At 37.9% G+C, this 144,179-nt stretch overlaps 1 protein-coding gene across 2 annotated transcripts; it reads left to right on the top strand.

The window, feature by feature from the left end:
* Nucleotides 1–33,361: 33,361 nt before the first annotated feature.
* ADAMTS20 (ADAM metallopeptidase with thrombospondin type 1 motif 20) lies at nt 33,362–120,934 on the top strand. 2 transcript variants are annotated; one of them, XM_030238239.2, is made up of 39 exons: nt 33,362–33,472; nt 33,788–34,134; nt 45,474–45,636; nt 48,777–49,036; nt 57,477–57,560; nt 58,269–58,393; nt 59,207–59,247; nt 59,557–59,662; nt 60,759–60,905; nt 61,547–61,688; nt 62,980–63,084; nt 69,773–69,918; nt 71,335–71,516; nt 71,616–71,752; nt 72,863–72,980; nt 76,537–76,632; nt 77,818–77,984; nt 78,094–78,223; nt 79,261–79,387; nt 80,092–80,302; nt 80,779–80,943; nt 81,628–81,792; nt 83,505–83,627; nt 84,513–84,620; nt 85,668–85,832; nt 86,061–86,351; nt 86,680–86,841; nt 88,289–88,465; nt 105,558–105,725; nt 106,960–107,133; nt 109,588–109,758; nt 110,467–110,667; nt 110,801–110,930; nt 111,085–111,179; nt 111,278–111,372; nt 111,776–111,909; nt 112,639–112,730; nt 115,299–115,403; nt 116,047–120,934. In XM_030238239.2, exons 1-39 carry the CDS (start codon nt 33,382–33,384, stop codon nt 116,134–116,136), a joined length of 5,736 nt encoding a protein of 1,911 aa, XP_030094099.2. In that variant the 5' UTR covers nt 33,362–33,381; the 3' UTR covers nt 116,137–120,934. The 2 variants fall into 2 exon arrangements, with proteins under 2 accessions (XP_030094099.2, XP_050843996.1); XM_050988039.1 differs by having other exon boundaries at nt 115,299–120,934.
* Nucleotides 120,935–144,179: the final 23,245 nt, after the last annotated feature.

The following is a 144,179-nucleotide window of genomic DNA, read 5'->3' as shown; positions in this document are numbered from 1 at the left end:
TCATCTTATTTTACTCAAGAGGTCAGGACAATAATTCAGCCTACATTTAAGGCTAGGAGGAGTGACGAAGGCTCCACACTTGGCATCTGGAACATTAATAGGGTAGTAAAGGAGCTGTGGATTCTCTTCCTATTGCCAAGAACTATATAAAGCTTTCATTCACAAAAGCACTGAAACCATGACAAATTAGGCCCCAGGCTCATCTAGCTCTATAGCCTACCTCCATCAGTAGCAGGTGCCCATGGAGATTAGAAACAGGCCAGGAATGCAGCAGTAACTCCCCAGAATATTCTCCTGCCTGCCACCAATTTGTGAATCAGGCTATCACTTGCCAAAGGCACCTTTTTCTTCATTTGCCTAAACTGAGATGTGTTTCCTCTGTCCACTTTCCCTGGAGAAGTTGGAGACCTTTATCAGCAGAAACATCTTGTGGCACCAAGTCCTCCAGCTCCGCAGAGCTGTGAGCAGTGGGAAGAATGAACTCCTTGTTTGCTGTGAGCTTCTCTCCCTCATTTGAGGCTTCATAGTTCCGTATAGAAAAAGCAACAAACAGTCATTCCCTATTCACCTTATCCAGGCCTCTTAAAGTTTTGTAGTTCACATCCATAACACTCCTTGGTCATATCCAGTCTTTAAGTTTTTGTCTGCCTAGTTGTTTCCCATAGGAAAGTTGTTCAACAACTTTGAAGATCTTTGTTATTCTTCTATGACCTTTACTTATTTCAGTCTAGCTGAGCAGAGCTAATTGTCTTTGGTTGGCTTTGATTCATCACGAAAAAAATTAGCTGTTGTTATTCACTGCAGATCTAAATATGTAGGAATAAAGGAGTTCTACTCCCTTTTCCTGCCTTCCATATAGGCTTTCAGCTTTCATTGTTTTTATAAAAAATAATTAGTTTCTTTCTAACCAGTAAAAAAAATTATCCTGTTGGTATTTACAACTGCTCCTCAGTTATCCATTCCAGAAGAAGTCAGCTGTTACCAACCATAAAACATCGTCATTTACTTTTATTATGTTTCAAGTTATATATTTTACTTTATTGCAAAAACATTTATTAATCAGCATTAAAATAAAAAATTAATACAGTAGAAAAGTATGCAATAGCAGAAAAATTATTTAATCCCAAATATTTTTTTTTTGCATTTCAGCAGAAATGAAAGTAATTTTTCCGATGTCCTCCTTGAAAGGCTGTTATCCATAATTTTTAAGATTCTGCATTAGGATGCCATATAAAAGGTCCTGAACATCCTCCTTGTGGCTTTGTTTTTTTTTTTCAATTCTTAAGAAAATGCTCTCTCCCCTTCCCTACTTTAAGCATCAGGAGCACCAGAGTGGTCTCTGGAGTGTCCCTTGTGCAGGCAGGGCTGAGGGCCAGGAAGACAGGCAGGAGTGGGATGGGGGCAGGCACCACTTTGCAGCTTTTGATGTTGCTCTGCATTGTCTCTGAGAGGACCAAGGCCCGGCTCAACCCTCCGAATGACACTCTGGGAAACAGATGCTGAAACCTATGATGGCCAAGTTAGCAGCTGAGAAGTTTTCACAAAGTTCAGTGCCAGAGTTCCTTTTTGGAGCTGGGTCTCTCTTAGCATGTAGAGTGCAGGGTAACAGTTACCACATTCATCCACAGAAGCTTTGATGTATGTCTTGCATCCTGCTTAGCAAAGGATGGGGAGTGGGAGGCTGCCTGGCCTTAAAGCCTTTTGAACTATCTCCAGGTTTAACTCTTTTTTTGATAAATGTTCCAGATATGAAACAAACCAAACCAACCAACCAAAACCAAAACCAAAAAACCCCAGCAATGCCCCCCCCCCCACCAAAACCCCCAAAGAACCTAAAGAACCCCCCGAAAACCCTATCTTAAAATGAAGGATAAAACCCAGCAAATTATTATTTGAACAAGTGAAAAATACTGGAAATCAAAGAACCAACTCACTTTTGAGTAATATTAATGTTCTTTTCCTCTGATACTGCCTTTAACTCTTGATATATCATGCCTCTGAGGAAAAGTGGAATTGCAGCTGCTGGTAGTAGTTATTAGATAAAGGTTGCAATTGTGTGCTTACTTTCCTCCCCTCTCTCCAAAAGGGTCTGATTGTTAAAACAGTCTCTGAAGAAGCTGTTTCAAGCTTTTCTGCTATGCTAGACTTCATCTGTGGTGATTAGCAGCCTCTTTCCTTTGAAGATTTAGTGCAAGCAAACTATACTTCTGTGACCTTTCATTTATGTTCTGAACTCTGAAAATCCTTTCTTGGCACAAAAGAAGAAATGCACATGCCAGCCTGACAAAAGGGAAAGAGCTTTCTGAAACAGAGAGATATAAATCTGGAAGGAATTCCTTATTCTTGCCTATTGAGATATTCACTTTTTCTAGCCCAGGGAATAGAACTTATCTTTAGAAATGGCCATTCAGAGTTTGCCCTCACAGTTTAGCCTTGAGCATGACACATCAGAAATTTGTTTTCTGTTTGTGGCTCTGATTTAGCTGTGCTGTACAGCCTTGTCAGGTGACCAGTGACAAGAGTAAATGGTCCTAACAGAGATCAAAAGATTGACTTTTAAATCTGAGTGAGTCACTGTCAGGATGCTAATCTGAACTGGACACCCTTTATAGGTACAGATTCATTTTCTCATTACACAGACAGTTAGAATAGATCAGATGAGTTGCCTTGTGACAGTACTTATTTATCTACAGCCTATATTCCCTATGGAAGAGCTCCAAGGTGACAGGGTCCTACTTAGCATTGGCCTCTTTAAAATAAACCTTTTGGTGAAGACTCCTACTTGAAGTCTCTCTGGTGCTGTTGGCAAAAATTATGGTAGTACCTTTCTATTCTTTGTTTGCTTTTTCTTTTCCAATAGGACTGTATTGGCAAAAAATGAATGCTTTATCATGTGAATTTTTGGTGCCTATGATGGCTGGAGGGGAAACACTGATTCAGGCAGAGTTCTTACTTCTCAAAACATACAAATAATAAGCCATGGCCCCAGAATTCAATGGAAATAATGTTTTCGAATATGATGAACCACAAAGACACTTGGAGCATTGTTAAAGGGTACCAGAAAAGATCACAATGCTCCAAAAAACAATCCTTGTGACTGAGAACTTTATATACTGAACCTTTGGGAACTGTGAAAGTTCATCAGTAAAATCTGCGTCCCTTTGGTTTTCTGAAGTCAGGAATTTGACTTAACACCAAATCCATCACTGGAGAGGGGTTGCTGAAATTAGATTTTTGATTTCCAGGATGCAATTACTGGAAATGCAGAAGAATTACTTGGCTGAGATGAGCTTGCCTCTTACCATAGGTAACCCATGTCCTGCTCTCTGAAAATGCACTATGACCTCTGATGGGTAATAATTCAGTAAAGATTTTCCTTTTGGCAAAACATTTGCAAATATCTATTTTACTTTTCTAAGGTCTTGTTCATGTGCCATAAGATGACACATATATTGAATCCCTTTCTGGTGGGTTTGTACAGCTGTTAGTTGATAATTTTTTCCATTAATCTGAATAAGGCTTATTTACATTCTCCAGTGTTGAAATGAATTTATTTTTTCACAAGTACTTGTCAAAATAGTTGTATTTTCTATCCTCTCTGGAGGTTTATAAATATTTCACAGCTTCCTGGTGATAAGCCTGTTGCTGTTTACATTTCTCCTTATGGAGAACCTGCAGAATACTACAGTTAATCATTTTTCTTTGACACTATTCATAAATGGATAAACCATATAAATTAATTCCATCTGACCATTTCTCATCTAAGAGGGAGCATAAGGCATAACTCAAAATATTTCCAGACAATTAAGAAAGGGAAGTTCCTGAGGTTCAAACACTTCTGCTGTTTGCCTCTATTATAGAATTGAGTTTAAGTGGTCCAGGCTAGTCCTGGTAGACCTAGTGTGTGAGAGCATGCAGAGAGGCTGGTTGGTGTGGTTTGATAGATAGTATATCTTCCTCTCAACAACAGACATTGTCCTTTCTTTCCAAAACTTCACTCTCAAAAACTGAAATGCTGTGGAATGATAATTCTGGTCCAGCAGGAAATGCTTGCTTGTGATGTTGCAGCTGATGCAGAAACAGTCATTTTGGCAAAAGATCTCTGGGAAAAGAATTTCACCTGGTGAGGTGGAAGAAGATTTTTTTAAAAAGTGAAAAAAACAAAAGATAGAACTGAAGAAAGAGAGTACAGAGAAAAAAATTAAAACTAATGTCCAGGAGTAGAGTCACATGGAAAAGAAAGGAACAAAGAGAAGGAGCTAAAGGAGGAGCAGGACATAAAAATTACTGTGTAAATGTTTTGGAAGGCTTTTCAGAGGGAAGACATGGAAAATAAAAATAGAGATGAATAAAGGAGATTGAACCATGTGTTCTGAGGTATTGAGAGATCAGTTTCATGCAACATGATGAAAACCTTTTATTTATAACAGCACACTCTGCCAACACTTAAATAAGTCTGAGCTGATTCCATTAACATCAGCAGCTTTCTATGTAACAATTTTCAAATTTAAAAAAGTCAGAAAAATCCAGGGGAGTCAGATGACTCCCCTGGAATTCATTGGATATGCAGCCATATAAACTAAAAGCAGAATTGAGCAAGGTCAGTTGTTGAGTCAGTGCCAGTAATAACAATTTTCTGTGCTATTTTGGGATTAGTGTCATAAAGACATGAGGTTTGTTCAAACCTTACTTTGTGGTGTTACTTTCATTGTCCTAGGAGGTATATTTTCTTTTGAAAAAAATTGTAAAAATACAAAAAATAAACCCAAGTCTGACAATTTCTGTTATGTTAGTAAACAGATATACACTCATATTTGAATATATAAGCTACTTTTTTCTTCACATTTTTTAAAAATACTACTCATAGAAGATTTTCATGGGTACTTTTCTCATTATTTCTTTTTGGGATCAATAGTGCCCTGAGGGTTACTATGCTCAATTTGTCTTTCTTGCTGGAGGTTGCTGCAGGTCCTGGAGACCATTCCTCTGAAGTGGGAACAAAGGCAACCCTTTCTAAATGAAGCAAAACAGTGGGAAAGAAAATTCCAGGCTCTGGGACTGGGGTGGGAGGCTGGAGTGTAGAGAGAGTGTTAACTTCTCTTTATACTCTTTGATACACAGAACAGAGATAAATAAAGAGCAGCTATTGTCCAACAGATGTACTCTGAGCTAAGCCTCTATCAATCCAATCATCATTGCATTAATGAAGTGGGATAAAGAGATTGCCCTGAAAAAAGTGACAGAAGTCACTTTTCCCAGTTCCCTAATAATTTCCTTCCTTGGTTTTCTTTCATGGCAGTGTCCCTATTATTGGATGCCAAAAGTTCAGAGGATTTGGCAGACTGCTGCTGCTGTGTGGCTGCCCCCTTTGGTGTGCAGGAGATATGTTGTGGGTTACATTGGGTATGTCCTTTCCACATGCTTGAATCAGGGGACTCTTTATCCCATGCAATGCTGAAACACTGACACAAAACTGCAGCTGGAGCTGTAAAGAACACCATCAGCTTGAAGGCCAGCCCTCAGAGCAACTTTATTGGGCAACAAGGCAAGATTTTACAAAGAAAGGAACCATAAAAGGCAGCAAGCATAGCAGGCTTTTTGATTCCACTTATCAAAAGTGGAGTTTTCCAGTAGGGTTGCAGATTTCACTTACCAGTAAGCTTTATTATTCTGCCAAGGGTAAGCACCTGAAATACCTCTGATGTGACTATTAAAATTTCTATTCAGAGTATGTCAGATTCTATTGCAAGAGAAGATGAAATCAGCTGTTTTCCAGACCCTGCTTGGAGGGATGATTTGACTGTTTGCAGCAAAGTGACAAATCACATCCGTTAACCATAAGATCTTCAAGTGAGGGATTTTCCATTTTATAATATATCTATTAAAAAAAAAGAGGAAACTAATAAGGAAGACCATTAGGAAAATTATAAAATTCTATTCTTACAGTTAGTTATATAAGTACTTAAAAAGCTGAGGGCAACAGGGCGTATAAATCCTTCTCTGAAAGACAATGAATTTATACTTTAAATGAGGTTGGTAGACAAATCCTGCTGTGGGCATGGATAGATTCTTATTTATCCCATTATAATCTAGAGAACAAGATACCTTGTGTCAGAATTAATTTCTTGTATGACTGGAATCCTCTATTTTCATCTCTACAATCTATTTTCATCTCAGTTATGAATTCAATCTTTCTTAAGATTAAAAATCTGCAGCTTTGTTGTACTTAAAGAGGAGTTTTGAAAAAGTGATTTTTACCTAAATTAAAGATTTGCTTGTCCTTACATCTCTTCAGTCTTGTTTTCATCATACCTGAGTAAGGTGAAAACATAGGCATGAAATGTATTAATGATTTAGCTGCAGCACAGTCAGGCAATTACATTCTCTGAGATTCTCCCTGTCTGGAAGAAACAGCAGCTAAAGCAGACTGCAAACTTGAATGCAGGCTGAAGGTGTACAAAGTCAGATTTTAAGGGGAAAAGAATAAATTAAAATACAATGCTATAATTTCTATAGTAAAATCATAACATGATGTTAAAAATTATTTCTGAACACTCCCAGAGATTGAATCAACTTGACTCAGCAAAATTTTCAGCATCACAAGCAAGCATTTGGCACTGGCAAATATTTCTGCAACTGAAGTTATGTCAGATCTATTTTTGAGGTGCTCATGTCATAGAACTCAACTGTACCTCCATAATTGTTCTGTAAAGAAAATAATTGTAGGTAAATACTGAACAGACTTAATTTTGTCTGATTTTTTTCTGAATCCTGTTTATGCTCAGGATGCACAGAACTTACTGCTTTAACAACTTTTACAAAATATTAAGTTTTAAATTCTATCACAGCTAAAATATGGTCAAATTTTATGAGCAATTTTTTTTTTCCTTTAAATAAAAATGAATTGAAGAGGCCATGCCTGCAATGTAGCCTTCAATTCTTTCTGAAGCTGAGAGAAGTCTCATTTGGAAGGAGTGGGGACAGAATAGCTAAATATAAGGTCTGGAAGAGCAGTCTAAGAAGATGATGGACTTTAACCTTGATTAGAGCAGTGTTGTCCTATACAGAGTCATGACTGAGATCAGAGTCTGACCTGCAGACTGAGAACAACACTGTCTCTTATGGTGGGAGCTGCTTGGCTAGAGGCAAGTTGCCAGTACTGGCAATGACAGGCAAAAGGATTGCCAGGATTAAAAATATTTAAGAAGGGCCTAGAAAAGCCCATGGGGTAGAGAAAGGCCAAGATAAAGCCCAGGGTATCCTCCTATAATATGAGATAATGGGGTCTAGACTCTGACTAAAGGTGTGCCTGAAGAAGTTGGACTTGAAACAATCACACAGTGGGAAAGGATCCTACCCAAGAAGGAGAACTCTATGGGTTTTCCTTCCTTCTCCTCAGTTACCATAATAGAGATTCAAAGGATGATGTGACCCTTCTTCTCCTCACACCTAGAAGGACCTTGTCTATGCAGTGGACCTGTTAGTGAAAGTGGATTTTGTTCTTCCTGTAGAGGATTGTGGAGTAGCTTCCAAACTGATGAAAGGATTGCAGACTGCTGTTCACAGAAAAGCTGAAGAATATCAGGGTATCACCTGCAGAATTCTGATCCACAAGAATGCTGCAAAAATGCTGAAGGAGATCTGGAGGCACTTTCCAAAGTGACCATCTTTTAATTTTCTTCTGCTTTAGGAAAAGAAAGAGCTTAAAACTCCAGGCTTCTACAGTCTCTCCCTTCAAGTCACTCTAAGACTCCCAGTCTTGTGGCCAACCTGGACAACCTGAAGGAAGGGAGAGGCAGGACTGTAGGGTGGCCAAAACCAGTATGATGTATTTAACAATTATGGATCATGCTGGGGAAAAAAAGTAATTAATATACAATTGAGGCTTAAGGAGATCAGCAAGAATTATAAGTGCATGACCCAAAATGCTCCTTACCTTAGCCCAAGTCACCAACAAGAACATCACAATTTATATTTTCAGATGCCAGTTGAGATTTTGTCTTCTAAAAGTTTTAGTTCACCTTAAGAGTAAAGTTAAACATAGAGAACTGCATTATGAATGTCAAGAAAAAAAACCCCAAAATGATAGAATTGTTCGCTCTGTGAAGTGCACTGTAGCAGATAAATAGGAGAAAATCTATGTGTGAATCCATCAAAGCCCTTCAAACACCCCATAATAAAGAGCCAGCCTAAAAAATTTCTGGAAATTGAAATTCCCTTGTATCTGACTTGCCATCTGACTCTACAGAAGTTCAGCCAGAATAAAAGTAGATTCTGATGTTCATATTGTGTGGTGTCTCTTTGAGTTCACTATGAATTAGTTCTCATTTTTTACTTTCAATGCAAGCTTAGATGGTAATGTGAAACATATTGAGGGTAAAACCTTCATGGACTGAAAAAGCATAGGAGCTATCTGGAAGATTGGAGCCCAGAATTATTGTTAGTATTATTTATTTGAAAGTTTAACCGTGTGCTTGCTATTGCAGAAAATATAAATTGAATATTAGGCAGAGACGTGACACTGATAATGCACTTCCCAATTATTTCCCAATGTTATGTTGGTTTGGTATTTGAAATAGTCATTATTTTTGTGTCTTTGGAAAGGACATTCCTCAGCAATACTAGAGGTAAGGAACTAATGTTGTGTTTTGCTGGCAGAAATCACCAAATTTTCCATGGATGCTAGCTGGTAATCTCAACATTGTGTATTCTGGCATCTCATTCATGAGGGCTATTGTTTTTAAAATGCCAAATTACAGAATTGTGGAGGCAAAAATTTCACTAATCATCTATTTAGAGAAACATTAGCAGAGAATTAATTTGAAATAGGGATTTTCTGGACCAAAATGGTAGAAGGAATAATCTAGAGTCTTGAGTGCTGGAGTAAGGGAACAAACTGTGTGACAGAACCAGTAGCTGAGGATGAAATAAAGGAGATGGAGGAGAGAGAGGAGTGGAGAAGGAATTTCTCAGAGCAAAGCCGGAAGATAGTTGGAATAGTAGAAAATGACTGGGTGTCTTGCCACTGTTCTTCAGTCAGCCCTTTAACAAGATGGTCCCAATAAAGCCCCTCCTGAAGATCCTCAAGAGGTAGACACAGGAGATCTCCAACCAAATAAAATCTCCCTCAAACTGTCAATCTGGAAGGTGTCTATAAGTCACAGGTGTGTTCCAGAGCGATCCTCAGGATGAATCTTGTTCATTTTGTGTCAAAATCCAGTCTGATCCCTTTGAATTCACCAGGACATTCCTGCCTTCAGGTTTTGAAGGCACTGAGTGAGAACAGCACATGCTTTGGGTATGTTTCCTTGGGCACTGTTGGGCACAGAGATATCCAAAAGTAGACTATTTTGTTTTGTGGTCTCTTCAGAGCTGCTTCCTTGGGTCCACTCATCCTCCTCTTCACAGCTGCCCCTGACTGCCCCTCTAGGAGGGGGGAGCTTGTGGAGTGTGGCAACCAAATGCACACACAGCACAACATATGCAAAGCCAAGTCATTCCTCAGTGTAACCTCCCTGAAAAGATGTGATAATCTCTGCACCAGTAAATATTTTAGGGCAAATCCTGGCCTTGTTGAAAAGACTAAATCCCTGGTGAATTCATGAAAACAGAATTTTTCATCCTTGTTTTCCCTTATGGGTGCAAGGAGAATTAATTAACTGCCATAGAGTTCAGAGCTGGTCTCAGTGTGATTCGAGTTAAAATTTTTGAAAGAAAGGGAAAGGAATTCTTCCTTTTTTTTTTCTTACATTTTTAAGTGATCTGGTAATTTAATAAGCCAGATCCTTTTGATTTAAAAAATAATCTTCTTTTAATAACAACTCATCTCATTTTTTAATAGTAAATGGGGTAATTTACCATCTGAAGACACTAAAAATACACTACAAAGTCTGTCAAATGGAATGACCCAAACCTCCAGAAGTCTGGAAGCTCTTGTTAGCATGGAGAGCTGTGTTCATGAAAGTATTTTTTCATACTTGCCTGGAGTTTTAGTATATGTAATACTCATCTGAGGAACAATAAAGAATTAAGTTAACAATTTGCATTAAATTGAAACAATGTGTATTTTAAAAAACTTGCTCACTCAGTCACTCAGAAATACAGCCATCCACTTTCAAAAACTTGCATTTCAGTCACACTTGGAGTTTAAAGTTTGGAACCTGTTTCGGGGGTCTTATCTGCAATGCCGTTCTTCGCTGACAGTTTGGCTCTGTTTTGCTGTGGCAGATCTGCTCAGGGTGAAGAACTGCTTGGCACTGATTTGCTGTGGTAAACGTCAAGCAAGGGAGTGCTGAATGTGAAGAGCTTTCAGCAGAATCAGATCAGTATTTGAAAACTATCTAGGGTGAAATGTATGGGAATTTTTGTTACCGTGTGCAGCATATTTTGGCATATTTTGCCATTTCTTTGTAGTCAACTGTACATCCTTTTTCACTCTTCTTTGAAGACCTGGTATAAAATACAAATAAACAAGGCTGTCTCTGATTTAAAAAATAAGGCCTTGAAACAGAATGATTAAAAGACACCTGAGAACATAAAAGAGTAAAAAGGAAAGTTGTCAGGGTAGATCAAACGTTGCATTTTGCTTCTTGTAAAAGATCTGTATCCTGTTCAGTGAGAGTTGCTGTCTTTCAAGTTACAGCCTGCTGTTATCCTATCCCTCACACAGCTTTTGGTTCATAAGCAAACTCTTCAGACACTGGCAAAACATTAATAATACATAATTATTATTATCTCTTGCTATCAATAGCACTTGCTAGCTTGATATCTCATTGACTCTGGCCTATAATGATATTTACATATATTTCTCCATAGTGTGTAAGTGAATATCAAACCACTGAGACAAGTGAATACCTCAAGAAGAGCTGTACATTTGACTTGCAAGACCAACCTCTGCCATACCATCATCTCCCATACTTTAAAATCTGTTTCAGAAGGGTTTCTTTTCTTGCATAAAAATACAATAACACTGACAACAAGAAATAGGAATTCTGGTGATATACTCTTGGCTCACCTTTTCTGTATCTTTTGACAACAATAAAGTCTTGCAGTAGAAGCATAAATAGTGTTTGTCACCTTCTTTGGATTTGCTGGTTGAGCTGAATCATTTCAGACAAGGACAGAAGATAATCTAAATTATTCAGAGGAATGAAAGACTGAATGACGTGACAGCTGTGAAGTTCAGTAAGCACAGTGAAAATAAACTGTTCTCAGGGAGTACTAAGTACTGGTTCCAGAAATTAGAACTATTATACTATACCAACATACTGATTTTAATTCATTTAGGTCATGAATAAAAAGAGACTCTAGACTAAATCAAAATAATACTAGCGGAACTGAAGCTGATGTCACTGCAAGCAGAGCTGCCTGCATTTCTTAGAAACTGCAGAGATTAGTGAAAGCTGGGGACAAGAAGGACAGTTTCTTGGAAATGGCAACAGTAAAGACAGCTACAGCCAAGAGTCAGTAGATGTGGTAAACTATCAGAAAAGGGACTCTGCTCTGTCCCCTGATTTTCTTTGCAAACTGGATTGCAGGGTAATGGATCAAAGTGTCTGTTGCACTGTAGATTCACTCAACCAGAAACATGAAGGGCACTTCTATGCCAGTACCAGTTCCAGCTACTGCAGAGCCAAGAGCTGCTCTTTAGCCTGACAACTTGCAAAAGCTTTTCAGGAGCCAGGCTGGCTGCAGCAAAACATGCCTTCTTCTCTGTGGAACAGTGTGTGTCCAGCTGTGTGATCAAGCTCAGACTACTGCAATTTGGTAAATTAAATAAGGTTTGGAAAGGGCAGCAATTTTCTGAGCACCCAGACAGCTTTACTACACTAAAGTATTGCATTAATGAATGAGTGAATGCAGAGCAATGATGGAAAGAAATAACACTTCCTTCAGCACACACACGCCTCTCATGTCAAAAGAGGCAAGCTCATTTTTGTTCATGTCTGCACATCTTAGATTTCCACACTTTTTTCACTACAACTTTAAATATTATACACGTTTTAATCATTTTCACCTAGAGGGTTAAAAAATGTTTTCACTTTTCTGGTGTAACTCTATTAGCATACACAAGTTGCTTTGACAGCCCTGAAGACTGAATTCTGATCATCTCCAGAACAGGTACAGCACAGTCAGAAATGACACATTTTTTTTCCACATTGCTGCAACAAAAAGTTTCAGCTGATGTTGAAACAGAGCACTTCTAGGAACAAAAGGACAGTTTAATCTCCATGTTCATTCAGTTTTTGGCCTCTGTAAAGAGACTGCCAAAAAAGTTGCCAATTAGTGCTAATTGTGGAGAAGGTTTTTGTGATGTGTGATGTGCAATGTGCACCCTTCTCCACTGAAAATTGGATTACAACCATCAAACTCATTTCCTGCGCTGCTGATATATTTTATTTAGGTCACCAGCATTTCTGCCGTTAGCCTTTTTAAAAGTATTGCCTAATCAGACACAAAGAGAACAGAGGTTGAAAACTCATCATTATATCTAACTAACTATTCTTTCAGTGTGTTAAATGCATTTGGAGAGGTTATCTTAGTTGAGTTTTTTTAACCACAATACACAAAAAACAAAACAAGACTTCAAGAGTCTTTCGGTTCTCATGTGGTTATGTAATAACATTAATATAAAGGATTTCCATTTTTAGACATCAAGCCCCTGACAGATGTTTTTGGATCTAGTTGCATTTAGTTAGTCTTCATTATTATGGCATACTTTGATCTGGAGAATTCCTTGTCTGTGATCAAATGTAAAATGAATTTAGATTCATTCCCTTTCATCTCATGTGAGCAAGACGTGTGAACCATGTACTTAGCCCTGCGACTCTATATGATGAGCATTGTCTTTTTCACTGGTTCCTGGTGAGATTTTTTTCTTTTTCTGGTAGATGAACCAGCTCCTTTATATGATCTTACAAAAGACATAGGCAGAATGTCACTTCACATTTGTCAAGAGCAAGCCCCACAATCTCTTTAACAAGTTATGTTTTACAATGTCTTGCAGGAGATTTTTACAAACTGATGTTAATTAGCCCAGAAAAAAAAAAAAAAGATAGCAATTAAGGCATCAAAACTGTCTTTGGAAAATCTGAAAGGTTTTATTCAACCTTGGAGAGGTAGATATTATGAAGGCCAGCACGACAAAAGACCCCTTAACTCATCTCCTTATAACTAAGCATTGTAGCAATCAGACAAGAAAGTTTATCCTTGTTTAGGAACCTTTGCTGCCACTATTAAGGCTCTACAGAGTGTGCTGAAAGAGTTTTTCAGTAACATTAGTGTATTTGTTTTCACAGGTTTGCACCATGTCATTATCAGAGCTTGTGTGCATTTCCTATACCTAAATGCTGTTATTACAAGAAATATGGAAAAGGCAAACAGGTACTTTTCCCCTCACACTAGTAGTTTAAAATGAAGTTTTACTATATGTCAATCATTTAAATTCTGAACTCTCAATTTGCTCCTAATATTATATTTAACCTTTTAGAAAAACTAATGCTCAAAGAAGCTTTGCAGAAAAGGTTCTTACATATTTATTTTGCACATATGATTTTTTTACCCATTTATTTGCAAACTATTTTACAACGGACACTTGTGCCTTAGGCCAACATCTTTAAAAGTGAGATATTGTCATGGACTAAAATCCTCCAAGCATTTAATCATACACATAATCCATAGATTTGAACAGCCCCCTACACAACAGAAGAGAAATTCCTGGACAGTCTTTGTAGTGAAGAGGTTTAGAAAGCAGCTGTCACAGCTGACTGGACTGCACAAGCAGAGGCCAGGGGTGAATTGTGAGGGTGAAGAAGCAGTTTCTGAAAATACATTACTAAATAGCAAAAGGTGAGTTTCTTTTCACAAGCAGAAAGATAAAAATTTCAAAAGCTCTCTTTTGCTGTCTTTTTGGTTGGCCAGAAAATGCAAACAAACTTCCAGTCTAAGTGAGAAGTGACAATAAGTATGGAGAATTCTGTAAACTTTTGAAATGCTGTTATTTTTGAAAATAGATGGCTAAAAATACAACATGAAGGAGCTGATAAAGTCACCATATTGTCTGATACAGCCCAAGAAAGCACCCACAGTATATTGTTGCTGAGCTTACATGGAATTATATCAAGCCATGGTATCTGAGTCCCTTGTAAATGCATGGGATTCCAGTACCTGTCCAAGGCAAAGCTGTATTTTCTCCTTCTTACTACTTTGTAAAACTTTCTTCTGTTTTGGCAGGAATTCAACTCAGTGAGTCCTTCTCCTCAAGTTAAAGTTTCAGCAGCACACATTATACATAGGGTAATATACAGCTATTACTAAAGGCAATACTTAAATGTCAAGGAATAAAAAGATACGTGTGGTATGTATAACCTGAAGCTTATTGGCACATGAATGAAATACCTTTCATGGGCTCTTTTTACTTAAGTTATGTGAGCTGGTAAAATTTTAATGTCAAACCTTAATCCTATCATTGCCTTTTTAGCTATTTTCTGTTGGAACAAAAATTCCATATGTCAAACACATTCCATCATTTCTATTTGTTTTCTGATTGGCTGAAAAGCCTTAGCCAATTTTTTTTCTTAAGACATTTTTTGTCTCTAAGGTGTTGTTCACAAGTCATTGTTATTAATATTAATGTTGGGTAATTGATGAATTCCTCTGGATGGCAGTAAAGAGGCTGATGTTAGGGGAGTTTTCTCACATTGGATTTTGTAAGCCACATTGTGTTGAACATTACGTCAGGCACTTTGAATTCCCAAACGTTGCAGTTCTGGGATAATAGGAAGGCAGGGAATCTCAGTCTTAAACTGAAATGTTCCAGTCTTCAAGAAATGTTTTTGGCCCAAATTTTCTCCTAATAAATCACAACCTTTCTGGCTTGCACACAATTCGTAGGTTATGGCCAAAAAATTTAATGCCACTTGAAACCACTTAAATGTCATGCATGCTTTCCCAGCACATGTACAGAATAAATTGAAACAATCTGAAAATTAGCCCCTGAAATGGTGGATATGTCTGCTATATCTTATTGCTTAGGCAACTGATGGGCTATTTCAACAGTCAGATTAATGGCCCAAAAGATCAAACATTTAAATTAAAAATGAATTCTGCATTTTGAGTAGGATTGCATCCTGGAGAAATGAATACACAAAGGCCACTTTGCAGCTGCGGAAAAGATTGCAAATAGTTTTGTTCTGCCAGCAACTGCCAGCCAGAAAGGGCATGCAGTGTTATGGGTTCTTGTTCTGTATGGCCGTGGTGACGTTTTTTGTGCATAACAATAAAGCGTTATGCTTGTAGACAAATTTCATTCAAAACAGTAGGGCCCACAGAGGGCCCATAGTTTCATCTCATAAATGGGGATAGCAAGAACTGTGGGACAGACAGACAAGGAGCCTTTTGGTGCTCATGAGCATGTTGGATTAGTTCACTATTTTCCTTCAGTTGCAGGATGTTGGGATTTCCCCTTCCTTGCATTTTATGGAGAAGAAGGAAGTTCAATGACTGTCAAATGTTATCATATTAAGCAAGGAGACCCCCAGAGAGTATCAGGGCTGTTGTGTTGAGCCTAGAAACAGTGTTGTCTGCAGCTTCTTCAGAGATCCCTCTAAGAGGCAGTGTCAAAGGCCTCTCAGGGATCCTGCCAAACTTGAAGAGAGAGTTGTAGCAGGCGGCCATCTCATATTTCAGTGTTATAAATCTCTAACAGCAAACCTCTGTTCCCAAACGAAGGGGTGATGCATCAGTTACTGTCAGTGTGTAATCATCCAATGCCATCAGCCATCCAAGCATCCACTGCCCTACACAGTGTAGGGATACAAGGGGCAGTTTGGGATTTTGCTCACTGTTGGCATTGGACTAATTCCTACCCAGGAGAAACTACTGGAGAGTTGGAATTCTTCCAAAGAGCACATCTCAGAGAAATCTCATAATTCATACATATAATATGAACCAGACCTGTCTTCCACTTAGAATTGCAACTAGGCAACCCTTCACTTCTTCTGTCACTTGGCTTGGAGAGCTTGCCTTTAGAGGAAACCCCAATCAAATTGGGGAGAAACTCATGCAAATTGATGAAATTCTCTGATACTCATTTTTGCACATCTGTTTATGTTACTGTGTAATCCCATCAGCCATTCTTCAGACTCTTGCTAGGAAGGTGCTATGGAAGAAGGTTATTTTCTGTATCTTTAGATCCGGTCTGATTTCAGTTGTGATGAATGGATGGATGGATGGATGGATGGATGGATGGATGGATGGATGGATGGATGGATGGATGGATGGATGGATGGATGGATGGATGGACGTATGTATGGATGTAGTTCATGCATAAAACTTTTTCTAGTTGGGCTGTTTTTAATGGGATACAGTAAGCAGATTTCCTACCATCACCCATGAAGATTGGTTAATCAGTTTTCAGTGTCTTCACGTAGAAAAATTTAGGAAATGGTTTCGTCTGTTTACTCAACAATGTACAAATCTATCAATATCAGCTTCTGACACAATTTCCAGAATGACTTTTTTTCATAAAAATTGAGAGCGAATTAAATGCCTACAAACATCTTCAGTATCGCACCTTTCTGAGCTTATTTGCTGGTCCTGGCTCCTTCTGCAAACATTGACAGGACAAGGTATCTCTTAAGTGCTGTTGGAGTGGGATCACTGCCTATCATTCAATATAGCATTCTTTGGCTGTTCCATTTCATTTTTGTGCTGCCACAATATGGGCAGCATTATCTCTCTTATATGGATGCCTCATGACAAGGAGGGGAAAAAAGGAACTCGTGCAAGTGTATCCTTTTCAGTCACTTAAAATAATGGTATAGAAAAGGTGCAACAAGGTATCTCATGCTTATATAGGCAAGTTTGTTTATACTATTGCTGTTAGAAAACTGTGGAAATTCTACCAGTGTTCTAAGTACTTTCCCAATGTTTTAGTCTTTCGCATTTCAGTCCTCAGCTTTTCAGAGTCTCTTAAGGTTTTCCCTTTCCTAATGGAAGCAGCTACTCAAAAAAGTAACAGCTAATCGGAGAAGAGAAGGCTTTGGGGTGGCCAAATTGCAGCCTCCCAGTACCTGCAGGGAGCCTACAAGAAAGAGAGAGAGAGATGATTTACAAGAGCAACTTGGGACAGGACAAGGGGCCAGTGGCTTCAAACTGAAAAGAGTAACTTTAGATCACTTATTAGGGGAAAATTCTTTACCATGAGGGTGGTGAGGCACAGATTTACAGATTGGCACAGAATTAGGACCATAAAAGTCATGGGTTGGGATCTCTCTGAAGCACATTCCTCCCATCATATATGCTCCACACAACCTGTAGTGCATTCAAAGAGAAGTGTGAAAGTGGTCTTGCTCAGGCTGGAAGTACAAATGAATGTATCTCTCTAAAGAATGCAAAGCTGCATACCTCACTCCCTCTTCACTTTAACACCATTTCTGAGATCCACGCACACTGTGGTAAGTGATACAATAACAAGGTGTTGATGATTTAGCTAAAGACATTTGTGGGAAAGGTATGTTCCTCTTATGTTCAAACAAAGTCTTCAACTCTGTGAACAGTGTTTTCCTGCAGGCCACATAGCATACAAATGGTAGGGCTTCAAAATGGGAGTTTAAATTAAGTCTGAATTTCTGGACAAAGATCAAATGCAAAAGCATGTTACATTTAAAGTCTAAGACTTTAAACCGGCAGTTTAAAATGTGAAGTCCTCATATCTAGACACATTTCATGGCTCTGCCACAGTTTTCCTGAGTGAAGCTAAGCATTCAAAGTCATTCACATCATGAAGTGTTACAGTGTTTTGATCTCTGAAATAAGGATAATGACACCTGCTTATCAGGAAGGTTGTCATGATTAACATTTCACTGAATCACTTTGGAATCTCTAGATGGAACTTGATACATAAATATGCAGTGATCACTGTGTAACTGGGTAATTTATTTACTCTCAGGGGATGCTACAGTTATAGTTTGGATACTACTTTATACCTTTTGTCTTTGTTTGCAGTGGCTCTTCCTGACTATCTGGACTGCAACCCTATCTACCTTAACGAGGAAGTTTGAAGGAATGATATTCAGCTTTTATTAAAATTAAACAAAAAAATTCTTTCAGCTGTTAAAGAAATTGAGCAGGAGTGTTTGGCACTTGGTTTCGAGTATGCATGTGCAGTAACTGCCACAATGAACTGCTGCTTTGTTAAAGACAGTTTAAGATCCAAATTTAGTTATCTTTTCCATAAAGAAGTTTATTCTCCTTACAAGAGAAAACAAGAGTTGTTGGGGTCTTTTTCTGGCTCATATTCAAAAGCCGTTTCCACATCACAAGCTAAAATATAAGTTTGCTCACTAGCATGGTCTTTTTTTCATATGTCCTCCATCTACTCTGTTGCTTTGGTGAGGCCTTAACAGAGGAAGGTCAGTCCCAACAGTCAGACTGATACAGGAAGCTTTTCAGTGTCTCGTTCTTGACAGATCAAATCAGTCTTTTGGTTTGTGAAGATAAAAAAAAGTGACAGGTCTGACCTTTATGCCCTTTCCTAAGAAGTGGAAAAGAACCAGCTAGCACAAGTTTAAGAAAAAAATAAAGAGAGCTATGTATTTTTTTTTGTCTTTTTCTCTAGAGCTTCTGTCAGTCTAAAGTTCCAAAGTATCAAATATTTATTTATTTACTTTCTAGTAATGTACACAGCTGTGGTAGGTAGACTTTCTATGATTACTTAGTATTGAGACTTTACAAAGAAACTTTTGCAGGATTTTGTGGTCATTATTCTTAACTTTACCAGACTTTGGGCTGATTATATTTTAAAAATTTCAAATAAAACCTTGTAGCCATCTCTGATACTTTGATTATGCAAATAATAAGTTGTTTTGCACCTGCTGACAAAGTGCTGCTCACCTAAAAGAAACTTTCTTGGAGCAAAGAAATTTGATACATCATAGTGGATTGGCCTTTGCATTCTCCTAGATTCTGGCAAATTAGAAACTTCTGAAAATTCAGACTGCACTAGACTTCCACAATATACAAGCTAGATCCTTTACAGGCTTTTGCCAAATGAAATTTGCTCTATTCCTTTGCAGCTTCTGTGCTGATTAAATTGCAAGTATGCCATCATCACTTTACCTAGAAAGATACTAGATAACTCCTTACTAACAAGGCAAAATAAGTTGGGAAAAGTTTTTTTGCCTTTTTTTTTTAACTTTTTTTATCCTCAGCAGAAAAAAACCCAGGCCTGTTAGCAATTATCAATTCAAACTAAAATGGCTGTAAGGAATTCTCTCCACAACATAGGGAGATTTTTCCTAGTCCTGGTTTCTGCCTCCACCTGGCTGTGCAAATTCCAGTCAGGCTCATGTGGGCTGCTTCAGGTCTTCTCCCTACAGCAAGCAGAGGCTGGATCAGTATTTGTCCAGCAAACAGGATTCATACAAGCTGAGGAGTTGTATCCTCTGTCACAGGTGTCAGCAGCCTCTCTGTGGCACAGTCCTCTTGCATGAGCACAGGGATGGGGAATGCTGCCTGATCCCTGTTTCTACCACCTCTTTCTCATGATTCAAAGCCAACAGCAGTCTTTGACAGCCCTTCACAAACATCAGCATCCAGTGCAGAGCTCCTTCACTCTCAGCTGAAGGCACCAATGAAGATGCCTAGGAGTGCCAGGGATTATAAAGGCAGCCACATTCGCCCTGCCTGTGTTTGGGAATCTGAATCCAGATTTTGGAGCATAGGAGACAGTGGCTCTGAGATGCTACAGGAGCAGTCCCCTGATGGCAGAGGGTGCCCACTGCTGCTGGCAGTGTCTGATGGAAGAGCTTCTGTCTCTCTTTATCTGGCTCTGCTCTGAGATATTCCTTCCATCATCTTCCTTCTTTTGCCCTTTACCAACACACAAGTGAACTTCCTTCATTACTTCCTTCTTTCTAGGGAGCAAAATTTAATTTTGCTTAAAAAATGTAAAACTCTTTCAGATGTTTTGTTCCAGAAGAACAGGAAAATAAATAAATGAATAGGATTAGAATAAATAATTTTTCACTAATTAAATACTTAGTCACACTTTAAAAAGCAGAATACTTGTAATAAATGCTGCTACGCATTTATCTCACTATATTTCATCACTTCTAGCTGTTTATGAAAACTAGCTTTAGTATATTGGGTAGTCAATTAAAAATAAAAGGTTTTATAATTTAATCTTTTCTACAGTGCTGCAAGTAATTTTGTGTCTTACACATTTTTTTGCGTTGATACAAAACGACAACAAATAGGTCTTTTAAAATAAGAGATATTCTTCAATAACCAAGTTTTAGCAGCTTTGGGAGCACATTTTTAGCAAGTGCAAAGTTATGTTCTATTGTTTCTTCAGGAAACTTTCTTTCTCCTCGACAGTGTTTTATTTTACAAAAGCATAGAAGAAGTGACAGGCTATTGTGTACGCAATCATGGCTAATTTTTAACTTCAAACACTCCTCTGTGATCTTGAAAGCTTTTCATTTGTTCATAGGCACAGGTTTGTACAAGCCCTGTGCAACATCTGTACGTTGTTTTAATAAATAGCTATAGTGGTGGCTCTCGCTACCAAAAAGTTTAATTAGATCTGAAAATAAATTTAAGCTCTTGCATGACTTTAACATGGATGAGCACTATCACAAATGTTCCCACTTTGAATTGGGAGGTGCAAGGTGCTATGGCTTTCAGAGAAAAGTGTTGCACCCCCAAATCCTGCTGAGATTGGTAGGTTTCAAGGTAAACAGCATCTCAGAAGATGTGGTCAGATTGAACCAGGAGCATCTGGGAACTTGGAAGTCTGAGCCCCTCATGCAGTCTGGTGCACTTGGTGAATTTTGTGCTCTAATACTTAGCTGATATTTCAATTATATTCAGTCAGTAAGAATAGAGTAAATTTTGAAACAATGATCAAAATTTACTGCTTCAGTGAAACGATACCTATTAATGTAAACTGGTAAATTCGGTACTAATTCTGTTGAAGGAATAATGCATTATCACTCTGAAAAACATGTGAGTATTTTTAGGATGCTTTCCCACTTAATTCAATCCCATAGTCCACGATGTTAGTTGTAGAACTGCTTCTCCTGTGCCAGGAGCAGCACTGAGCCCATAAAATTTCTTTTTGTGTGGTTTCTCTTGTGGATCTGTCCCACAGCCCAAAGCACAGAGCAAGGAGGGAGCCTTACAGTAAACCTATTTACAGCTGCTGCTTGCTCTGTGAGAGAGCAGCAGAGAGTGAAATGGGATACATCTGTCCTGTTTGCTGGTTGTAACCTTTAGAGGAGACAAAAAGTGAGCACAGCCGGGGCTACTGAGAAAGGGACTCAGTGCTTGAGTCTCCAGCAGATCACCTGAAATGAGGTGGGGACTCCTTGCAGTCCACCCCCACTGCCCACTGCCACCTGATGTTTCATATTTAATCAGTCTTGCTTTTGCATTGGTTAGTGGGTAGCAGTTTTTGACAAAATGTTTAATTTCCAAGTTTTGTCTTCCATCTCCACCTATCAAAGTGCTTTTTGACACATCCCAAAAGGAGCAGTCTTAACTTGCAAGTCAGATTTTGATACAGATGAGTCACTACCAAAAGTACAGCAACTGAGAAAATCCCATTCCCTGCACTAAAAAGGCTAGGTAAAAACAGATATTAATAAAGCAGCTGTTTAATGTTTATTTTATGTGGTAAAGTTTTCTTGATTGATTGAAGGTCTATCATTTAAAAAATCTAGCAGTGATGTAGGAAAATGTCATTATTCACCTTACATGGAGATCATCTCATCAATATTTCTTCCTAGATGCTGAGACAAGTCTGCTGTTATTGCTCTGGAAGTGCTGTAGAATATCTGAGGGAACTGTAAGCATGTTCTTTAGCTGTGCTGTGAGTCATGCACCAACCTAAAACTGACTTGATTAAACAACATATCCCCTTCTGGCAGGATCTCAGGGCTGTTGCTCACTGTCACTGCTTTAGGTTGGCACTACAGCTTACTGTCTGTCACACCTTTCTGTGCACTGAGAGGAACAGGCCATACTGCAATCCATCTGGCTGCTGCTCTTTTTGGTGGCACCAGACTGGTTATCCCCCAGCATGAGTGTTTTCCCCCTCCATTTCTGTGTATGCAGGAGGATGTCCTAGGGGAGAACAAAGTCCTTCAGTTTGGCATAAGGGTTGGAATTAACTGCTCTCAATAGAGACAGTTGCAAGCCACTCCTCTATCTTGATATCTAGGGAACTTTCAAAGTGCCAGCAGGAGTTTTTCAGGGCAAAAATAACTCTGAGTATTTTCATTGATGCATGCTGATCGCTGCTTCACTTGGCACAAAGGATTTCACCACAAGAGACTTACCTTTCTGCATGTTTCCCTGCAGCAAATCAAGGAAGCTCCAAATGACAAAAAGTGCACACATTGATTACAAGAATCTGAGAATTTGGAAAGAAATATTCACTGCATGCAGTCAGCCCTGGCTTCTAATAAGGGCAGGAACAGAATGCTGTCGTCCTGCCTGGCCTCCTGCCCTCTCATTTCTGACATGGATGGCCAGTGGCTCTGTGCCTGCTTTTCACCTCCACCCCGATGCCAATCTAACTTACCAGCCTTCTGTCAGGTCACTGGGGTAACTGCTGATCCCCCTAATCTCCTGCCAGGCTATTTTGTTGGCGAGAACCCATGTTGGATACATGACATTTGGTCCACTTTTACTTTTAGACTGCTCGTAAAAGGACACCGCTTTCCAGTTCTCTAATTTTTGGACCTTTCTGTTTCACTCAAATTTGAATATTTCTGCTGCAACCTCCAGTTTTATAGCACCCACTTATATAATAAGTACATTAACTGAGGTCCAAGTATTCAATACGATAATGCTACCTAGGAAATACTCTTGTTTTTTAAAAAAATCACATAATTTTTTTCATAAAGTTTTTGTTTTATTTTATATTTTGATGTGTTACACAAGTCTAAATACATTAAGATATCAAAAAATGGATAGACATGGATATATAAATGGGTATGCAAGTGGCTATATTAAAGAGGGGTGATTGCAGAGGTATAGGCAGAGGCATTCTCAGAAACTGGAAGATTTTGTAACAGAAAGTGGAAAACTACAGGGAATAAACTAAGCAAAGCTGAAGCAACATGATCCCATAGTACTGTAGTGCTATGTGTATGATAAACAGTTCTCATTGATATTTACTACACCATAAGAGATCTTCCCAATATCTACAGATTTAGTAGTTCAAGGATGTATCTGCTGCCCTGTAGGTTTTCCCCCATGGTTATAGATATCACATTCTAGCTATTTTATTGCTTACTGAAAGGAAGGACCCAAGTGAGGTAGATTTCTGATTGTCTAACAGTCCGTCACAGTCAGTCTTGGCAGCAAATAGTTTTCACCTCTAAGACACTGTAATAAGGTTACAGGTAATTATATTTAAGTGTTCCTCTGCCAAGTATCAGATGATAGATCTGTCTGTAAATGAAAATTACATCAGACAAAGGTTGCTGAGCTCACTAGGTAGGTATGGTGCAATTCATGGAAAAGTTTAGTCCTGGATGCTCACTGATTAATGTGGAAGGAAATAATTATTTTTCAAATTGAAATAAGACACAGTAATAATAGTAGTATTATGCAATCAACACAGTTTAGTTTCTATTTCCAGACAGATAATGTGCTTCCCATATTCCTGAGTGATATTTTACTACACCTGATATATTATTTAATTCATTACCGAGTGATGACAAGAGCATGTTGTCAGGGCATTTACTAATTAAGCTGTGTCCAAGCAGAGTGCTAAAATCTCTAGAAAATGTTTCCATATGTTATCAAAAATGATCTTTTAGCAAACAGAGAACATAATTCTCCATGGTATGCTTTTGAGAAAATTAGATGCAAAAAGTTCCAAAAATCAGAAATACTGTAACTAAGAGCCATGATTTATGAGTAAATCAAAGGCTAAACATAATGTACACCCTTGAGTCAACTATTAGAACAATATGAATGTGCACTTGCTAAAAAAACAATAACAGTATATTTATCAGCAAAATCCTTTAGAAAAAGAAGTTTAAAGAAAAATCATTATTAAAAACAAAGTTTAATTTTTTGGAAAATGCATTATATATAAAAAAACTCACAGAGGTATATCTATTGGATTTTTAATATATTTTTATTTTTAAAATATGTTTATTTGTCTATTTACAGAATAGATAAGTACATAACCTGCAAAAAAGGAAAAAAATCCAAATAAATATAAAGAAAGACAATAAAATATTATAAGTAAAAAGATTGTTCAGAAAATGGGGATTACAGAGCAGTTGACATTACATCATTGATGAAATATGATTGGATATTTTAAAATAAAAGTATCTTGTTGCAATGCATATAGGAAGAGGACAGTTACCAGCATGGTCCTTCATGGCAATCTGAGAGCAGAGAAATTTGCAGACACAGATGGTGTGTACACACAGATCCACTAAGTCTAATGAGAGAATGATCTCAGGGCAATGGTCATTAGGCAGCCTTTATACTAATTTTAAAGAGCAAATAATAGTTTGAATATTAGAAAAAAGCCCTAAGAAAAACAGCTAAACAACACTGATATGTATAGTGATAACTTTATTAATTTAAAGATGTGTATAAATATGTACAATTTAAGCCACCTTAGCTAGTTAAATTATTTCTGAAATTACTTACTAAAACACAAGCTAAAGCAGAATTGTGTTTTTCTCTGTTAAACTTTCTGATGAGGACAATTTGCTTTTCATGAAAAGCCTGACTGATGCTACCACCTGCTAGCTTGGGATCATATGATTTCCTTCTACCACCTGCTGTATGGAATAGTGATGGAATCCAGCTGATGTTTTGACATTCTGGTGACAAGATCATAACTGTTTCTGTAGCCTCTGTTTTAACCTAGGCATTTCCCCTGGATTATTCTGCTAATTTTAATTAGTTTAAGATTCTGCAATTATTAATTTAAAAAATTGTAACCTGATGACTCTGGTTTTAGGAATTATGCTTTTCTTACTTTTAATTCAGGTTAGTTCCATACTACATCCAAATACTGAAATTACTTTAGACCTTCTACTTTTTTACTCAAGTTGTACTTGGTTTGTATAGACTTAATTACCAATAAAATGCCAAGCCGTGGAAGATGGCATAGTATCTGCAATAACACCTCATTATGTACAAATTAGGATGTAGATTGTCCATGCCTTCTAGAAACAGAAAGAAGCAGCCATTCAGAAATTACCACTACGATTACTATTTTTGCCTGAACGGTTTCAAAGGAATGCAAACACAACAGAGCCATGTGTAATTTCTCCCTGTGAGCCCTGATTTGACGTTGCCAGTTTTAAAGAATGGCTAATTTCTAGGTAACACATTATATACACTTATCTACAATTTCCTGCTCTATAGTAGCACTTTTCAGGAGGAAATGTACATGTTAGCAAAGTGCACATATTCCCCTCAGAGGTCTGACAACCACTTAAGTCTCTTTGAGGCCTCTAGGTTATTCTGTCTAAGGAACAATCTTACAATTGTATTAAGTACCAAATAAAAGTGCTCATTATTGCCTCAAAGTATAATGTGAGAGCTTATCTTTATGCATTTATGGGAGACATGCTAAAATTATAGAGGAACTAAGGGTTACTCATCCTTTAGTAAAAAAGGCATTATTGAGTACAGAAGTTTAATACTTCTCTGGTTTTAGAAATTAAGATGCTTAAAAGAAGAGGAAATTAGTCTTGGGAAGAAAACAGAGGGAATGAAACTGTCTTGTTTCCTCAAATTCAAAGTATTTTTGTTTAAATTATTGTTATTTTAATATTGCCCATGTTGTGATTCTCCAGGGTCTGAAATCAAATGACCAAACGATTTTGCTTCAGTGTTTAGCAAACAGGGTCTACAACACAACACCCTTTGCTTGGCAGGAAAGTCTTAGAGTTAATAATAGTTATTTGAATTTTGCTGGTAACAACAAACTTCATGTCCTAGGTCACAGAAAACACACATGTTCTTTCAATACTGGTTTTAGACAAATGCCTTTGTTTTGTACCTCTCACTGGCTGGAAGTTGCTGTATGGGTCTTACATAAAGGGAAAGAGTGGCATCTCAGGAAAGCACTGCAAACATATTGAATCAGTTTTTAAAGCACTGAGGAAAATATCCTTGTACTACTATACTGAATTGCCACAACTTATAAATGACTTGGTGACCTATCCATTCAGCAGTATGAACTTCAAATCTGTTCAGAACAGTAAGTATTCAAGACACACATATTAGGTCCTGCTTGGGATTATTTAAAGTTATTACCTTTTTTCATCCAGTGGCTGAACCAATTTTTTATTTTAGTTCCTCTGATCAAACTAAATATAAAGTTTTTTGTCCTCAAAATGCTTGACTAGAGGATGTAGAAGAACTGGAAAAGCTTTCAGCTTGATGCCATTTCTTTCAAGCCTGTGAAAAAGAAGTTTTGCCCAATAACTCTGACTTAGAGAACTCAAGCAGAATGATGTGGGATCCTTGCATTAATTTCTTTTGGTGTCTTAATGAGATACGAAACCATGCAAAGCAAATCTAACTGCTATACACCATATATTTGTTATACAGATTTTCTGATACTGAGATGTTGAGTTTTTAGTGTATGGGGAACATCATCAAGAAAATTAGTAACAAGCATGCCCAGTTCACTCTATTAAAGAGTTAATGGAAACACAAGATCAATTTTCCTTTGGAAGAAATAGAAGTAAACACGGACTTTCTCCTGAATAAATTCTGTAATTGCTGGTTGGGATAAAACAACTCTCCTTAATCAGTTTTTGTAAATCTAAGACTAAATTTAGATGACATAATCTTCTGAATTTGTATTTATTTTTCAGAATGAAAATTTCAATTGTTAACAATAACAATAGGGTAGTGATAACCTATCTACACAAAAGAAATTGTGCAAATTTCTGTAATGTCAGCATTTTCAAGCTGGCTATCAGGAGATAATATTCCTGAATTACTAAAGATGGAAACACAACATAGCTCTTTATGCATAGCTCTGTATTGCTTTGCCATAGAAGCCCTCATCCATCATCTTGGTGATCAGTTCAGTGCTTTTCTTGTGCGTCTCCCAGCTGAGAAAAATAGTGTCTGAAGGAAGACAAAAATATCCCATATCCGAGAAAAACCCAGAATGAAGATGGTAGTTTCTACTATGCTAATGCAGTGACCATCAGCTGTCAGAGAGCTGACAACTCTTTTCCTAGAAGTTTCTTACAAGACATGAAAAGGAACAGGAATGCCTGTTAGAACTGTACATGATTTTCCTCTACTTTCGTCTTCAGCAATTTCATACTCAGAGTTATGAGTTCTAACACATGAAAAGTATTCTAACAATACTTAGTCCAATAACAATATTTAGTCCAGTAAGATACTGCAATGATCTATGAATTTGTGATGATCCCACATTTGTGTCATATGACTATAATGTCAGAACAGTGAAATTAATGCAAAAGAAGCTCACATCTTCTTTTCTCCTTTTGAAAAACAGCACTGGGATATGAGAATGTCTCATGTTGTACTCTAAGTAATCCTTTCCATCATGCCACAGAACCACACCTAGCAGAATGTTTGGAGTTCAGATGCCTCTGGATCTTCCTGGTCTCAGTGTAGCTCACCACACAGACATATATTTTAGTGCAAATCTCTAGTTTTGAGGAGTCTAGTTCCAGCTAAAGCCAGCATTTCTGGCTGGCACGATGTACCACTGGACAAACACAGGTTTGCGTTAGCACAATTAGGAATCATTTCACTTGCTATTAATAATTTGATGCCCAATTTTATGACTGCTGTTAGTGTCTTGGAATGTTAAATTTATATTCTCTTGTAGACTAATTTTAGGTACTAACCAGAGTCCAGAGAGTGACTCTGAAAAAGGCTGGTAGCTAGGAGAGTGCTATGTGAGCCAAACTATCCTTGGCATAACTAACAGCGTTGATATGAGAGATGAATTGGACCCTATGTCTCTTTACTTTCATTCCAGCCAGAGTAACAGCTGCAATGTGCTTGTGACTTTAAAAACAAAAAAAACAAAAAAAAAAAAAAAAAAAAAAAAAAAGCATGCTTTTTGGCAGTGAGTGCACATGCCTTTGTCTGCACACTACAGTAATTCTTATTTTTCTGAATTACTTGTATGGAATCACTTGTACATGTCAGGTTAGAGGTTTTTGTTTTTTCTTGTGCTTGCATCTCTAGGCATCTGTGGTGACCTACATTTGCCTCTCCTTGAAATTCTCCCATCCAATACAACAGGTGCTCTGTATTGATGGAGCACAAAGATAGGGTGAAGCTTGGAGCAGGATTCTTGACCCAGGGTTAGCAGAAGGCACAAATCAGTCTACTTCTGTCCTGGATCACTGAGCCCCAGTACATCCTTGGTACTTGCTTGCACAATGCTGGGTGTAACACTTTGTAGCTGGCAAATGCCTCTTGGTTTCCCTCTTGGGGAATTTGTGATGATATCAAAGTGCTTGTTTTCACTTGTTAATACAAAGAAATAATATTAATCAATCATAAGCTTCTTAAAATAGTAGTTATGACTGCCTGGTATATGTCTGTTTGTGAATAATACTTTTTTACCAGTAAGTTAGTATTTGATAGACAATGCTACAAAATGATTAATATAAAAATTATTCAGGATCTCAACTAAGTGAAGCAAGTTTAAATTACTCGGTATGGTATTGAGCACTTTCCACTCTCTAAGTAAACCTATATTTCACAGGATAAAACTTGACAACTTCACATTTAATAATATAAAAGTTATGAAACCTCTGTCACTTTTGATGAAGGAAAAAGTAAATTTACAGACATTAACTTAGAGTAAGTCACCGCTGTGGAAAAACTACTATAGTGTGAATGCAGACAGTAGCAGAAACGTATAAATACAGTGGAGAAAAAAAGTAACATTTTTTCTCCAGCAGTACGTATCAAAATCACATGTCTTGTCATGCAGGCACAGACCAGCTGCCAATACACACAATACTGACTGACCCAGCCAGACACCTCCCTCCACCAAGCCCAGATCCTGTGGTTTACTGCAGATGGAATTGTGGAGGAGGCACGGTGGGGCACAGATGGGAAGGGCTATGGGACAGGCAGCGAGCCAGGCTCACTGCAAGGCTCAGCACTGGGACAAGGCCAGCCTGCTCCTGACAACAGTAGCCTTGGGACCAAGGGACTTGGGCCACTCTTGTGCCTGTGCTGGTGGTCAGGTGGTTCCATATATATATATATATATATATATATATATATATATATATATATATATATATATATATATATATATAAAAAGGTATGAATATCTCAGAGTAAGTGTGAGATAAGTGGATAAGTGGATGAATAAGAGAAGTGATTGCAAACTGGGAAGATTTGTGCAATGTGCTTGGTGTCCTGTCAAGAACAGTAAATAAGTCTGAAAGTCTGATTTAAATTGTATTCCACAAAACAGAAAAATGCCAAGATATAATAATAAAGAAGTAAAAGATATATTTCATACAGTCTCCTTTTTAAAATAAAATTTGTTTGTAAGTTTTATTTTTTTAACAATTTCACTTACTTGTGGAATATTGTCTTTGCCTTTTCTGAATGACTGACTTTAATAACTCTATTTTCCACTTTGTGATTTTCAGCCAAAAGCACTTATAAAAGACCACTTAAATCAAAAAATGGAGCCAAAAACAGGTGAAAGGATTTAATAGGCTAATCTGTGGTTCTAAGGAGGAAATGCATTAATTTTTCAGTATGTATTTTTACAAATCTTATTGTTCTATCTGGTAAACCTTATCTACTGCAGCATTTTAAATGCACAATACAAATACTTGAGCAATCATGACCTAATTGCAATTCATTTTGTCCATGAAATCCTAGAGAAACCCGAGGAGGACAAATTATTTCAGCAAGCACAGACTACCCTTTTATTTCATTGACTTGCAAAAGTAGCTGGTGCAACATACTTCACTCCAAACATATCAAGTGAAAGAGATAAGTGAAAAGAATAAACACTGTAAATAGATAGATTTATTTCGCTAACGTAGGAGGCATTTTAAAGACAACTATTCAATAGCAAGCTTTAATGTCAATGCAGATTTAATGAATTCAGAATACATTACAACCCTGAGGACTGCATTTGCAGATGCAAACCAGCACAGTTCTACTGCCTTAGCTGGAGTTTTGCCAGCTAAGTTTTGCCAGTATATGACTTCTAGCCTTGAAAAAAAATCTTACTAAATATGCTCAGTTGTGTCTCCTTTCTTCTTCTGTTTCTTTGTAGCCAAAGACTATTTTCTCCTGATTTTCCCCCTACCTCTCTTCTTTTAATAGGCATTTTCCTTTCCTTTTTCCTCTCTACTTGAGTAGAGAGGAAAAGCTTTCTCCAAGAACCTTTTTTAAAAATTTTTGTTTCACAGAATCATAGAATAACCTGGGCTGGAAAGAGACTCTGGAGGTCAACCTCCTGCTTAAAGCAGGACTAATTTAAATGTTAATTCAGGTTGCTCAGGGCTTCCTGACCAGATGAATTTTGAGAATATAGAAGGATGGAGACTGCACAACCTCTCTGTGTCCTTCTTTCTGTACTTATTCCCCCTTTTTTTTTTTAATTTAGTTTTAATATTTCATTTTTTGCATTCCTGCTTCTCTGAATAACTTCCATAATTCTTCTTCTTCACTTCATCCTTATGCCTGTCTCTACTCTTCTACCTCTAACAGTTGTAGCAAACATGCTATTTCCATGATTTCAGAATTTTCTGATGTACTTGTATTTCTTTCTAACAGAAAGGTACCTCTTGCTTTGATATATGGGGTTATATTTGCTCCTCACAAGATTCAAAGTGATGCCATATGGATGGAGGTCAAATGAATGACCGCAGCTTATTGCCCAAAGCCATTCAGGTAACATGAACACTGCTAGAACTGCCTTAATCCCCTGCCCTATTGTCCTTTGCTCCTGCACAGCTAACCCATCTTGCATTTGAAAATCAGTCTTGTGCCTAATACCTGGAAGGCTTCAGTAGTTTTTGAAGGAATAATGGCTGCTAAGTATAAAAAGGTGTTCAACTGTGAGGCCTCACATTGCCTGAATCACTGGATTCATGTTTGGAAATTTACTTTGTGTTTCATTTGAAAATTTGGGGGAAAAAGTGCCTTAGCTGGCACTGGGTTTTCTCCATGACACTGAGAGGAGCTACTGGAACATTTGTCAATCTAAATGAAGGTTGTCAATTTTAAATTGCTCTAGATAGACCTTCAATGTTTACCATAGAAGAGCTGGGGTTCCATTCTCACATGGAATACAGGGAGATTTAAACACATTAAAATGAGATTTAGGAGAAGTAATTTTATTGCTTTTAAAATATTTGCATTTGACGCAAATGTCTTTCCTGAAACACTAAAAATACATACATTGTTAAAAAAATTGAGTCATCTTATATTTGCTTTGAAGAGGTCTACAACAAAGCTTTGTGCTTTAATTGGGATCACTGAACCTTTGACTTTCCCAGTGCTTATTGCTTCTGTTTATTTTTACAAAAAATAATTTTGAAAATCACAAACAAGTGAAACATCACATGGGAATCGGTAGGTATTTGCTTCCATTTAATGAAGTAGTGCCTATTTGCTTCATCACTGACAACCATTTAAGTTGACTGGGAAGGAGATAACTTGCTGCACTCTGAAAACTGCTTCAACAAGTAAGATCCAAGAAATGGGAAAATTCTAATTTGCTGGAGAAATCAGAGACATGTACAATTTCTGCTCTCAATTTAATGTTTTACTATTGTTTGTACATTTTATACCAATAAAATCAAAGCACTCATGCTTAAACTTTGGTCTATTTTTACTCTACTCTACTTTGCCCACGTGCGTTCTGCAACAGGACATGTTGGGGTACTGAAATGAATCTTGCATCTTCATGCTTTTGTGGTGGGCAGAATGAACCTCTCTCCTCCCACCTTGTTTCTCATACCAAATTCTCAGAACTGAAGTTCTGTTTACCTATCATGATCAGTCTTCTCTGGTGTATGCTTTTTAAAAGAAATACTTTGCAATTCTTGCTTCTTGTTGGATTTCTTTAATATTCACGGTATTTGGAGACATAGACTTTTTGTTTGCTTTCACTCCGCAGATTTCAAATTTTTTTTTTCTTTTCATATAACTGTGCTTATCAGTGACCCCACATAGAGAAAACAGTTTAATATCCATGTGAGAGCTTCCGTCTTCTGAGTATTAAAGAAGAAATATGGTACTCACAACAAGGCTCAATATTCTCAAGATTATGCTGGATGCCAATATACATTGGAACAATCCAAGTATTCCTTCTACAATCCTGGACTCTTGACAAGGGATATATGATTCTATTCTAGCAGTGAAGGCTGTTCCACTACACAGCTTCACTCAAGGCCTGATGAGCCCATTCCATCATTTTTTACCCTCATTCCCTCATATTTTTTCAGGAAAAAAATATTCAGGTAAAACAGATAATCCACACACTCCATGCGAGGGATGCTGGGCTCCCTGAATGCAGGGACAAGCAGCTTTATGAAGACTTCACCCAGACAGAACAACCTAAGCAGGGGACCTGGAACTAGAACAATTCCTGTCCGTCGACACCGTGGTGTCAGGCTCTGCCTGGACATTCCCTTCCTTCGAAGCAGCCTGGGGAAAAGGCTTCCCCCCGCAGCTGAGCGCAGTGGCAGGTGATCGGCGGGGGCTGCGGTTGGTGATACTGAATCTGTGGGACACACACCGCTGGATTTCACGGCACGGCCTCTGCCGTTCCCGGTGGGAATGCGCGTTGCCAGGCTTCTCACAAGCCCATATTTTGGCTGGAGCGACACCTCTCGCGTGCGGTAACGCCGCCTGCAGCCGGGGCGGGGGGCGGCGGGACAGGGCCGAGATCGCCGGGCCGCCCCTGCCCAAGCCGAAGGGGGGCTGCCCTCCGCCTTTGGGCGGCCCGTGTCCCGGGGGCGGGCCGGGCCCGCGCCCGCTGTGAGGTGCGGAGATGGCCCCGCCTGAGGGCAGCGGGCATCTCCGCGCCGCCCCGCCGGTCGCGGGGGCAGCGGCACGGGAGGCGGAGGCAGGGACGGGAAGGGAAGGGCCGCCCTCGCCCACCCCGGCGGCGGAGAGCTAGCTGGGGGAGCGGAGGCGAGGGGCGGGAGCAGAGGGAGCGCGGGCGCGAGGCGGCTTCCCGCGGGCGTGTGCGGGGCCGCGGAGGCGGCGGGACGCGAGGAGGGGCGCGGGGCGCATGGAGGAGCGGCGCGGTGCGGGGCCGGCCCGGGCGGCCGGCGGGCGCTGAGGCGGCGGCGGCCCGGGGGCACTGCGGGCACGGCCGCCGCGGAGCGAGCCATGCGGGGGGCGAGGCGGCTGGCGGCTCTGCTGTGCCCCCTCTCCCTGCTCGTCACCGCGTCGTGGGGAGTCCGCTTCCACCCTGGACAAGGTAAGCGAGCGGCAGCGAAGGCGGCAGCGGCCCGGAGGTCCTGGCCCTGCGGCGGGCGCCGTGCCCTCCGGGGCAGCCGCCGCTCCTCGGCGGGCGGGAGGAGGCAGCGCTGGCTCCCGGCGGCGGCGAGTGGCGGGGCCGGGCGGTCGCCGCCGCGGGGTCTCGCCGGACGCGCTGGCGGCTGCCCCCCGCCCCCCGGCTGTCACCGGACCCCGGGCTGGCGCCACGAGTGCCGTGCCCGGAGCCGTGCAGATGCCGGCGAGGTATTGCTGCTGTGCTGCGGCGTCAGGCTGAGCCTCCTGCCTTCTGTTGCAGAGACGTTGGTGAAGCAACTCTCCTCTTACGAAATCATCACACCTGTCCGAGTGAATGAGTTTGGAGAAGTTTTCCCTCACACGCATCATTTCAGAAGGAGGAAAAGGAGCTTGGAGGCACCGCTGGAGCCCGCTGCTTTCCGAACACATTACCAGCTCAGAGCGTACGGGCAGGTCTTCCAGCTCAACCTGAGTGCTGATGCAGGCTTCCTTGCTGCTCAGTACACGGTGGTGCACGTCGGGGTCCCGCAGAAGCAGCCGTCCCCTGATTTGCGCCACTGTTTCTACCGCGGGCATGTCAATGCCCAGGAAACGCACATGGCTGTCTTCAGCATCTGTGGTGGTTTGGTAAGCATGTTGGTCACTGCTTCCTGTCTCCATTCATATTCTCCTCCCTGAAAGAAGTGTAGTGGGATGCCTTTGCTGGAGAGCTAAGCTGGAAATTCTTGGGCATCATTCCAAGTAGTTGGTCATGAAATGTCTTGGCTTCAGCAGTGTGCAGTCATGATGATACTTCTCTGGTGGGATATACAAATGCCGCTTTCAAAGGATCTCTTGCTGGCCAGTAATATAGTTGGTTGATGTAACTCCTGACACCAAGAGCTTTATAATGGAAGGAAAAAGCATGACTTAGAAACACAGTACGCTATTGTCTTGATAAAATGATGCTGTCAGTTGGCATCAATTATGTGTTTGTAGCTTAACAGATATTGTGGTTGTGGGTTAGGAGTAATGGTAGTTGAGATGGTGAGAGAGGAGCTGGTGTTGATCAGTTTCTTCCTCAGCTTTCAACAATACTGTAATGGTATGTTATATCCTAATAAGTGTGCAGCAGTGCTCTCTAAAAACATTCCTGCTGAAAGTGAATAGGAAATTTCCTAACTTCAGTGGAAGTGTGTCTGTGAAACCCTTCTTAAGAATTGCATTGAGTAGACAATTCAAAACTGCAATGATATGCATTTTGTACTTATCCCTTGATAGCATTTATTATGTCTTCCAAAGTGATAATGGAGAAATAGTATCACACAACTGTCTTTGAAAACAGTTGTACTGTGTTGCTAAATTTTATAGTTTTGTGCCTAGAAACATGAAGACTGGTACCTTGTGCTTTACTACATCACTACTTACTGAAATGCCAAGGACAAGTTGTATGACAGGCACACTGTAGAAATACACCATTGTAAATATTACTGTGAATTGAAGTTGGTGTTGTTCCATTATTTTTGCAGTCACTCAGGAAACTAAAGGTGCAAGACTCTTGTTTTTGGGACCTCAAGAAAATCCAACTTCATATACTAGGCTCTTTCTAGTAGCCTACACAGAATAGAATGCAGTTGGTTGGATGTATTTAGGACTGTTTGGTGTGTATTAAAAGAGGATGATACACAGGATAGAAGAGAGAACCAGAAATCACTGCTATTTGAAAGAGACACCTTTCTTGTGCTTCTTGGAAATTTGGATATATACCATCTTGTCTTTGGGTTGAGGTGTGTGGACTTTGGATAGTCCTTGGAAATTAGTGAAGAAGCAAAGTAATTCTGTATTCATCCTAAGTTTTATCTATATATCTTTATATTGCTTTACAAATAACTGTCCTTGGTTCTTGACTATATTATCCAAAACCCAATTCAAAACTATACCAACTATCATAATATGTTTACTAAGACAGGGATTATGTTTACTAAGAGAGTGAAAGATCAGGTATCACAAATATGGTTGGTTTTGGTTTATTTCTTTCATGTTTCATGTTTTAATAGATGCTCAAATGTCAGGTCATTGAGAATAGTGACATACAGAAAAAGTACAATAAGTTCTAATAATTTTTACTTTCAACAGCCTTTGTTGCCTGTTGGAATTCAATTGCTGTAAACTGTTGCTTTGCATTACATGAAGGGACCATGTACATTAAAGATAACTTTTCATCAAAACATGTCCTTACTGCTGCCAGAAGTTGTCTCAAATACCTTATTTATCAGCTCTCAAATTCTTCGTCACAGGATCATCTTCTTGCCTGCAACAAGCTGAACATCTCTCTTCTTATTTCTCCTCCTTACTCATACATTACAATATCATCATGTATGTGTGTGGTCAGAAATCCCTGAGTGCCTTTAAATTAGCCTTTCCCTCTTCTAGATGGGCCTTGTGAACTTGGCACTTCCAGCTGTACTTCATGTCCTCAGTCATTGCCTAGCTCAAAGGGTACCTGGTCTGACCACCAACAAAGACCTTTCTGTCTCACTGCTCTCAGGACTTTCTCTCACCTCTCATTTCACTTTCTGCCCAGGCAGATACACCCTTGGAAGGTATGTAGCATAGCCAGTGTTGTGTCTGCTCTCCCCTCAGTGGCAGTGGTTTTCAGAAGAGGAAGCAGTGCCTTCCTGGATGCTGTTGCACTTCTGTGGGATATGCCTATAGTTTTCCAGGGAGGGATTGTGTGGTGGTCACAGCCAGCTGGTTGCCTGTAACTGCACAGAGTGTCCTCCAACCTGACTCAGAACCTTCAAGCTAGTGTTCTTCCTCATCCTCATGGATTCAAAGCAAATGTTTTCTGCCTTGTGCGACTGCCAAAGGAGAAAACTTTTTTGGAGTTTAGGGAAGAATGAACATGAAAAGAGGGAACTGCAGACCAGGTGGAATTATCCTGTGAGACCTTGTCTTCCCTGAATGCATTTCCTATTCCTAGATGGGACTACCCTCAAAAATTAGTAAAAAGATGTTTTTATCCTCAAAGCTTTTAAAATTTCATGGGTTTGTGTATTCAACAAATGTACCTGAAAAAATAAATTAGTCAGTTATTGCTCTTTTAATAAACAGTGCCATGCTTCATGAGTGCATCCAAACATTTAAAGTCTGGCTGCTGCTGAGGCAAGATACTATGTACTGGGGGCAAGAGGGTAGAAACCAAGCTAGTGACTCAGTAGCCTTGCATTATATTTATTTTAGGTAATGTCCTTTTTCTTTGTAGGATTGCTGAACTTAAGCTTAGTGTATGGAAGTTATGATACTCTTTGAACTATCTTCCAGCTTTGCATATATAAGAGAATTGCTTATATTTGACCAGTGCTGTAAAAGCTAGGGAGGAGAAAATTACTTGTATTTAGTTATAAAGGTACAGGAAGTGTAACAATGGAATTTTAAAAATTGCTCTTGATATGTACCTGAGTCATGTGAAGTGAAACCAGGTACTGGTATTCACTTTATCCTGTAGGCATCTATCCCCAGGGTCTGACTGGGTTCATTCACAGCTTCATTCCTTTTCAAGTTCCCTCTTTCTTTCCTTTTTTTGCATTCTCAGGTTGAGTGTGTTGTCCCCCTCCACCCTGATTTCCCATTTCCCCCTCCGTTAAGCCTTTTCCTGCATGTGCTAAGAGCACCTACAACCCAGAATAGCCATGGAGCATTGCTTAATGGTTCCTGACACCCTGTATGCAGTTTTGTTGTGTTACATTTCAGAGCTTGCCCTGGGTTCGGGGGTGCAAATGGCACAGGGAGGTTAGAAGGTCAGCAGGGAGTCTGTAGTAATTGCAAGGAGGGAGTGTATAATTAGGGAACTTTGGGATCCATCAAAGGCACAAGGTCATTTGGAGTGATGGCCTGGGTGCCTAGCTGAACATCTGATCACATACAGGCATATTTCTTGCATCTTTAGAGTAATTTTTGAGATTTCGTGCTTTATTTCACTATTTTCTGAAGTTCCATATTTTTTGCTTTTACTGCATTCGTCAGTTATAGCTTCCTACAAACAGAGAATGGGACCTGCTCTGTCCCATTCTCTGTCATCCAGGCTGTCCCTGGATGCATGTAGACTAAAGATATCTTTCAAAGGTTATGGAGGCAGCAAAATCAAAGAGGTAAACCCCAAATAGTTAAAAATCATTTAACTTTTGAGAACATTTGACTTATGAGCTTCATGACAAATACAAGCTAATACCAGTGAATGAAGTGTCTTATAAATGATGATAGCTCCCTTATTTTAGCTACAGTGCACCTTCAATTCCTAGCAGGACCCATCTAAAGAAAGGAGCTTTTTTTGGTTGGTTTTTTTTTTTTTCATTATCCTGAATGAATGCTATAGAAACAGTTTGGTATTTTTTTCTCAGGGGTTAGGAGAGTGTTGGCTGATGCTGAGAACAGTTAAAATCAGTTTTTGTGAGCTAGAAGAATGCTTAAGTGCCAAAGGTACTTTTATGTGACTACTGCGAGAGATGAAAAGGTAATAAAGAAGGAAAAAATACATTCTTTTGGGTGTCTGGTCTTTTGTGTGTAGAGCAATTTCACATGCTCACTGACTGGCAGTAGTTAGGAGTAGAAAAGTACACATCAATCTCTTCTTGTGTGGATTTGCCAGCTGCCGGCTTCCTGCAGTCCGGGAAAGCAGGACCACTTTGTTCTAATGTAGCTTTGGAGTGTGACAAGTTTCTTCCTCAGTAGCTCAAGGGAGCCCTTTGCCCTTACTGCACATCAGACTTACTTTAGTCTGGAGAAGGGCAGGAGGATGAACCTAAGTGTGGATCTTTGCAATTCTCGGTACAGGAGGTTGTGTTTATTTTTTATTAATATGGGTCAGCTAATCACCTTTCTCAGAGGCTTTGAAAACAGCTCTGTCTGCTGCTATGGATTGGTAAAGTGGCTCCTTTTAGGGAAAAGTAAGCAGGCTTGGAATTTGTCTCAAAAAAATGTGATTTTTAATTGCTTAAAAATCCAACAATCCAAAGCCCAAAAACTTGCTAGAAGCTACTGCTAGCGTAGCCAGCATCTAGTTGCTTGTGGAGATCTAGTGCAGGTAACAAACCCCAGATATTTGCTCCCTGGGTTTTTGCTCCTTAGTACTAACAACCTCAATGGGTGAAACTACATTGTTTTTTCCAAGAAACCTTTACACTTGTAACTGGAAAATATGCTACCTTGAGGCAGTTTAATGCTTTAACTTCTAAGTTGTCACTTCAAAAAAAATACGTTTTAAATCTGGAAGGTGGGATAGTTTCAGCATTCGGTTACATTTATAATGCTATGAATTAGGCACATACTGGATTTCATAGTTTTTTTATCTACTGATTCCATAATAAGCTAGGAAAACAATCCTATTAAAATGTCAACTCAAGGCACTTGATTCATGCTTGAGCAAACAAAGTCTTACTGCTACTGACTGGATGATCAGAAGACTTCCACTTGGTAGTTCTGGTTTCTTGTTCTTGCTCTGGATCTGCAAAACTGGAAGAGTTTCAGTGCTTCCATTATAACCCTGAGCACTTGCTCTGTCTCTGATCAGCACAAGGTGGTTTTAGGTAAAAGGTTTTACTTTGCAAGTTTAAGATAAAATGTTCTTTCTTTTTGGCTTGTTAAAAAATAGTAAGACAGTTTTGGTCCCTTCTACAGCTGTTTTAAAAATGCTGAATCTTCTCCAGTATGTTTTCCTCAGGCTCTTTGCATCTCAACTTTTCCTGGAAATACTTCCACAGGTGCTATACCTTCACACATGGGCCAGCACAGATCAGCAAATACAGGTGGTAATTGCAGTTATAAACTGAGAAGATACATGGAGTTGCAGATTGTGCAGCTGAAGGTCTGTCACAGAAAATGTTTTATCGAAAGCAGCAGGACCTGAGTATGTGTCTGCTTGTCCACCTGCAAAATTCTGTAGGAATTGTCCTTTCAACAGACTGGATGTGCCTATGTAAAACTTTATGTCAAGGGTGCTCAGCTATTACTGCCCACGTCCTGTGTCTAGTGGCCTTTCCTTGGTGACTGCTTGGGCACATTCTTTGCCCATATGTTTGCCAAATAAATTGTTTTGATGGCTGCAGCCATCAAAAAAAAGCAGTTCTTGACTGCTGCTTTTATTGTTTGGATCTGTGTGACCCAGGTGAATTTGCTGGTATGCTCTGGGCAGCCAAAGGAACTTTGATTTACTTTTATCTGTTTATATATACACAAACACATGTTCATTAAACTTCGAGGAAATACACAGAAGTTTCTGTGCCAGGGAAGGGCAGAGTACACAACATATGGCCCTTTGCTGTCACTAAGCTAAATTACCGGTGTGCAAATAGGTGTGGGGGAGGGGTTGTGTGTGGGTTTTCTTTTTTTGTCTGAACTTAATGCTTTCAGTCCCAGGTGCCAGTCAACATTTAGCTGTCATGGATCTCAGGAAACTTTGTCCTCTTGGGGAATAGATAGGCTTCCCATATGAGATAGTGTATCTGCAGTAGTCTCAATTCTCGTTCTGTTTCAGACATACCCTCATGTAGAAAATGGCAAGATTAAGATAGCAAAGCCAGACACTGAGAACAGTTAATATCTTCTGGGAATGCACATATTTACAGAAGTACTCAAGGTAGCTTACTGTGTGGCTGACTAAGGTGAAAATCTAACCATGGCTTGTGTGCTCGAGTGATAACTGCCTGTGATGGTGCTTATGAGGTCAAAAGGACTGTATGGAGCTATTCATCTCCCAGTGAGATAAAAAGCTGGTTCTGCATCTACTTAAAAACATCAAACTAGGAAGTTCTCTTTAAACAGAGATAAGTTGCAAATGTAAATTTGCTTGACATTTTCTGAGACAGGCGAGATGATATGATGGAGTTTCCTTCAAGATAAAGTGTATGGATCCCCTAGGTCTGTGTTCTGTCAGAATACTTAGCTTGATGGTAGTTGAGGTGTTAAAACTAAATCCCCTAAAACTCAAAAATAAAAGCCAACTCCCTCCCAAAGTAACCCCCAAACAAACAAGAAAATCCCTTTATGTATTTATACATTTTGTTTTGCCAATTTCAACAAGCAATGTAAGATAAATGCTTTTCTGTAATGGAATCTCCATGTATATATATTTTAAAAAGTTGTTATGCATATTTTTAGTTGGCTTGTCTAGCTTGTTCACTGTGAATTGTATATAAAGGCAAAAATAAATAAATAAATAACCCCTCGCTCTTCCTTCCACTCCACTGAACCTTGTTTATTTCCATGAACCAGTGCTCTTTCCAGGTGGCTTTGAGATAATTTTTTTAACATTCTCACAAGTTTTCTGCTATTTAGCCCCTCTGTTTTGGCTACAAATTTTATTTAAAAACTCCTGGTTATCATATGGTTATTGGTAAGGCGTGGTCTAAACATACAAATAGGTAAAATCCCTTTAAGCACTTACATGGAACTTAAATTTCAATCTGGAATTAAGAAATTTTATCTAACCAAAGCTCAGGTGTCTTTGCAGACCAAGACACTTCCAACCATAGGTGAATGCCCCATCAATTCTTTTAGTGGTGTGATTATAGTCAGCTCATGCAATCTTAACATCACAGAATTTGTAAGATGTAGTTAGATGCCTATAACAAACTTTTAACATTTTATTCTCTAAGAACTTCAGACGTAATGTTGCTTTCAATCACTTTTAAAATCTAGCAACCAATGTTTTCTACCAGAAAACATTTGTTGCTAGATATTTCTTCCCTGGTGAGGGAAGAAATATAAAATTTATGATTTTATTGCTACTTTCTTATTTCAATTATATTATCTCTGATCTTAATACATTAGCTTGAACTGCTATCTCTTATTGTGTTTCTAGCTGAATTATCTTCTGGCAGAAATATTTTTCCAGATGTTGACAGTGTACTATGATCACTGTAAAACTTTTTCTTTAATTAAGCAATGTTTCTTAAGTCTTTCATCATAAAATATTATAACAGCGAAGCAGTAAAAAAAAGGGGGAGGGATTCTTACATGATTCAAGAGCTATGAATAATCAAAAGAAGAGGGATAGTAGAGAGGAAGAGAAGAGTATAAAAGAAAGGGATTATAGTATAAAAGGAAGGGATTATAGCATAAAAGGAAGGGATTTTGTATATTACTTTGCCTGTTAAAGTACTCTTGCTATAAACTACTTACAGGTTTTTAAGTGAGTTAAGAAGCCATACTTTAAGGGCATGAGAAGTACTTGAGCACAGGAGTGGAGCTTACCTGGGAGGGAGTCTGCCAATTTAGAGTTGAGTTTTCCAGAGCTTCATTTGTTCTTTTAGAGTTTTTATGAAACCGTTCAGTTGTGCTGTTGGACATACTAATTCCTCATTTCTGAAATCTGCTATATATCCCTTATGTTTTCCATGTGTTCTGAAAACTTTATAGACAAAGATGTAATTTTTATATGGGCATGGTACCTTCTTTAACCATAGTTTTGCAATATTTATTTCTATAACTCTTGCAAGAGAGTTAATATTGGTTAAGACTTTACAGATTTAAGCCACTTTAAACCACTAAGTCATACTGTATAGTGAGTAGCTGTGTTGATCCCCTGAACCTTGATTTAATCTAAAGTGTCTAGATCATCCGTAATATTTTAAATCCAAAATATAAATTATCATTCTCCTGTGGACTTTCTCGTAAATTTTCTCAAATCTGTGCATATGCATATGCATATTTCTGGGTAGCACTCTTTCTTTGGACCCCTTATTTATGATGTGCAAGAGACTGTTTTCAATTTTGTATTCTCCTTCTGCTGAAGAGATCTTTTAAATGTATTTTTATCTCTTTATCTGAAGAAGGGAAATAGAATGTTTCAGGCAGCTTTCTTGTTTGATGATTTGCAAGGCATCTGTAGATGATAAATACATCCAGTTCATTTCTGATTTAATTTCCTGCAAATGCTTGGGCTCCTGTTTCAGAAACCTACCTCTGTGAATCTAAGTGACTTTATTTCATTTTATCAAAAGTATTCTTCATTTGGATCTCACAGCTCTTTTCCTTGTGTGTCCAAGATGCAGCAATAGCTCCATTTGTATCAGCAGAATCTGTCGCCACATGATGTATCACTTTCCTGACTGGAGTGTAAACAGACAGTGTAACTGGTGACTGAATTTTTGTAGATGCATGTGTTAGGAAAATGAGGAGCAAACCATGTATTTTCATGGTGGATTTGGAGGATTGGAATCAGTAGCTATTTGTCATTCTTTGGTTTTGAATGACAAATATAAAATACCTTTCTTAAGATAGAACACTGCTTGATCTCTTAATTTTTGCTCTTTCTCAAATACAACATAGTGTGTTCAGCTGATGTGCAAAAATTTGTCATAGACTACAAGTAGGAGGCCTTCATAGCTACTCAGTGGTAGTTATTGCTTCTTTACCCATACATTGTTGAAGAGGAGAGAATTCAATATAGAAAGAACGAAAGCTTTTTGCATTATAGATATTTTCTCAGCTATTTTTCCCATATCTAAATAGGCCATTGATCCTGGGATACTGTCTGAGAATCAGTGAGCCAAAGAGTGAGCAAAAGGAAGCTTGACCGCTTGAGTCCATTTTTCTAAAATGGTTGTCCCAAGTATCTGTGAAGGTGGACTCTCTAGTCTTAAGGACACAATTGTACTGTCTTGTGTTAATCTTTTGACAGCACAAGACTGTGAAAAAAAGATAGGAATAATTTTGAGGCCAGAAATCATAATGGAGGATTCTGCCCATCCAGCTGTCTCCCGTAACTTTTTGGCCTGTAAATTTGTGGTCTGTTATTGTGAAGTTTTGAAGTGAGGAGACTCAGTCACAACCATATGTCTTATGTTTGGGACTTCTACTTTTTTTTTTTTTTAATTTTTATTTTTAGAATGAAATCATAGAAAAATAATATAGCCTTGTTGTTGCAGTTAATCTTTTCCAGTGAAAGTCTGATATTCTGGAAGTTTAGTTTAGAATGTAGTACGAACTCTTTCCTTGTTAGTTCTGAGGTATTCTTATAATCTGTGTGTTGTAACTGAAACCATTCCTTGTCTGTTTGTTGGAAAAGCTCTTGAAGAAACAAACCCAGATTATCTGCTCCACCTGTTTGAAAGAATAGGAGAGAAGTAAAATGTATGTGGAAAATAAAGCAGGAACAATAAAGTTCTTGCTTAAATCTGGAAGAACATACTTTATTATGTAGAAATATGGGTTTTGGTATATCAGGAGAAAAGAATTAATTAGCATGTGAGTGTTGACAAATAGTATAGGGTCAGATTTGTGACATTTTGTTAACTGGGACTTCAAAATAGTGTATGTAATAAAACAGGAATCTTAACAGGAATTGATGCTTTGTCCCTGAGTGACAGGCTCTTGTCTGTCCCTGCCATTACAAACCTAAAAGTAGTACCTTAAGACTAACTGACAAGCTGTGGAATGTCTGTTTTCCTCAAGCCCTTTCCAGACTGTTCTTGGTATGCTCAATCTGCTATCCTCTACAAATTACATGCCCCGGAAACACTGGATGTGAGAAGGCTAAACTGAATGTATAAAGGATCCAGCATGAAGACTACTTGCAAAGAATTTTAATGAAACTGAGGGGTAAAAGTGCTTCTCTGATTTAGGTTTAAACAGCCTTGAAATGAAAATACTATTTAGATGTCTTTTTTCATTCTGCGACAAAGCCGGTGCAGTGGATTCATCCACTATGTGTTGACATTATCTCTTACAATGTTATATATCAGGCAAGATTGCAGATGGGCTTCAGCCATGTGTCAGACTAACAGACTCTTACAGATTGACAGCTGATAGCCGCTTAGAAGGATCCCAAATTCAAGGGGATATTATAATTCCAGTACAATACCCTGGACACTGAAGCAGTCTGCAGCAGTTTTTATAAGACTTAGTAGGTTGTTTGGAAAAGCCCTATTCTTGCTTCTGTTCTCATTTATCCTGCTCTGCCACTCTCTCTATAACCCTGAGTTTCAAGGCTGACATGAACATTTAATCTCTTAAACCATATTATGTATGTTGCTGTTATCTTTTTGGTTAATCTTATGCTTTAGTGGCAAAACATCTATCAGGGTGCGCTGTACCTACTCACTTCATGTGTTTAATTGGCTGAAGTGAGGAAGTTGCTAAAAAGTTTGAAAATAATTTGATTAAATTCTTGCACATTTTTTTCTCCTCGTAGTCTCCTGAGGTGGAGTACTTAAGCCATAGGAAATTATGAATTCGGTTAGAAGTGCAGTGAGAAAGAACAGAGTCTGCTTTAGAATTTCATAATTTAAAGGATTATGGGGGAAAAGAGCTTAATTTTTGTTCTTTGTGCATGTGCCAGTGCTTTTGTTTGTAATCAAGTTACTGTGGCTCCCATTATGTAGTTAACCATGTGTGTCTGTGGTGGCCAGGGATAGGAAGTGTTTTGGGGGAATCAAGGATAAAAGATACTTTAATGGTGTCAACTTTGAATTTCTGGTGCTCTAGTTAAAAATCTTAAAAAATAATATCGTGTTAACAGTTTCTAATCTATGGGGAAAATGCAATTTTAGAAGAAGAATATTATATAAATTATGTTAAGGACAGGAGGCAACAAATCAGTCCAGTCAGCAGTCGATTGACAGCAGTCAAATTCTGAATTTCTTGGCGGCTTCTGCTCTCCTTTGCACAGTTCCCAATTGGTCCTGCTTGGTTATACCTTGTTTCTCTATATTTTTGTGATCTCCTTTGTTTCATAACTCTTATTGTAATTACCTTTAATAAGTTGTTAATACGTGAGGTAATCTGAGTTATTCTGGTGGGGCAGGTCCCTGAAAGCAAACTTCTCGTGCCTTACCTTCCAGATTTTATTGGAGTTTCCCCCGTCTCATATGCATGTGTATCATCATTAACTTCAAAATGTTATCATAAATAGCTTTTATTTCAATGAGAATTAATTTTATATCAGTATTTTCAGTGGAAAATATTTCAATTACTTCTCTTGCTTTCAGATGGGCACCTTCAAGGCACATGATGGTGAATACATTTTAGAACCTCTGATGAAAGAAGATGGAGGTGAACATGAAGATGAACATAACAAACCCCATCTTATATACAGGCATGATGAACTTAAAAAAGAGTATCAGAAATCCCATAAACCTTGTGAAGTTTCAGGTACAGTCATACTTTAAATTTTATTGTGCCTTTTTCAAATGTCAGATGTTCTAAAGAAAAAAAAAAGCAAGATTTTATTTCATAAATAATTTTTCTCCACATTGTGCCATTAGAACCTACACATTTCTTTCACGTAGGCTTGTCAGCTTTTCCTTTTGTTTTGTGACAGTGGCAAATTCAAAAGTAGGACAGAATGTATATATTAAAAAAATCCATGATGTTGCAGTAACTTTGGTGTGAGTTTGCTTTTACACCTACATTGTCCCATATGTAAACATTGAAAGAGTAGACCCACAGGAGCTGTTGCTTATATTCACAAAAGATAATGAACTAACTAATTTTAGCAGATAATAGAAGATAATGAACTTACTGCAATTCTAGCAGATAATACATGACATCTGTTTTTCTTAATAATGGAAGTATCTAATATTACTCATTAATTTATTATAATCTAATCTTACCCATTATTGTAAATGTTTGTCCTTGTGGGTATTTTAATAATTTATTTACGCTACATTTTCATAATATTTAGTATTATTTAAGGTTAAAGGAAGGGGGTCAACAGAACCTCTGCCTTGGACTTTCAGAGGGCGAACATTGGCCTGTTCAGGGCACTGCTTCAAACAGTCCCTTGACTGCTTCCTTGGGAAGGAAACAGTTCTTAATAACAAAGGGGAACAGGAAGGCTGGACATAATTTAAGAAAGAAATTTTACAGGTGCAGGGGAATGTCATCCCTATGTGCTGAAAGCTGAGCCAGCAGGGAAGATCAGCTCCCTGATCAGTTCCTGGGCTGAACAGAGAACTTTCACTGGAACTCTTCTTGAGGAATATCTACGTAGATGGTTAAGAACATGAAGATTTAAAAAAAAAAAAAAAAAAAAAAAAAAAGCTTGGGCGATTAGTGTTATTAATTTTGGAAAATTTTTATAATATATTTTATAGTTGAAAACATTCTTTTAAGAATTCCACTTTCCCATAGATACTAAGGCCAGAAAATAACCATTACTTCAAGCAAATGTTCTTATTCCCATGCCCTTTTTTTAATGAAAAATAATATGTACTGAACCTAATTAGAGGTGTTTCAGTTTATTTTGTGTCTTTTTTTTTTTTTCTTTAATCCTAAACAAGTTAGTGTGACAAAAAGGCTTCAAGCATTAAGAACATAGTAATTTTCTCCCTTTACATTTTTTGGAACAATTACAAAAGATTGTGAGCTAGAGCTTACTGTCATTTTGGGGGCAGTGAAGTTGCAGAAATGTTTATGAAGAAAAGCTTTGTGTTTTTATGTTTCTGTTCTTCTAAAGAATGATGTGTCTCCTTTAATGCTAGTCTTGCTTGGTTATTCATATCTTTTCTTCACAGACGAACAACTTATATCACTACTTGGAATCATGAAAGTTTCTCTCTCTCTAGTAAGGGAGCCTTGACAGAGGATATGGAAGAACATACCAGTCAATACATATTTTTAGTTTGAAATTGGGCCATGATAATTCTAAAATTGTCTACCAAATCTTTTCTCCACTTTGTACTGTTTTCTTCTGAAACTAGTTTGCCAGTGAAGAAATTTTTGTAACCCTGATACATGCCTTACTCAGGTCAGGATAGGATATTTACTGCATGTCCTCAGTCCATAAGTTCTGTTTCTTTTAGACGTGGAATCTCATCAGAGTTTGCCAGAATATGTTTTCGATAAGTTTCATTAAGCTATTACTTATCCACTTGATTTCTGTTGTTTGTAAACAAAATTAATTTGATTTGTTCTTGATTTGTTTGGTCCATAAATTTATATGATCTTTAAACTCTCCCTTTAAATACAAGTATTATTTCCCATTTTGCTGGTACTCTGGAATCTCAGACACTTTCTGTGACCTAGTAAAAATTGTGTATATGAAATTGCTTCAGCCTATTCTCTTCAATGCTTCCAACTCAATCAGACTAAACACATAAACTCTTGAACTAGTTCCTTTTCAGAGCCAGTCCCTGGTTTCTCCCCTTGTTATTGTTAGTGCTAATGGTTTCACAATTAGTGTAGCTTTATTTTGTGATTGATTTTTAAACAATTACTCAGTACAGTGCTTGCTGTTGTCTCTACTGTTTTTCTTTCTTGCCATATTGTAGGCTTACTTTAATGAAGACAGACCATGGATTTCTCAAAAATAGCTTAAAGTTTACACATGAGGGCTCTTCCCTTGAAAAATGGAATGTGTAGATTTAAATCCTCTCAAGTTGAGTGTGACAGAAGTGTGAATTCTTGGGTCAGTGCTGTAGTCACTAAGTCATTAGAATAAAATGATTAGGAGAGATATCCTTTGGGCACTATTTTTTAAGACAGAAATTGAGTTTCCAGAAAGACAGTGGAGGTTTCTTGTGCAGGGGCTGGAGTGCCCAGTTAGCTGCTGAAGTTCTAGAGGGTAGTGAGAATTCAGATACCCTTCTCCACTGAGTATTTTTTATGTGAGCTAAGATGACTCTGGTAAAGGCATTGTTTTTCTGTATCAGACATCAGAAGCCTTGGTGGCTGGACTATACAGTATAATTGGAAGTATTACAGTACTTAGAGTGGAGATATATGAGTAGATTCTCTATTTCTTTTGGAGCCTGATTCTACATAATGAATATTTACAAAACTGTCAAAGAGGTCACTTAAGGCTTTTGATGTGTACTTGGTTATGAAGTAAAACTCCATATTTATTTAAATATAATGTTATGTAAATTTAAAAGTCAGCAGGGACTTGAATGCAGGAGTTGAAAGTAGTATGTTTTTATTTGTTCTGCTGGTGCCAAAAGTTTGGGTGTAAAAAAGAGTTTTGTTTAACTAACTTGTGTCCTTTATTGTACTGAGTAAGCTGTAGTGCTTATCTCCTTCCAGCCTTCCTGTTTGGATTATACTGCATTCTGGGAACTGTGTAGTATTGCTGTCTCTTAACTAATTTGTAACAAATAGTCCATTTATTATAGAACTATATAAAAATGTATAAGACATCTCATGTTTCTTTTTTTTTTCCTTTTTTTTTTAATTCTTCAATGGTTTCTCTTGGAAATAAGATCATAAATATAAGTTTTTCTATTTTGGATAGCCTTTTTCCTTTTTACTATTTAGCAACTGCATTCAAGAGTAAATATTTTTTTATTTTACAGAGAATGAGTTGAAGAAGAGCACTTTATTACATCCAACCTTCAGCAGTTTAGATGAAAAGAGCAGTGTTTTACAGAAGTCTCTCAGTTTAGAGTATGCTTTAAATAACCTCTCCATAAAGGATGGTGGCAATCTGCATTCCAGGAAGAAACGTTTTCTTTCCTATCCAAGATATGTAGAAGTGATGGTCACAGCTGACACCAAAATGGTTCGTCACCATGGGCAGAATTTACAGCACTATGTATTAACATTGATGTCAATAGTAAGTAAGTTCTTAAGTATTAGGAATTTTAGTTATTTATTTCTGTTCTGTTGTTTTCTTTTCTGCAACTTTCCTGTCTTCTGGTTTGATCAAATTCTGTATAATAAAAAGAGTTTACATAAATATAAAAGATGGGTCAAAATTTAAGATTATGGATCTTTTCAGTTTAATGCAGTGTAGTGTGTGAAGGTGAAATTCTGGGACACATTTCCTGATTTTCTATTGCGTTAGAAGAATTCTTAAACTTCAAGGAGTGAAAAATACAGATTAATTACAGCAGACAGATGTTAAATGGCAGTGTGAAAAAAAAAAAAAGCTTGGTTATAGTAGTCTTAGTTTTTCAAATTTTCAAGAAACTTCAGATTAATATGGCTCAGACTTTGAGTTGGTATCATTTATTTGTGATTTTTGTGCAGCAATTCTTGCTTGAACCAAAAGTCACTACTTGTATTGATTCAGAATATGGTACAGTAAGCTCTAAAATCAAAAATTTTGCTATGACATCAGTTGAACCACCTATTAGGAAAAGGCATGCTTACATATTCTGCTTTGTAATTATTCCTAGATTTCTGTCCTTACATGTATTCAAGGAGCTTCATTTATACGAAACTGCACCTAGATGGGGGGCTAGCAAATTAAAGCACCTATCACATAAGTATCTACAGAGACATCTGCTTTTTAGATGTCTATTAACTTGACCAGCTATAGACATCTACTTTTGAATCAACACAATAGCACTCTAGTTTTTCCATGATTAATTAATTTGCTTCATAAAAGTGCCATGCCATCTAGGATGTTGTAGGACATCTGATGTGGCCTCAGCTGCTGCTTCAGCAAGCTGTGCTAGTCTCCTGGAAAACATGTGTTGCATCTGCCAGCTGTGGAATTTGGAAAACCTGTAGTGAGTGAAGGGGCACTGGGTAATAGCCATTTAGACAGCTGAACTGAACTCTGCTCACTCTAATATCCACATCTCCAGCTGATGGCAGTAGAGGTGCTGCCATGTATCACACAGACGATGTAGGCATGTAAATTTAGAACATGGAGTTTCTTTTAATTTGTTTATAAGAAAAATAATGTTTTAAGGGAGATTAGCAGATGTTATTGTTAGTCTTCTGAATTTTTCTACTATTGGTGGTGTGAAGGTATGAAAGTACATGTATTACCAAAAAATCCATACTGAATGTTCTTTTGTCTCTAACAGTACAGACTCAGTTTGGGATTCCTTTTGAAACAATTAATCCCTAAGATGCAATTTTTTTATAGCTACTTCCTTTATTAAAGAGGTTTACTAAGAAACGAAGTGGTAAAGACGTTACTTTAAATAGAGAACTTTAAAATAGGATGAAATGGAACATTTTTTATATATTTTTCATGAGGCCTTGTTGTGGTTATAGGTAATTCCTGATGTTTTTTTAGGAAGAAACCATTATTCCTACATCTGTAGATGTTGTACATTCAAGTACTATTCCTTACAGTGCCATATTTGTCTTACACAATTGGACTTTTAGGTGAATAAGATAAGCATTGTATAATTGCTATTAAAGATAACCTATATATGAACTGGTTTTAAGATCCAGTATTTAACATATACTGTATGAGTGAAAGAATACCAGTTCTTTTCTAAAAAACTTGTCATTTCTTTCTTGTGCTTTCCTATATGTACTGTAAAACTAGGATTTTTCGCTGATTGCTGGCTTTGGGGTAGTAGCCTTCAATAGGCCACTACATCTTTAAATGTGAGTTTAATATCTCTGAATACCACTGTAGGTGGTAGGATCTATTGCTTGCATCTTTTGGCATCTCTATTCCACATACATATATATATGCAGAAGACAGAAATCTTGAAACAAAAATTTCTTAAGATGTTCTTTCTAGGAATGTTGAGCTTTTAAAAATGCAGATATAAAAAGTATAAATTCAGATCTTATTTTTTAAAGATTTTCTTTACAGTTCAGTTAATTCCATTCACTCTCCCTTGCCCCACCTCCATTTTCCCCACAGAATACACATCCCAACTTGTATCCCTTCTCCTTGAAGCATTTTCAGCCATGGCTTGGAATCACAGAACACGTGGAAGTCATCTAATCCAACCCTCTCCTGACATAGATATTTGTCAAACATATAATGTGAATGAATATACAGCCTTCTGTAATTTCTTATCCATAACTTCTGTAACTTATCCAGTTATTTTTCTGTAAACTAGTAAAAAAAAATGTGAAGGATAGGAAAGCAAATGGCTACCATACTTTGCTATGTAATCTGCATTAGAATTTATCAGTATGCTAGTGGGTCATTTCTTGACCCACAGCCTCTAAGTGCTTGAAATGGAACCATTTTTAGTCTTATTTGATAGCCTATAAAGGAAAGAAATGAAACTTTTAAATTTTATCCTTTCTGCCATTATACAGATAGCTTTGGTTATTAAATTTTACTGGTACTTGTGTCTGCTCAAGCAACTTCTGTTATGGGAAATTGTCAGGTTGCTGGCATTTTAATTGAAGCAAGCATTATACTTTATTCTTGTAGTAATTCTGAAACTTTTAAGGTTATTTGGTTCTGGCTTGGATTTTAAAGAAACCTAAAAACTTTAAGCATATAAATCACATTAAATTTAATGAAACTTAGACATCTAGCTCCCAGAAGAACCTTTGAAATCCTCACCCATTTTTCATTTATTTTCTTTGGGCCATTTTTTAGCATCAACAAAGCGACCAAAGTAAACTTGCTGCTGTTTTATGAGTGGAAAATAAGAACTGAAATATACTGCTAAATATTTTTAGGATTTAAGTGTCTTGTCACTCATCCAATTCAACCTGAAAAGGCTTAGCTCTCAGCATGCAAGTAATCTCATTTATTTAAAACTGCATAAATGGTGGCAATATGAGTATTCACATTACTTACATTATATCTTGGAAATACTTACTCATTCTGATAGATAGAATGAGTACTTCAAGATAGAAAGAGAACCTTTGCCATAGGATTTTATGAAAAACTTTATTTCAGCACAAAGAGTGGCATTATTTTTTGTGAGACAATAAATAAAACAATAAGAATACTGTAATTGCTTAACTTGCACAATTTCTTCTTGTTCCTCCAAGTATTGTAGCAGCAGAGCAGGCAGTAGGCACTGCCTTAATAGTTTTAGCAACTGGAGGAGCTAATCTTAGACTATGTTCTAAAAGTTCAGAGCCCCAAATATGAAGGCTTGATCTTAGCAACTGAAATAATTAATTAAAACACTGGAGGTTACAGTAAAATTCAAAACCATGTGAAATTTGGTTCCATGAAATGTATTGAGGTACTGTCCTCATTTTCTGAATCAATAACCTGATTATTGACATCCTTTTAAGTACTGTACTGCTTATATAGTTTGTTTGGTAGTAAAAAAATCTACTAGGTCTGTTCTTAGTCTGCTTGCAGCAAAAATTTTGTAATCTTGCCTTTTTGAAAAGAAGTCATGACATATAAAAGCACCTGTGGTAGGGCTGTGATGGCCAGCTCAGATTGTGTGCTTGGCTGACTGCCTAGTCATGCAAGTGCCAAAGCCAGAGCATGGGAGGGAAGAGCCATGCATTCAAGGATAGGGTTGAGACAACATCAATTTAGATCATTTAACTTGCAGTGAGACTGTGAAACCATAAAGGGGTGTTGTATCATGGTAAAATAGCACTATTATAATATGGTGTTAAAAGCTGGTGCTTTTGATTTTCATTAAGACAAAAACTTTGTCAATTTTTAAGACAATTTTTGGGTCTTATGAAGTATATGATAGAATCAGTATGACACTGGAAAAGGTGAAGGAGAAATCTCCCAGTTCCTGGATATCGTACATGCTTTCAGCACTACAGTGATGCATAGAAGATCCTGGAGCCTGCAGAAGACAAACAAGCTATGAAGTGAAACTGTGTTTCTTTCAGGGGATATGAATGTATGATTGTTTGTATTTTCTTGGTACCATGCTTGTGTGTATCAGACAAGAGGAAAGAAAAAGAGATCTTGTGATACAATGTTTAGGGGGGAGGGAAAAGGAAGGAAAAAAAAGCTAAACAAGATATATCCAATTGGATTTGGATATATCATTTACTTAGCTTGCAGCCTCTAGGTGTACTTGCTTGTTTATCAGCACCTTTTCTAAATAGGGCATTTTGCCTCTATTCAGTCACAAGCAACAGGCTTGTCAAGAGAAACTAAACTTTGTGACCCAGTTGCTTCCAGTAAACTGGCAGCTACAGCTGTCTGACTTAGTCTTTCATATTTCCATGAAAATAAAAGCTGTGATCCTTCCACTAAAGTGTAAATAGTTTAATTGTATTTTTTCCCATTATTTGTTATTGTATTCTGGTGTGGAGGCTGGTTTTAAGAGTTTGAAAAATTTTTTGAAACTAATTTCACTTATCTTGGCTATTACCTCCTACTTCTCTGAAGCCTGTATTTAGAACACTGTAAACCAAGTGGATCTGGAAATTGTAAAGAAATGGTGTATGCTATTAAATTCCTATCCCATTTCATCATCCTTTTTCATGAATGCTTCCAATAAGAGACGACTGAGAGGGGTATCCTTAGAATACAGGAGTAGGGAGTACTGACCTCCTAATTTTTTTTTCACTAAAAATAAGAATCTTATATACCAGATCTTTGATAGTTTCCTGCATCATTATATCATTTCAAGTCTCAGTGGATTATTTTAGTCTGCCTAATTCCTTAGGTAAATCTTCAAGTTTCATTTGTGCTTATCAGTTTTCAGGATTATTCTCTTCACATGTGTTCAACCATGCTGAGAATGTATACTGAATTTTGCTGGTAAGAGCATCTTTTTATCAGCATACAGTCTTGCTCTTGATCTTTTGAAAGCATTGGTAATAACTAAATGTTTGGAGGTCATGCTCATGTGGCAAAGGATCCATAGTTTGACTCAAACATAGGATTAATGAGAGCAGTGTTATTTAACATTTAGCATGAACTTACTTTCTCTCATAATGGAAACAGGTATGGTTCAGATTTTGGCAGGAACTTCAGACCTCTGGCAACTACATGACATTATTTCAGTCCTCAGCTATTCTGCAGAGAGATAACCAGTACATAATTCAGATGGTGCATAGATATAGTGTTGAGAGTCCTGCAACAGATTCTCTTCAGGCATGCAATGTTTTTCTCTCATATACTTACTCAGTCTAATGCATCTCCTCTGAGGTATGAGCAACTAGTTTTGTGTTTTGAAGATACACTCTTGCTCAAATATTTTAAATGGACATTGGGTCAACAGGCAGGAAGGAGGACTCTTGTCTCTGTTTTGTGTTGGTTTCTTTGCCTCCTCTATGTTTCCAGATTTTGTCAGCAGGATAACCTTGACAGAAAGCACTTGCACAGCAGTAAAAGATTTTTTTCAAGGAACTATTAATGTATATGAGGGAACATCTATCAGCTATAGTATAAGTACTACTACAACCATGAACAAGAACTGCTAAGTTGTAGTTACAAGAAGGCTCCAGCCTTAACTCCTTGCCTGGATCATTCTAATCATCCAGGAGCAGAAATTATCTGTACTATAGCAGAGGAGGCATTTGGGAAACTTAAGGCTAATTTTGCACTGAAGGTTTGAAATCACAGTTTAGGCATTCAGGCATTATTTGGTGTTAGCTGAACCTAGTTAACTCTCCCATTCAGTTCTCAATCCCTTTGCCTATTCTAGCTGATATAAATAGCCTTAGAGTACTGGACAAGTCATGTATTGGTTTTTTTGTTGATTCTGTCACTACCTCAGATGACCTGCATGTTCTTTACTTGGCAGCCAGTGAAATGTATCTAGTTACTGAGTTTCAGAGCTTTCTGCTCCAAAACCAGACACTAACTAGACTGATTTAGGAGTTAATTAAGATATATTTCTGACTAATCTAGTTGCATTCTGTGATGGAGTAACTGCACCAGGGGCAAGGAAAAAATTCTGCCTGGTCATCTGTAAAGCCTTTGATACAGCCCCCCACTGCAATCTGGCCAGTAAATTGGAAAGATACGGATTTGATGCATGCACTGATAGATGGATAAGGAATTGACTGGATGGCCAGTCCAAAGAGGTATCGTCAATGGCTCAATGTCTAAACAGAAACCAGTAATGAGTGGTGTCCCTCAAGGGTCTATATTGGAACCAACAGTCTTTAATGTCTTCATCAATGACACTGACAGTGTAATTGTGTGCACCCTCAGCAAGTTTTCAGGTGACACCTGAAAGATCAGTTGAGTTGCATGAGGGAAGGGATGCCTTCCAGAGTGACCTTGAGAGGCTTCAAGAGTGGGCCTATGTGAATCCATGAAGGTCTACAAGGCCAAGTGCAACAACCAGGTCCAGTGAAAGAAGTCTGTGTTAAGGCTCTACACATGTAATCTTCTTGTATAGGTTTATGCTGCGATAAATTCTCAGTCGTAAGTGCCTCTTATATCAGCTTAAATGGTATTAGAATCAATCCTGGAGACAAGTGTCTTCCAAGTCTTGGAATAAGCCAAAGATCCTCACAGATCTCATTTCAGATTCCTCTCTGACAAGATTTTGGAATGCCTTATGAACCCATATTCTATTCCTTCTTTGCTGAAGAGAATTAAAACTTGAAAGAGTTGTGCTGGAATTAATCTGCCTTAGCCTCATACATCTGAAAATTAAACATCTTTTCTCCTTCTATAGTAAAGGGATGAAGAAATTAAATAGCTGCTCTTCATGTCTTTTATGAAAATATATGTTTAAATAGATATCTCTAGATAGTCAAGTCTACAGAACAGTTCATCCCTTCTCCTTCTCAATTGACCATTGATGGAATTTGCTCCCTATTAGTAACATGAGTTGAGATGGATGTGATAATTGTGTTATCATAAAACAGCAGTTCCTACAGGAAGATACTTTGACTGTGGAGAGGATAAATATCCAGAAATATCCTTTCTAAGTTTATCAAAGTGGATCTCAAAGTATAAGAACATATTATGAGCTTGATTGTGGTAAAGTAATTTTGATATTAGAAAAATGATAGTTTATTCCACTCAAGTTCTGCCTAAATTGTCCTTGAGCATTTCAGATACCTTTTGTAAAGGCTTCTGAGTTTGTCTATGCCCATTGGATTCAGCACTTTTGTGAGTGTTTGAGAGATGTTCCTTATTCCCACCTAAGAATAATTGGATACTTGCTGGTTAGTAACCAAGAAGGAGTCTGTATGGAAAGAAGTTAACAATAGCCGTATTTCTCTGAAATGTGTTCTCCACATGGGTTCCGAAGTTCTCTGGCTCCTCCCCTACTCTGATTGAATCCTCTACTTCCAGCTTGTTTGTCAATAAAGGAATGAAGGACAGTGCTGCATATTGTGTTCAGTTCAGAGAAAGGTAGGGCACAAGTTGGGAGCCAGTGCTCTTTCAGTTCTAAGTTTTAGCAGTATTACTTGACCTCAGGTAAATAGAATTATACACTGCAAGGCTGTGGTTTCACAAGCAATTTGAGTCAGTTCAAGTGGCTCAAAAGACTTCTGAAAGAAGTCTGTTCTTCTTCCCCTTTCCCTCTGTCAGCACTTGTGTTGGAGACTGCCTAAGAAATGAGAGCATATTGACCATTATAATGAGATTAAAGGAAACCCAAAAATTTGGAGTTGGATCAGTTCCTTGATCACTCTTGTAGCCTTGCAGCCTTAGCACAAGCTTGAAGGGAGGGAAGGCAGTACTTCTGTGTTTGGTGGCAACTCTTGTTTACATAAGGCTGTCATTTGACTGCTGCTTTAAGCCAGAATTCACGTGGATGAGATATCTGAAGCTGTTACTTGGAGTGCATAATTTTTTTATACTCCTTTTATGAAAAATAACTTTCAAAGTAGTTCACTTTGGTGTATGGAACTGACTCATGGTTTTTACTGTCTGTCTGCAAAAGTATGTATAAAAATGCCTGTTGGGTATATAAATACAAATTTTATGAATGTGGAAGGATATCTTTGTATATGTCATGTGTATTTTCAATACAATTTTTCATTACAACTCAGTCTAGCTTCCATTAAGAGCAAGATAAAAACTTACTTGTTCAAAGTTGCTTTTTAAGACTCTCTAATATTTCAGGTATTGGTTCTGCAAATCATCCATAGAAAACAGCTTATGCCTTACAGTCACAGTAACAGTACTTTTTTCCTTTCTTTGATATTTTATCAATAGACTGCATAAGTGTACTTATGCAGTTTTACGTTAGTATTTCAACATGTTGTCTGTCTGTTTGGAAATGAATATAGAATTGAAGCTATTTGTGTTATAAACTGAGAAACTCTATTTTTTTGTCACCATGTCCTTGGGTAGAAGGTACAGTTGGATGCATGAGATACTTGTTGTGTAGTGGCTTGGTTTTCTTTGGTCATTTGTTTGTTTCATTAAAAGAGATACTTTACCAGGTGAGTTTTATACTCTAATCTTCTTTTTTTCTCTTTAGGTTGCAGCAATCTATAAAGATTCAACTATTGGAAATCTTATAAATATAGTTATTGTCAAATTAATTGTAATTCACAATGAACAGGTAAGAAAAAGAAATATTTAAATATTTCATTCTTATATAACAAAAAAAAATACATGAACTTACATTGTCATTACAAAGTTGGTGTTTTAGTTTAAATATAAAATATCTTTTTAAACTGCATAATTTTGTTTCAAAATAGGAAACAATATGTCAAATGCAAGTCTAACTTCAAGGCCTGTATTTAATGCCTCTATTTTCCTGTCTGTATTAATAAAAGTCTATTTGACCTATACTGACATAAATCAGATAGTATATGACAGCTTATGGCAGAACTACCTGAAATGTGGTTCTGCTCATGGAAACATGGCAGGAAAATGGCAGTTTTTATAGAGGGTTTCAATGGAAGGCTTTCAGCCCTAGCAGCTGTAATATTTTAAAATTGTAAGAAGTACTTGCTTTTCAAATACACGGATTTTATATTTATTTGTCATAAATGTCTTGTCATTATATTTTTCTAATATTTAACACCTTGTAAATGCTCACATTGTTTAGAATAATGGATTCTTATAACTGATGACTTGTAGCTGAATTCAGATCTGACCCTTCAAACAAATGTGCTGAGGGAATTCCTGTGTGGAGTCCTGCTGACTTTCTTTCCATGTGCAAGTCATTACTTTGTAGATTAGCAGCACAAATGACAATGCAGTTAAGTGCAAGTGGATGAATATTAAAGCCCTTATTTGATGTTTTTGGCCATTTCTTGCTTAGGAAGGACCAGCTATCACTTTTAATGCAGCTACCACTCTGCGTAATTTTTGCTTATGGCAGCAAGCACAAAACACTTTGGATGATACCCACCCTTCTCATCATGATACTGCTGTTCTTATCACTAGGTACAGTATCTAAAATAGCCACCATTACCCAGCTAGGTGAGACAAATGCTTCAGTTTTGTTTTTATGATACAATCTTTTAACCATTCCACTGACATTGTTCATAGATAAGTGAATAACACTATCTTGCCCTTCAAAAACACTGATTCTCAATATGTGAGCAATTACTCTGACATTGCTATATTGATAGAAAAGCATCTGATGATCCTTCCTTTAAAGATGATAGAAATTAATTAGACCTGAAAGTGTTGCAAGGAAATTAAATCTCTAGCTTTGGTACATACATGTGATAGGGGAGAAGTGTTGTAAGAGTCAGCTGAAGGAAGCAGTGACAGACGGCTCCTCATAGCCCTGATGTAATCAGAACTATGAAAAGCTTAAAATGGAAAGCATGTAAATATTAGTATGTTTTCTGCCTGTACACCAGTCACCTCACTGAGGGTTCTGGTGTTCATTCATTGGAATAGTCTCTTTTTCACTCTTCTTTTTCACTGATTTTTCCCTCAGTAAAGTTCCAAGTATACTGCAATTCACATGTTTTTCAGCATCTTTTCATACTTATCTACCTTCTTCATTCTAGAGAAAGAATGTAATAAATTTTCATTCTTTGCATGCTAGATAAAAAGCAGTACTGTGGGCTTAGTCTGGTGAATTTAAATTACCTCTTTCACTAGAATGCGAATGGTTTGAATGGCCTGGAACATTAAAAATTGAGAATCAGATTTGCAATTGTTGTAACTACTATAGCAACAGTGAAATACTTTTCAAATATTCTTTTATATACTGTAATTTTGAAATAAATATTTTCTTTCAAGGGAAGATATCTGCAGAGCTAGAGAGAAGTGTGATACTCTTGGTGAGTTACTCTCTTTTTCATCAGTGTGATTTTATATATATGAGAATATCAGTGTGAATATTATATTAGCAATAAGTCAGAAAATAGATACAAAATTTAAGCCACACAGACAAAAATGATGATTTCCCATTTCTTGTTGCTGTTCTTTCCTGGCATGTACTTGGTGCCAGGTGGTTGTTTGTTTTGTGGAAATTTGCTGCGTACTTGAGGCACAAGTTTTGGCTTGAGTGCCATAGCATTCACTGTAATGCATGGCAATATGTGAAAATTCATTCCCTTAAGCTTTTATATAAGGATTCAATTTTGCAGGTTTAGCAGAGCTAGGTACAATGTGCGACCCACTACGCAGTTGTTCTGTAAGTGAAGAAAATGGATTGAGTGCTGCTTTTACTATTGCACATGAGCTTGGACATGTGTAAGTACCTATTTCTTGGCAGGTAATTTTTTTTTGCTCTAAATTTCCTTTTAAATGTAACCAATTTTCAGCAGTGGGCTTTGCATTTCTAAGAGGGTGCAGTCTGATATGGACTTTTAGAAGAGTCATTATTTTTGCCCCTTGCAGTGAGCCTGGTTAAGAAATTGTGAGTTTTATAACTTGGTTGATATCCTGAATTTTAGGAAAAACTGTCCTAAGAGATGAATTCTGTCCTTATGTCATATGAACTGGTTGGGACACTGGGACATACCCTAGGTAGTGCAACATAGTCCTGTTAACTCTAAGTGTATTCTAGCCCTGTTAGGAATTTACCTTTAAGAAAAGACAATTGTTAATATGACACAGAAATATTCTTCCTTGTGTTTGATCCTTTCAGAGTACAGTAGAGTAACACAAAGAGAAATACTTTACACTGAAAAATAAGAGGAGATGACAGCATTTTATTTTATGAAGCATACCTCATCAGTGATGGCAGAAAGGTGCTATACTCTAGCTCCATGAGCGTGCCACAGTGTAGGTAACGACTACGTTACAGAGCTCAGTAGCTAGCTTGTTCATTTTCTTGTGCCTGCAAGTCCACTTAGACACATGCTGTTTGTCTTGGTACTTAAACTGAGATAGTAACATAAGATGATATGTTAGTTGCATTGAGTATTATATTGATGTGCTCTGCAGGTTTTGTTTCTGAATAGTAAGAGTTATGATGCGAGTGTTGGGGTTGCATGTTGTGAACAGACCAGCCATGGCCTGTAGATTCAGTTGAGGAGATGGGTTGTTCCTTTAAAGTGGCACACTCCTAAAACACTGGAATTTTTCTGGTAAGCTAAAAAAATATGTTATTTGTAATATTCTTCCTGTATCCACCACTATACAACAAGGAGCATTTGGATAAGGGGATAATGATTCAAGGCATTTTAAAGATACCTATTGCCAAAAGGTCAGATAGATGCATTGGGTCCCATTAAATTTTAAGGCATTTTCAAACTCAAAACTCAAGCATTTGCTGCCACAGCAAAGAGAGTTTCAGTTAATTATTGTTGAATTTGTTTTGGAGTTTATCTGTTTTGCTTTTTAGGTTTAATGTGCCTCATGATGATAGTTTTAAATGTAAAGAAGCTGGTATTAAACACCAATATCATGTGATGGCTCCAACTTTAAATTATCATACAAGTCCATGGACCTGGTCAAAATGCAGTCAAAAATACATCACTGAATTTCTTGAGTAAGTATCAATATAATGCTATGGTTTGGAGTAGGATTTTTTTGTTTGTTTGTTTGTTTTTTTTCCCTTACCAATTACATTTATATATGAGAAGTATTTTTAAGGTATTGCTTAAATATTGGTTTTGAATTGTTCTTTGGTTTAGCTGCTGATTTGCAGAGCCTCAGTCCTCCAGAAAAATAGATGTATTTAGCTTTTTCGGTGAATTATGACTTCATTAAAGTTGCATTGAACATTTAAAGCTTAGAAGATTTTTTTTATGTAGTGGTATTTTTTATTGAAAATACCTTTAGGATTATTTTAGCAGGTTAGAATAGGCACCCTTTATTTTCTAAAGTTTTATGTTAAAAATTAGTGATGGGTATAATTTAGGTAGTACATTTTATTTTTCCTTTTCTAAAAAATGAGAAAAAACACTCTTAATTTTGTTTGGTGTATCTAAATTCAAAATACAAAAAAAAAAAAAAAAGAAAATCAAGTGACATGGTATGTTTTGTTATTCATTAATTCAAATAAATACAAGTAGGCATGCAAACCCATAACTCCACTGAGATAGGCATGTGTAACTGTTGTGTAAATAGTGAGAAGGTTAACAAATGAGCTGAGTGATTTATTCACATTTTGTTCCTGTTTTACAACAGTACTGGTTATGGTGAATGCCTCCTAGACAAACCTAGTGAAGGAGCATACCATCTCTCCTCTCAGCTGCCTGGCTCAGTGTATGATGTCAACAAGCAGTGTGAGCTTACATTTGGTATTGGGTCACAAGTATGCCCTTACCTGGTGAGTGAAAACCAGACAAAGTCATGCTTAATCTGGACTAAAAAATTACTGAAATTGCTGGTTTTGGAATGATTTTAGCCTGAAATAAGTAAAATTTCAGGTTATATTGTTTCAGATTTCAGTAAACAGCATTGCAATTTCACACATGTGAGAAATCTATAGCAATAGAAAGTAGGTTGCATTCATTTTGATTTCCATATCTGTGAATATGAGAATTCTTTAAAAATATCTAAAGCTGCATATACTAAAGTTTCCTGCAACAACTTAAAGGAATTTATTTCAGCACTTCCTGCAAATGTTTTCATCATATCTTACATTAGCAGATCTTGCTTCTTTGCTTCTTTTAATACTTTTTAGAAACTTAGGACTTAAAAATAAACTATCTCAAACATTTTTTTCTTAATGTCTGTTCCGAATTGTAGATTCCCTCTACTTTGTCAGAGTTAAAAAAATATTTTCATGCCTGACAGAGTGTATATTTTTGTATACAAAACTGAGATGTGGAAAGAAAACTTGACCAGATTAGTACTGAAACTTAAGTTGTATTTTGAAAACTTAATGTGGCCATTGCAATATGAACACAAATACAACATATTCACTGCTGACAAGATTTCATGTAGAGTTAGATTTTGTAAATCTCTCTATAGAGGAATTTGTAAAATTCCTCTACAAGTATTGTCTGTCTTGTTGGAGCTGTTTAAAGAAGAGTATTTAAGCTCAGATTCAGACTGAATTAAGTAGAGCTTTTTGGTGAGGTAAAATGTTGGTTAAAAGGAGTCAGGCTTTATGGGAATATTAAAGGAAAGGAAAAGGGGGCCTTCAAACACCTGAAGATGGTGTTACTGAAGACTGCTTTGTAAATTTTTTAATCCATAAGGGTTATTTGTCTGCTAAGAGTGTTTTAGCAACTTAAAAATGAGGCTTTCTTCTTCATTTTCTAGACAGTACATTTAATTCCTGTTAAATTCACTTAGAGTCTTTTTCTGGGGGATTATGTGGAAAATGTGGTGTGTAGTATTAACCGTAGCCTTTTACATATTTTTAAATAAAATTTTCTACTGAAGTAGAAAATGAAGTTATCTTTGATCTGATGTGTTCAATTTCAGATATTTCCACATTCCTGCTTGGCCTTAAGCAAATTCTATTTTGGTTCTGTGAGACTTTATCTGTGAAAAATGGTAGTACAATAGCAAACACTAAGCCTGCACAGTGTGAGAAAATAAAAATAATCACAACTGATGTCTAAAATGATATTGCAGGTGCAACAAAAGTAATCTGGTTTTCTTTCTAGAAACAATGCAAACGCTTATGGTGCACAAGCACAGAAGGTGTTCACAAGGGTTGTCGTACTCAGCACATGCCTTTGGCTGATGGAACAGCATGTGGTGTAGGCATGGTAAGCCTTATTTTGTTTCTCAGTTTTGGATGTAGGTAAGAAAGGTCAGTGCTTGCTGTGTGGCAATACTGTGCCTATAGACTACTGATGGTGTGAAAATTGTCTACCCAACTTTACATGCAGTTTCTCCTAGTTTTGTAATCTTGTGACATAAAAACCCACAGTTTGTCTGCTCAGAGTAATTATGAAAGTGTACAGATGCCACTGGTTAAAAATAGGTGAAAGAGGTCAGGGGAAAGTTGACATCTTTCCTTCTGTTTAAAATGTTCAGCTCATGCATAAGTTGTTTTTTTCCTGATTGGTAGTGTCCAAAGTAGAATTATCTGACATATGACATCCTTAAAGTATGTTTCCCTCAGTTCATCTTGTAGAGGCTGTTTATTGAACCAGCACAAATTAAGTATGCATCACTTAGGTACAGGTGTATGCTTTTTTTGAAAGAGGGAGTCTTTGGATTAGAATCTGGTCTCAGATATTTGTATCTGCATTGCATCTATTTCAGAGAAAATATGAAAGCATGTGTCAGTAGCTCTTTACCTGCTCCAGGAAGTGCCTTAAGCACACATAACTAGCGCTCATTTTCTGTCTTTCCTATTGTAAGATCATTCAGGATACTTGGGTCTGTTCAGTGCTAGAAACAGGAGCTTTCTTCTCATTTATACCCCAAGGTGTAAGACTACCTTGAAATACAGACTGAATGCTTTGGCAGATTAAAAAAAAAAAGAAGTGAAAACTGTGTTTCCTGTATTCTGCTCATTGGTTTATTTGGTAAGGAGTTTTTGGGTGATAAGGGTACCACTCACTGCTTCTTCATTTGCAAGTCTTTGAATGCTGATCCTGATCTGTAAAATTGGACAATATAGCCTTTCTTGTGCTGTCCATAAGGGTCAAGAATATCTAATTAGTAGGTATAGTCAAGGCACTTACAGAACCTCGATAGAAACAGAAGCAATGGTGGAGGCTAGTTGTATCCAGTTTCCAGTGAGGATTTGAAGCTTTTGGTTTTGGATTTGTATGTAGCTTGGGTAGTGGACAAAAAGGTGCTTAAGTTCTTTATTGGTCTAGTATTTGTCTTCTCCTGTCTCACTTCACCACCAGCAAACAGAAGTGTTTTCCTACTTGTCACGGTATTGTGAGAATAAATATTTTTGAGATTTTACATGGTCAGGTATGACAGTGATTATCTGAAGTGTGGGTGGTTTATTATGTGGAGCTGCTTTTATATAATAGTGTGCTTTGGGAGCTTCAGGGGGCAATGTGGAAGCAATGTTAATTTTTTAAAAATAATTGTATATGTTTGAAAATTAGTACAAACTCTAAATTAATTTCTTTGTATAATAGGCAGGTACATTTTACTCAGTTCTTTCTAAATTTTCCCCAATAACTTTTAAACTTAAAAGATTCTATGTTTGCTAAGACAGTATTAATGAGGAATTTGAAAATAGTCTTCATTGATAACAAATGTAGTGGGTAAACTGTCCCAAATGGCTTCTTTCTGTTTTGCAAGACTAGAAAAAGTTACTTGAAGGCTGTACTGGAAGCTTTGCTTGATTGTAGCCTATGCATGCCGTTGGTGTTAAAATGTTTAACCCATATTTCAGTCAGTCACTCATCTGAAAGGAAGTTCATCTTTTATGTAAACTTCATTTGTAATCTTTGGTTAAATTGACTCTAATTTGCCAACATCAGAGGATTTCTTTTAAATAAGAACACAAAAACCTTTTTTTATGTAATTAGCAGAGTGGAACCATTTTTTTCTAGGAAGTAAAGAGCTAATTACAGTCATTACCTCTGAAAGATGTAAGAAAGAACAGCAATTAATTAATCTGATGAATTGTCATCTGTTCCTGACTAAGGGACAGCGGACAGCTCTTCTCAAACTCAGACTGCAAGTTGCTGCTGGTGTTAATGTGCATAAGACATGGTGACTATTAATTGTAATTAATATTTTCCAGCAAGCTAAATGGATTTATTTTCGGCATTTACTACATTATTGCTGTGATGGATACAGAAAAGATCCATTTAAGGCATTTTTTATTTTAGTGTCAGTTTTTTAAGCTCAGATTTCAAATGTCATGTGTTGTTTTAATGGATCTTGCTCTATGGACTGCTCTAACAGTTGGATTTAGTGAAGCATATCTGAGTCAAAAAAGCCCATCTCCGAAGAAGAAAAATTGTTGAAACAAGTGGCATTGTCAGAAAAAGTCTTTATTACTATGAAAAACACAGCTATAATACCCAATAAAGTGTGAGTGGTTTATTACTGTTTTTTTGAGGCACTCCAAAAGGTTGTCCTCTGATCCTTCCTGGATTCCTGAAGAATATAGAAAAATGCCCATATTCTCTTGATTTCTTGAGCATTGGAATGGAGAGGTTGGAGGTAGCTGTATGATTCTGACCCAAACTTTTCAGTGTCCTGGGGATATCCCAGTGTTCTACATAATGGCAGTTTGCTACTTAAATATTGAAAAAAACTCCCACTGAAGTTTGGAAAAATCTCTTTAACAGCAAGAAGGAATTCACATGATACAAGTAACAGCTGGACTTGAAAGCACATGCCTTTGTGTTTTAGAGACATATAATTCAATTTTATTCACTGTAGATATGTAATGTATATTGAGCTAGCATCTAAAAAAAATCAGAATAGCAATCGAATAAATTAAGATTTCATCCTAGTTCTTTTGGCTTAAAAGAAAGGGATACAGGTACAAATGAGAATGGTGCAATTAATTTATTGATTACTATTAAGAATTGTTTCATATCTTGACATAGCATTCATGTCTACTTCTTCAGTGTAATACATGAAAATATTGAGTCTGAAAGAGTAAATAATTTTATGTGTATATATATATGTAAAGTAAGTATAAAAAAATCAGGTGGATTTTATCAGAGCTGGGAATAGGGGAATATGTTCACCATCTGGAAAGCAGCAGCAGATTTTTGAACTGTAAAAACAGAGTAAAGTATGCGCCCAAACCATAATTTTTTTCTGTAAATTGGGATTTCTGTGAAATATTTTTGCATGAGCTATAATTTCAGAAAATTAGAAGTTTCAAGGGAGAAATAAAGTATGCAGATTTTTTGCAAGAGAAAATTGAAAGCATTGAAAAAATTCAAATAGTGTGGGTTTTGTAGATAATGTCATTTGACTAGTAAGTGTAGACTTGTCTGAGGTAAAGATCACAGAGATAAAGACCTGAGATGCTGTGGTGACACCTTCAGTTCAACTTCTTTCCAAGCTCCATTTCTTCTGCCTTGTGTGCTGGTTTTATTAACTGCTCTGGTTTAGCTCCTTTTGTGTAGCACTTCTCATCTTGGTGAGCTGTGTGGGAAGTGCTTGATGTCAGAGGTGCTCCAGTCCTGTTTTGGACGCATCTACCACTTTCCTTGATTCAGTCAAAGTTGAGCATAGCCTGTCAAGTAATGCTTAAATAATTTCTTTCAAGGTTGCTTTCCTGGAAATTTAGAAAAAGTTCCGTTAGAGATAAATTGGAAGCTCTCAAAATCAATTCATCAAGTCATAGGTTAATCCATAGGAAAGACTCCAAGTGCTTATTATAAGAAGATTATTGATAAAAACAAATTTGGGTACCCATAGGTTTATTGATTCCAAATTGGAAGCATTTCTAGGTTTTTTGACAGAAAACCAACTGTTGATCCTGACTAGAGCAGCCTCGCCACTCGCTGCAATCAGTATGTTTGGAATTATGTGTCATACCCACTTTACATGACACATGCTATACTTGCCATAAAAAATGTAGAAAAAATTGTTAGCAATTATATTTAAGTTTATGAAAGCTCTGTGTATCATACTATTCTCAGTGAAGCAATGATTCAAGTGAACACAGAGGAACATCTGGAACATGTCTGGTGCTGGAGTTTTCTACTGTGACTTCATCATGTTCCTTCTGTAGGAATGCAGGCAAATAATAGCTGAGACAAGTTTGTTGAATAAGCTATTAAAATCCCAGATGTAAGCATATGCTTTGCATTTTTATGGATCAAAATTGTACTCTTGTGGCCATAAAATTTTGTTTAAAAACTTTTTTCTTGAAATCTCCCTTCAAGTTATTGTAAATGTTTTTCTGGATGGACAAAGAACTTAAATGCTAGATCACTGTCTATATTAGAATGCAGTATTCATTTTGTGAAGGAGAATTTAGACTCTTCAGCCTATAGTGGAAAAAATTATTTCCTAAGATGCTGAGGACAGTTCTTGGAAAGGCAAGTTCTTAATGTTCCTCATTATGGATGGACTATGTAGAAAACGTGCCTTTGATTGCTAGGGATTTGACATTAGGTACTAGAAGGCTTGGATGTAAAGGGACCTGAAGGCCATCTTGAACAAAAATAATGCAAGCTAACAGTAAGCACTCCAGTGAGAATTCATATGCAGTGAAATAATGGTGGCTTTCTGGTTTTAGGTTAAAGCATTAGTTTTAGCCTTAACTGATGATCTGGCCAATTGAGTGGATCATTTGCACAGCTCTATGCCAAGATCTAGCTTTTGTTCTGCATTTGCTTTAGGTTTGAGAATCAACTGGATTTATCATATTCTTATGGGAAGGCATTCAGAGCTTAAAAATGTCTCCTATATGCAAGAGTTGGTGTGACAAGGAATTATTCAGGCAGGCAATTTTATCACGAAGTTTGATTAGGAACTTAGGCAGAAGCCTGAAAAGAGAGCCTGTTTCTGTGACAAATTCCTATTTTGAAAACAAAATTTTTGATAGCATGTGAACATAAGTATCAATATAACAAAAGTATATAGTAATAAGGAAGAAAAATTATCTAGGAGTTATTTTAAGCAGTGATAAAACCACTGAAGAAGATTTGAATTTTGTGCCAGTCACCTATATTCAGAAAGACTGCACACAATTTTTGTGTGTTCAGAGAAGTTTGTTTCTTGATCTATTCTGCAATAAATTTGTAATAACTCTTTAAAATTCTGTGTAACATTAAATTAATTGTAAAAAATAGGAGGTTTAATACTTGTTTTATTATTTAATCTTTTGTGTATCAGAGGTTATTTAATTGTTTTATGAGCCAGAGACTTTATTTATCAAAATCCTTCTAAAGTTTAACGTGATTTGAGGCTGTTTTTTCTTGCAGAGAGGCAAAACCTAGGCTTCAGAAATAACAAGCAATTGAGTTGATATAACCTGCTCTAGTGACTATATTTCCTGCAGGGAAAGATGGGATGAGCCATTCCCTGTCAATACAGCTAGCAGAATTGCTCCTGACAACAAACCTAATTAATGGACAATCTAATCTTGAGTCTGCAAACAGGCATCTAAAATAAAGAATTCTCTTTATTATGTATGGAGACTGACCCTATGTATTCAGTCCTGGCCAGTGTCTTGTCTCCAGATGAGGGCAGTCTTTGATGCCTCAGAAGGTGTTTGAAGTCAAGGACAAAGTTGACACATTTCCCACATAGAAGTCAGCAGGATATGTAATGCTGAAATTATAGTGTCTTGAAAATATTCTATTTTAGTATGTAAACTATTCCACTGTGTTGTGATCAAATATACTACTTGGGATTTTCTAAAGGATACAAGTGAATTAGAATTCCAACTGCCATAAGTCATCAGTAGGATTAGTCCTGGTAGTTCCTGTGGGTTCTTTGGAAAAAGTCACACATGCGCCTATCATAAGATTCTGATTTAGACTTTTTAGTCCTGTGCTTCTTGAATAATCACTGAATTGGAAACATATTTTCAGTCAGGAACAGGGATAGTAAATACTTAAAAGCAAGAGATTGATGCTTCTGGGGAAAAAAGGATAATTACTTTCTATAAACAATAAAAGTGTACAATTACGGTGTGGTATAGTCTCATAACTGACATGACCACAACAAAATAGTCTTGCAGTCTTTGTCTTCTTAATAATGTAAATTCCAGCAGATGAAATGAAAATTCCTCCTATATCTAATTTTTTAGTGGAAATAGGTAGTTCTTCACCAAGAATAAGATCCAAAGTAGCATAACAGGCATTGCAATGTAGTATCTTGCTCTAAGAATTATTATTTCTTTACTATTTGTTTTTTAATTTAACTGTTAATTCCATTTTAATATTAATTGCTTTGTTAAATTAGCAGTAAATTAAAAATGCATAAAATATTGATAAATTAAAATATTTTACACCTTCTGCTATAGGTATGAAATTCTGAGTTGAAGTATGAATCTATAGCATCATCTTACTTTACATAATCAAGGTCTTAAATGCTTGTCTGCTTTTCCCAAACAATCCCACTAGATAGTTGGCTTTTTGAGATGTTCAAAACATCCTGATTTTCTTGGTGGTTTCTTCTAAATTTTCACTTTTTGTATCAGTATGAATTCAAAATTAAACTGAAGAATCTTGTACATAAAAGACATTTTTAAACCAATTTTTGAACTTTATGCATGAAAATGTATCAGGAATTCAAGATCTTTTAGAGATATTTGGATAAAGTGACTAGACAGAGAAGTATTCAATATCCAGTAGATTTCCTAGCTATCAAAGTACTCTGGATAGCATTTTTAAAAACATGACTGCTGGGTAAGATATCTTAAAGGAAATTGAACATTTTAGAAAATATCCAGATCCAGATCAGAGTAGTGAGTGCTTAAATTTTATTCTTTTTGTGCCTAAAATATACCTTTTTTCTGAATTATAAATGTTATTTGGTTTGCCAACTGTGCAGCACTGTCGCCATGGAATTTGTGTGAGCAGAGAAATGGAGCTGCGCCCTGTAGATGGAGAATGGGGACCATGGGGACCTTATAGCTCGTGTTCAAGAACCTGTGGAGGTGGAATCAAGAGCACCACCAGGCTGTGCAATCGACCAGAGTATGGTTTTTTAATTGTGTTTCACATTTTTTATTATGTTGCAATTTGTTTTGCATTTACATAATGAAGATATTAAAAAATTATGGATTGGCTCAAAAGAAAATAGAGGTATTGTGGGCTGTGCAAATCAGTTGGAAGCACCAATAAAAAAATGCGTGTTTCAGCTATGTTTGGAAAGAGATAAGTTTACAGACTCTAATATGCAGAGGATGTTTAGATTTCTCATGTCTTTCAACAATACTATCCATTCTTGCAGATGTTTCTACAAAATTAGTTTGGCAGGGTCTTTTTCTCTAGGTTTACTCTAACTGTTACGGTTTCTTTAAACATAAGATGCTTTCTTTGCAATAAGAACTGCAAAAATAAATACATGCATTCTCTACTAGTCTCATTAGTGAAACACTTGATTTGCTTTGATTTAAGGCTTTTCCACAACATCACCACCAGTAACAACCCACAAGAAGCAGTGGTTGTAACAGAGGCCTTTAAAACTTCCCTTTATAACTAGAAAATTACATTGACTGAATAATTCCATGTGGAATTGACTGAATAATTCCTTTCCGTAATTCCATGTGTTTTGTTCTCTGTAACAAAAGTCAAGGAGAACTTTACCCTTAACTTGTCCAGAAGCAGAACTACAGCTTGTACCTGAGTATTTTCAGGATTTTTCTAGGAAGTCATGTTATCAATAGGATAAATGCACTTCAATCAAATGGCCCAGGTTGTTTTATTTTCTCTGATGAGTAAGAGGCAGCAGACTAGATTGCCATTAGATAATGTCTCTTTCAGTCTGTAGTGATTGATAGTATCAATTTGCAGTTGATTTATTCTTTTTTTCTTCCCCAAGAACATACAAATACTGAATTATTTTGTGTGAGGGTTTATAACTGTTAAAATGTATTCTAGACTTTACAGTAAATGGAGTGTTTTCCACAATTTCCCTTTTTTATTCTTTTGATACCCAAAGTGAAACCAATATTAAGAGTACAGAAAACAGCTCCTAATTGTCTTCTTTCTTTGTCACTCTGTAAAGTAATAATTTCAAATTACTGAGGGAAGTGCTGCTTGTGTAGAAATATACTGTGATCTCAGCTAAATTGATAAAAGCATTAAAATTATTACCCTGGGTAATGTTTTTACCCAAGGTAAATAGTTATAGCTGTAAGAGAAATAATAATGCATTAATAAACATCCACAATGAGATTACCACCTCAGCAACAGTGTTTTACAGAGATTGGGTTTATTTTGGGTATAATTGAATGCACAGTAGAAGCTGAGCATGTGTAAATCAGTTACACAGCTGACAGAATGCTCTGTGAGATTTTCCTCTTTAGATCAGTGGCTGAGGCCACTTTTTGTGGAAAACAGCAATTTTAGAAAATGAGTGTGTTTTACATTTACCTTTTTTTTTTTTAGGCCAAGAAATGAAGGAAAGTACTGTGTTGGTCGCAGGATGAAATTTCGGTCATGTAATACTGATTCATGTCCAAAAGGCAAAAAAGATTTTCGGGAGCAACAGTGCTCTGAATTTGATGGCAAACACTTTAATATCAATGGTCTTACCTCTGCTGTTCGCTGGGTTCCGAAATACAGTGGTAGTAAGTAATTACACCATCATGTTTCAATTAACACAATAAAAGTGTTATTTTATTTAAACTTTTAAAACAGACAAGAAACCTCTTGGATTTTCTTTCCAGTTTCTATGAAAGATCGCTGTAAACTTTTTTGCCGAGTTTCTGGAACAACTTCCTACTATCAGCTGAAGGACAGAGTTGCTGATGGTACTCCCTGTGGAGCAGAAACCAATGACCTTTGTGTTCAAGGCTTATGCAGGGTATTTAAATCTAAACTTATTAATTATTAAAATCAATTTTAACAGGTGGTAAAGTAGATATTGAATACTAATACAAATCAACATTACTGAAAACATGGTGTTCTGAGTTCGCTTAAGCTAATTTTATTACCTATCAAATTAAAGATCTGGAAATGGAAGCAATTAGTTAAAAACATATAGTTGAATCTGAAGACCTACAGTCTTGCCTCATTCAGCTTCACGTGTGGAAGAGTAAATATTGTTCAAGTGAGCAGTGAGAAACTGATCCAAAATTAGCATAAAGGGAGGAAGAAAGCACGCTGTGCAATTATTGGCATTGTATTTCTGCTGCCAAAGAAGTAAATAGTCAGTAGAAAGTCCAAGGGTAAATGGTTTATGGAATTATATGGAATTTTACTTTACTGTAAAATCAGGAGGAACTGACCTTGAAGTCAGTTCAGGACTCTGCTTAATAGCAGCTATGGCGATGCCACAAGATTTTGTTGGGAGAAGCAAGGTGCTATATTTTAACAATTCAAGACTTTTTTGTCAGGCCTTGTTGAGGTTTTGCTGATTGCAGTGAAACTGAGCAAATTCAGAAGGAGGAGAAAATATAGCATATTTTTATATGGTTGAATAAAGAGGAAAAGCTAGAGAATTGTCCTGTTTATCATTGTTCAAAAAACCCCTGGAAGTAAAGTAAAAATTGTGCCTATGTTAGTTTTACCAGCACAGTCTGTGTGCATTCCTTTGCTTCTTTTCAGTAATGACAGACTTTAAATGAATTGATGACCATGTATATATACATACTGCTTTTAGACTTCCAAGACTTTTAATGTAAATATAAATTAAAATTTGTAAATTATGTTGATTTTTAATATAAAATCTTTATGTACTGTTATGTATTCTTATGCAGATCTTGACATACGGAGTGTATTGGGATTCTATTTTGTCCTTACATTGCAGAATCCAAAACCATTGATGGCTTTTAAAGGATTGCCAAGGAACAGTAGATATATATACAGTGAAGAACATTATTTTGGGGTAGTGGGAAGCTTACTTTACTTATTTCCATTGTTTTCCATTGGGCTGAGTGACACTGGGCCTTTTTGGTTTTGTTATCATTTGTAGCAAGCAGGCTGTGATCACGTTTTGAATTCAAAGGCAAGGAGAGACAAATGTGGAATCTGTGGTGGTGATAATTCTTCATGTAAGACACTTGCAGGTACTTTCAACAGTGCTCATTATGGTATGTTTGTTTTGCCTTTTTTTTCATCTTAATGCACACTTCACTATGGCTTAGAAATTATTCTTTACATTTAAGGAGGCAGGATTTCAGTGTATGTCATTAGGGCCTCTATCAACAAAAATATCTTTGATTTTCAGTCACATTCCCTCTCAAGAAAGCAGAGGCAAACACTATGACATACTAACTCATTCAAGTGAAAAAAAAAAATCAATATCTCTTCAAAGGTCAAAGCTAAAAATAAAAGAAATTAGGAGAGTAAAAGTGCTTCAAAAGGATGAATGCTTCCTGCTTTGTACTTTGCATTCTCTGGTCTGAAACTGCAGATGAAGAACTTATCCCAATGTCTCATTTTGGTTGTGTAAAGAGATAGAAGTTTGTGTTGTGAGCAGCTGATGAGGTTCCTTTTCTCCTGGAGTGAAAAATACAGCCTATGAAATGTGACCCTCCTCCTTCCTGAGACCAGGGGTAACAATATGTATGTTTTTTCCTCCTCATTGGCAAGTAGTGAATGAAAAAGTTATGAATAACCTTGGTATTTCTTGTTTATTTAATTTAGTTTCTCTACAAGAGCTACTGATAGTTCTTCTATAGGTAGTCTTTGCTGTGAAGTATGGAGAGACTACTGTGTGTGTGTAGCAGTACAATTAAGTAGTTAGAGCATAGAACATAAGGACAGAAGTCTCCAGGTTAATATCAGCCTAGAGGCTCCTTCATACCACTTCACTGGTTAAAAGAGACCACAGGGGAAGTGAAGATGATTCCTGGAGAGCTGCCAAACAGGATCTTCATAGAACAAACGGATATCTGCTGAATAGAAAAGTATGCCAAGTGTCCTGTTGGATTTTCTTTTCCCTTGGCAGAAAGCACACACCCATTGAAAATTACCAAAAAATTTGTACAACTACCCGTCCCATACAATTACATATATTTTTTCTTGTGCCTGTCCTAAGAAGTTGCTTATAGATAGCACATGAATTTTGTCACACACATTTGTTACAAGTCAAGTGACCATTATGTGAAACTGCCATTATTCAAATAAGGTCAACACTGTCACTCTGATTTGATGACTTTCCATTGTCACAGACTTATTTGCTTCAAATTGAAGGGGAAAAAAGCCCCCATGTTTTGGGATGAGGAAAAGCTTGAGTTATTATTTGGTTTTCTAGTTAGTGGAATGTTTTAAATTATGTTCAAATTCTTGAATTATAGCATATAAGAGATATTACTGAGTTATACAAATGAACAGTATGCTGAACATTTGGGATTATCATGGGGTGTGCTCAAGTAGGAATACAGCCATGCAAGCAATAAATTGTATTTAGCTGATCACTAAAATTCTCATGTCCATGGGAGGTCTAAGACATCCCTAGGCTAATGACTGAAGGTATTGTCCAAGGAAATACAATTTTCAAAAAAAATTCTGAATTAGGATCACAAGCTAAGTATGCTGATGTGCACTTGATCTTTTTCTTTTAACTTCATTTGGTTCCCTTTCAAACTAAAATGAGCCATTTTACTGAACTTGGAACTGATAACCGCAGCCTGTGGTGTGTGCTTATAGTCATGCAGTTATGATGTTGTCAGTAACTGTGTAAACAGTAGTAAGAAATAATCAAAAGTTCATTACAGCAAAATACTAATTTACTTGGCTTCCATTTTAGGAGATGATAATCGAATTATGTACACATTATTACTATGTTGGCTATTATTATTGCATCAAATTAGAATATCTGGGGCTTTCCTGAACAATGGTCATTCTCAGCATTCTAGTGCATGATTTATTCTCTTGTGTATCTGTGACAACATGCTATGCACTTTTCTTTATAGTTTCCTCCTGTATTTTTTCTTATTTCATTATATTACCACAAAGTCTTCAGTGTGTGAGATGGGGGGCTTTTTTAACTGTGTTTTGGTTTTCTTCCTAGTATGTTGGAAGATTGACCAAACCGTGTATTTATCCCAAGCATGCATCTTGTCAGTTTGCAATTGCAGTGCTGCCCCCAGCTGGTAAATGTGATGGACCTGTAATTAGATTAAATCCTCATTTAAATGCATTGCATAGTTTTAATAGATTAAAAGCACTTGGAAGTTAATGAATTATTAAATTTGTCATGGCCTAAGCCCAGCTGGAATCACACAGCCAGTCACTCACTCACTACCTCCCAGTGGGATGGGAGAAAGAACTGGAAGAGTACAAGTGAGAAAATTCAGATGGTTCAGATAAAGACAGTTTAATAGGTAAAGCAAAAGCCATGCACACAAAGCAAAGCAAGAATTGGTTCACCACGTCCCATGGGCAGGCAGGTGTCCCACCAGGAAAGCACAGCTCTGTCATGCAAAACAGTGAATTGGGAAGACAAATGCCATCACTCTGAATATTCCCCCCTTCCTTCTTCCCTCAGTTTTATGTGCCCAGCATGATGCCATATGGTCTGGGATATCCCTGTGGTCAGCTGGGGTCCATCTGTATGCCCTCACAACTCCTTATGTACCCCCAGACTCCTGACTGATGGAGTGGGGTGAGAGGCAGAAAAGGCCTTGACTCTGTGAGCTCTGCTCAGCAATAACCAGAACATCCCTGAATTATCAGCATTTTCCAGCACAAATCCAAAACACAGCCTCTACCAGCTACTGTGAAGAAAACTAACTCTATCCCAGTCAAACCCAGTGCAAAATGAAAAGTATATTGCCATTTAAATTTTTACCCACAGAGGTGCATCATCTAAAGTCACAGTAATATTGTTAAACACAGTGAAATAAGTGGAAAAATTATCAAAATTTTTAATAATACCTCAGATTACATGTTTATATTTGTTAGTTGTTTCCAGTGTTTACTGTACTCAGTTTCTCAGCCATAAGTATTTTGAATTTGTGGTTAGCATCTGTGAGAAACATGTTTGGATTTTTTAATCTAGGTTTCTGTGCAGCACAATTTTTAAAAAGTAGATTTTGGTGCACATTATTTTATTACCTGGTGGCAAGGCTACCATAATATTACTTGGAGATACTACAAGAAATGGTGACTCATTTGTGAAACATTTATATTTTGAAGGGAGTGCACTCAGTATTTTAAGCAAAAGAAGGTGGATCAAACATGGCTAGTTTAACAGCTCTACCTACCTATGCATATGGCCTGCAACACTGCAATATTTTAGTATTTAAGACTCAGTCTTTAGCATGCTGTCTTGGAATACTCTTGGAGAGAAAAGCTATCTCAATCATGTAAACAGGGAATTGAGATATTTCCAGTTAAGTGATGTACCCAGATTTCTGTAAAAGTTTAAATTTTGAGCAGTCACAGTGTTTCTTAAGTCCCTCTTGATATACTTGACTGCTTTCTAGAGTTGTTCTGCTCTGTAGGGATTTTCCTGAGTAGATTAGACTTGTGTTAGTGGTGAAGAATTGAATTCACATATTTGAACAGAGAACCTAACACTTCTAACACGTGAAGACATTCAGTATTGGTTGTCTCTGTTGCAGTGTAGGGTTTTGTGAGTGAAAATGTATTTTCGTATTTACTAATACTTGACTATTTTTGTATATAATTAATTTGCAGGTTACAATGTTGTAGTAAATATTCCCAAAGGAGCAACAAACATTGATATTCAACAGCACAGCTACTCAGGGAAACCAGAAGATGACAACTACCTTGGTAAAAGCCTCCTGTGTATAACATGGATGAATGGGTTTTGTGCTTTTGACAGAGATCTGCTCTGGTTATATATTATGAGAAATCTGATAAAGACATTGGAGAAAATATCTAATTGTTTTTTATATTCATTGGCCTGAGTGTCTCTGCAAATCAGTAAGATGTTAAGGTTTCTAGTTCTTAGATGAGTGTGTTCATTCATCAGAGAATAAGAATTTTAGCACCTTGCATCATTTTGTCAATTCTTTATTGTCACACTGTTAATCGGAAGTGAGCTCTGGAATAATGCAGGTGTTTGTTGTTTTAAATCTTGGAAGCATTTACTTTGTTTATGAAAAAAACAGTCTGACCATCAGCAAACTTGCCAGTTGTCTCATATTTCTCTTTTTCTATTATGTCTGGGACATAAAGAGTATAAAGGTTTTCACGTGCTGATAGATTTGCAAGTGTGTGTAGGCAACAAAGAACTCACAAGTAGGGCCTACCAAAAATCTTGGTTGTTCTATTTCACAGTAGTTACATTGTATCTGAAATGCCTGAAAAAATATTGAAGCGAATTTGCCTGCTGTCTCTTCTTCCAGCAAACTTCAGAATTCTCAAAATGTTTTCCTTGTCACCTGCTGCCCTGAACAACCCTTGACCCCTGACATTAGCTTCCATTTCAAATGTAGTGATGCCTGAATAGCATCTTGTACTACAAATTTTACCTTCTTTTAAAAATGTTTAACTTCTCATTAATCTTTATTATTGCAAATAGGTCATTGTATTAAATTACTATCCCAAATGTTTAATAATTTGTTTTTATTTTGAAGTTTACTTTTAAAAACCACTTCACTAGAAGCAGATGTAGTAAATACAAGGATGTAGGCTGTAGAATAGATCAGAAATACCAATAATTTACTTCCTTGTGCAGTAGCAGAACCTAGCCAAATTTAAAGGTCAGGACTGCAGTCAACAATTCAGCAGAACAAATATTATTTAAGTACTATAATGTAGAGAAAATGCATGACTTAGAAAATCCATTACCACTGCTCAGGTGAAAGCTATTGATGATTAGGGTTGAACTCATTAATTTGAACTGTTTGATGCAACTTTTTACATTGACTACAATAAAGCTACGCATTGGTGAGATTTTATTGATAGAACCTTTTAACTAAATAGATTTCCAATATTTTATTTCACTTGCAGCTTTATCAGATGCCCACGGAAATTTTATCTTGAATGGAAATTTTGTTGTAAGCATGTCAAAAAGAGAAATCAATATACAAGGAGCCATTTTCGAGTACAGTGGTTCAAACAATACCATAGAACGAATTAACAGCACTGATAAAGTTGAAGAAGAACTAACCTTACAGGTGCATGTTTACTTTTCTCAGAAGTTTGAAAATTTCCTACGTGATCATTATGTTCATAATTTTATGTTCAAATTCACTGAAAAACAGCTATCATTTTATCTCAATCAAGGTTTTGTGTGTAGGGAATTTATACAACCCTGATGTGCGCTATTCATTCAATGTCCCGATAGAAGATGGAAGTGATCTGTTTACGTGGGATCCTTATGGACCCTGGCAAGATTGCAGCAGGATGTGCCAAGGTACTGTGAAGTTTTTTTTTCACCAGAACCAAAGACCTGATGGAATTAGGAAGGGACTCATCTTAAGTTCTCTGACTTTTCACCATTACTTGCAAGAAAGAGACTTGTTACCCTCAGTAACCTTTAAGTTCACAGAGCCTTTAAGGACAGAATACCTTCTGATTTTTATTTTGCTATTTTTACTACTTATGCAGTACAATTCTATTTTCAAACCTACATTTGGAGACATAGGAGCAGTTTATTAAAAAAAGGTTGGATCAAATCTAATACATTCTTTTAAAGTGGTATTGTATGTCTGTTCATATTCATTAGGCTTCCATTTTACCACTTCTAGGTGATCACTGATTTGTCTGGTGTCTTTCATACTCATTTATTTGTCTTTTTTTAGTTATCTGCTACATAGGATGAAGCTGTTTAAAGATATATTTGACTATTTTAAACTGTTACTCTCTAGGCCATTCTAGTATAAAAATAAAGCCACAGCATTTATGAAATGTGTATATGTAGAAGTGTATGTACACAGATTTTTGACAAATACTCTTCTTAGTGAGTGCTAAAAAAGCCTGAAAATGGTGAGTTTCATCTGATTGTATACATGCTCATGTGTTAGAGAAGCAGAACAATTCCAGATCTTTTAGGTACCCTGTGATCAATTTTTCTGCTTCTTTAAGGGAAAGGATCACAACATCTAAGTTAACACGGTGGTTTAGGAAATATGTTAATTATCAGGACATATATGTTGTGTTTGGAGTACTTAGCCTGATGAGTGAATGGACTTTTGCATTTTTGTAGTTCTCTGGAAGTTGATATCCTGTGAGACCACTCTAGGACAGCTGGGAGGTGGAGAAGGTGACTGGAATTGGTTGTCCTCTGACTGGAATGTAGTGAGCTGCACAAAGGAGCGTGTTTGTGCAGAATCTGCTGTGTACAGCAATTTGTGTTAATGGGGCATCTCAGTTCCTAACTGATGAATGGAGTCCCTAAGGCAGTCTTTCTTATTTTAGCCCTTTCTTTACTTCTTCTGATGCTTTTTCAAGGTATTCGAAGAAGAAGAATGACATGTATACGTAAAAGTGATCGTGTGGTAGTGTCTGATCAAAGATGTGAACTTTTACCCACCGTACCAAGTGTCTTTGAGGAGTGTAACACAGAGTGTGAATTAAGGTAAAAAAGGTTCCTAGCTGATGGAGTTATTGTGGTCTTGTATGGTTTTATTGATTGACATTGAAACAAGGTAATTCAGATTGCTTTATCCTCTGTCCCTTCGTCCCTCTCCACCTTCTTCATCCTTCCCATCTCTCCTTGTTTTCCTTAAATCTGTTGGTGTAGTGGCTTTATACATGATATTTACACCTTCAACTTCATATAGAAGTAGGGTACTTTTCTAATTTTTATTGGTAAAGTACAAGATCTCTTGTTAGAATTATGAATCTATTCTATATATTATTGTATTATATTCTATAATACAAAAACTTGTATTGCTGCATGAAATACATTTTCCACCAGAATTCTATCCACAACTGGAAATAATTTGAAACAGATTGGTGTTTTTGCACTCCATGATAGCCCACACTGAAATATTCAGAGGATGAAGAGTTAGAATTATAGTTTGCATTTTTCAAAGTCACCTAGGGGATTAAGATAAGAGATCCTTTAAATTTAAAAAAGTTCTTTTAAGCCTATGAGTCAAATTCTTTTATATTACTTGCAAAATCCAGTCATGAGATAGAGCTTAGAGTTTTATATGTTCCCTAAAATGCATATTTATAGTTACATTATGATTCTTGGTACATTCTCTGAGGGCTCTAATTGCCATGGTCATATTTTTTAAGACATAGTTAGCTTTCTGTAACAGTTTGTCATTTTAGGTGGCACAGTGTTGGCAAAAGTGACTGTACATCAAAGTGTGGCCCAGGACATCGGTCTGTTGAGATCCACTGCATGAAGTACTCTATTGCAAGAGGACTCAGTGCCCCAGTGGAGGATAAGTACTGTGCTGATCAGCAGAAACCACCAGCCAGGGAGCCTTGCCATGGTGACTGTACGTTAAGAAGTTGGCACTACACAGAATGGTCAGAGGTACAGATTTAAAACTTTATAATTGTACCATTACAGTTCTGTTTAACATTCATACAAAATTTTTAATCCTCTATATATTTGTACTTTAATAACTAAAAGGAAACAGTGTTTGACAAATACAGGTATGTAGAATCAGCTAATACCAGTGTTTATATTTCAGCAACTTCCTTATACTTTTATAAGAATCAATAGCTTTTTTGCAGCTTGGTTTTGGGTGTCAGCAGCGAAGATCTGGTAATTAAAGGTGTATATTTTGTTTACTTAATAATTTAATTCTTTACAATTTTGGTTTTGTTCTTCATTAGTGCTTTATCTTGGAACTAATATATAAAGTGCTGAATTTAACTCAAATGAACATATTAGCATTCTGTGGATTAAATGGAGAGCACTTCTGCCTGGCACAACCCTCAATGTCTTTTACCTTTAAGACTGATAATGTATTTTATTGTCTTGTTTCCTGTTTCATAACTATACAGTGTTCCAGGAGCTGTGCAAGAGGTGTCAGAACCAGAGAAGCTTTTTGTATGAACAACTTGGGACGTCATCTTCCTGACAGAGAATGCCAGGAACTTCCAAGAGTTGTAACAGAGAGCTGCAACGAATTCTTATGTCCAAGCTGGTCAGTTACTGACTGGAGTGAGGTAATGAAACTTTGTGAAAATTAAAGTACATTTGGTCCTGGTCATGGATATTGAAATAAGCTGCATTAAGTGTTAAAGGGTTTTATTTTATTTTTGGTCACATGGTTATGAAAGTTCTTAAGTCCTATGATTTGTCTGGTACACATCACACATCTACAACTGGCATGAGATCTTCTGTAAAATAGTCCTAGAATTTATTTTCTCCTTAATTTTGCTACATTAAAATGAGGTAGTGAAGATACGTAAAGTAAATGTGTTTCCAGTAATTTTTATACCTTCCTTTTTTATGCAACAATGACAACCATACAGCCAACTGTTTAATAGAATTATAATAATTTTATTATAGGTTAGATGGATATAAAAGAATTGTGGACAGTTTAAATATTTTTCCAGTGAACACTGTGATATATGCACTGTTATTGTATTGGAAATAAATGGTCTGCACATAGTTTTCATAATTTGCAGCTTTAGAATCTTAATAGTAATTTCTTTGTATCAGCATTTGAATTGAACTTTACAGGAAATGAGGAATTCATTTAAAAGTAGGGTTTTTTGGTCTACTTACGTTCATGGAATATTTTTGTTATTTATGTGATTTTTAAAACCCGACAAATTACTAAAAGAAATTGAAGCCTTAATGCAGATTCATGTCTCTGCAAAATGATGTTTATATTAATTTTACAGTGTCCTGTGACATGTGGCAAAGGAATGAAGCATCGTCAAGTCTGGTGCCACCTTAATGATGAACAACTGAGAGATGATTTCTGTAACCCAAATGACAGACCAGAGTCACTAACACCGTGTGAACTTCATGAATGTGCATCTTGGCAAGTAGGGCCTTGGGGATCAGTGAGTACAAAAGGATTTCTGGCTTCTTGTTTTATAGTTCAGGCTATGAGCAATCACAAAACAATACTTATTTAACATTTTAGTTGAATCTTACGCAGTTGTTTTAGTTGGATTGATTCACATGTTTGTCCTCAGCGTCCTATTGGCTATCTAACTTGTAATTTAGGAAAAGCCATGTAGAAGTTAAATGCCTAAAATAGTAATTGATCCTGAACCTTAATATCAAAGATATTTTACACATCAGTGTCTTACAGCACCAGAATAATGAAAATGAGAGTAGCAAACTGTTCAGATGAACGAGACAGGTAAAAGACCAAGTATTTATAGGTAAGTGGGCATATTCAAGTGGTAGCTTGAATTAATATAGATCAATCTTCAATTTACAATATGCTTCAATTGGTACAGATCAGTTTTAAATCTACAATATACTCAATCAATCATAGAAATGTATATGCTAATAATAGCAGGGAAAAGGACTTAGTATTTTATTGTTACAATTTGGTTTTACCTTCAGTGGTATAAGATCTGCTATCTCTTTGTGTGAAAGTGCTGTTCAGAAATATGTTCCTGTGTGACACTCAACGAATGTAAATCAAAGCAAATTTAAAACACTGGGAAAAAGTAAATTAATTTGTTGAGGAAACTTTTGTCAGTAAATAGATAATTAAAAATATGAGGTACTCAACTTCATGTGGCTTTTATAAGATCAGGTTACTCAAACCAACAGAAGAATACTTATCCAAGAAACAGTGTTTCTTGGATATTAGTGGGAAATCATAACCAAATAGCAGCTGATCTTATTATGTACAACCTGTTATTAAAATACAGAATAAATATACCTTTGGAAATTAAGTATATTTTTAATTTAGACATTTCTTTTACTTTTTTACCTTAGAGATGACCATACTGTTATCTAACATAATGTAGAGTAATATTGTGATCACAGGGCCATGAATTTCCATTCCTACAAGCTAAATGCAAAAGTTAAATAAAATATTAATTCAGTCCCATGATAGAATCCTTATGAATAAAAAATAGTTTTCTGAAATAGCTTGTACAAGTAATTTACCAATCTATGTCACTAGAGCAGAAATTCTCATTGCAGTTTTCCCACTGTACCATCTGGTAATAGCCATTCACAACCAGGTTTTTACAAGTACTTCTGCTTGAACAACAACATTTATAGGGATAGGATTTGTGTCATAATATTTTCAACCATCTAGTGTTTTAGGTGGTGGCTTCGAGTGCACTCTGGTCAAACTTTGAAGTGAAGGGAAAGAAATTTAACAGCTGCAGTTAGTGATTTGTTATGAAGCTACTCCTTACTCCTCCCTTTCCCCTTCTCTATTTCTCTTCTCCAGTTTTTATTGCTGGGCATGACATTATAGAGCATGGATTGTCCCTTTGATCAGGTCAGGTCAGCTGTTTTGGCAGTGTTCCTTCCCAGTCTCCTGCCCAACCTCCAGCCTAGTCACTGCAGGGGATAGAAAAGGGGAAGGAGAGAAAGCCTTTGTCCTGCATGAGCACTGTTCATTGGTGTGCTACCAACACTGGTTAAGTACCTGATGGTCTGCCACAAAGGACGTTAACACCATCTCAGTAGTCATTCCTATTCATTCTAGGAAGAGTTGCAAAGTAGAAAATGTAATCCAAGATGAAATTTGGTTATAAATAGTGATGTTTCAAGTGTGTGAAACTCCTGCCTTCCACAGTGTGCTGTAACATGTGGACGCGGACACCAGGTGCGCGCAGTCAGGTGTGTAACTGGCACGTACCGCGTTATTCTGGACGACGACAGGGAGTGCAACGCTGCCACTCGTCCCAGGGACAGTCAAGTAAGTTAAAAAACACCTCTCTACTTCTCTGTCTTTTCCACTGACTCTGTGTGGGAGCTCGGAGGGCATCACTTCTAAAATGAGAACAAAATACTGAAACTATATGCTTTTCTTCACAAAAGTCAAATTTTGCCCAGGGAATTAAGTAAACGAAGGGTAATTTTAAGAGATGTTTGAAAGTTGGTATGTGAGGTTGATAGAGTATATGACTTCAAGGAATCCAAAGGCCTGTGATTATTTAGCAGTAGGAGAAGCTTCAGTGTGTAGAATATTGTGAGGACACTGCTTGCTATACTGCTTAATCAATAGTACCCAACTGGCTTCTTTAATAAGCTTCTAAATATAAAAGCCCGGTAATTGGGGTAGTTTATTTCTGCCTAGATGTGCAAACACTGGGTTTGATTATCCTTTGCATTTTTAATTGTGGTACCTGCTTGGCTACTGACTGAAACTGGGCAAATTTATGTTCTCGGTAGCTGAAGATAAAAAGGACAGGATAACACAGCCACTGTCTTTGCTTGGTCCTTCTCTGCTGCCTGTGGCTGTGAAGCAGGAAACTGTAGTGTCTATGCTCCTTCTCTCCAACAAGTTGGCCAAAACTGTTCTTTCTCAAAATGCCAATATTATTAGTTATTGCTAATAATATTGCAAAATTAATTAGAAATTAATTAATTATTTGATCTTAAAACTTTTTAAGATCAAATAAATTTTCTTTGACACTCCATTTAAAATGAAAACAATTCAATGAAAGGTCTTTGAATAATTGCAGGGAAAATGTAAAAGTTGGTATTTATATGTTAATTAATTGATAACCATTTGCTTTACATTTGGCACTTCCAAAATGTATATTTCAAAAGTTGTTGTTTTTTTTCCTCACCCCCACAGGAATGTGAATTGCCCTCTTGTCCAGAAAAAACAAAATTATGGACTACTTCACTTCCTCTAGTTCATGTGGGGAAGGTGACCCAATGGAGATACGGATCATGGACCCCAGTATGTAATATAGCAGTCACACCTTGCAGGGCAGCCCTCCCCTCCTTCACCCATTTTTCCATGAAGCTTTCATTAAGATATTTTTCAGACTGATATCTGCTTGGGATAGATTAAAAGGAGTTCTAATATTTTCTTAGGAAAAGAAACTGTTTCTAAAGGAGCAGACAGATACTTCCAGCAAATGGTGCGCTTCAAATTCAACCAGGAAAAATAATAGGAAAAAAAGCAGAATCCTAGGAGCTGGGGTTCTGAGTGAAATAGGTTTTGTATGATTGACAGTGCACTAGGAAGTGTTTTTTTAAATGTAATTGATCAGTTTCTAAGTATTTGGAACATCTTTGATTTTAAATATTATTTAGATCTTTTATGTGAATAGTAATACTAAACAGTTGGAGTCTTTAAAGATCTAATTTGACATTTTTTGTAAAATAAGCATTGGTAAAACAGTTCCTACATAAATTTTCTTCAATGCAAGGTTTTTATTTTGATAATGTTGAAAATTAGTTTTACTTGATTGCAATGAGAAAATTTAAAATTATCTATGAAATGTGGATGTGTCAGTTAATCCTTTGAGATATTTAACAAAGCATATAATGCAGTTATATTTTTGCACAGCTATTTCAACTAAATAGCATTAAGGGGTGCATAAACTGAGGCTACTCAGCAGTTCTTCATTAAGTCCACCTTGAACTTCTCAGCTATAAAGGCATCAGAAGGGGCTCAATGGAATCTGCTAATACAAACCATAATGGCAAATGGATTGTTAATATCCATTTTTATTTTAACAATTCCTGTAAATAGTGCATCCCCATGTAACAACTAAAGTGTTCTGGAAGTTACTGATGTTTCTGTTGCTACTTGCAACTGTGTAATTATTCCATGTTGTAGTTTAAATGCTGTCTGTTTATATACACTGAAATGATTCATGGGAATTAAGGCCATGCAATTCAGTTCCTCGCCCACAAAAATGACGTTAATATTTTAGATGCTTTCATGATCTTATTTTAGTCTCCTGAAATGTGATGACCTTGAATTGTTCACTGACAGTGTTCTGCATCCTGTGGGAAGGGCGATCGTGCTCGCTATGTGAGTTGTAGAGATGCTCATGGAGAGATAGCAGATGAGTCTTTGTGTGCTCATTTACCACGACCAGCTGAAATTTCAAGCTGCTTTAGCCCATGTGGAGAGTGGAAAGTTGGAAATTGGTCCCCTGTAAGTATTAATTGTAATAATTTTTTAATGTGTGTATTTAGATTTTCGGCCAAGTCTCTGTTTAGAAATTGAGAGTTCTTTTTTTTTTTTTTTTTGCAAGGGTGATTGAAATTGCATCCCTTGAAAAAAACAAAGTATATGTTTGTTCTTGTCAAAAGTAAATATAAATGTATTTGTTTATTAATCAGCAATGTTCTGTGACAAACGCCATGTTAATCTTTTGGTCAGTGCACAGTCACGTGTGACAGTGGAATAGTAACAAGACAAGTCATCTGTGTCAATTATCATCAGCAAATCAGTGAGAATTATTGTGATCCTGAAGGCCGACCTCCTACAGAACAAGAATGTAACATGCCACCATGCCCACCACTTTATTATCCTGTTCCAAAACTACATGACCATCCAAGCCATTTTCCAGAAACAGGTTACCTCCCAATACACCCTCCACAAGACAATTTAAACCGGTGGAACCGTCCTTCCGTGGGAGGACATCAATGGAGAACTGGACCCTGGGGAGCAGTAAGAATTTTTTTAGAATATGTTAATTTGTTTTGTCACATATGTGTTAAAATTTCTAGAAATGTTATTGCACTACAGATTTGGTCAAAACAAAAGTACATTCATTTTTTAAAAGTATTGTTGTTCTTATTGTTATTCAGAATATATTAAATTCTAAGTGTAATTTTTATGTGATTTCAAATTTAAAATACTTCTACATATAGTCATTTTTATTTGAAAAGTTCAGTTTTGAGAGTTAAGGTATAAAACCAAGCTGCTGTTTTAACCAACATATTTCACATTTCTTTGATCATGCAATGGCAAAATGTATTTTTACCTGTTTTGGTAGTGCTCTAGTACTTGTGCAGGTGGATTTCACCGGCGAGTTGTAGTATGTCAAGATGAGGAAGGAAGAAGTGCCAGTAACTGTGATGAGGCAACAAAACCTTCAGAGTCAAGACACTGTGATTCTGGACCCTGCCCACAGTGGAACTTTGGGAACTGGGGAGAAGTAAGAGCCTTTCACTTACAAAGGGGAACACTGTTTACTACAAAAGCTTAGAAGTAGAAACATAATTATGTGATTGTAAGTGGAACTGAACACCTTGTTTTTACTTATTTAATAGAGTCTAAAATTTAAAAAGAATGAGATTCAACTTGTTTATCTAAACTTTATTCTTTGATGAAATCCAGAACTGTAGTGGAAATACGAGTAATGTAAATATACATCCAGAAGAAGTAAGTATTGTGTGAGGCAAAGGAGATACAACATCAACAAATCATATACAGTTGTTGTACAACATGTATCTTGAGACACAGAAAATTATATTCTGTAACAAAAAGCTGGATTGTATGCAGAAAAACCACAGTGCAATAGCTGGTCTAAGAAAAAAAAATGAGCATAAGAAGCTGTAGAGAAACTTTATTCCATGTAATTTCATAGGTACTAACAATAGCAATTGCAAGTAGTAGTGGTTACTGGGTTGTGGTTACAAATTAGAAGTATGGAGATAGGATCATGCATCTAAAAGTTGTGCCTGGGTTAGAACATTTTGATGACACATTTGATGTTATTGGACATGGTAATCTCTGTGCTGTGTGATGTCATCTCTTGACCACACACTCCTGCTCAAATGCTATAGAAAAAGTTGAAGTGATTGTTTTTGCATTTATTCTAATCTAACCTCTTGTGATTCTTGCCCACTTTTCTTACTTTTGCAAATCAGTTACTGGAATTGAAAAAAAGAAGAAAAATTGGTTGAGTGACTCTTTTGTTTTACCTTTTTTTTCCTTGTTTTGACTAGATTTAGCCATTCAGTTCTCAAGGTCAGTCTAAATGTCATATTTTTTCTGTCCACAGCCATAGACTTGGGATACAGTTCATGCAAGTGACACAGTTTTTTTTCTAATTTAGAATCATTGAGAATACCATAAAAGGGTTTGAATTATTACAGACTGACTTTCAGAGCTCATTAGGAATGAGAACTGGTATTGAAGTGCAGGCTAACTGAAACCGGGAAAACACATGCTATAAGTATTTTCCACTTAGTCTGTATAAACTGGACTGTGGAGAAGTGTGCCCAGTATCTGAGTTTTTTGCCACTGTCTGGCAGGGAAAACTGCTTTTAAGACAAATTTCCTTTTTTTCCTTGTATTAAAGAAAGAAATACATGCACATTTATTCTCACAATTACTTCTCCTTAATGGAGTGTCTGTAACTGAGACTTTCTGCAGAAAATCACTTGATAAACCATAAAAGTGTCATTTGGTAAAAGTCTTGCTGAGGGAATTACATGAGATTAGACTTTAAGTCCTTATTCTTGAATAGAGTGGCCAGGGAATATAGAAATAGACATAGTAAATAATATGATGTACTGATGATTGCTATATCATTTTTGTTTGATGGTATGTGATGACTCTGTTAATAACATTATTGCATATAAAATTCTATGTTTCAGTGTACTCAGACTTGTGGAGATGGAATAAAGACAAGACTGGTGATTTGTCAGCTTCCTACTGGCCAAATGTTGGGTGATCAAAACTGTGAAATTCTAGACAAGCCACCCAACATGGCACAATGTAATGTGCATTCTTGTCCTGGTGATGTTTCTTGGCATCGGGGACCGTGGAAATCGGTACGATAGCACTCAATAATATTTTTGCTTTCTTGTTCTTGCTGTCACTCTATTTGCCCATGTCTTTTAAAAGATTTAATGTCATTTTTTAAAATTGATAACAGTGAAATAATTGGAATATAGTCAATGTAGTTTTATAAAGAAATTGTTCCTGCAGTCATAGAATTGAATGAGAAGCAGCCATTTCCTTCAGTGGGAACAATATCATGGACTGTAAAACATCATAGGGAGTATTTTGAAAATTACCAGAAATCATCATAACTTATAACAGTACCTAATAGGTGTTCCATTTGGAAGGGTTACAATTTGATATGTGTTTAAATTTACAAATTTATGCTGTAAATTGTGCTGTAGTATTATTTACATATTTATATTTGCAAAAACACCCTAAACATTTTAGTGCATAACTTTTTTTCTATAGTATATTTAAGTATAAAATAACTGACATCCATGTATATTATACTCTGTCATCAAACATTTTGCTCCATATTACTTGTACATTTGTGTATAAAAGTTTATATTAGTGGTTTTAAAACAGGGACTAATTAAAGTTATCTATGTATAATTATGAATGTTACTATAACATGTTATTGTCTACATGTCACTGTCTATTAATGTGTAAAAATGCCTACTGTAATCACCATTAATCTTTAAAATTGCCACTAGCAGATTATTAACATACTGAAGTAATCATAGCAAGCTCTGCAGTATAGAGCACATTATGATTCACAAGCTGTGAATTTGACAAAAATATTGATTATTGTGCTAAATTCTAAGGGGAATAAAGGCAATTAAAGAAGGTTGGATCCAGTTCTGGTTCCATCAAAATCAGCAAAAAACCTGTCATTGACATCCCTGAGAGATGGTCTGGGACAACATTTATTTGGGTTTTTAATAATACAATTATTTAATTTGTCTCTTTGAATTAATATGGCAGCATTTTAAAAAAATGTCCAATTTCAACTATAACAATTGCTAATGTTTATACAAGCTATTCTAATTCATTGCAAAGAGACTGTAAAATATAAGTTTGATTTAATGGTTTACCACAGTTATCTCTTTCTTCCACTACACAAAGCAGAGTTTAGGGTTTGTGTTTAGCAAACACCAGAATATCTTATTTAGCCATTTTCCAAATAATTAGCAGTGACTCACTAGTTAATATTCATCAGCTGCTGAGAGGACAAGCAGGGCTCAGCATACAATTGCTTTTGAACTCAGTGTTTGTTTTCCTTTTATATCAAGAATTTTTCATAACCTGTTTGTTCCCTGAGTAATCCAGTTTGCCCTACATTAATAGATTACCTAAAAGATCTTGAATTATAAATGTTGTCTATATCTTAGTTTTATAAAGATTTTCATGTTGGTTTATTTCTCAAGTGACATAAAAAGCCATTTTAATCCTTCAAAAACTAAGTTTAGAATGGATTCTATTTATCAGAGAGAGGCCTATTTTATATATAATTGCAAGCTCTATGGTTAAGCCATAAAAGATTTAATTTCATCACACTATCTGATGCCACAGAAACAAACATAGAAGATTCAGGAAATAAAAGCAGGCTCACATATTAAATATGCTGTCATTTAAATAATTTAGCTAGTTTGAATGCTCCCAACACAGAGATTTAGTTGGTTTTTGTTGCTGAGCAGAATTTATTCATTAAGGATGACTATTACGAAGGAGCAGTAAAACTTTAGTCACAGGAACACTGTTGTAGCCTAGTACAAACAGCTTTTTTGAGCCATGTTTGACTAATGATTTTTTAGTTTGGCAATAGATCATGTCCCTGCTTATCTTACACATTTCTGGCATAAAATAGGCTCTAATATAGGGAACTGTTAAAGACTGGATGCTCTCTGGCTGCTGAAGTCCTCAAGCCTGTCACATCTACACTTACCCCTGTCTCTGTAAGATTGCAAGAACCAGACAAATAACTATTTATATTTTTCACAGAAGTATTGAGTAATATTTCTGTTCCAGATGATCAATGCCTTGAGCTTTTGTGTCTACTAGTGGGATTCTAATGTTAAAACCTAAGCAGAAACTGTCATCCAAGACTAGATGATCTTGGAAATCTTTTCCAGCCTCCATGATTCTGTGATTCTAATTTGTCCACTAGCTGTTGCTATATATTTAAGAACAGAGGACTTTTAGCAGTGTACTTTTTAAGTACATTTGTTTTATTATTATACTTATTGATTAATTTTACACAACATAATTAACATAAAACATATCTTGTAATGCACAAAGGGGCCCTTGCAAGGAAGGTTCACTTTATGATTTGAAGCCAGAATTTTGGTTGATGCTTTCTGCAGATTAGCAGCAGTTGGCTGTTACACTTTATAGTGTCTGTCAGTGGCTACTGGAGCTGACCCTCACAAAGCTAAAGGCTGTGTGCTCCTCTGTTCCTGGTTCCTGCAGTTGTCCAAATGGGTGTGAGGCAAGTAAATCTCAAATTCTAAAGGCTTATACCTTTAATTTTTATACATTTTCTAAAGATTTTAGGAAGCTTGAGCTGGAATTACACTTGAGGAATAGAATAAGCCATTCATATAGGGGAAGACAATATCTTCAGGCTTTGCATAGTGAGCAAAGTTTGTTCTCATTTTTGGACAACAAGAATTTTTACTAATTTAGGAGATTGATCTTATTTTTGGCCCTCTGTACTTTTTCAGTGCCTGCAAAAACTCTTGAAGATCCAGGTACCAAACAGCAAGGTTTCTGCTTAGGCAGTTGCTGGTAGCAGTTGATGTTACCTTGGAAGCTTTGCATTTCATTTGGGCAATCAATTCTTATATGAATGTTGGTAGTTACCTAATTTTATCATGAAAATTTTAACCAGATATGTCTCAACTTCAAATATGTTTGGTTCTCATCCTTTCTTGTTTCTTTAGAAAGAATAGATAGCTCCTTACAAAAGATATTTTTTTTTGTCTGAAATTTTTTCTGTAAATCATAAGTATTACTTGTGATTTCAGAGAAAATAGGCATGAAAATAATGGATTATTTCCAAAGTTACCCTGAAGTCTCAGAAAGGTATTACTGCCATTTCTTACTGCCATTCAGACACGTGATGTAATATTCTTTAAACCAGCTGTCTTTCTAGTGCTTCAGTTTTCTACTTACTTGCTGCAGAATAGTTTAGATGTAATTCTGTCTTTGCAGTAGTGGAAGAAATCTACTATTAATTTTTAAGTATATGAATCTATTTTTTAGAAATAGTCCCAGTTCCCTTCCAGTGTTGTTACTGCCAGGCATCCCATTGACTTCTCCAGGAGCAGAAGCAGGCCAGACTTTCATACGTAAAATATTTATTTGTTTTCTTTTTAATGCAAAAATTCTTGCTGTGTATGATAAGTGCCTTCATTCACTTTTTCTAATGTGTAAAAAGTATTTATATCTTTTAAAATAATCTTTTATATTAAAAGGGAATTCAGAATCAGTGAACTTGGTTTTCAAAACCACCTTCAGATTTTACCTCTACTTCTGCTGCTGCCTAATGTTGAACTTCAAAATACCTCATTGCCAATACAGCACATTAAATTAATATCCCACTGCCTGAAATCTTGATGTTAGCATCTGCTATTCATTTTTTAAAACTTTGGAAGTGGGAGGGGGGCCTTATCAGAGATAACTGATAGCAGATGTCACTGCCCAAATAATGTCATAAAACAGTCTTGGGGTAGTGAATTTTATTTCAGGTAATTCTGATAAAAATGAAAGAAAATACTTGTTTCCAAAATTCAAAACCAAAATATTTGTGTAATGTTCATCGAGAAGAAAATCTCCTGTTTGGTGCTATGTTGCCTGTATAGCTTGAAAGGATAAATAAGTTATAATGTATGTGTAATAATTTAATTTAATGACTGTGACTTGTGTCTGTGAAATACAGTTGCATTTTAACCCTTCTTTTTCGTGCATGTTGTGTGGCTTTGTGTTTATATTTATTGTGCTCTTTATTAAGGAATGTTAATGTTTAAAGCTCTTAAAAAAATAAAGGGTGGGACAGATACTAACCACTTTTGCTGAAAGTGAGGGTTTTCTTTAACCTGTGTGTTGATTATAACTTCATACCATACTTCAGTTATGTTTTGAACTTATATTTGAACACAAGAAAAATATTGTTACTGATAAAAGCAGTGTTGATGCCATTGACCAACTGGACTGACATAGATAGATAGTCTTTGATGGTAAAGCTGAAAGATGCTAGCTCCTGAATCTTTTGCTGGAGCAGTAGTTTTGTGGCCCAGTCCTCTCCCACTTAGTGAGTGACAAAACACTGAGAAGAATGAGGATCATAATAAAAGGCTCAGCTCTTAATCTCAAAGACCTAACATGGTTTTTACATTCCTTAAATACTTTTGTCAGGAAGAGGTTTGCAGAACTTTCAGACCTTCCACTTAGAAAGAGGACAAGTAAGAGTGGGACATAGTCAAAATAAAACCAGTAAATATTATTAAAATCACATGCACACCAAAAAAGCATCCCAAATGCAAAACCCCAACAACCAGAATATAATGAAAGGGGAAAAGAAGCAGGTAGTGCATAATACCATGCCTAAATACATACAGCCATTTAATGGGAATAAAAGGAATGTGAAGCAACTGGTGTATTTATTAGAACTTTCAGAAAAGCTGAACGGTTCTAGTTGGTCAAATCCTTGTGAAAATCATTCTGGGTTGCCACTGTGTGTGGCAGCTTTGAAAACCCCAGCCAGAACTCATAAATGTTGATTCAAACTGGTTTTGGAACTCAGATTTAAAAAGTTTCTAAATATATATTAAAATATTAGCATTTTCAAACGTTTGTGAGGGTCAAAACATAAATATTTTTATTACCTGGAATGGGCTAGGAAATGAACAATATGTTCTGTACTGCACGAGTTCCTAGTCCTTTCTTTGAAAACCAGTAATTGTGGCAGACTGGTGACTCCCTATGACAGGCTGCTATATTCATCATTGTATTTTCTGGCATTTGTGGCCCTTTCCCTTCAGAGACAGCAAGATTAAACACTTAGATTTCCTGATGAATCAGTCCTTCAGAAGTTTCCATGCCTGCTCATATTTCTGTACAGAAAATGTAATGTTGGAAATATTGTTAGTAAATGAAAATATACAGATAAGTGGTTTAGGTTGAAAGTGGATTTCAACATGTGAAGGTAGGTAAAATGTTGCATTTCTCATCCAAAATAGACTCATAATTTCATGCTAAAATAATATTTCATATAGATTGGGGAGGGGGTGTTAATTCATTTGGTTGTATTTAGTTAAGTGCTATAGAAAAAGTTGTATTTTCTATGCTTCTGAAAAGTTTCAAAAATTTCTGACAATACTATATTGTGCCAGCACATATTGCTTTTTATTTCAAGTTTTTTAAAGTTTAAATACAAAATCTTAGATTTTAATCAAATGAAAAAATGGATATTGTATGATGTTTTTTATAGAACAGAAAGGCACATAGAACGTATGTATTTGCCATTCCTTTAATTTCTGAGCTACTATTTTGCTGTTGCTAACATGATGAAAAATGATAAATCAGAGCTTGCACTTGCTGGGAACCAGCATTTCTTTTGCTCATTTTTAGATTTTTGCAAACTCAACTGGCACTAATTCATCTACTGTGGTACAACTGTCTTATGTCTACTTACTTTGTAACTGGTTAATTGAAAAGGCCTTATCCCTTAAGATAATAAAATGAAGTTTTAAATGGGTAAAATATTACAAGAAAAGGCTTTTTAACTGTGCAACTCCTTTGTGGAAATGTAGCTTCCATAATGTCATCCTCCATCATATTAAAAATATGCTCCAACTTTCATTGTGAAGACCTGTGAACAAAATGTCCTTCTCAAGGAACCAAAGTTACATTTCAGTGAGAGTGCAATTATGTAATTTCTGTGCATTTGTTTGGTTTCCCCCAGCTTCACAGGAGGCTGGAGGCTAAACTACCTGTAATAGAGGCTGTTAAACTCTGTCCAGTTTTTGGAAGCAATAAATGGACTAATTTTGGGTTGCTGTTTGGTTTTCATGGAGGTTTTTGAACACAGCTGCTAGATGGACACAGATATATCTGTTATTCTCTGTTTGAAAAATGTGTCTGGAAATTTATCCATTTATTTGAAACAGAGAGAAACCTCTGCATTTCTTTTTCTCATGGTGGATTTCCTTTAGGTCTCCTGTCTCTATTTCTGCCAACCTTCTTTCTTGATGCTTGCACTGTACTCACTGCCTCCAGTGCTGCTGCTTTCATGTCATTGCTTAAAAGTGTCACTAGTGCTACATGGCTGTAGGGTGCAGAAAGATGAGCCTTGCTGAAGTCTGGCCAAGTCAGCATTGATGTCTGTGATGCTGTGATAGTGAAAGTGTCCATTTGAGGCTCTTGCAGAAGGTATCAAAGGCACAGGGCAGGACTGGAGTTTTGTAAATTTGACACAAATTTGTACTGGTAGATTAGATTTTCAAAAAGCCCTAGTGAGAGTCTACCTCTATTCCTCACTGCCCCTTTTCAGAAGGAAAGGTAAGGCAGAATTAGAGTGCTGGTTTTTGGTTTTGTTTTTTTAATTTACTAAGGTTTTTGTATTTTTTATTGTGATTTGTCTCAGTCTGTTGTATATGTCATTCATTCATTTGTCTCAGTCTGTTGTATATGTCATTCATTCAACTGAAAGATGATAAAAGTTGCACATACCTATCAGATAAGTTGCTGCAGGAATGCTGGCTGAACACAGTAGTTTATCTGTTCTCTCACTCCCAGCAAATAATAAGCTGATCATACTTCTCATATATCATACTTATCATATATTGTTTTAATATATACTGTCATGAATGATAGTTTCAATGTTGCTTGAATGAGGGCTGATGGTAAAGTTTCTAGCACAGATACAGGCAGAACCTTCAGTGACAAATTTAAGACTGCACATGAGGTAGCTGAGCCTGCCAAATGGCTGCTGAAAGGAGGCAGAAATACATCTTGGTTTCCTGATTCTCAGGTCCTAACCAGACAAAGACGACTCAAATCAAGAGCATGTAAGGCAGGAAGAATAACTAGATAATTCAATTTTTACTGTAATTGAGAGATGTAATGGAAGTGAAAGAAAGAAGAAATGAAACAAGATAAATGAGATAGCAAATATGATGTGTCACCACTGATGAGTGAGAACTCATGAAAATAGGATTATTATTTTTAAATTTCCACACACATTAACATCTCCATAATCCATTGTTCTTGCGTTTTTGCAATAGTTACGAGCTTGTTTGAAAATCTAAATGTGTTATGTGAGTCATGTAGTTAAAACAAAGAGAAGGTTGCTGACTGGAAAAGCTCAGTCTCATTTATGAGACACATGTAGACAGTGTAGGAATACAAGGCACAGTGGAGCCTGTCTATCACAGTAGGTGGGGAGCTGAGCATAGTAACTCATGGGGAGTTGGTCTGCCCATGAGCATGGTCTGGTTTTCAAATTCTTTGTAGCTGGCATCAAGAAGGATTTGAGGCTTTAGGCAGTGATGGGCAGAATAGTGGTGTTCATCCTGAGGGGGAAAGACATGATGGGGCTTTCAGAAAAGGACCTGGTCATCTGTTTTATTTGTGCTGAACTTGGAGAAATGCATAGTATTTAAGATGTCAGAAAGGTAGGCCAAGTTAAGACTTACTCACAAATCTAACTGGAATGAATAAAAGACCTTCTGTAGATGATCATTAAGTGGAATTCCAAGGGTTCTGGTTTTGATTTTTTCCAACAGCTGCAAAGAGTATGCTTGTTCATCTGACATCCAGGCAGATTGCCATTTTCTGGCAGTAAGGATGCTGCCAGCTGCACTGGACAAAAGAATTCAGACCATGTGGTGTCAACTAAAAAAATATCATCTAAAGTTTCTCAGCATTATCAGCTGAGTGTGGCTTCTTCAGATGTGAAATCCTTTTACTTTCAATGTATGTGCTGATGGTTCTGACTTTGTTTTAATCAGGATGTCTTTATGTTTAAGATAAATAGCACATTCCTAGTAAATGCCAGATATATCCTCTCATAGCAGTTTTTCTTTCCTGTTATCCACATCAATCCTAAAATCTGCCTTTAATCCTCTTTATTCCCCCATCATTTCTGCTTTTTCTGTGTTTGTATGTGGATGTATGTAACCTCTCATTTTTGTCCATCTGTTAAATAGATATACTTCAGCATGCTTGGAAAATGGTTATTCAGGAGCTTTTTGTTACCCTTAAGATGAAAGTTAAAACAAAATTATCTAAAAAGGAGTCCAATAGAAGTAGCTTTTTTATGGAGCACACAGTGCACAGTCCTGACAGAAAAGGTATGGCTGGGGACAGTGGCCAGGTTAGATGACCTCAGAGAGTCACAGCAGTCTCTGTGGTCAGGTGCCACTTGCAAATAGCTGTGAGGTTGTCCTGCAGTGCACTCTGGTGTTAACATGCCCAGAACACACCTGGAAGCCTCAGAAAACAATGTGGATGGTAGAAACTTGGTGCATGCCTGCTTCTCCACTTGTTACACAGCCAGAATATGTAGGCTGACTGAAAGTGGGAAATAAAAAGTAGAAGTCTACCTTAGGCTGACTGGAGAAAAGGATCACTGCCTTCTTTTGTTTCTGAGTTTAAAAATTCCAGTATTAGATGATGATACTGGAGTGGATTGTCCTCTGGTCCATTCCACTCAGGGCAGTAGGCAATGGCAGTTCCTTTGCACAGGGCTTGTCCTTCCTGAGCTGCTGTGCTGAAGAGAATGGCTTCTGAAAAGGAAACTTTTAAATTTCCCTCATAAAAAATAGTGAGAACTGGCCTTCAACAGTACTTTCCATTACAAAAGTTATGTATACTACACCACATTTGTGATTTTTTTTATTAATTACAAGTAATTGAGGTGAAATCACTAGGGAGGTGTCCTGAAAGGTGGTCTTCAGATACATGCTTTTGAAGTAATGCTATAAATAAGTTTAACCCAGAGCAGTACTCGTACTTGAAAGCCATCTGAATACAGAAGAGGTGTTGTCATAAGTGCTGCAGTTCTGATGAAAAATAATATCCAACGATACTTTCTGGATGAAATTCAGGCCAACATTAGCTAGAAAGACATGATTGCAATCTGAAGAATCTAGTTATAAATAACTCAGGTCACAGAGGAAGGCTTTCTTCATATGTTAAAGTGGCTCTGGTACTCTTAAGCTTGCCTACATGTTTCCTCATATGAATATCCTGACAGCTCACAGTAATATATTGCTTATATTGGGTAAGGATCTAGGGTTAACAATGAATTTCAGAGTCTGTTAAAGTTTTTCTTAATAATTAAGGTGAGGCACGGCGATTATGGAACAATAATCCAGGTTTAGCAAGGATTCAGAAAGGACTATCAGGCAGCTCTAACAGGTACGTTGAGGGTTCAGTCTAGAACAGATAATCCAAATCTGTATTTTTTAGGTGATGGTACTTGCAACAGGTAAAAAGTATGCCTTTTTAGTGGCAAAAAACTGTCATCTTGTACTGTGAAATCTCACTGTAGAGCTTGAACAGAAGAATATCTACATTTTTTACCTCCCTCTGCCTAAAGCCTGGGAAAGAACAAAAGATGAACTTCATGCAAGTGAGGGTGTGGCATCCCTGTCATTGAAGACAAGACTGACAAATTGCTGTCAGGAATGGTCCGTGTATAGCTGATTCAAACTGAACAGCATCATGGATTGGATGATGTCTGTAGATCCTTCTTAGCCTAGCCTTCTTCCCTTCCATTTCTATAGCTGCAAAAGCACAGTCAGAAAAGTGGCAAGCAGACTTACAGACTGCAGATGGAAGGAGGACTTAATCAAGATATCTTCTGAACATCAGAGAAATGTGATATAACACTGAACTTTTGAAATCAAGCCATACTCAAAAGGAGAACTTAAAAATTCTTCAGCGTAAGTTCTGTAGTTGACATAGGTGTTTACTGTTATATAGATGTAACAGTAAATAATACACACATTTCTTGGAGTTCAATCCACTCTTTCTCAGGAGTGATGGAGTGTTTGATCCTTGGTCGTTTCTGGGTGCATCAGTTAAAGACATACATAAATGTTTGTACTTGTTTTAGCAAAGAATTACTGACTCCAAATCAAAGAATTCACTAGGATCTAATTACAGAGTCTGTGTTGCTTAACAGTTGTCAACGTACTTAAAGCAACAAACAACTCTTTGAGTGCTTTTATCTGAAAAATGCTTATTGTGCTCAAGCATTGCAAAAACCCCTGGGATGAAGCAAGCAGAGGAGGCAGACATGATCTAGTTTTAATTCAGGAACTGAGAAGTTGAAAGTAATTCTCAACTAAGCAATGCTCAAAGTATTGTTTTATTCATTGTGCAGTTGTGATCCCACTCTACTTCTAGAATATTAAAAGAGTCCAAGTTTTGGGCCAGTTAGAGATCATCAAAATGCAGTTTGCATTTTGACAACTCAAGCAACTACAATGTTTAATCCCAAGTTTTAAACTGAACTTCCTGTCCAGTCACAAAAGTCCCTGACCAAGAAAAAGACAGAAAAAGGAAGAAAATACCTTTTAACATTTATAATATGTTTTATCCTTTTCCAGTGCTGCTGTTGTGGCTTAGCCCCTGTAGGCATTGAACACCACACAACCACTCCCTCCTTCCCCCTTTGTGGGATGGGGGCAAGAACTGGAAGGTTAAAAGTAGGAAAGCTCATGGGTTAAGAAAAGTAATTTTTATAGGTAAAGCAAAAGCTGCACCAACAGGCAAAGCAGACCAAGGAATTTGTTCACCACTTCCAATGGACAGGCAGGTGTTCAACCATCCCCAGAAAAGCAGGACTGCATCATGCATGATCATTTTTTGGGAAGGCAAATGCCTTCATTCCACATGCCTCTTCCTCCTCCTTCCCCACAGTTTTTATTGCTGACCATGACTTTACTTGGTCTGGACTGTGTCCCCTCAAAACTTTTGCACCTCCACCTCCTCTCTGTCTGATGATGCTGTGTGACACTGTTCAGCAATAACTAAAATATCCATGTGTTTTCAACCCTGTCTTGGTCACAAATCCAAAAGCTTGCACAAGCCACTATGAAGAAAATTACGCCTGTCATCTTCTAGTCACTCATCTATATTTTAAGTCTCTGTATTTCTGATACAAATACAAAAAGAAGTTATTATATGCTTTCCATTTACTGTTCTGTTTTTCAGTATCCAGAAGCCCACTAGGCTACCAGCTAAACTACACAAAGCACTTCCTTTAAAGAAAAGGTTATGGAAATTTGGTACAGAATCCACCAAATAATACAAGATCTTCAACTTTTCAATGAAATAATAATAGCAAAAGAATAAAAAAGCTTTTAGGGAAGTCTGCAGAAAGAGCCCTAATTTGGTAGGAATTGATGATGGCATGCCTGTCTGAGAGTCCATCTGTGCCACAGAAAGCATGAGTTTTGTCAGGCTGATCCCTACAGAACTTTATTGCTATGAAGAAAACACAAACAGATGAATCCTAGTTACCAGTGTTATGGAATGGCTTTGAACAATTGTAATGAAATCCAGCTTTTTACTGCAGATTTATGTTTTGAAAGAATGTGACATATGGGAAATATTACTTTATCCAATGTTGAGACAAGTGCTAGAATTTCCGTGTAAAATGGTTACAGGATGGGGTTTTTTCAGTTTGCATTTTTTTGAGGAAATGTTCATATTTCTTCTGAGATTTAACATTCTTATGGATATTTTCTTCCTGCATGGTTAATCTGCAGAAAATAAATGGGAAATTGTGCTCTCTCACCAAATTTTAAATAAACCTCCAATTGTGTGGAATGTCATACAAATGAAACCACATTTTAGACAAAGTCAGCCGTGAGGACCACGCTCAAATAGTCAAGGACCATGTTCAAGTGTGAGTGGAGGGCGGTCAAGCAGCCAGAATGACTGCAGTTGTACTTTCCCTGGTCAGGAGAGTGGAGCCTTGGGAAGATCACCACCACATCAGGGTGGGCCCCAAGCAGTGAGAGGAATGTATTCCACAGAGAGTGTGCAGTACCATGTGAGGAGCTTCGAGAAGGAACACAAACTCATGGAGGGGAAGGTTCAGCCTTGTAGGAAATACACTGTGGGCTCAATGCACTAAGAGGACAGGACTGGCTTCCTGAGCACAGGGCAAGGCTTTGCTCCTGCACCAGTGAGAATTTGACACTTCTTTGCAGAGCTGAAGGGAGGCCAGGCAGGCAGGTGTTTTAGCTCAGTGTTCAGTATGCAGCTCTCTGAAGAAAACTACTGACTGGTGGGGTTAGAGGTCAGTGCAAGACATCTCCCTGTAAGCTGCATTTAGATGCCTTTAGGCACTTCAAATCCCACTCAGATCTTCTATGGAATCTATATTTTCATTCTAGGAATAGAGCAGGATCTATGCTCTTACAGAAATGAATTCCTCCCTTGATATTGATGAAACATTTTTATTCAGCATTTGAGTGATTTGGTGTTCTGTCTTTGCTATTTGTTCTCTGTAATGGAGGACAGGCAACACTTACCTACTTGGTCAGGAGTCTCCCATGGCAGTGTATTGGACTGGAAGAGTCTTCTCTTGCTGCAGGTGGGTCAATATGCAGTAAAGAACATAGCTGAGCCTGCCTGCATATGAATCCAAAGCACTTTGGGAGGAAGTGATACTTTTAAGAACTCTTTTTTATATATTATCTAAGGGATGAAGCCAGAATATACCAAATTTCAGGAGAATACTGTACATACAGAGTAATAAACCTTCTGAAACGTTCCACTGATAATCCTGGATCTTCTACATCCATGGCAAGTGTATTAGCTTTTTCATGTGTTAAAAAAATAAAATTGCATCATTTCTTTTTCTTCAGTTGCACTAAATATCATCTATCACTGTGGCAGTGTGCTTCACTCATCTGCTGTGCACTCAGTGTACACTTAGAGCAATTTCTTTCTTTAACTTATTAGAAATAGAGGAAAATCTGCTTTCAGGGTGTTAATTGTTCTTATGGGTTTGGAAAGCACTGAGCCAGCCAATCTGTTAAAAAGATTTTGAATGCATGTAGAATTAGACTGTTTCCACTTTTTAAAATAGTTTTTTTGAGGTCCTTGGCTGTGGCTCAGGGCATTCTAGGTGCTTCTGTAACTCATACGTTTGCAAGGCTTTAAAAATAACAGTCCTCAAATCAGTTACCTAAATTTTATTGATGTCCCAGTGAAATTGTAAAGGATCTGGACCTTAGAGATATTTAGGTTTCTATTCCTCACACTGTAATTGGTGGGAGATGGTCACTGCAGCAGATGTAGGAATCTGGCACTGTGGAACCACTCTGAAGTGCACAGGAGCAGCTCCATGAAATCCCAGGAGATGCAGTACCCCAAGCACCTGGCTGCAGCAAAGCTGCTTAGAGGAACATCTTAGTTTAGTGCTTTATTTGTTTTTAAGTGTTGGCAATTATATTTAAGCAGAAGTTTACAGATGCTTAATATCTGTGGGGTTTTCTAGTTTTTACAAGCAGCAGGAGTTTCATTCCTTCTGAGCAAAACCACATTAATATAATGAATTAAACATCATTATTAATTCTTTCATGAATTAAGTAAAAATACACCAAAACAGCCAAAACAAAGAACAACAAAAACAAACAAACAAAAAACCCCACAAAAAATCCCCAGCTGAAAAGCTCTTAAGTTGAAACCCATAAAAGGATGTAAGTGAATCACTTCTTGCAGAGTGACAGTCCTTCTTTTCAGTGCAAGGTCTTTTCAACAGAAGGTTTGGATATATGTAAACAGAGAATCAGATCTTGATGAATGTGGGAAAAAATGAGATGGAGAATCTATATGCAAAAACATTGTCTCTGTACACCTTTAAGGATTTAATGCATTTTTTTTATTATATAGTCCCAACAAGTTGAACATGTCTTTTTAAGTTTTAAAGATAATATTTAATGAATATGGAGTGAAAATCTTCCTGGAAAAAGTTACTTTAATGTGGATATTTACGTGATATGAGTTAGCAGTATTTTGCATCTTATTGTCTTTTACAGCAAAGAAAAAAATAGGTCAGATGACTTATACCAGTTACATTACTGAAAAATTATACTCCCTATATTTTTTAGTTTTTAAAAATACAATCATTCTTAAAATAATTGAAAGTAATATCTGCCTTCAGATTTTAGGTATCTTTCATTGTGTTTCTGCATTTTTACAATAAGACACCGAGGTTTCAGCTACTTTTAGTCATCAAAGCTAAACAGTATTTAAGTGAAATATTTGTAATAACTGTTCATAAAGCCTCTGTTATTTTTAACATCTAAGCTGGTATTTTCCTTTCTGAACTCCCTCTTTTAATTCCTGTATTCTAATTACAAAAGTAAGTAGAACACCTTTATAAAAGAGAAACAGGCATTCCTCTGGAACTGGTAATAATGCCTTCTAATAAATTAACTCAAAAATCTCTAGTTTTTTCTTTAGAAGTAATAGCACAAATTATAAAGATCAAATAAGGACATTTAAATATAACAGAGACATAACTCAGTTGAATTTGAACCAACCAAGAGAAAAAAACCAAGCCAACCACAGAAATTCAGATCAAGTTCTCCCCTGCGTAGAAACAAACGTGCAATGCTGTATCTAGTGAGTAGAGAAATGGGGAGATCTTTAAGGCTGAGATGCAGGATAAGATAATGCATAATGCATAGTCTGTTGCTGTTAGCAGCCATGAGCCCTTACAATAAACAAAACTGCTGTTGAATACAATATATCTGCACAAGGTATATAAACCAAGATGTGAATCTGCTGAAAAGTGTTGTCCTAGTAATTAATGTTGAGGGCAACAAATTAGAGTGAGACTGTGCTGTGCTGTGAGATTATTCTGTGTTGTGGTAGCCTCACCTCGTGAAGTGGAGACTTCTTTGGAGAGTTTCTTTGGTTGCAGCTCTCAGCCTGGAATGCTGTCCCCACAAGAGGGGCTCTCAAGAATTAAAGGGAAGAACATTAACAATTTAGGGGTCCTTTCTGTCTATAGTTTATGTCTGAACTTCTTGAAAAAAAGCTTTAAGGGAAGGTAGAGTCAATTATCTGATAGTAACAGTATTTTAATTTTTGTGCAATTTATCATGCCTGCTTTGATAAATAAATCCTCTGAATTTAGAGCTAAGTCTTCTGAAAGTATTTTAAAATGATTTAAACATTTTAATTTTTCTGGCCTACATTAGTCATATATTAAAATTTCAGGTATTTTTTGTTATTTTACTATCTTTAAGTATTTTCCAAAATAATAAAACGTAAATTGTAAAACTACAAGAATGTTATTTTAAAAAGATACATTGAAGGGTTTTGCTGAGAGCAAAATAATTTAATTTAGAAACAAGCATTCTTTTCATGAAGATTTTAGAGTAGACATGTAAAAGGCAAACTGTGGCCAAATCAGTGCCTTTATCTTTTTTGTAAATATAGTTGCATAAGAGAAATATGCCACCCATTTTATTGTGTGACAAATGCATTGCTTCATTCTGCAAAGTTTCAATTTTAAGCACAGTGGCCATTTCAGTTTAACCTTTAAGATGATACATTTAAATGTTTAAAGACATAGAAATCCATGTGATATTGAGGACAATTGAGTAAGCTGAGATTGTTTCACAAACTCTTAAACTAAAACTTTTCTTACCTAGCAGATTAATTTATTACAGCTGCTTGTTCTCTATTTTAAAAACTTTCATCCAGCTGTTGTTCTCAGGCAAATATTTACCAGGTTTTGTACTGAAAGCTGAATGACCTGAACCTAATTTCCTGAAAATAGAAAACGTATGTATTCAAAATGCTTTGTTAAGTTAGCATGTAATGCTAATGATGTAGATTATGATGATGTGACATAAAGGGAAGAGAAATATCTTAATTTCTTTTGAGCAAAGTCTATATTTAAATTTTTTTCATGTCCACTAAAAATTTCAAATTTTATTGGACTATTCTTTTCCTACCTGAATCAATTCTCTTCCCATAGGAAGTGCTTTTTCAAACAAAATGAATCATGGATGAAATCCTAGATCAAATTAAGCATGTTCTCTTTCCAGACATAAAAAAACCCCATCTCCATTGATCTAAACTTTTAAAGAGGATGATGTAAAATAGGATTAATGACAACATTTAAGAAGGAAACACTAATGTACTTATACTCACCTTGTTCATGGTTCAAGAGAAATCGGCTGAGTAGCCACCTAATGTGGAAGAAGTTTGATGCTTGACCTCCTTGGTTGACTGAAAGCTGCCTCCTGTAGCCCAACTCTGTAGGTGTATAGGACCTCCCTGATGTGATGAATTAAAATCCAACCTCACTGAAGTCTGAGAGCAGTCCAGCAATTTAGCAGAGGAATGGCCGTTTCTCCAGCAGAGCCTGATCCATCAGGCACGCTGTAGTCTTGGCTAAGGTGCCCTGCCAGGGAGGGTTTCACAGAACAAACCTGCAGCCAGCCCCAACAGTTTGACACCTGAGGAAGGAAGGAAGGTCCTAGAACCAGCTCTGTATGTTGTAGCAGCTTTCTGGAGAGAATGGGATACTGGGGGTGGGGCAATTCCATGCCTCCTGCACTTTATCTGGTGGTGTCTACTTCATACCTCTTCTCTTGCCTATTTTCCACATACCATAAGATACCCAAAGCTCGTGGAGGGGAGTTGCCAAGTAAACATGACTTTGTAGCCTACTAGCTTGAAACACACATAGCATGATATTGCATTTTCCTGTCTTTGGTGCTTGTGATAAGCCTCGTGCCTACATGAAAGTAGCAGTACAGATCTGGAAACATCTGCTAGAGCATGTCCCTGTGAGACCATAGTATCAAGCTGTCCCCTGCATGGATATGGATGGCAGAGCACAGGTATTTCTCAATGATGACATCAACGAATGAACAAGGTGTGAGAGATATTTGGCACCTGATCTGTAATGCCTGATCAGTATGAGAGAGCTTACAGAGAAGTTTCAGACATGTACAGCAGATGTTGTGGCATAGTACAGAAACTCCTAGAATGGCAGAGTCCATTTTGGGTGAGGCCACAGCCTCTTCTGGTTTTCTTATTGCTCTGAGATTTTTTAGCAAAGTAGTGAAATAACACTTCTCTTTTCAGTGTTCTGTTTCCTGTGGAAAAGGTTTGAAGTTCCGTGATGTGCATTGTATTAACAGCTTCCAAGCGAAAATAGAAGAGGACAACTGCAAACACTTGAAAAAGCCACGAACATACAAAATATGCAGAGCTGGAAGATGTCCTTCTTGGAAGGCCAGCAGATGGAAAGAGGTATGTAAAAGCTTCCATAATTATGCTCTCCATGAAAATGCAAGACAATATATTCATGACACAGTGGTTCACTGGGAAAAAATGTCAGAATGCACTTCACAATGAAATTAAGAAATTAGCAAGTACTTGATTGTATTTTCTTTTTCTTTTTCTTTTTCTTTCTTTTAAGAATAATGAAAAATAAATGTATGTGAAAACTGAAGTTATTTGCTAATATCAATTTTGTACTGAATAGCTACTTAAGACTTTCCTCATCTTGCCTGGTATATTAACCGTGAATTTTAAAGCTTACTTCTTACCTTCTGCAATGAATTCAGTAATATCACTATTTGCTGTCTTATTCTCAATAGTGAAATGGAACAAAGTTTGTTGGAAAACAACAAGAAAAAGGGCTTGTGGGCACAAATAATGGCCTTTTCCCTGGTTTGGTCTTATAAAACATCTGTCACCTTGTTGTAAAATTGTGTGTAACTGGGCACATTGCAATATTTTGTATTTCACTCACACTTTCAACACAAGATTCCCCACACTGAACACAGTACCACTCTCCACATTTTGGCCAGGCTTGGTAGAACAATATGAACTTTATGATTGACCTTGGGCCTTTAGGTGGGCTTTGGGACATAATCATGCTTCTGTCTAGGGTAAAAGGGAATTAGGTTTATCTCAGCAGGCATTGGTGGGATGGTGAAATTCCTTTGGCCAGGAAGAAGGAAAATGCCAAAGGCATTTGGCACTTAAGATCTTCAGGGTTCAAAATTGTTAGTACTACTTGCAAAAGATAGTGTCCTCAGAATATTACACTTTTTGCAAGATTTTCTAACCTGAAATACTGAGGTTTTTTTCTCTTTTATTGTAGTATTTGCATTTTAAAACAACAGACAAGACTGTCAGTCTCTGATAAAGACAAGATGTAAACTCAGAGCTTTGACTGTTGATGTTGCAAAAATGTAAACTTTTGCTTTGCAAATGTTTATAGTGATTGTTCCTACCATGAATTAAGGTAGGCAGGGAGCTCAGTTAGGTACCTCAGATAGAATTATTTTCTGTATTTTTAAAAAAATTTAATTGAGTTTTGCATTTTCACCATAAATTTCTTCAGGCATTGTACTCATACCACAAGGGATGTGAAGTACATTTTAAATAATATCCTAAGAACTTCCAACAACAGCTGCACGCCCTTCTGGGGACAGTCTCGTTTCACAGTGACACAACTAATTTTGATCAATTTCAGTGCTCTGTATCCTGTGGAGAGGGGATTCAGCAGAGGGACATCTCCTGTCAGGTGGCAGGCTTGGGGCGGGTGAGTGACGCCCTGTGCCGCCGTGACCGGCGCCCCGCCAGCACGAGGCACTGCCAGCTGCCCGCCTGCCTTCTGTACCACTGGCTGGCACAGCAATGGGAAAATGTAAGTAAGGTTTTTAACCTGTATGACTTCACTGAGTTATGTAATAGGGCATAATCAGTTTGGGGTCTATGTTATTTTTAAATTTCTCCCCCCCACACACACATTTGGATGTATTTCTAGTAGCTGTTATGCTGCAGAATAACAAAAGACCATGCTGGAAGTTTTGAAGGTCAGGCTTGCAAAACTTCAAAAGCGACAAACAATGTCAAAGACTTTATTCATGCTCTCTTTTTACAATCTCTACAGGATTTGCTTGTCTATTGCTGTAGACAAAAGCTCTGGTGGAGTTCTGAGCAGGTACTTATTGGTAGGACTATCTCTGCATACTTCTCTACATAGTGCATAAGATGTTTAATAAATCCTTATTGTGAAATATCTTTTTAAAAAGCAGCTTTTTAAGAACAGAAATGCAGAAGAAATGTCATGTGAAAGTAAACACCATGGAAGTAAAATCTTTGAACAACAGTGTTTATAAGAAGTTCCGTATGGAAGATTTAAAACATCTTAAAAACATGAAGCATCTTTTCTTCTTACAGAAAAGATAAGAAGCAAAATAAATCTCATTATACTCCTACCAAAGAGGAAGTGAGATAAGAAAATAAAACTCAGCATTCTGTTACCAAATATGCTTTTTCACATTTAAGAAAATTTACAGATACCTTCAGGAAAGAGATGCCATTTCTAAAGGTGTAATTACTATTGTCTACATGCTAGAAATTTAATAACTTGTGTTATTTTTACAAACTTGCAAACATATAAAGATTGGGAAGAGAGAAAAAGCAAAAATTATGTATAATACCTGAAATGGTGTGCAGAAGAGCCTTTCTCTGACATTAAACAAAAAAACATTTTGTGCATCTATGTCATATTAATATTCTGACATACTAAATTTTATAGGACAAACCCCCTTGAGTATGAGGACTCTAAAATCTCAGGGACACAGTGTTATAGAAGTGACAACTGTCAATATGTAAAATATTGGCTGGTTCTCTGCAAAACCTAGATTACATAAATGCAGTTCAGATATATGTATTCCTTTGTTAAGCTATATTGAGGGAAAGCTGACAAATACATGTTTCTTTCAAGTGTTCCATTCTCATATGTAGCTGTCAAAATCAGGAATAAGTGGAAGTGGTTCCGAATGTGCTCTTAGCACAAATATACACTTTGAAAGAATGAGAGTGAATTTTCCCTTTGCCAGCAAACATTTGTGTATTTCAGCTGGCTGTTTGGAGCTCTCTACTACAAACATACTCTGTCTCAGTACATTCTCCAGCTATTTCATAACTTCTTCCACACGTATATTGCTGTTTTCTTGAAATTTCTGTGTTCTGTTTCCTTCTCTCACCACAGTCACACTCAACCCTGTACATGTAATGTTAATAGTTTGAATGATTATCCATCTGCATGCCACTCCCAGTGCAGGATGTCTTCCACTAAACTTGTAATGTTTTGCCCAACTGTCCTAGTTCTGGGTGCTTGTGTGTCATTTCCTCAACTCACCAGTCACAGCAGAGCAGAAATATGTCCAGATCTGTCCAGTTTGCAGCCAGTAGACTGGGTGAAGGGTTTTTATCCTAGGGAGAAGAATGCCTACAAAGCTAAGATATCATGAAAAGAAATTTTCTGCCTGTCCCCATTACCTTGTGACTGGATTATTCTTTATGTGCCTAATATTCTGAGCTCCTCCCTGCCATTAAGTTTAGCTTTGTTCAGGTACCCATAGCTGGGAACGTGCTGTTGATATATATTACTTAGCCTGTACCTCCACTTTTCTGGATTCTGGTGGGAGCAAGGTTTTTATCCTGTCCTGGCAGATCTGTGGTGGCTCACCATTCCACCAGCTTGCCATTGGGAGAGGTCTGAGAACACTCAGGGCAAAGACACGGGCTCAACAAACACTGCTGCTCAAAGCTGGCACTGGCACTGGCTTGATTAACAGGCAGTTTTCTCTCCCTCTCCCTCTCCCTCTCCCTCTCCCTCTCCCTCTCCCTCTCCCTCTCCCTCTCCCTCTCCCTCTCCCTCTCCCTCTCCCTCTCCCTCTCCCTCTCCCTCTCCTTCTCCCTCCCTCTCTCTCTCTTGTTCTGTTTTCAAGATCAACTCTTTTTATCAGGACCAACTTACTCCTTTCATATTCATGGAAATCCTTTTCTGTCTCTTTTCATATGGAAGGGGGCTTAAACTCAACCTATGATCTTGGCTTGACATTTTCATTTTCTCCTCTGTCTCACCCAAGAGTTACCATGCCATTGTTATTCTATGCAGGTTGTTGTTTCTTTTTCAGAATTACTTTAAAAACAAAGTAAAATATTCTGATTCAGTGAATAATTTAGTCTGACATTGATAGCAGATGTCAAAAGGTATTGCCATCTGGGTTTTACTGGTGTTTGCCACTCAGTAGGTAACTTCATCCTGTAAAAGTCAAGTTAAACTGATTAATTTTCTTACTTTTAGTGCTCAGCATCATCTAGAAGAAAGGAGATATACAGGAAAGTAAAATGTGTGAATGAAAACCAGCTCCAAGTGGATGAAAGCTTCTGTGATCCAGCCACAAAGCCTCCATCATCCAAAACCTGCAGAGTATCTCCCTCTAAATATGTTGTGCTCACAGGAGAACTGTCACAGGTACACTAATTGTACTGCTCACACATATTTATATATATTTACTTTTAAGAATATTATATTACTGTAAAATTTAGGTTACATGTGTGGAGAAAAGAAAAAATATATTTGCATTTGAACATGGCTGCCTAAACTTTCTCCCCATTGACCTTCCAAGTCAGCCATGAGTTATTGTAGAGGCTGTTGTGAGCCCTCCCTTAACCACCCAGGACCTGTGATCACTAACTAGAGGAGAGCTGCCCCTACCACAGGATTCCTTTGCTGGTTCCCAGGAAACTCTTGCAAGCTGAAATAAGAAAAAAGCTTTTCCTTGATTTCCGTGAAGTGTTTGATCAGTGCTTTGTTTCCCTTGCACATCTGCTCTGCCTGTGTGTGCATGTCTGTGCACTGCCACAGCTGAGAGGGAATGACTGTCTGTGCAGGTATCACAGCTGAGAGGGAATGACTGCCTGTGCAGGTATCACAGCTGAGAGGGAAAGGCTCTGGAACCTCTGAGAAAAGGGCACCATGGTGCTTTGTGGCTCCTTGCACATGTAACAATTGCAGACCTTCACTTCTGCTCGCTGATGCTCCAGCCCAAGGCAGCACACTTCCAATGACAGCCTTTTGCCAGAGCAAGGCTCAGAACTGACTTACCTGTAATGCAAATCTGCAGAAACGTCACAGAAGCTTTCACAGCAATGATGTCTGTGCTTGGGGATTTCATTTCAGTGCTCAGAGAGCTGTGGGTTTGGCTACCAGCAGAGGATCCCTTACTGTGTTGGAACCCACTCTGTCCAAAGCCGGCACATCCACGGCCTTCGGGCTGTAGCGTACCGAGAGTGCCCGGTACAGCCATCCCCCTACACTTACAGATGCAATGTCAAAGGATGCTCACAAGCAGCTACCTGGACAGTGGGGAAGTGGACCAAAGTGAGTACAGATGTGCAAGCTCGTTTTTATAGCTGCCTCTAGCATGAATAAATGCCAAGAATAACTTGCTGACATAATGGTGTTAATTATTTGCTTCTTTCTAAACTGAGTCTTAATGGTTATCCATGTCTAGTGCTCAGCATCTTGTGGAGTGGGGATAAAGCAGAGAACAGTGGAGTGTATGACTGAAAATGGCTTATCTAGTGACTTGTGCCTGCCTCATTTAAAACCAGATGCCAGAAAGATCTGCCATGAGAAAGAATGTAAGTGATAGCTCTGATTTTATGCAGTTAATGTTTTCCCAGGTTACTTATATTAAAGCTATAAATATATTTGGAATGCAATTATGGAAAATTAAGTCCTAAAAGGAAGCTCCGTTCCTGAAATATTAATATGATTTAATCATTCATTTTGAAGGTGAAATTCTTACCACCTGCAAAGATATGCAGATTAAAAAAGGGATGAGAAGGGATGGTGAATACCTACTTAACATTAAGGGAAGGATGATAAAGGTACTGTTACTATTTATGAGTTTTTATTAGTACATATTTTTATGAAATAACTCTTTTCTAATAAAAATTTTGCTAAAGGGTTGCTTTTTCTCTCCCAGATTTATTGCTCAGGCATGAACTTAGAGAATCCCAAAGAATATTTGACACTGATAAAAGGTGAAGCAGAAAACTTTTCTGAAGTATATGGATACAGGTACAGAAGTGGTTTTGTAACTCTATGAAGTGCATTTATTCCTTCCCAAGAAAGATAATAAAATAATACTTACTTTTTGTGAGAAATTAGAGTAGGATTTTTTTCCTTTATTTTCTGTTTTAAATATCCAGGCATATGAGCACACATACAGAAATATGGATACTTCCATCCTGAAATTATGTTAGTTGTACTAAATTATTATAATTTTTTTCTGTCTTAACTTTGGTAGAAATTACTTGGAGCCACATTAGTGTTTCAGTTGAGCCAAGATTAAAAGCTGAGCTTGTTGTTCAGTAAAGATTGTTTAATATTTTTATCTGGCATAGTGCAGTACACTTATTTTTCACTATGATACTAAGAAAAAAAATCTCAAAATGAAAACTAAATATTTGCTTTTCTTTAGGTTGCAGAATCCATATGAATGTCCTTTCAATGGAAGCAGAAGGCAAGACTGTGCCTGTCGAAATGATTACCTTGCAGCTGGCTTCACAGTTTTTAGCAAAATAAGATTTGATGTAGCTTCTATGCAAATTAAAAGTAAGCATTTTGTTAGTTTTAGCCTATTTGAGCATTCTATTGAAATTGTATGTGGTCACAATTGCCAAATTACTATTTTGACCCACTTACAAATCCAGCTGTTCCATCTTGGGGCAAACAAAATTCTTATTTAATTTAAGAATTCAATGTCAAAACAAAACAAAACAAAACAAAACAAAACAAAAAACCACCACTATTGATCTTGTTAACTTGTTCCAAGTGATCAAGTGGCATGAATCTCACAGATTCATATTTTTTATGTGAACTGCCTTCATTTTCTAAGGTTTTGTTCCCATTATTTCATTCTATTTTAGTCCACAGCCTTTTTTTCTTGTGGAAGTCTTTGTTTCTATGCTCTGCTTGGTTTCTTCTCAGACCTTGCCAGACACTCAATAAATGGACAGGGAATCCTGCATGCTTTAAGCCCCTGCCTGAAGCTGGCAAGCTGGCCCAGATCACTCAGTGCAGTGTCAGTGCACACTGATCTTCCTCCTAACCCATCCACATCTCAGAGAGAAACCTGGCCTTGTAGGTTGGACTAATGGTGCAGTAACCAAAATTCAAACCATTGTTTCTCAAATCAAAACACACAACCTTCCTTTCCAAGGGAACAAAAAGCAAAAATCCCCACCCAATGCAAATAATAAAACACCCATGTTCACACTTTTCCCTGTTTCCCCCTGAACTTCAAATGTAGCAGTTAGTGTTGAGTAATTTTCTGTTTTCTAGCTACAGATTTTCTTTTTGCTCAGACTATACTTGGGAGAGCAGTACCATTTGCTACAGCTGGAGATTGCTACAGTGCAGCCAGATGTCCACAGGTATTTATGATTTCTTGCTCCCTTGAAATGTTTACATGAGAGGGGGAAAAAATATGTGTGACTTGTTTAGATCTGTAAGGTTCTAAACCAATCTCCTATTCTGTGAGGTCAGTGTACAACATTTATAAGTATTATTTTTCTTACTCTCTTCTCTCCTGTCCCACCATGCCCCCTCTCACAGTTTTTCCCTCCAATTGTTTATTACACCCTTTCCCTGTAGGCTCCATGTATGTGTCTCCAGATTTCTGTGTGTTTCATGTACTGTTCTGCCTCCCTCTGGATTTGATGTACCCTTTGTTTCCCTTAATGCTTTCTCAGTCTTTGTTCTCTAGTGACTTTTCTGTAATCCTGCATAATTTTCCTAATCTTTTCTTTGTTTCTCTCCTGATGCTTCATGTCTTTGAAGACAGCCAGAGGAAATCAATTTTTTTTAGCAGGTTACTTTAAAATTTCCACATGCATTGTTGTGTCTGCATTAGTGTTCTAGTTGTGTTGGTTGGTGCTTTTTAGATTAATCTCTACATTGTCCCAGTTTGCTGTCCCAGTGCTGTTTGTTGTTTCACATCCCAGAGTAGTTTTGAGAGGCATGAACCAGGCTATCTGGGCCAATTTTTACTTTACAGGTCTGCTTATGCTGCCTTGTCCTTCTTGATGATGCAGACGTAGCCCTAGTCTGACCTAGTCAACCTTTGCAGCCCCCTGGCAGAAACAGAATTCCTTAGAAAACACTCCTGCTTATCTTGCAGTGTTAGACAATTTAGGATGAGGTCAGCTGTCCCCTGGAAGTGAATTTCTTTTCACTGGTTATAAAGGAGTTAAGACCAACTGGGTCACTCTTGGAAGTGAATCCCTGTTGCCCACCTCTCCTGGCTGCCTACACTTAGGACCAGCTGTGGGTGGGCATAGCCAAGGGCAGGCAGAGACTGTTCATGTGCAATTTATGTACAAATGAAGGGCCTAGGTTTGGCAGACCTAAACCCCTGGCAAGAAAACAGTTCAAGTTCATTACAGTGTTGGATGCCTTCAACCTGCAAGTCCCGTGGGAGCAGTCTGATACAAATCTGTTTGCTGTATGTGGCTTCTGTTGGGAGTAATTCTGCTTACATGGCTTGGCACTGACACATTCATTTCCATCTATAAGTTCTGACTGAAGCTGCCACTTTTGATGCAGTCAAAAAGCTTCCATTCCTGTACTTTTAGTCCTTGAAATCTGTTCCTGGCCTTGCACATGCTGCATAAAACATCACACAGCTATTGAGCTGCCATTGTAATTGTAATAGCGTTTCTCATTTATTTTTGCAAAATGATGTCACTGTGAAAGAAGTTACTCTGGGACTGTTAATTATGGAAACCAGTCCATACCACACCATTTGTATGAATTTCCTCCTTCATTAAATGGAAGTCTTCCACTTTGTAGATACTTGAAGAACAACCTACCCTATCCATGAGTTTTTATTAGCTCATCCCAATTGCTATAAGCACAGCATCTTTACATAGATGTGCTCTCAAAATAAATCTGCCACACTGAGCAATAGAACTGAATTTTTGCAGCAGAATTTAGGTGAATCATCATAATAAAAGCTATATATATTTACTTATTTATGCATGACATTATTAAGCAATAAAACACAGAAGCTACCATTTGCAATAAAAAATCACTAGGTCTGAATACAGAAATCCAGGCTTTCAGTGAGTAATGCAGAGGTGTGCAGTTTTCTGATGGTAGTGCTGCCTGAACTAATCATTAGGCTCTTTGTAGAGGTAGTACTTCTTTGTAGCATATTGCACTTCTCTGTGAATGCAATTTAATACTTTTCTGTATCCCAGTTTGTTCACCAAGGTAGTGCAATTTGTTACTTTTAATATGTTTCCTATTCTCATAGGAACTGACTGAAGCTAGTTTTCAGACTCTGTATTCGTGTAGGCAAATATTTTAGAATCAATAGCTTCTATATCTGTTGTGAATGGTTTGTATTGCAAAATGTTCCACTTAAAATATTTATTTAAACACCCACTTGTGTTCTTGTTCAGTTGTGTTATTTTGTTGTACTAGAAAAGCAATGGAACATGATAAGAAGATGATGCTTATACAGTGTGCAAACATTTGAAAATTAGATGTCCAAGTGATTTGTCTTTACAGGCAGCAGTATATTTTGATCAAGTTGTTTCCAAAAAATTCAGGAACTTAAAAAAAATAGTCTTTCAAGAAAAACAGCTTCATTCCTGCCTTTTGAAAGTCTGTACTTTTTGTAAATAAAAATTTCATTTGTAGAAGGACAAAAATAATTTCAGTTGTCTGATGTTAGTTTTGTCTTCTTGCTCAGATGCTACATATCAGCTGATGCACAGCTGGTGCTTTTTGCAGAATAACTTGGTTTTGTGTTGTGAATGTCCACAGAAAGGGTGTAAGGCAGCATAAACAGCCCATATTTTGTACACACATTTGATTACTTCATGTTTAGACATATCCCAAGTGATATGTGCAAATATGCCAATGTAAAGTCTTTGAGTGTTTTGAACCCGTTTATAGCTCTGTGGGTTTGTTTTTTTTAAATTTATTTTTCCTAGGGCCAGTTCAGCATTAACTTGGCTGGTACAGGTCTGAGATTATCCAGTACAGTGAGATGGATTGCTCAGGGCAACTATGCTACTGCTGATATACACAAATCCCACGTGAGTCAATGCTGTTTTCCTTCACCTGCTCTTACATCTCGGACAAGAGGTACAAGTGTTGACTGCAGGAAAAGCTACAGTGATTTCTGTGAATCAGAAATAGCATTCAAGGCCTCTGACCCATTTAAGTTTTCTTCAACAATGTTTAATCACACTGTCCAGTATCTAAATCAGATCAGCACTCCCTGCCTACCCTTCACTTAACTGGTTTTGAGAGGTTATTGTATTAATTTGGTTTATTAGAGGCTTTGAAGATGCTTCTAAAAAATACCAACCACAACACCAATCCTCCACATTTTGTTGAAGATCATCCTACTACAGATGATCCTTTTTGTTTCTTTCTGCCATCTTTATTAGCATGGAAAACCAAAAGACCAGTTAAACAAGAACAGTAAGTGTGCATGGTTTAAGACAACATTGAATGGTAAGCCTGGGAATGGTGGAGAGCCTGGGAGCAAGGTGTAGAGTGGTAGTGATAAAGGATCTCTGTTCCTGTTTTGCTAATGCTGCTGTCTCTTGGTTTAGTGTTTCTAGGTATGATTTGTCAAAAGGTTTTTGTTGTGTGCAAACCTCAAGAAGCTTTCTGTGCACTGTGATTTCAATCGCGTTTCTTGATTGATTCTTCTCTTTGTCTAATTCCCAGGATGGTACTAAAGTATATGGAAGATGTGGAGGATTTTGTGGAAAATGTGTTCCTAACACAATTATTGGTCTCCAACTTCAAATACAGTGAGAACTCTGATGTACTAGGAGCATCAAAGCAGGGACATTTGCCATTTAGGTTCAAACTGTAGGTGCTCTGCATGTGTATATTGAAATTTTTTCGTGTCTGTAGTGTTCATTACTGTATTGTTCACTAATAAGAATTCCTGTTTTCTTCAGGATTTACTCAAGGTTATATTATCTGTTTGTGGGCTAGCAAGTGCATAAATCACAATCAGAAACCTTCAGGTTTCACAGAAGAGGTATTTATTCAGAGTACAGTATGTGCTAACAGGTAAATTGCACTGGGATTACTTCCATGTGTAACACTCTAAATTTTACCATTACTGTAATTCTTTACCTGTAACTTAACAGTATAATTCTTTATTCAGTATTCAGTAAGATTTATCCTCTGCTGATCTTTTTTGATAGATTCTGCTAAAATATAGAAAGGAAAGCTTTACTGCTATATAAAGAGACAGGTAATTTCAATATTTCCAATTTTATACAAACTTGTAGGGATTATCTGTCAATAACACTAGCTGAAAAGTACATAGCCAAAATGCTTGAGATAGTTTTATAGATCTGTGTGTTTCTCTGTCAGTGAAAGCATTTTCCCCCATCCCTTTCATTATATTTTTGTGGTGCTCAAATCCTAGCAGAAATACTGAGAAGCGTGGTTTAACCTCTGCAGTCTCTGTAGCACATTAAACATCAGGTCTTAAGTTTGCTGTGGTTACAGGAACAGAAAATATGGAAACAAATTGCTTGAAAACCTGATTTTAAATCGCTGCCTCTCATCCAAGTATACTGGGAAAGCAGTGCATTCTGTTTACCATAGGATCTTGTGTATTATTGCACAAATATGGATTTGCTCTAACACTTTCCATATCCACCTTACTCCTTTACCCTGGCCAATGGCACATTAGTAAAGGCTGCAGCTGTGTGCCTCCTTCAAAGTCTGATTCAGCATCATTTTCAATAACCTTAGTGAACAATCTGAACAGAGGCAGCACTCCCTGTGGTTTTGGTGTCCATCTTTGACTCAGTTTGGTTTTCAATGTCTGTAAACACAGTTCTAACATCTTCTATTTAAAGAAGAGTTACAAGGTTTAAAAAATGATCCAGCTCTTTGATTTGTTGGTTTATATTACTTTACAGTCCAGAACTGAAGAAATATATGAATATACAGATAATGTGCTTTAGGGCCAACTCTCAGGTATTCAGAATTAAATTTTCTACCAGCATAATAATGTATCTTATTGTACCAGATAACTATAATGTGCCAAATAACTATACCTGCTTTTTCTGACCACACACATTCTGTAAACCAAATATTTATTTTGCATGCCAGTATAATTGATAGATCAAGTGGCAGCTATATCACATTTTTACCCACAAGAAGTTAGCCATAAATTAGCAATATTTATTAATTAAAAACAATACTGTACCACAGAAGTGTATGCAGCTTCTTTTAAGATAACACTTATAGGTAATTATTTTGTGATCTCTGCATCAGAAATGTATTTTTGCACTATGTGCCTTATAATAGTTGTAAACATTAATAAGACTATAAAACATTATTTTCCTAGAAGTGTTTACATTTGCAATTAAAATCTTATAATTTATAAGATATTTATATAATAAATATACTTGTGTGAATGGTACCAGGGTACTTTTGTTTGGGTTCTTTTTGGTATTGCACTCTAAGTACAAAACATTGCAAAAACATTTCAGATTCTTTAAGCTGAAATAATTCACAGATAAATTGCATTCTTAAAGCTTCTCTACAGTGGTATACATTGACTTCTACTGGAATAACTGGAGGCTATGGTTACAGGAATAATTTCTATAGAAGCAAATCCTACTTCAGAGGGAAGAGGGAAGACATGTCTGTCTGCTCTTTCCAGTTATCCTCCCACATTTAGCTATGTTGTCTGGGGGATTGCCCTATAAGTTGCTAATTGAAATAATGCAGAAATAGTTTTGCCCTCTTTGTGCTAACTGCAGCTTTTATAGCATAGTCCCTTGCCTACTGCTTTGGCAGAAGGGCCACTGCAGTTTGCCTCTATCCCCAAGAGGACTTTTTTAGTTTCAGCTCATTTAAAGGCTACAAAGCATTCAGCTCTGCTGCCACAAAGTCACTTTGTAAATCCAGTGCCAAACAAACTGACTTTTAATGCATTATTCAATACATCATTTTTTCTTGTATAATAAAATGTATTTTGAGTAAAAATGTATTTTCTAAACTTCTATGATATCATGTCTTCCAACTTTTGCATGGAACAGCACTATATTGTATTGTAGATTTTTGCATCTCTTCTTTCTTATACCCTTGATTTAGAGTTTCAGCCCTACTGTAGGGAAAAAGTAATCCTTATGTTCTGACATTTTGTGACTCCCCTGTGTAAGATTTTTTTTTTTTTTTGAGGAAAAAGGGCTCAATCAGTCATCACCCTTTTCAAGTTCCTAACTTTTTGTCCTGAGTGCAATTGGGTAATTTAAGAAAAATATGAGCCTAATGATCAGCTCTGAAGAAACTGGAGATTTGATGATGCTGACATGTTAGGAGGTCATGCAAACAAAAAAGAGGATCATGGGTTGTACTTGCAGTAAGATGTTTCCATATGCTTTAGTTGAAATTGCTCTGAATTTCCATCCCACTGGGCAGCCAAGATGCTTGCCAGAATGACAGGGTGCCCCATGACAGAGCTGTGAGCTCCTCCTCCTGGGGCTGCCCGTGGCTGGTCACAGTGACACAGCTCTCCTGCTTGGGTTCATGCTTAGGAAATGAAGGGCATAACTGCTTATCACTATTCCATAGGGGAAAAAATAATGAGAAATTGTAATAGCTAAAGAGGACGGTAACAATGCTTTGTTATATGGCTTCTAGGATCTTTTCAATCCCATCAGTGGCAGAATTACACATTAGGTGACAGAACTGCACTTGGCTCTGTGTGTGCATGTGCACATTTAATGCTTATCTGAATATTAAGGGCCAAAAAGGGACTAGATATGAAAAACCTTGTTTCTCACATTTCTCTAACAAAATGTCACCTGATGTGTGACAGTACCTGTGACTTCTCTTGAAGAATTCATCCTCTAGATGTCTTCTACTTGCATTTCCCCAAAGGTCCTATGTGGGAGGTAGCAAAGGAGGTGGAAACTTTGGCTCTGGGTACACTTGTCTGCTCTAGCAGAATTCATCCTGGTCTGGTGTGCCACTCTCCCTCTGCAGAGAAGCAGGATGTGCCCAGCTGTTTGTCCTGGAACACGGCTGTTGTACAATCAGTCAGTCCTACGTTCCTGGGCAGAGCTGGGACTGAACGATTTCAGGTTTCTGATGGACAGTCATGGGTTTTCTTACCTCACTGAAAAACTGTCATATCCAAGACACACTTAACAAGATGAAGGAAATGTTTGGGGTTTTCTTCCACTTCTGAAACCTGGAATATGTTCAGTGTAACTTTTGTGTTTTGTTGGCTATTTGAAATGACAGTTCCATGTAGCAGGGAAGGAGGTTTGGGTCTTTGCATTTTTATTGCAGTAAAGTATGAGATTCTTGGGAAATTCAGAATATGAATAAAATGCTACTGTCTTGCAAGTGCTTTCTATATCTTGCAAAGCTTTAAATAAGATTAGGAAGGAGTATGTGGGATTGTTTTTACAGTTTCCATAAAGAAACAAATAGATATGAAAGTTGATGTTCTGTGGCTATTACGATTTGCAAAAATAACTTTGAAGGAAGATAACTGAATATTTAAATAAGAAATATAAAAATGAGCATCATATATAAACATTACAACTGAGATTTCAAAGTAATCCATCTTGGCAGTTAATCCGTGTTGACAGTAAATCCATGTTGGCCTTATCTATAAATTGAAACAATTTCCTACTGCACACCAAAGAAGCCTGTCAAAGCATTTTTTGAGAATTAATTTTCATGATACAATAGACTTCCATATTTCTACTTCTGTAGAAATTGAAGCATGAAATACTAAAGGCTGCACTTAAATGCCTTGAACAGTTACATGGGATCTTACTTGATGCAGAAAAAGTATGAGTGGAGGTCACCATGGCAGAACCAATATGAAATAATATTCCTCAGAGGCTAGAAAGTGGCAACTCTGGGGGAGTATTTTTATCCTTTAGACATACTTATGGTCTCTCTTGTATGGCTGTTTTGCTCTCCTATGGTATTTGACCATCATTTCCTGAGCATTTATGATTTTTCAGGATGGTCTCACTAATCATAATCTAATCATTAAAACATGGAGGGGGGCCCTGTTTCTTTTCTGGTGTGCTTTGAAAATAAGCTTTATAGATCATAGGAAAAAAAATACTGCTTTTAAAGGGCATTCCTGTTCCACAGTACTGGCTTTCCTTGAGACAGAGCAGAACTGTGATAGTAGGGGTAAACTACCTGCATTTTGTTCAAACAGAAATACGAGCTATCTGACTTGGAGTTGGATCTGACATTTATTATTGCCATCCACAGAAGGTGGTTTGCTTTTGCACCGTTGAGTTTATTTTGCAGTACTATAGGCTGAGAGGCTTTTCTGGACTTTGTTTATCCTGGCTTTAAAGAAGCAATCTGTGCTCTGTTTCTGATAAATTTCTCCTTGTGTTCAGTTATGATAGATATTCCTTTGAGCTGATTGTATAAAAATACTGTAGCAGCAGAGCAGAGCAAAGATCTAACTGTATTTATGTCTATATTCTGCCTTTAAACACGAACAGCTGTGCACGCATTCATCTGTCTCATGTCTGACTCTGTGCTGCCATCCAGAACCTTTTCCTTTTCAATAAACAAATGTTTCCCTCTTTAATCTGTGTGTGTGTTTTATTTCTGTTCCTGCAACAAAACTTTCTTGTCCACATATGTTTTTCAAATTTTATTTGCATAATTAAACAAAGCATGCAACATGGAGAATCTGAGCTGTAAATTGTAGCAAATGACTCTCTCTAAAGAGCTGAAATAAACCAAGCTTTTCCTGCTATGCTCATCATTACTATTTTGTTTTGGAAAGCCAAACCCCTCATTTATGAATACTGAAAGGGCTTTTTTTGAAATAACTGTGTGGGCTCATTTTGCAGTCTGGTTTACAGAAGCAAGAAACATTCAAGGAGAGTTCATGAATTTTCTATTTGCAGAAGACTAGAGTGATTCATAGCAGCAGCATATATTTACGCCTTGTAGGAAGAAATCCTGTTTTGCACTCTGGCAGTCACTCATTGACCACGGTAATGACATTCATGGTCAGTTCATCATTGTCCATGAGCTTTTTAATCTACTTTTGGAAGATGGAATAATTAAAAATGTGGTTGCACAGAACACAAATTAAAATTTGTGCTTGTAAAACCAGAGAGCAGAAAGATTCATTTTAGTGTTTTGTATTTAAAAGATCTTGCAGAAAAGCTTGTTGTAAAAACATTTATTATACACCTCAGTAAAGAAAACAGCAGCCCTGCTAGCATTTGTATTTCTGGAAGCTCTGCAAACCAGACAGGGCTAAGAAGGCTGCCACCAGTAGCCCCTTACGTCAGGGTTTACAAGGTACTTAACTAAGAATCCTTTTGCCCTTCAATTATTATTTTCTCTCTTGGGTTTATTACTACATTTGCCAGAAAAATGTCTCCAGTTCCTTAGATAAATTTCCACTTCTAACTGCTGATAAATAAGGGAAAAGAAGGAAATTCATAGTTGTTAACTGTAAACCACACAACCTGTATGCTGACATAAAAGCAGGACCAGAAAGTGCACAGCAAAGAATGACATTATTTTGCTTCTAGAAGCCTCTCTTCCGTGGCAGGATTAGAGCATCATTGCTGCTTTTTCTTTTGTGCACAAGTGAATTGTTGGTATCATGCTGCCAAATATTTACTGAGAGGTTATTTTGAGACAGGTCTCTGGAAAATGCAGATAGGCAGGCATAAAAATGGGAGATACTCTTTGGGTTGGAAGCTTAGCCTCCTGCAATGTGTTGGTCTGACCAGCTGTCGACAGCATTGCCTCATATGAAATTCAATGTTCAGAGAATTCCCCAAGCAGCAGAGGAAGTGAAGAGTGGAGCACTGTTTCCAGCAGTGACTTACACCCCGCTTAAGCAGAGGGAGAGAGAGGACTTTAATAAGGAAATGTGCTTCTGGCTACCTGAAAAGCTTACCTAGCCCCTATGCAAGCAACCCCCTCACCATTGTTACCAGGGTTGTTTTTTACTGCCATATTAAATTATATATAAGCTGTCAGAGCTATAAAATTTTAATTAAAAAAAATGTATCTACAGGCAATTTTGCACTGCTCAGCGACTTCTACTCTCTGTTGTGTTCTGTGCACTGCAAACATTATTTCATACCTCTTGTGCTTTACTTTTCTAACCAAAAAAATAACTCTTCTGGAGACATCAGGTCTTAAAAGTTTTTCTTTCTGCTTTACTCCCTCAAAAAAGTGAGTTCTCATATTTTAATGATATTGCCCTAGAAACACATTCAAGCAACCAGGTATTTTAGTATTTAAATAGTTTTACCCACAGTCACATTTACATTCTTGGTCAAGCCAGAGACATCTTCCATATCAAAAGGCATAAGCCAGCACAAGCATGAGCACCAACCTGACAAAGTTGCTTAGGTTTCTTAGTAACATGGTACATTACAAAAAAATGTATGTGAATTGGCATGGCCATTCTTCAGTACAAGAAAAGACTTCTGGATCTGATTCCATGAGTCCCCACAGCAGGCCACACTTCTACCCCTTCACTGAACCCCAGCAATGACCAAAAGATCTAAACTGGTGCACAGATCTTCTATGAAGATCCAGTTCCCCATGCTTGAGACCTCAGGCTTTGGGGTTTTTTTGGATGTTTGTTCCTGGCTATATGCCTTCCTCTAGCATTTGTGTTCAGAACAAAGCATGCCGTTATTTTTCAGAATTGTTATTTTTTTAATGTGCTATTGCTCAGAGAAATACAGGATATATGTTATAACACAGTTACTCATGTGGTATTTTTTTCATCAGGAGTTGCTATTTGAAACTTCTCTCTTGTTTGAAAGGTTGCCAGTTAAATTCCCCTTAGCTACGCAAGAATCCCTTGCTTTGAAAGCAGAAGTTTCACGCAAATCTGAGGGCACATTTTGCTTTAAATGCTAGCTGCATACTGTGCTGCTACTTCACACTGCCTTTAGCATACGAGCCAAAGCTAAAGGATGTGATCAGTGCTATGCCAAGTATGTGCTAAAGATATCAGAACAATAAATATGAGGACATTAAAATGACCTCTTGGCATGCAGAAGACAGGTTGTCATCCCTATATAGTTTCAACTAACAGATGATAGTCTCAAATCTAGATCTCCTGCCTAAAAAAATGCATGATCCCATTTGCTGAACTACAGAGCATGGCCAAGAATCTCCCTTGCCTATATAAAACCCCTTCTTGTTCATCTGGGAAGTGATTCTCACTCAGCACATTGACCCTGTCCTTTCTCCAGTGATAATGTGCTGATTCTCTGTTATCATGAGGGCTTGGCCATGAGGTGGGAGGCAGGGAGCTGCTTCTTTCCAGCCTGGGCTTCAGCAGTCAGCACCTCAGTCAGGAGGCTCATGCCTCCCCATTACCAAGGGGCACTGTGGTAGCTGGTTGCCCAGAATCAATCTCATAGCTCTTCCTGCAGGGGCTGCCAAGGAGCCCAGGTATCCTGTGTGCAGCTCCAAGGCTGGGCACTGGGGTGTCTGCTGCCTCCTGCTCAGGACAGACCTCATTCTGCCCTGCAGAAGGGCAGGAGCCAGCAGCCTTGCAGCTCATTGGAAGGAGAAAGGCACACCAAACAGGAAAGATGCCTTCTTCAAATCTCAAGCTGGGTGGTTTAGGATCCTTGGCTGCTCGGAATATTTATTGCATGTAACAAATTTTACAAGTAATTTTACTTTAATAACAAGATGCTCCATCTGACATCAGTGGTCTATTTCATATACCCAGACACTTTGGGACAGGGGAGTCTGTAAAAAACTGAGCAATGAAAGACATAAGGTTATGCTGTTAAAATCTGGGAAATGATCTGATGGTTTCCCATCCAGCTCTCTGGGTAGCTGCATTTAGGTGCTTCTTAACAAGAAAATGTGACTCAGTACAGACAAGAAATATTGAATAGGTCTTGCCAGGCATCAACTCAACTCTCGCCTTTGTGGATGGCCTCATCTGCCCTGCTAAGGAGTAGCACAACACAGCACACATAGTTCATCTCCATATGTCTATAGGTATAAATCTATACCTAGTCCAGGGTCCCTGCTTGCTGCAGGAGCCCTCTGGAACATGCTGCTCCAAAATGTGCCCACACACAGCCCGGAGAACAGTAGAGGCCCAAATACCACCAAGAAATGTGTCAATAATTTAATGCCAGAGCCAGAAAGACAGAGGTCACTTAATGTCCCAGTTCTGTTTCGTTTGCTGGCCCAGGAGCAGATCTGAGGCTGACAGCAAAGAGATTCTCTTTGGTCCTCTCACAAACAGCTAACACTCTTCACCTTGGCCTCAGAGTATCATTCCTAGCGACATTTGCTGCAAAAGGTGGGGTAAATGCAGCGAAGAAACTCTTGCTAATATATTTCCAGTGCATGGTGTTGAGCTGGGTCAGTATCAGCCTTCCCTCTTCTCATAAACAGCAATGATAAATTGGAACACTAAACTTCCCTGGGTGCATTTTGAAGGGGGGCGATGCTCACTTGATGAAAACACCTCAAATTTTTAAGAAGTTGCAGAAGAGTCTGTAATTCTGGCAGATTGTGGGAGAGGGGGTTTCATGGTTTTGAACAACACAAAGTTATTCACCAGATCCTCTACTTTTATTTCAAGGGAGGTTTTGTTGTTGGGAAATACAATCTGACTCCAGATTTCTCTATCACAGACCTCTCAGATACAATGTCCTTGGCTATCACTGCAGCAGCAGGGTGTGAGGTGGTTTCCATGGGCAGAGCTGGCACAGAGGGATTGCCATAATAAGCCCACTCAGGCTTGGCACCTCTCCTAGAAACACACAATATGGTGTGTTTGTTCACTACAAATGTATTTTGCTATGCTGGGTGCTCTTCAGTGGCCCTAGAAAGAGAGAGATTTGTGTTTTGGTGGCCGATCGCAAGAGGAAAAGTGCTGCAATGTCGGAACCCAGGACATCCCTCTGGCTGTCCTGAGCAGCCAAGACCCCTGCCAGGGGGCTCAGAGACCCTGGCACAGAGCCCAAGATGCCTGTGGTTTTGATTATGACCCATGGAGCAAGTTACCAACCTTAGATGAAGATCTGCAAGCCATGACAGTTTAAGTAGAATGATAGTGAATTTATCACAGGGTGAAAAAGTAGATTTTGGGGTTTTTAGAATGGGGGTTTAGGAGGCAAGATGGAGAGATCTGGGCATGTCCCAGTTCTGGGCATGTCCCAGTTCCCTTTCTCCTTCTTCTTCTTGGCCTCCATCTTCTGCTGTGATGTTGGCCGTTTTAGATTGGTTTAGAGTAGAAGTTCACTGTCTAACATAGGTGATAGGTATTGGAAAGTAATTGTAAACATTGTATACATAGTTTTTAGTATGAAGACCTAACACCACCCCAGGGGCAGGCAGAGTGCCTCGGACTGTCTTGCTGAGCAGACCTCGGCAGGACAGGAAAAAGAATTTTATAGATAAGATACAATAAACAACCTTGAGACCAAGAAATGAAGAGCCCTGACTCCTTCTTCGAGCGCTGGGCTGGGAAAAAGGACTTTCTAACATTTTTCGGAGTCACTCTGACCAGTGAGAGGTCCCAAGACACTGCAACACTGAAGGGTGTCTGGACAGCCAGCCCTTTACTGCTGAGCAGCTCTCTTGCACTGCCTCAGCATAGAAACCTGTGTCAGAAGTTCACAAATTAGGATCGGGAAACATCTGGTTCACATTTACCCAGAAAAGTCTGCATCAGACACCAACTGCTTGGACCAATGGAGACAAGGAGCATATTTCTTAAGCATCTTCAGACTAGGCACAGTTTCTGAATTTGAAGTAATAAATTAGGGCTTAAGGAAACCATTTGAAATCAGATGGCTGAAACAGAGACATTGTCTGAGAAGACATGGCTGTTTACATTAGCAATCTGATTTCTCTTCCCCCTTTATTATGCCAACTTTTACAAGGATCTGCATACTCCCTTTGAGAGAATTATTTGACCTGCAAATTAGAAAGTTTGCTCAGCAGCACAATAAAGCTGCAGGAGCCCTAAAGCACACTTGAAGTGATCTGAAATTTTGCAATATTAAGTGTAATATTAGAGCAGTCACTTTCTCACCATTTTCTTCAGCACACATTGAACCCAAAAACTGAAATCAGGAGGAAGCCAGATGTTACCCTAATGTCCCACAAGATGGTGACAAAACAATTCTAATAACACATCATTTTGATTTGTGCTATGTACAGTCTTAGCGACTTCAAATATTTTCTTACCATGCAGCTGCATTGAAGTCTGCTTATATAATATACTTTGGGCATATTTTAATGGGTTACTCATTTGGCAGACCTTCATTGTTTCTAAGTACTTTGTTGATTGTATTTTAAATTAACTTCAGGACTATGTATTCAGTCCTTCCACATTAGGAATTACAAGTTCCCTAGATGCTGGAGAGGGAAAAGTACTTTTATTGCTTCTGATCTGTCCCTTTGCCAGACTGCCAGACCCCCCACCCCCACAATGATTTTTTTTTTTTTTTTGTGTGAGGTCCTTTGGTCCATAAATTCCTTCATTTCTGAACTAAGCATGAAAAAGTGGCATGGTATATTAGGCATAAGAAAGGTAGCCACTGAAGAGCAGTGCTCTCCAGAGACAAGAACAGGAACAAATACTTTGGGGAAGTGAGGTTCTAGAAGCAGGGAGGGGTGGTAACACTCTGACCCTTACACTTAGTCATAAAATATTTTAATAGACTTCCTTGTTATATTGAACTATGGTCATTTTGGGATAGTTGCTTCTTTGGGCAACCAACCAGAGGAACCTGAATGGGGCCTGAACTGCAGAATTTGCCTCTTGGTAGCTGTACCCTCAGACTGGGTACTAGAGATGGAGAATGTATTCCACATTATAAACTGCTGGTCTTTGAAGGGTGACAGTATTGCCCAGTTGTTTCCCAGGGTCCTTTTGTGTTACAAACAACAAAAATTACATTCTCAAGGTACAATGTAAATACCAGCTCTTTTTCTTGGTCAAGGTGGGAGCTGAGTTTAACAGAATTAATGGCTCCAGCCCTTCAGGTACCTGAAAAAGATTGTGAAGAAAATACATTCCTAGCTGTACCTGTGAGTTTCTATCAGTAGGTGACAAGATCAGATTAATCCTTTGGCTGAGACTTACAGAAGCATTTCAGTGACTTGAAAGCCACATGACCAGATTTTCAAAGGTATTTTGTCATCTAATTCTCAGTGATTTAAGCATGAACTTGGTCTTTAAATATATTCCATTTCTGGCCAGATGTACCACTTAAAAATTATTTATGCATTCAGGAGCCAAAGCTTTTGTGATAAGACAGGGCGTGCAGAGACGTTCAGCTTGTTCCAAACAAGCTTGTTGACTATCAGACATGATGCACCCACGTGAGCCCGTGCAGGAAAATCATCCCTGCTGAGGCCTGTACTTAGATTGCCTCCAAAATCTCACCTCCCACCCTCTGCACTGCAAAGACATTTGCTGTGAATTTCTTTCCTATGGATTTTGGCCACAACCAACACAGGCTGATTGTGATAGGCTCATGATTTTTAACACTACATATGAGTTTCAGCTGGATTTTTTGGTAGCAGTATGTAGCTCCTAGACTGGGAGATGGAATGCAGCCAGTTGGAAAAGCACACTTTGATGGCAGTGTAAGTGGCAGTGAGTGCAATGGTTTGAACTTGGGGACGGCCCTGTCCTCAGCAGCAGCACCTTAGTAGGACTTGGCAGGACTTATCATTTTCCCACTTTAAATCTAATTTTAAGGGTTATTCTCTCCTCCTGTCTCCCTCCCTCCCTCCCTCCCTCCCTCTCCCTGCACCTCTCTATCTCTTTCTCCAAATGCCATAATCTCCATCCCATACCCGCTCCGTGGCAAATTCCCACGCAGGTGCAGCCCCATGTCGTATGTTCCACACCTCTGCTGGTGTTTGATGCTGCACTTGAAGCCTGATGGTGCAGGAGAGCTTGCCCTCCCCTGCTGGCACAACCATGCTGCATGAGTTCCTGCTGCCCACACCCACTTTTAGCATGTTTTTGCATATGAGCAAAGATGATCACAAGCATAACCACGCTTGTCTGGAAGTGGGCTATTCACACTTGTGTCATTTTCATACAAGAAGCTGGATGCCTAAACCCATGTTCAACACATAAATAAACATGCCCTATTTTTAAGCATCTACCATTCTCATGGTCTTTGCAAACATTATTTAAATGTGCAGTCTTTGGCATCCAGCTGGGAAAGTTTTGGCTTATGTTTCCAGAGGCCTGTAAGAAAGACCTTAATGTGTGCCATTGTTTTAAAAGCATAAATACAGTGATCTGTAAGCAGGCTTTTTGCCATTAATCCTGGGCAAAACATCAGGGTTACTGATGAAAAGTTCTCTTTGCAACTCAGTGCTATCAACCATGCCACTTGATCTGGCTTTATGGGAAACAGTTCATCAGGCTCACACAGAATCATCTTTCAAGCTATTTTAACACAAAAGGTTTAGCAAAATAAGGTTGGTTAATAAAGGTTTTAAGATTATAAAGTTATGTAGACTTCTTTAGGGCATTTAAAACAATCATTGTTGAATTTTTCATTAGCAGAAGCAAGGGAAATGTAACTGCAGAAGAGAAAACACCCACAGATGACTCTTTTTTAAAATCAGGCCCCACAGGGGCTGCTTCTTGGCCCTACACAAGAATGAAGGGGGAAAAATAATTAAGATGTGAATGAAAAATAGCACACAAAATGTAGAGCCCCATCTCTGTTTCTTGGCTTTCCAACTTGAAGGCCAAGTAGATCAGGTTGCTCAGTTGGATACTTGAGTTTTGAATCTCTTCCACAATGGAGATTTCACAGTCTCTGGGAACCCTCTTTTAGTGTTTGACTATGCTCATACTGAGGAAAAAATTTCTATCTTGCTATCTAATTGGAATTTTCTGTATTGCAATTTATGTCTGCTGCCTTACACACTTCCAAATAGAATATGGTTTCTTCTTCTCTAAGACTCCATTACATTTTTGCAGACAGGAATAAGACATCTCTTGCTGGATTGAACAAGCCCTGCTGGTCATCATCCAATGAATCAATTTCCACATATCCTGTACTTGAAGGACCTTGCCCATGTCTCAGCAGTTTGGCTCCACGGATACTGCAGAAATCCTTGCTATAGTCAAAGAAAACAGCATGTCCTGCTCTCCCCCTGCATGATTCCCAGTCACCTCAGTACAGAGGATTACCAACCAGGCTGTTCCTCACTCACTCCACTCTGGCTGTTCCCAAACATTTCCCATCTTTTACGTTCTTTGGAATGTCTTCCAGAAGGAACGGCTCCATAAACTTCCAGTATTTAAAAGGCAGCTACAAGGAGGATGGAGTCTTTCTCTTCACAAGGAGCCACATAGGGAGACAAGGGACACCAGGTACAAGTTGCACTGGGATGTTTCATCTTGGTACACAGAAAGAACTTATTTCAGTGAGAGCAATCATTTATTGGAATAACCTCTCCAGGATGTGGTAGAATCTCCTGTCATTAGAGAACTTCAGTATATGATTGGTCAGGGTGCTACTATCACCTATAATCTCCTTTTCCCACAAAATGTTGAACCAAATGATCATTTGAGGTTCCTTCCAGCCTGGAATGTCCTATGAATCTATGATTCTGATTTACAGGCATTAAGAGGGGCTGATTCAGCAGCAGTGAAAGTGGTTCGTGTGCTTCCATTGTCTGTCAGAGCCTGGTGAGAAGAGCAGCCTTCTCCTCACTGGCTGCAGGCTGGATGTGAAACCCAGTCCTCCCCGCCACAGCATCCCAAGTAGCAGGACAGGGACTTGGGCAGGGGAAGGGGATGTAAGGAGGCAGAGAAGGGACAAGCTGTGACCCCTCTAACTGCCCTGGCATTGTCTGGCAGTGCTCTGCTGACAGAGTCCAGCATGGCAGAGGACTGGCATGGTGTGGCACTGCCACTCTCTCCATGTCTTCAAAAACGAGCTCTGTCATCACTGCTGCTGCCTCTCTTGCCTCTCAACTAAAGAAAAAGGGCTTCTTTCTGAAATTCCTGGAGCAAGATGTTCTCTGAAAGCTGCCTTTTTCTGATCCCACCCTGAAAACACATAATGTTGAGCATTTCAGAACATGAGTGAAGAAGAAAAGCTCAGTGCTGGATTAAAGCCACTTTTGGCAACAGATAAAAGACAGTCTCTCTCTCCCTCTGCCTCTCTCTCTCATGCACACACACAGACAAACAGGAAGAAAAGCTCTCAGGGGCACAATCAATTACAGTTCATATCTTTTCTGAGCTGTCAGAGATAGTCTCTGGCACAGGCCCTGCTGGAGTGCAAACCCAAAAGGGATTTCAAAAACAAATCCTCAGCTGATGTATACCTTGTATACCAGTACAGCCCAGAGCAATTTGTGGAACAGGAGGAAGACGATTAATACATGATGATACATAAGCACAAGGAATATTTTTCTCTTAACTGAATTTCCTCTGGCCTCTCTAGTGAACTGACTGAAACAAAGGCTTTGCTGTTTCATACTGCTCATGAAAAGTTTAAGATTTTTAAAAGTTTGACTCAGTCCCAACCAGGACAGGCATATCTTTACACATAGCTGTATGTATAAGCACAGACACAAATAGGAAATTCTAAAAATATTTAACTTAGAAAATTCAACATCTGATTTGAAATGCAGACCTGCTACCAGTGTATGGGCTTGTCCATTCTGCTGCTGCTGCTGGAAGAGGCTGAAACTAGACAGAGTATGGATTGCAAACTCACAGAGACATCCCTTGGGAAGGTATCGAGAAAATGTCACCAGACCTTCCTGGACAGAAACAGCAGCACTCATTTTATCAATTACAGCTGGGAAGCACAACTCCAGTGCAAATATTTGCAACCAACCCAGACTTAAATATTTGTTCTCTTATCAGGGGATCAGCACTAGGTTATCATGACAGCCCTGTAAATCCTGATAAACGTGGCTGACATGAACTATTGGAGTTCTGCTACAGTCGTGCAGGAAAATGCCTGTACAAAGTTGTAAGTCCTTTATGCCACAGACCCCAAATCACCATGCAGCAGCCTGAAGGTGTTTCTAAAGGATGATTTGGGCCCCTGTGGCTGCAGGGTGCCATCCTCTGAAGCTAAATTCAGTGGGAGGCTCTGCATGGGGTTGTACATGCTTGAGCAGTCCAGGAGAGCACTAGAATGCTGCTCTTGGCTCCTTTTGCTCTCCCTCTGAGGCTTTCCCAACATTTCAGGCTGCAGCCAGCAGGTAGTTCAGGGCTGTGTGATATTGCTGTCTATCTTCAGCAAGCTCCCTCTCCCTTCCCACCCACCCCCTTCTCAAGCCTGATGCAAATATGTTGCTTATTCATTTCGATGTTTCATTCAGTTTATGTTACACCCTTCTGAAATATTAATTTCTGACCTCGTGGCAGATTTTTTTGAGATCCAAGCACAGGAGTGCTGTGTGTGAGAGCAGAAATTAAGAACCCATCTAAAGGGACAGCAGGGACAAATCTTACCCAAGGGGGCCTGGGGAGAGGCTTTGGTTTTTAGGATTCCAGGAGGCCTTGTCCAGGATGGTGGAATTGCAGTAATAAATTACCACCCCAGTTTAAAGCTGCAACAAAGACAAATTGCAAGTGTAAATTAGAAGTCTAAATCCTACTCAACAGCTCTTTAGATCTAGAGCAATGATTTGAGCCACATGTCTGATTGCAGCAATGGAATGTTGTGGCATTGCTTGTTGCTAAGGTTAACCTTCAGTGTGCTTGGTACCTCAGGGTCAACAAAGAGCTACGAGCCTGGGCAGCTGGCATGGGCACAGGAGCCAGGGAATGGGGTCAGGATCTGAACTTATGGTTCCAAGCTAGGGCTGAAGGTTTCTGTGGTTATAGGAGAAGACAGAGCTGCTAGAGCAATTAACAGCCTGGTTCCTGATGCTCAGACCTTTCTCAGGGCTGTGGAGTTGTGCCTGAGGCAACCACTTCAACCCAAGACATGCGATGCTTGGTGGATCCCGTCTTCAGCTGTGCTCTGCAGAGCAGGACTCATCTACCAAGACCCAGCCAGGAAGCCAGGGCTCTGTCTGTGGCTGCAGACATGCTTCTGTCCCAAGGGAGGGACTGCAAAATTTATTCATTCAAATTTTCTCTAATTGTTCCTGATGGTTAATAGACACATGCTTCAAATGCTGCTGGGTGTGGCATCTTTTTGCATTGCTTTTCATGTGATAGCCACAAAGTGTAGCAGGAGCTGCTGAATTCAGAGAGGCTATTGCAAAAGAAACATCTGAGATATATAGAGAGGAAGAAATTGGGAAGGGGAAGCTCAGGTCTTTTCTTTTCTTTTCTTTTCTTTTCTTTTCTTTCTTTCTTCTTTTCTTCTTTCTTTCTTTTCTTTTCTTTCTTTTCTTTTCTTTCTTTCTTTTCTTTTCTTTTCTTTTCTTTTCTTTCTTTCTTCTTTTCTTTCTTTTCTTTTTCTTTTTCTTTTTTTCATTTTGGAACATGTTGTGGAAAAAAAAAAATTAGCCATCTGTCTGATTGATATTAGTAAAGTGGAGACTGTGTTAAAAATAAAGTGCCAGGTTGTCCTCTGCAGAAAGTTAATAAAAAGAAGGAAGTGAAAGGCTGCTCATTATTTTTAATGACTTTGCTTTCCAGCAGTGTGCCTGTATCTCCCAGCCTTTACATTCTGCCTTATTTCGGTTCATTACGGCACATTTAACTGCGCTGGAGAATGATGGCTTTGTTCTAAAATACCAAATATATCAAGAGGCCCCTGGCCTAGCCTGGCTGGGCTGTTAATCACAGCTCCAGTGCCAGGAGGAGGATGCTGAGAAGAGCCTGTTGCACGGGCAGTCCAGCCTGGATGGCTGGGAGCTCTTTGGCAGGCACTGGTGCTGCTGAAGGCTCCGTGCAAAGCTGACAGCAGAATCGATGGAGTGGTGCTTGGCAGCTGCCTGGATGTTTTCTGTGTGCACATCCCTACATTTGTCTCTCTTACTGGCTCTACCTGGCATTAGCCTCTCATTCCCTGTCAACAGATATTTGCTTTGTTAAGTTTAAAATGTAGGATGCGTTTTGCAGTTCAGAAGCTGAAGGTTCATGAGTGTGCAATTCAGAACACAGTCCCAAGCAAAGCACCCAGAGCATCCAGCTACATCTGCAGGCCCCTTGCACCCAGCAGGTAGAAAAGCTGAAAGCAGAAGCTGCATTTCCAGATTTGGAAACAACTGGCTTTTCTCAAAAGCTTTGCTTGAAAAAAACCCATGCTGTCATTCACTTCTATTTTTCTGATATGCTCCTTGATAAATCACAGTCCACATTACAGCCGGATTACAGATACAGTGATTTTTTTGGATACAAGATGCATATTTTCTATGGCTCTGAGGAAACATCTAAAAGAGATCCATGGCCAGGCTCCAGGGTCTTTGCAGGTTTTTTCCTTAGTAGTCCCTCAGAAATTCATTTCCCAGTAGATTTTTTTTGTCGTGCTCTGTCTCCACTTCTTCCTTACTAATGGTTGAGGCCCTGCAGGAAAACCTGCATCATGCATGTTGCATGAAACTTAGTGCAAAAATTCCAAACACCATGGAGAAGCCCCTGCATGGCTTGGGGCAGTAGCAGGGGATGCAGGGAGACCTCACACAGCTGTGCTCACAGCTGGAGTGCTTCCCGGGCGCTTCCCATGCCTCTCCTGTAGTTGCCACTCCCAGTCTCAGCTGCTGCTCCTGGGGCAGCAGAGGCTCTGGGAAACTGCAGTGGGCAAACCCATAACCCTAAGGGTCTTCCAGAGCAAATTCCAATCCATTGGAACAACTGCCCTCGGAAATCAGGCTGGCAAACAGGAGGAGGATTGGAGCAAGGCTTGGATGTGATGTCGAGGAGATGCTGCTGGTCCTTTAAATTCTAGCCACAGCAAACTGGCTGATATTTTGAATTTGCTTACCTTTTAATACAGAAAAAGGCCAAAACTCATTTATATTGGCTAACCACATTTTTTCTGCCTGCCTTAATGCAGGAAATTAAAATCATGACCAGAAATTTGTCCCCTTCTCTAAACACTGGGCTACTGGTGTTTATAAAAGAGATCACCATGATTCTTCCCAATGGCCAGAGGAGTGAAATGGGAGTGTCAGCCAGCGAGGAAAATGAGCTTGTTCCTGTGAGAAAACTTAGCACAGGGTCAGGCAGAGTATTTTTGGAAGTGGGATGGGTTGCTTGCTTGTTTTCCAGCTCTACCAGACACCAAATTTGGCTGTAGCCTGACAACATGCTACAGAGGACTCTTTTGTCTGTAAGTTAATGAGAGAAATTCTTGATAGATGGCTATTGGCAAGCTAATTAGAAGAGAAGGGATGGATTGCAGAAAAAAAAAAGGCAAAAGGAAGGGAATCAAAATGTTCAAGATCATTTAAGGTCCTCGTTCTGGGAGAGAGAGACTAACTGGTTTCACTTCCCAGAGGCTAATCCTGCTCTAATTGACTTATTATTGGAGTCTGAAGGAAAACAATCCATGTGGCTGTGATAGCAGAGCCAGGGAAGGCATGACTGTGGCTGCTGAGGGGAACCTGGGGAGACAATAGCTGCAGTGTGTGAGGTGACACAGGATAGCAGCACATGCAGATCCCAGCAGCGTAAGGGCCCGAGCTGGGCACAATGTTCAGTGCTACAGGGTGGATGGGGAGCACTGAGAACAGGCTCAGGATTCATTTCCACACAGTGGTTTCAAATACTTCTGTGAGAAAAAGCTCAACCTCTTCCCAAATGCAGACCAGGCAATCAGGGATCACAGGTTACCAAAAAAACCCAATGTGCATCCTATAGCTTACTCATGAGCTACAAAAACCAAATCACACATTTACAGCCCACACTCAGGACAGTGAGATCCTGGGAGGTGACTCTATGCACATGGTAAACAGAGTTCTAAGATGCATTAAAAATAGTCAGTCTGGGAACCAAGCAAAGGCTGAGGAGATTTGCATTTTTTCACACTGGGAAAATCAGTTGTCCTTTCTGTTAACATGGCAAAATTACTTTGAGTCCCTAGTTTGCATAATTAAAATACATAGCTAGAAAGGAATTCAAATTTGGGCTAAATTACGCTGAGAAAACTACATTCAGTTTTGATCATTTAGCTTGACATGGACTTTTTTGGTATTAGAAATGCACAGAAGGTATAGTATTACATAAATAAGAACTATTATGGAATGCCTAAGGGATTGCAATTCATTATCCAGAAAAATTTTCAAATAAGGTGACATAAATACTTGCTAAATTACAATGAAATTCCAGTGGAATTACAGCTTTCTTCCACAACAGGACAGATGACCTCATCTCATGAATGTTATTACTGTGCCACTCATGGTTCTTCAGGGAACCTGAGCTTTGATAGTATGAAAACATGATCAATTAAAGAAATCAAACACAGAAGAGGAAAATCCAGCAAAAAGTACAAATGTGTGGAAAAATACCTTCCTCTTCTTCAGATAAACTTTAATCTAAGTATTTTCCTGACTGAAATGGGTAGAAATGCCTTTTCTCCAGAATGACTCGATGATCCCCCCAGATATTTGATTAGTAGCTGTGGTTTGGCAAGGAAGGTGTAAAAATCTGACATCTTCTGTTGAACTCGGTTTTCTGAGACTTTGGGCCAGGCTTCTCAAGAAGATTTAAAAAATGAAAAGTCTAAAAATTAGCTGGACAGAAGTATTTTAAATTGTTGGAGTACATCTATGTGCTGGCAGTGGGCATTGCTAAGTAAAGGAAAAGCTCATTGGAAATCAAGGAGATGAGGCATCACTCAAGTCTGCAGTTTCTCCTGGGATACAGCTCCAGCAAGACCAATATGTTCCTCTCTGAACACAGCCTGTGCTACAACCCTCCCTGAAGCAGGGCTAGCTGAGGTTCTTGTTAATAATATATCCCTTGGGGTGGACTAGAGATGACACTCAATGATCAGCAGGTTTGTTTCTGAATGATCTGGTCAAAATGGAAAGGAGCTGTTTAGCCATTTTGTTTATTGTCTGTAGAAATACAGCAATATAAAAACATAAAAAAATAGCACTTAAGAGAATCTATAAGGAAAAGAAAGGAAGAGAAGAAGAAAATAAGAGTGCAAAGATGCCACCTCCTGTGGACCCAGCAATGAGATTGCTGCAGTTTCAAAGTCTGTTGGTAGAAGTGATGGTCTCAGTCTTCATCCATCAGGACTGGGGGAAGCCCCTGAAACACAGGAGCTCAAAGGGTTTATGTAAGTTTATGTTTATGGAATTTCCAGGTTCCCTGGCCTAGGCAGGGTAGACAGTTTTATACCATCTGATGGAACACTGTGTATCACATGCAGTCCTGTGGTGGAAGACCCCAGAAATGAGTCTGGAGGCACTTTGGGGGTCTTTGAGACATGAGATGACAGCTGCCTCTCACATCAGTGTAGCTGAGCCAGTTATGCCCCATCAGAGGGGGCTAGGCTTACCTAGGGAATGCCCTTTTACCTCCCCAGAGGGGAGTTTTCCCATCTGACCCAGTTGTGCAAGGGAGGACACTGGCATGGTAAAAGCCCAATCCCACCAGGCAGGACCTGCTTCTGTCCTTACCTGGCTAAGACTCCAGCGTGCAGCCACTGGTGGTGGGTGCTCACACCACACCCTCTGCACTTGGGCTGTCACCTGCCAGCAGATCTCCCCTGCTTTTGCAGAGATTGATCATCTGAGTCATTTCAACCCTCAGTACTTCAGTCTCTCACTGCCCGTTGCAGACAGAAAATGAGATGTGCCATCCAGGTGAGTTCAGGAGCTCATTTCACTCTCCTGATTCAAGGTGGGGATGCTTCTGCAACACTTGGGGCTCTGCCTGATGACTGGATCCAGCATTACATCTGTAGTTTGTTGGAGAGGGCTTGCAATTCTAAGAGCTGCTCCAGAACCATGTTTTCTGGTTGTACAGACAAAGAAACACATCTGCAAATTTTAGTAAAGTACTCTGAGGTTAGAAAATTTCAGAAATTCTAAAAATCCTCTCCAACCTTGACCTTAATGCAGACTTTTTCGTGTGAAACAACCATCTGCTGTACCACACAGTAAAGTAAAAAAACAAAAATAAATACAGGTGGTAGAGGCAGGGAAAAAAGCTCTCAGAGAAATTGGTGCATTTCTCACTTATTAGGACATTTCCTTCATTTTAAGCATAATTTATTCTGTCTCAGCCACATGGTTTCTGCACATTTCCTTTGAAACATCTGTAATTCTTTTTGGCAGAGATCCGAGGCAATGCAGTGCAGCCTCATCTGGGAAGAGTATCCTAGGAAAGTGTAAATAACACAAAGCTGTAAAGAAAATAAAAATAATATGTTAGCATTGAAGGGCTTGAAAAAAAAAAGTACTAGGTCAGAGATAAGTGAAATGACCTTGCTGGGTGACTTGGGCAAGGAGGAGGAGGAGGAGGAGGAGGCTGGTGTCAGCCCATCCTGTGGGGCTGGGAGCTGTGTCCTTTCTCAAGCCGCAGGAACTCATCAATGACGTTTCTGGGGGACTCTCCTTCCACAGATGACTGATTTTTAACTCAATTATAATAAGAGTGAGACATGAACTCTCTCCTCAATGGAATCCACCCAGGAGACAGAAACTGTGACAGAGGAGTCAATTATTTGGAGATTACTAAGGCAAAGCCCTGAGATATGTTTTGGTCCTGCCAATTGCTCCAGGATCATTCACTTCCCCAGGAGAGAACTTCAGCACGAACAAAGCTGCTCAGTCAGACCAAATCTGGGGCTTCAGCAAGGGCTGAGCACCAAACAAACACCACGAGTGCACAGTGCACATCCCTCACTGCGCAGGGTGGCCTCTCAAATCCCATCAAGCTGACAGGTCTGTGCGGTGCAAAGATGTGCAGAGACACTTGGTGAAGTCCCAGCACAGCCTGGTCACGTTAGCAAAGCATCCTGGCTGGCCTCATTAAAGAACTGGAGCTAATTAGGCCAGCCACAGCACCATATTGATTGTGTGGTAAAGACAAAGTCCTGACATCTAGATGTGCTGGTGGGAAAACAGAGCACTGGGCTTGCATGCTACCTGCCTAAGTCAGAGCCCCATTCCCTGTCACTGTCAGTGTGGCCCTGCTCCCCAGTGCTGCCTTCAGTGCTGCAATGCAGTTTTTTTAAAATTTAATAGTATCCAGAACTCAACAGTCATCTCCTTGTTTTGTGGGCACAGTTCCTGAAATAAGATTAACTTTGTCTCCAGGGGTCGCTTTCCAGTCAGCAAACCAAAAGTTTGCCGTGCAGGAGAATGAAAACAAGGCAAAGAGAGAACAAAAATCAGGCTGTGTTGCAGTCTTTCAATTAATGATACAAAAATATTTCAGGGTTTTTTTTTGGGGGGGAAATATTTAAACCCATAGATTAGGGTTTTTGTATTCAAGCCCTACATATTCTCCATATTCATCTACCTGCAAGGAGCTGATGATTTCAGCCCACTCTTGAGCGTGCAGATTGCACAAATCCACCTCCCAGTGGATCCTACCCCAGAGCCTTCCCTGTCCAGAGCCATCCTGCAGCACTGTGCCCTGACAGAGCCCTGCTCTGCAGACGTGGCTCTGAAGATGACAGCCCAGCTATACTAACCACAGGGGATCCATGCTCCCGTTAGTTCTTTGTGTGGCCTCCATTTGCCACTTCCATTCTCATCAACTAGGACATTTCAAATGGATAGAGATTTTTTTTTCCTGTATTATTCTAGAGGGGCTGTAAGAATGTTAATATTTATGGGTCTGACTAGCTGGGAAATCAGACTTTTTCATACTGTGGTGTAACCATTTTGAAGAAACTGTTTCAAGGAAAAGTGAATCCCAAGGTTAAAGCAGGGCTGAGAAAAAAGGGAATATTTTATCATCTAGGATCTTTCTGATCAAAGCAATACCAAAAGCATTTCTCCGTCTGCAGAGAAAAAACTGAGGAATGTGGAGTAGGCAGAAAAACTAATATTACATGTGCCTTTTGAATCTCCTTCACAGCCAGGAGAAGGGACAGCCCAGCCTTTCATTCTGCCAGTATGTGCAGGCATCTACATTTATCATGCTGTGAACTTCTCTGTTTTATTCCATTTCAGTCTGTAAAGAAATGCAAATGGACTGGTTAAGCCAAATTATTGTATTCTCCTCTTCCTCCACGGAAAAGATGACAGAGCTGTTTTACTGGAAAGCAGACGAGAGGGGGCACTCACAGATTTCCTACATCAGGGCTTTGCTTTGTGCTGTGTTGGTAGGAAATGTATTTGAGAGAGTTCTTGTTGGAAAAGGTTCCAGGAAAAATACCAAAATAACATAACACCATAAAGAAGCAGAAAAATTTGTCAGAAAGGGAAAGAAGAAAAATGGGGGTGGGTGGGTAATGTGGGAGGACACCCTGGCACACCACACCAGAAGCCCTGACCCCGAAAATCTGCTTGGTTGGGAGGACAGAGTGCTGCAGGAGCAGGGCTGGAAGTGAGGATGCTACAGCAGTGAGAGGAAGGCTGGGTCCAAAGTGCTGTCCAAGCAGTGAGCTAAAGCTGGCTTCAGGCCCCTTGCAAAAATTTACATTTGCACAGTAATGAAAAACTGCATGATAGGGACTGAGAGAAGCTGTGAGAGGTGCAGCTTGTAGGACAGTCCTCATTTTACTAATTAAACATTTTGGATTGCCTACACAGGGTCGCTCGGGAAAGTTAAATAAATCAATCAGCTAAAGGTGTGAAGTCAATTTATGTAAGTTATAGCATATTCAAGCTGCATGTGAATGGCTTCATTCAGGGTAAATGGCCTTAGATTACTGCAGCTTAATTTTCTAGATTAGCAGAAACAAAATATGTTTTGATAGCAAAGTAAAACAAGATGGAGGGAGAATAAACATCCAGTTAGTAACTCAGCCCTGCATCTATGGTCCCTCTTTGTTTTCAGCAGCAGAAAATCCAAAGCTACCTAGATAGACAAATAAAGTTTACCATGCATTATAAATATCGTCTAACAGCCCTGGCTGCCAAAGGCTGTAAGGAGCAGAAAGTGTGTTACCACAGCAAGTACAAACCTCACAGTGTTTGCTGTGCCCCCACCAGTCCCTTTTGCTCCCATATCACTCCATCAGCAACCCACTGGAGCTGAACCATATCCCTGCTGCAAACAGTGGAATCAAGTAACCATGAATTAACTTCTAACTAACACAGTCTGAGTAAATTACCAGAGACTAGTATTATCAGAAACATAACTGTTTTATTTAAGACTACATTCATTTGCTCAGTTAAGTGAAATATCAGTCAATCAAAAGCTCTGCCCAGCTCAGTGAACTTCCCTTCTCTGCCCTTCACTCACCATTAGGGTCTCTTCAACTTCATTTTGAACCAGTAACTTGAGCCATGCTTGTGTCTCTTTTGCCTCTTGTAGGCTTCTCCCATTAATCTCATCATTGCACCATTGCACTTTGCTGTAAAGATGAAGAACTTCTGGTGCTGCAACTAAATAAGGGAAATCAAAATCTGATAATTGTCTGGGGCAGGTATGTGTTAATGGACACCAGTTTCTGAATTGTGCCTGTGTATGTGCTTCACAAGGAAACCTGAACTGTGACTTCCAAAAACCATCCATTCCCTGCTACATCTTTGTGGACTGCCCATTAAAACCAAGACTGGGATTTTCTAAGCAAGTGAGTTTCACTGGTCACTTTAGACACCCTGATCAAATCACTACCTGAGGGTGAAATTGGGTTAGATAAGGAAACATTGTACAGCATAGATGTGATAGCATTATAGTTCTGAATTTTTTAAACTACTGGCCATATGAGAATGGATTTTTCATTGAACTCCTTTAATGTTGAAAATAAAGTCCTACTACAGATTTTTCTCTAGAACCTCCTAGCTATAAATGTGTTAACATCCTCAAGGGTCACATTTTCCCTTTTGGAAAAGGAAAAATATGAGGCTTGATTTATCAAATTTCTGACCTATTTCAACAGGATGGGTTTGGAAATGTATATTTAAATTGAGTATTACACATTTCTGTGACTATTAGGGGAACTTCCACAGGAGTGTGAAAATAGGTGAGCAATCCAATCAGAAAATGGAAGCATTGTAGTAACACTGAGACATTTGGCGCATTCACTTTAAAAGCAAGGTAGACTCCTGGTAGGGGAGAAAAGTCAGGCTGAAATATTACTGAGATTATAAACTCCAAATGTGGCCTTAAAGGATACAGAACCTCAAGTCCCATGATCCTATTCCTGTTTTAGAGATTATTTGTATTCTCCATATAACACATGTGCAGTGTGAGACTGATTAGATACCCTGCATAAGACTAAGACATCACTGAACCCATGAATCACTTAGGAAAACCATTAACAGTATTTAAAATAAGAATCTTGTGGTGGTTGTTTATAACCTTTGCAGTAATCTAAGAAGTTAAGTTTTCTATTCTTAATTCACCCTTTTCCTCCAATAAACTGATAAAGTATTTTGCAATAGACAGAGTTTTTACAGTAGAAGACAACTGGGTTGAGGCATACAGGCTCTATCATGTCACATAATTAATAATTAGGTTATTTCTCCATTTTATCTAACAGTTGGGTACTAATATCATTGTTATTGCTGTAAACTCCAATTGCCTTGAAACCACAGTAAATAATAGAAGAAATATTGTTTATTACCAAAAAACCCAACATTTGAAATGCATTTGTGAATGATTTTTCCAGGTATTCCAACAGTGAATTTGCTCCTTGATTCAGGGAGAATCCACTCAATTTAGGAGCTTACTAGCTTAAAAAAAACATCTTCTTAAGGTCTGGGGAGAATGCCTCAAAAGACTTGATGGGAGAACAAGGTTCTCTAAGCTAAGCAATCCGGAAGATTTCTGGAGAAGAGAATTTACATCTGCTAAAGCATATCTAAGGGGTGAGGTTAAGAAACCAAACCGGGACCAAACCAGAAGTTTTTAGATTCCATAAATTACTATGGAAATTACTTTCCTTATCCCTAGAACTGCCTGCTGGAAATCAACAAAATAACAATGTATTTTATTTTTTGGTTTGGCTTTTTTTTAAGGACAGTTAGTCGCCATTTAAAAACAAAGATATTTTAGAAATACTTGTAACCTACAGACAGACATCTTTTAGGATTTATGTCCCTGCTTCCTGCCAATTAGCTTTCTAAGGTCTTCTCTTCAGCAGTTGCTGAGATTTTTCTTTGACATTTCCACTCAGCCACAGCCTTGCTGGTCTTCAAGGCACCATCCTCTGGTCTTCCAACCCCATAACACTGGAGCTATATTCTTGGTGCCACAGACGCTCCAGTTCAGCCAGAGTTTAGCAGAGCATGCCTGAAAAGCTCCCAGAAGTGCAGATGCAGCAGAGCCTTCCTTCCCCAGCCTTCCCTGTGAGCCCATGACCCAGTGCAGCCGTGCTCTCAAGGCTCTCTGCCTATGGCAACCCCTCTTACAGTGCCTTGCCCATCTCCTTTTGATTCAAGAATGACTGAAGGAGGTTTTCAGAACCTGCTCAAGTTGAAGTCCTGGGAGATGGTAGCCCTGAGACTACAATTCCTCAGGCTTGGTTTTCAGCTGCAGCAACAAATAGAACCACAGCAATTTGCAAGAGAGACACCAAAATATCTTCAGCAGGGAAGTAACGCAAAAAGGTGTGTAAATCCTTTACAGGATAGCTACATAACTATTTGGTGAAGTAGAAGCCTTTTCCCCTAAGAATTTCTTCAGGTTAAATCCCTGAAAAATCAACCAGCTGGAGAGGAACCTTGGATGGTCCTAATGCAATGGATCTGCTTTTTAGCTTTACTCAATCTTCAGCACTGGGTATGCAACAGTCCTCTCAGAGCTTAAATTTATTTCCTCATAGTTTTTTCCTATCCTACAAATTCAAATTAGACACATTTTAAGAAATTAACAGATGGGAAAGAAGAAATATAAAAAAATTAGCCCCTGAGAATAAGACAAATTTCTCCATTAGCAATATGTTTATGAATATATTTGCACAAAAACAACAAAAGGAAATTTGTAATACTGCACACAATGTTTGAAATGCTATTGTGAAAGCAGGCCAAAATGTTCAATCTCCTTAAGCAGCAGTTGAAACAGGCTTTAAATTAATCAGGATTCTTAGAAATTCTAATAAGAAAGGACTGATGAAAAACAGCTGCACCCAATCCCTATAAAAACCTTCAAAAAGAAGGGAATTAAGTGATAATGCTGGTGGAAGGGCATAGCATCACAAGCTGGTCTCCTGCTGCTACAAAATGCCAGAGCAAGACCAAGTATTTTTCCAAGGAGTGATAATTATGGTGAGCCTCAGCCCTGGTTTTGGGGGCTTGACTTCCGCTCTGTGGTGTGGTGATAGAGCTCTCATTTGGGTACTCTTTATATTACTGAACACTGATAGAAAGAGCCACCAGTTCTAATGCTTATTAGAAGTGGTATTCAAAACATCTCTTCCCCCACTATAGCTATTTGTGTGAGAAGGATGTGATTCCAAAGTATGGCTTTGTAATGGAGGGGAATAGGAATAAAAATAAAATATATGTTAAAGTGTTGAAGCTTCTCTGAACTGTAGACTCAATAAAGTTAAATTACAGCCCAGTATTGGTGAAGGAGAAAGTATCCCACAGAGAGGCAGGATGTTAAGTCTGGTCTCAGGAAACCAGTTGTCTGCACAAAGAATCCCTTGTGGAATACCAAGAGATGATGCTAACAGGTTCTAGAGGTATTTCAGCAAATAATGTAATATTTTGGCAAAATTAATGGTGCAACAAGGTGATATTATACAAAACCAGTAGAAAGACTGGTTAATTTTTACATGACTCTCAAAAAAATGTTAATTGAGCAGTGTTTTTTTGGT

The sequence above is a fragment of the Serinus canaria genome, chromosome 1A (assembly GCF_022539315.1).
Source record: "Serinus canaria isolate serCan28SL12 chromosome 1A, serCan2020, whole genome shotgun sequence".
In the NCBI taxonomy this organism is placed as follows: domain Eukaryota; kingdom Metazoa; phylum Chordata; class Aves; order Passeriformes; family Fringillidae; genus Serinus; species Serinus canaria.
This window is presented reverse-complemented; position numbering and strand designations above follow the sequence as displayed.

Coding starts and splice junctions, on each gene's coding strand:
- ADAMTS20 (XM_050988039.1), top strand. CDS start 33,382: ATGCGGGGGGCGAGGCGGCTGGCGGCTCTGCTGTGCCCCCTCTCCCTG. Junction 80,303..80,778: donor ACTACACAGAATGGTCAGAG/GTACAGATTTAA, acceptor ATAACTATACAG/TGTTCCAGGAGCTGTGCAAG. Junction 107,134..109,587: donor TGGCACAGCAATGGGAAAAT/GTAAGTAAGGTT, acceptor TCTTACTTTTAG/TGCTCAGCATCATCTAGAAG.